The sequence below is a fragment of the Drosophila subpulchrella genome, chromosome 4 (assembly GCF_014743375.2).
Source record: "Drosophila subpulchrella strain 33 F10 #4 breed RU33 chromosome 4, RU_Dsub_v1.1 Primary Assembly, whole genome shotgun sequence".
NCBI classification, from domain to species: domain Eukaryota; kingdom Metazoa; phylum Arthropoda; class Insecta; order Diptera; family Drosophilidae; genus Drosophila; species Drosophila subpulchrella.
Window position 1 is genome coordinate 494253 of NC_050608.1, and position 143860 is coordinate 638112.

The 143860-nt window shown below is 35.4% G+C and overlaps 7 protein-coding genes across 40 annotated transcripts; 4 read left to right on the plus strand and 3 right to left on the minus strand.

Moving 5' to 3' along the window:
• Positions 1–803: 803 nt before the first annotated feature.
• On the plus strand, positions 804–10659 carry LOC119556706 (LIM domain and actin-binding protein 1). 6 transcript variants are annotated; one of them, XM_037869222.1, is made up of 11 exons: positions 1207–1267; positions 2396–2577; positions 3965–4057; positions 4161–4306; positions 7304–7464; positions 7623–8270; positions 8338–8468; positions 8523–9002; positions 10127–10272; positions 10330–10411; positions 10462–10659. In XM_037869222.1, exons 1-11 carry the CDS (start codon positions 1222–1224, stop codon positions 10462–10464), a joined length of 2118 nt encoding a protein of 705 aa, XP_037725150.1. In that variant the 5' UTR covers positions 1207–1221; the 3' UTR covers positions 10465–10659. The 6 variants fall into 6 exon arrangements, with proteins under 6 accessions (XP_037725472.1, XP_037725392.1, XP_037725150.1 ...); XM_037869544.1 differs by lacking the exon at positions 1207–1267 and adding an exon at positions 804–1041 and having other exon boundaries at positions 10330–10659; XM_037869464.1 differs by lacking the exon at positions 1207–1267 and adding an exon at positions 805–1051 and having other exon boundaries at positions 10330–10659.
• Positions 10569–17808, minus strand: LOC119557067 (phosphatidylinositol 5-phosphate 4-kinase type-2 beta). 3 transcript variants are annotated; one of them, XM_037869738.1, is made up of 10 exons: positions 17697–17808; positions 17189–17346; positions 17037–17134; positions 16719–16968; positions 16536–16666; positions 16309–16477; positions 11746–11897; positions 11591–11685; positions 10834–10898; positions 10569–10773 (listed from the first exon to the last, which is right to left on the minus strand). In XM_037869738.1, the coding sequence occupies exons 2-10, from the start codon at positions 17324–17326 to the stop codon at positions 10657–10659; spliced, it is 1215 nt and encodes a 404-aa protein (XP_037725666.1). In that variant the 5' UTR covers positions 17327–17346; positions 17697–17808; the 3' UTR covers positions 10569–10656. The 3 variants fall into 3 exon arrangements, with proteins under 3 accessions (XP_037725666.1, XP_037725587.1, XP_037725756.1); XM_037869659.1 differs by having other exon boundaries at positions 17624–17781; XM_037869828.1 differs by having other exon boundaries at positions 17764–17779.
• A 3380-nt stretch (positions 17809–21188) lies between these two features.
• LOC119556329 (microphthalmia-associated transcription factor) lies at positions 21189–30798 on the plus strand. Of its 8 annotated transcripts, XM_037868460.1 has the most exons (10): positions 21407–21525; positions 23247–23809; positions 23910–24249; positions 24300–24419; positions 24486–24890; positions 28981–29001; positions 29106–29265; positions 29328–29569; positions 29624–29785; positions 29841–30798. In XM_037868460.1, exons 2-10 carry the CDS (start codon positions 23298–23300, stop codon positions 30405–30407), a joined length of 2529 nt encoding a protein of 842 aa, XP_037724388.1. In that variant the 5' UTR covers positions 21407–21525; positions 23247–23297; the 3' UTR covers positions 30408–30798. The 8 variants fall into 8 exon arrangements, 7 of the variants coding, with proteins under 7 accessions (XP_037724942.1, XP_037724653.1, XP_037724388.1 ...); XM_037868725.1 differs by lacking the exon at positions 23247–23809 and having other exon boundaries at positions 21190–21525; positions 29841–30407; XM_037868556.1 differs by lacking the exon at positions 21407–21525 and having other exon boundaries at positions 23242–23809.
• Positions 30799–37092: 6294 nt separating this feature from the next.
• On the minus strand, positions 37093–38104 carry LOC119552668 (ADP-ribosylation factor 2). The gene is made up of 4 exons (XM_037862419.1): positions 37946–38104; positions 37523–37785; positions 37322–37447; positions 37093–37268 (listed from the first exon to the last, which is right to left on the minus strand). The coding sequence occupies exons 1-4, from the start codon at positions 38010–38012 to the stop codon at positions 37182–37184; spliced, it is 543 nt and encodes a 180-aa protein (XP_037718347.1). The 5' UTR covers positions 38013–38104; the 3' UTR covers positions 37093–37181.
• Positions 38105–40228: 2124 nt separating this feature from the next.
• On the minus strand, positions 40229–49366 carry LOC119549981 (putative dual specificity tyrosine-phosphorylation-regulated kinase 3 homolog). Of its 2 annotated transcripts, none has more exons than XM_037858508.1 (6): positions 49227–49366; positions 47779–48892; positions 46855–47717; positions 41334–41934; positions 40911–41282; positions 40229–40850 (listed from the first exon to the last, which is right to left on the minus strand). In XM_037858508.1, exons 2-6 carry the CDS (start codon positions 48188–48190, stop codon positions 40558–40560), a joined length of 2541 nt encoding a protein of 846 aa, XP_037714436.1. In that variant the 5' UTR covers positions 48191–48892; positions 49227–49366; the 3' UTR covers positions 40229–40557. The 2 variants fall into 2 exon arrangements, with proteins under 2 accessions (XP_037714436.1, XP_037714352.1); XM_037858424.1 differs by having other exon boundaries at positions 49143–49328.
• A 1762-nt stretch (positions 49367–51128) lies between these two features.
• On the plus strand, positions 51129–81931 carry LOC119562929 (eukaryotic translation initiation factor 4 gamma 3). 3 transcript variants are annotated; one of them, XM_037876083.1, is made up of 17 exons: positions 51129–51293; positions 51759–51795; positions 51857–52063; positions 56282–57046; positions 57592–58245; positions 58309–58489; positions 59206–59317; positions 65587–65642; positions 74997–77305; positions 78764–79001; positions 79062–79225; positions 79819–80293; positions 80496–80719; positions 80844–80990; positions 81052–81274; positions 81461–81562; positions 81625–81931. In XM_037876083.1, the coding sequence occupies exons 3-17, from the start codon at positions 51986–51988 to the stop codon at positions 81684–81686; spliced, it is 5790 nt and encodes a 1929-aa protein (XP_037732011.1). In that variant the 5' UTR covers positions 51129–51293; positions 51759–51795; positions 51857–51985; the 3' UTR covers positions 81687–81931. The 3 variants fall into 3 exon arrangements, with proteins under 3 accessions (XP_037732011.1, XP_037732020.1, XP_037732027.1); XM_037876092.1 differs by lacking the exon at positions 56282–57046 and having other exon boundaries at positions 51131–51293; XM_037876099.1 differs by lacking the exons at positions 51129–51293; positions 51759–51795; positions 51857–52063; positions 56282–57046; positions 57592–58245 and having other exon boundaries at positions 58351–58489; positions 59206–59321; positions 81625–81915.
• A 5727-nt stretch (positions 81932–87658) lies between these two features.
• LOC119546202 lies at positions 87659–141852 on the plus strand. 17 transcript variants are annotated; one of them, XM_037853135.1, is made up of 26 exons: positions 87659–87792; positions 88806–88934; positions 88987–89971; positions 90032–94077; positions 115699–115830; positions 116627–116635; positions 118520–118594; positions 119025–119099; positions 120645–120864; positions 120926–121046; positions 121966–122072; positions 129285–129426; positions 134460–134784; positions 134869–135141; positions 135364–135522; positions 135579–135704; positions 136027–136194; positions 136261–136542; positions 138559–138780; positions 138864–139030; positions 139103–139394; positions 139454–139811; positions 140423–140521; positions 140581–140743; positions 140805–140931; positions 140997–141852. In XM_037853135.1, exons 2-26 carry the CDS (start codon positions 88929–88931, stop codon positions 141156–141158), a joined length of 8841 nt encoding a protein of 2946 aa, XP_037709063.1. In that variant the 5' UTR covers positions 87659–87792; positions 88806–88928; the 3' UTR covers positions 141159–141852. The 17 variants fall into 17 exon arrangements, 16 of the variants coding, with proteins under 16 accessions (XP_037709063.1, XP_037709401.1, XP_037708895.1 ...); XM_037853473.1 differs by having other exon boundaries at positions 88987–89443; positions 89687–94077; XM_037852967.1 differs by having other exon boundaries at positions 88987–94077.
• Positions 141853–143860: the final 2008 nt, after the last annotated feature.

The window sequence follows — 143860 nt, forward strand, 5'->3', positions numbered from 1 at the left end:
GGGGTCGAAAAGTCTCCTTCACTGCGCTGCAAACTTTTGACTGAAATCATTATACCCTCTGCAAGGGTATAAAAATACGTTAAACATTCCATTTATTTGTATTTCTTTGTATACCTGCAGATTCATTTTTTTTAAATCCTTAAATTTTTGTTTGTCAATTAAAAAAACCCAGCTACTTGACAGTAAGACCATGCTACACGCATTGCGAGTGAACTTTGAATACTTCGGTCACAATACAAATAATAAGATCTTTTTTTTATGGTGGCCACAGTTTTGATGAAAGAATACAAACTTTAATTGAAATGTATTGGTTTCGTTAATACCTAGCGACTGACGCCCACAACGACCACAATACTAAAATCTGTCTGTTTGTAAAAGTGAAATGGGATTCTGCTATCTTTATTATTACCTATATCCATATCTACAAATTTTTAAAATATGAAAATTCATTAGGAAGTTATGACCAAATGATGTAATTGCCACTAGGTGGCTCCCTGCAATCTCGAAAAAAGTAGCTTTACCATTTGCATATCTTCCTCTCCCTGGCGCTCCGTTATTTGAGTAACGGATATCTGCCACCCAACTATAGCGGTATTCCGTGTTTTACGATCCTAACTAATTTAAGAGTCCTCTCATTTGTCGTTTTGATTCTAGACATTTAAGAGTTTAATTTCCCAAAAAAGCTTTCGAATAATTTTCGAAAAAAGCTTTTAGTCTTTTAAAATTAACTCAACTTTGAATATTATATGTATCTACATGCACAAAATCGGGCAACACTAAAAAACTCATTGAGTGTACATAGAAGCAGTCTATATTGTTCGCTCTTTAACTTCTGAACGTCGATCCGTAGTACATTTACATATATTAAATATGTGATGTGCTGATTAGAAAAAACTTTATTAATAAACACTGCATTTTGCCACCTCAAAACTTTATCATAATACAATTAAATCATACAATGATGTTAATTAACCAAACTGGATAAATATATTCATATTGTGCACTGACGTTTTTCAATTGCAAACAAAAAAGGGATTAAAAGTTAGTACTGGTATGTTCCTTACTCATTTCTTTTTAATCTAAAAACTTAAAATATTTGAATTGTATTACCTGGATCATTTACATTTATATTTCCTTTTTGTAACAATAGACACATTATTATACTGATGATTTTGTTTCAGTCAAGTGTGTATCCATATGAACACTTAAAAATGCATACGTATGCACAAATTCATAGAAAAGCTTCCTAATTATATAAGCATTTCAGGTAAAGTGTATCATAAATATAATCAGCCATACCAGAATGTAAATACTCTCGCATTCTTTTTATTCGCAACATTCCCAACATATATTTTTAAATTGAGTATTACATGTATTGTGTATTAATTACATTTTATAAGTATAGTATAGTAGTAAAACGGAACTTCGACAAACCGAAGTATTAATAATGTTGCTGGTTTTACTTATAAAATCAAATTGATCTGAAATAGTGTAGGATTTCGACCTAGCCGAAATTTGTTGGCTGCTGATTGATACTATGACCTAAATAAAAATGTAGCTGATTTGGTCTGCACACATCTGCATGTGATAACGGGTCATAAACCATTTGCAACCAGTCGACGGACGTGTCTTCACACCGTCTGTAATAACCCTTGGGAAACTTTAACCCGACCATCTGGTAGATGTAATTGCTTATTTTGGATTTTTTCTGTAAACTGATAAACTACCATGTTGTCCATTTGAATCTATTCTAGACCTAAGTAAATAATCCTTGTAACCACAAACCATGTGTATAAACCCGGATCCATGCTTAATAAAATAGGTACGAAAATAACTCTTGACGTATTTACTTTTCCGCAGCCCCATTTGTTCTGTGCTTATGGCTGCGACTTTTGTTACGGGCCGTACTTATGACAAGCAAAACAGATTTTCGGCAAACAGGTTTCGGTAGAAATGCTACAAATAGAATAAAAACAAAATATATAACAGCAAAATATCGGCAAATACCTTTAAAAAACATTTTACCTATTTATATGCGAATATGCGTATACATAAATATGTATTTCGGAGACTGTATTTTTTTAATTTTTTTAGAATGTCGCAGTGACCAAACAGTTTCTGAATACTAACTATTTCAGTTGAAGGCAGTTATCTTTGAAAAAATCAAATTTTGACCCATTTATATATATATATATATTTCGAAAGTATTTTTTTCATTTGCTTAGAATGTTGAAATGACAAAACAATTACTAAATACTAACAACATCCTTTAGTATATATATGCTGCCCTTTAATCGCTTTTAAAACAATTATATTCTTAGGATAAATAAGTAAAGTTTCTCCAAAATACATTTGTCGTAAGAGTTGAACTCTGAACAAAAATCTTATATTTCAGCGAAGTTTACAAATAAGTTTTCAAGACGGAACAACAAAATGGACCAAAGAGACGACAAAAAAGACACGGTCACTTTAAGCTCTAATATTTCAAAGGGACCTTCTGGAAATGGATTGCCCACAAAAAAAGGCAAATCAAAAAGATCAAAAACGAATGAATATGATACCCAGAATATAAACATGGTAAGGCAACAGTAAAACCTAAAGACCTGTTCAAACGTTGTGTATGAGTAGTTCCTTTATTCCTGCCACATTGTATTTGAACTGTCAAGAGGCTTTAAGTCGGTTATTATCATTCTTTTTTGTCAATCATTCTTCCTTTCTAATAAAAATGTAATCATATTATGTTTCTAAGCTATTTGAAACAAATATTATTTAATAAATAACAATAATTTTATAACCTATTTATTTAAAATAAAAAGGAAACCCGCTTTGTATACCTGTTACTCGTAGAGCAAAAGGTTTTCCTAGATTCGTTGGAAAGTATGTAACAGGTAGAAGGAAGCATTTCCGACCCCATAATACATATTCTTGATAAGGATCAGGAAAAGCTTGCAAATGTTAGGCCTTCCGGCGCAGCGCAAGTTTTTTTTAGAAGGGTGCCACGCCCACTCTATCGCCCGCATTTTTTTATATTTAAAAAAAATTTAAATAAGATTTTGTTCTGGTTATTAGTACCCACCCCATTAAATTGTTCAAATCGGGCCAATCATTAAAGGGGTTTAACCAGATAATAATTAATATTGCTACGCTAGGGGGCGCTATATGCTAGGAGGCGTTTTAGCGAAAAACAGCCCATTTGCTGCAAGCATATCTCCATCCCTCTCACAATTCTTTTAGCTGAGTAATTGGTATCTAATGTTTCGAGTAGATTGCTCAAAAAGATGCAACTTTTGATGCCAGATATTTAAGAAATAAAAGATTATTTATGAATTTTAAATTTAGGAAATCGATATGAAGTTTTTATATAAAACACCCTTGTATAACAGAATTAATGTTAATATGTACAATGTACAAGATCTCAGCGTTTTTAGGGACTGTTTTGGTCGGTTTTGGACGTTAAAGTGGGTTTGGGTACATTCGAATAAGAAAACGTGCGATGAATGAAAAGCTAAGGAATTGGTAGGTATTGACAAGAGCTAAAAATTTCAGTGAAGATTTGTTTGTATTATCAGCACTTTCGCTAAAATAAGAAGCTAAGAAGTCCTAATCTAAAATCCCAATTCTCAAACTCATACAGATTCCGAAATCACAGCGTTCACGCGGCAGAAGGCTATTGATAATAAGATTATTATTTACACTTATAAAAATTGTTTAACAAAATTGGGTGCTAGACCGTTTTTAGCGTTGCGAGCGTTATTAAAGTGGGCGTTGCACTCCGAAGAAAAAAAGTGGTATAAAAATAGTTTTGTTACCGATTTAATTGTGGTGTCACTATTCAAATGCAGAAAAAACAAAAAAAAGAAAAATGAATCCAAATAATAGCTGAACAACATACAACACAATACTGATTTCCATATGTATACTCTTACATTATTTTATGGCTAATTAACCTATTTTTTATTTATAGAAAAAAAGTTTTACGAAATTTGATGACCTTCAAAAACGAAATGTAATCCATGTACGTTCAAGAGATTCTAAAAAAGCACAAGAAATTTTTCGAGTAAGCCATATACCACGAAATAAACTCATTACATTTACTAAATAACCAAATATCACAGTATTGACAATTAATCTAATTCAATTATGTATGATTATTTTAACAGTCTACAATTGCTGAACAGCTTGACAACTGCCGTCAATGCAAAAAACCGGTATACAAAATGGAGGAAGTCATTCTTCAATTAAAAACTGGAACGACTATTTTTCACAAAACGTGCTTACGTTGCAAGGAATGCGGTAAACAACTTAAGTGGGTACTACACAGAACTGCTATAATTATTAAAGTATGCTTAAATGATTTTTCTACAAGAAAAAATGTAATATATCCAAATTATCGGCCAAAGTATTACACATTCGATTCTTAGACAATTTTCAATCAAAAACGGAGATCGGTACTTCTTAGTTTGAGATTATTGTCTTCTTTCTTTTTCTTCTCGATATCGAGACGAAAGCGATGTCGATTTTAGTATTCCGAGTCAAGAGCAATCTCGGTTTTGAGGTTGTCGAAGAGGAACGTGAGGGGAAGACGTAGAAGAAATGACACTGAGAGGAGAGAGAGACCAAGCTCCTCTCTTAAAATTATCGGGAAGTTATCGAAGTGAGTTGCGACTCTGTGCCGCTGCAAATTCACTTCTTCGTTTTTGTGCAAAGTGTGCGGTTAAGTTGACGAGTGAAATAGAAAATAAAGAAAAATTTGGAGGACATGCTCCGTGAGTTTAACCTAATAAAGACCCTTCTTTACCTACAACGCAAGTAAAATCAGAATTTGTCAATTTTTTATTTTATGTTTTTTATTAGAGCACGTTTTTCTTAAAAAACCGAATTCGTGTATTTATTTACATACTTAATAAATATTAAACTTATGTGTCAAATAATTAACACAGAATTGAAACTGCACGCATAATGACACACATGCATAACCGCAAGTATACACTTATGAAATATGTGGTATATATGTATGATCGTAACTCATCTTAAGCGCAATTCAATTGTAAGAGGTATGTATATGTACATATGAATAATAATAAAAATATATATTGTTTTAGGTACCGGAGTTTCTTACGTGTGTCTTAGGTACATAAGGGATGACGAAATAATAGAGGCTTTTCCACCGATTGGGATTTATCTAAAGAAACTATATTTATAAGTTATCCGAATTTGTAACACCCCTCGATATATAATCAACTTAAAAATGAAATGAAAGCCGTAAGAGTAAAATATATATGTAATTTTAAGAAACTTAGTATTTTTATTTGAGAATGGAATCTGAGAGCAAAAACTGTTTTTGCTTGAATCCAAAAATGGTTCATCTCGAAATCGAGACCGATTTGGTGTTGAAACCGGGAGGACTTTGTATCCATATCAAGAGTAGACATTCTCAAAACCCATATGCAAACAGAGAAGACTTCGACCTAAGTTTTAAGAGATTGAGTATGAATCGATCTTGGCTCACTTTTGTGATCAAAAATACTGAAATCGAGAACGTTTATAACGGTTTTTTCTCTGAGTTTAATAGCACTAGATTAAACCATTCGTAGCCCAAGGTCCAGCATTGACCTGAAATTTTACTACGCATTTCACAGTTTTATTCATCACTGTGGGGCAGTACATGTAGTGACGAAGCGCACCAGAGAGTGTGCGAAGGCAACTACTATGTATATATAGCCGCAGAATTGAAAATATTCTATGATAGTCTGATCGTAACGAGTGACACACCAACTGAAAGGTATCTCAAGAACTAACAAGGTTGCAATGCTTTAGAAATTTCAATTCGTTTGGGAGAAAAAGCGGTGAAAGTGTAAAAGTGAAAATTATAAAATTGGTGGCGATAAATGCTCTCGGCTTTCAACCTAGTTTTATTCTTACTGAGAATACGCGTCGAATGACACATCGTTTGTTGAAATCTGATGTGCCGTTCAAAAGTTATTTCAAAACCAAGATTTTCTTCTTCTTCCCAATCCGAAAATGTTTGTGGGTTTGTATGAATCTCTTTTTGATTTTTGGGTCTTGCGAACCTTATGGGTGTGTTAAGTAGCTTAAGATAAAAAACTTTTGTTCTACAACTTTTGGAAAAACCCGCTAATTTAACGGAAAATCCAAGAAAAAAAGCCTGACATGTAAGGGGTATAGTTTCTAAACAATTAATGCTACAGAGTCGAAATTTTTTAAACTTAACAAATTTAGAGTTATAGCAAAAAAAATTTTTAAACCACTTTTTAACTGTTTTCTCAAAATTGGTTCTAACAAATATAGTTGTCCGATTTTGAAGTTTGTGGGCGGTCGATATCGATATCGATAGGTATCGATGAGAACAATACATTTCAGTTATTCTAGCATCAAAACTGTAGGAGTCACAGTTTGGGCGGTTTGTAGGCGTTAGAGTGGGCGTGGCAAGCTGCTGAAACAAACTTGCGCTGCGCAGGAATCTCAGGAATCTGCATGTCTAATCCCAGTATTGTATCTTTTATATACTGTGTTTATGCTATGCCTATTTCATGAAATCAATTCATGAAATGAGCAAATTCGTGTGTGCATAAACACCGTTTCATGAATTCGATAACACACGAAAGTTGACTATGAATTCAGTCCCAACTTACGAAATGCTGAGGCACAGCCTACTTCACAGCCTACTACTCTATAGAGCTCTATATCAAATTCGAAAAATTTGACAGCTTTACTAATATCATTTCATGAGTTTGTCTGTGTTGTATAAACAGGGGCTATTATAATTTCATGCATTGGAGAATGCATGAAATTCATAGCATAAACACAGTAATAGTTTCCGAGATCTCAGCGTTCATACGGACATACGGACATGGCTAGATCGACTCGGCTAGTGATCCTGATCAAGAATATATATACTTTATGGGGTCGGAAACGCTTCCTTCTGCCTGTTACATACTTTCCGATGAATCCAGTATACCCTTTTACTCTACGGGTAACGGGTATAATTATGACTCAATCAGTAGATTTTTTGGGGTAGTTGAATCTTAGATTTTGGTTTAGCTCCTAAATCATTTTCTAAATATATAAGGTTTATTAAAAATATAGTTAAAAGTTTGCGCCCAAACGCTTTTAGTAAATCATATTGCTTGGTTTTAGAGTGAAATACAAATCGCAGAAGCTGGAACTGTGTTTCATTAATACCATGGGTTTTTAAACTGCAAAGCATATTAAATTTTTAACAACAACTTCAAAACTTTTATGACATTTTGTGGTTATACTCTTGCGTTATAATATCCCACAGATCTGATAGCTATAACGTTCACGATGGAAGTTTATACTGTTCTGTGCACTTCAAATTAATCTTTGCACCGAAGATAGTTTATGAAGAATTTACACCACTAAAGCCAGAGCTTATTATACGAGAGAATCAACCAATAGAATTACCACCGGATGTCGCAAGAGGTAAACTTAAACATTGAATAAGATAGATGTGAGCGGCCAAACGCCCTCTCTATATGATTTCAAACATTTTATCTCAACCTTTCTTTCACATAGTATTTTTTTTTAATATTTATAAAAATGCTTTTTAACCGTTCGTTACAATGGACAAATGATTGCAGCTTCCGATAAGCCAAGTCTTGGACTTGATGAACTTCAACAATTAAACGTGCGCTCAAAATTCAAGGTTTTTGAAAATGGATGCAAAGAACAGATCAATAACTTACCTGAACGTCAAGATACTGCACTTACTCATAGCAAATCAATACGGTCTACGCTAACCAAACTTCATAAGCTTGGAATAACTAATTTAGAACTTGTTGAATTGGATGATATTGACAACAGCGACATTGATAAAATAAATACCGACGATGAAAACGATATCGATTTTTTGTGCTCCAGAAAGGATATTAAGAGGGAAAGGCCTGTGGGCTTGGGAGAAGCTATGAATGATATAAGATCGAAATTCGAGCAAGGTGAATTGATGACAAAAGAAGAACGTCGCGAGGAAAGGAAACAGGAAATACAGAGCATACGTTCCCGACTATTTCTGGGTAAACAAGCAAAAATTAAAGAAATGTATCAATTAGCTGTGGCTGAATCAGAACAAGGCGTTACATCGGTGGGTAAGACCCCCGATATTAATGTCATAAAGGCTACTCATCTTATTAAGGATCGATTTGAGAACGGTGAAGTTTTTAACGATAATAAAGTTCAATCAAAAGAGGCAATTTTCGGTATGCAAGCAGATGCGGATGTTTTTGAATCTGGTATGGGTATATTTAATATAAGTGCATATTTAATGTTAAATATATATTTGCTTTATTACAAATGCAGGAATAGGCAAGGCATCACGAAGTATCTTCATGGAGCTAGATGCAAATATAAGTTCCAACTTAAGTAACAGTCGTGCCCAAAATAGCCGTCCAGATAAAAAGATTGTGAGCTGTAACCAATTGTGGCAAGAGGTTAGTCCATATTAAATTTAAAAACTTTTTATAGATACATTTTTTTTAATACAGAATACCGGTGTTGACGTAATCAAATGCGACTCAAAGCCAGAAGAAGTTAAAGTCGCCACTGAAGAGTTAACAGAAAGGTTTAAATTCTTCGAAAAATATGCACCTCTCGAAAATAAAAAAAAAACATTTCGCATGACTCCGCCACGTGACGGTGTTGTAAAGATGCCCTCCCCTGATTCGGACTCGGAGGGTTCGATTCAAACGCCCTTATTCAATGATAACGTTTTACAAAAAACCAAAACAACGTCAACAATATTAAGCAAGTTTCGCGAAATGGAAGTGCAACAAATGAAAGATAAAAACAAGGAGCGAAGCCCGAAACCATTAAAGTGCTTTACTCCACCACCAGAAATCGGTAACCATTTTAATAGATCAGATACTGAAGAGGAAAACGATAGTGATAGCGAGCAGAACACTGATGACGAGGAAAAGAGGTTTGCTCCACCCAACTTCTGCAACAATGATCAAGGGCTTTACGAGGTAAGACTTTATCAAATTTCAATATAAAACGAGAACGGAAGCTAGCAGCGGCATGCCGATGTTTTAATACCATTGCTGTTCTTACAAATTAAAATTTGACTAATATTGTATAAGTACAACGTTTATAATTTGGTGACTCCTGCGCAGGAACTACAAACAGCCATAACGTTAAAATCTGTCTGGCGTCAATACTTATCTACCCATCCACTTATTGTTAAAAAGTATAAGCAATTAAAGTTATGGTAATGAGTGACTCCCATATTTTTGTACCCATTACTCGTAGAGTAATAGGGTATACTAAACTCGTCGAAAGGTATATAACAGGTAGAAGGAGGCGGCTTCGACCCCATAAAGTATACATATTCTTGAATGTCTGTCCGTATGACCGCTGAGACCTCGGAAACTATAAGAGCTAGAATGTTGGGGTTAAGCATTCCGATTCATGGGCTTCCTGTGCAGGAAGTTTGTGAAACGCCCATAACACTAAAACCCGACATCATCCACATTTCTTAATGTTTTGTACTAATAAATGCTCATCAAATGCCAAAAAATATTTAAATCAGACCATTCAATAAGTTATAAACAAATAATAATCAGTAATAGGCAAATTCAATCGTGAGTGCACACTACATGCATCGAGGCTAGGTGGCGTGCTAGTAAAAGCACACACACTCCCTTAAGCTGAGTATCGGGTATCTTATAGTCGAGGCCATCAACTATAGCGTTTTCTCTTGTTAAATATAGAGTTACAATTTGACACGCAAATTTTACCAAAGTCTACAATCCCATGTTTGCCTCATCACAAATTACAAGAGTTTTGTGTAAATTTTATTTCATTAATTTGTGTATATTTATTGTCGTACCAAAATTGGTTTCGTTGGACCGTTAGTTATAAAGATAAACTGACATCGTTTGTAAGGGATATATAGTAGGCTAGGCACTCGACTGTAGCGGTCTCTTTTGGTTTTAAATTTAACTTTCTGGGAAGCCATTTGCTAACGGAAGATAAGATTCGAAAAGTTAAATTTGTACTACATTATGTCGACAGATATTATTAAAAAATAAGCTTACATTTGCAGAACATATATTCCTATTGAAAAAAATTATTTCGTTTGGTTTTACAGGCTCAGAACGCAGCTCGTGCTAAACAATTGCGTGCGAAGTTTGAAAAGTGGCAAATTAACGAAATAGAACGCGAACTCAACGAAGGACGTGTAGACACAGAGTCCTCAAAGCTAATTTCAAATGAGTCTATTGAAAGTGCAAAAAAGTAAGACCCAACCTGCTTTTAAAAAAAAGTTTGAATGATTTTGTCCTTAAATTTCAGAATACGGGAACGGTTTGAAAACATGAATAATTCTGACACTCAACTGGAGAACGCACCAAGAAGTCAAGTCAAACGATTTGTTGTATGTGTACCAAACTAAATTAAAGTATTAGACTTATCGTTTTATTTTAGTAACGCAATAATCGCCTGATGGTCTACAACGACATAGTGTCATTATACGCACATTTAAAGTAAATAAAATAAAGCACACATCACGGAATAAGAGGATCCCCAGAAGCTTCGAAATAATATCTTATATTTTATATGCCTTATATAAATACATTTTTGACATTTTGAATGTGGCAAATACAATATGATTATAATACTTTATTCTATAGCTTTGTCCATAAATTCCAAGAATCGTTTGGCATACTGTTCCGGGTCACATGTCGATATACCATCTACATTACTGCCATATTTAACGGTTTTGGCTGCTTTTGCTGCCTGAAATATAAAATATTGTCAGTTAAGTTGAGATATTGTTTTATTTTTATGTTTAAATACCTGCTTTTTTACGCCATATTGAGTAAGAACGTCAATAATTGCAATAAAGTATATTTCACGTTTTTCTGCAATACAATTGAAACATAATTGAAACAGTTTCGAAGAGAAATAATAATTAAAAGTTAAATATCTCAACATGTTTTAAATAATTAATTTATAACTAACGGGTATCTTCTAAGTTGATATATGTCGGACTAGCATTTGGACACTTAAGCTTTTGAGAAAACCGCTTATTATCATATGCTTTGTGGTGTTTTGTCGTGCCAATTTTCATATAAGCGAACACATTTATATTTAAAGAAATATAAGTGAAATTATGTGGGTAGAAAAACCTTAGGTCCAAAGAAGAAAAGTAATTAAGTTAAAGGGTTCAAAGAACACCTGTGTACAAAATAGATTCTTACAAATGCTACACGAAGTCGGAATTTATGCCTAAGTCTCTTGAATATTACCTAATTTTAATTTTTAACTTTGTCGGGCGGAACTATATGAATTCATATTCGCCTGTCCGCTTGTTTTGATACCGTTTGCAAGCTCTATTAAAAAGCTAGCGATTTGGATCCTTCGCAATATGCATAAAATATGTGGAGCTTTTGACATGAAAATTTGCAAATCGTATTCTTTATTCATACCCTGATATGCATGCAAAAAATATGTAGTTGTTTTACCTATTTTTTGCCTATTTTTTGTTATGTGTTTTAATATTTTCTATTTTTTGGGAACAGTATAGAAAATAAAAACCGAAATCTAAATTTACCTTCAATACTTGGAATGTCATATATATCAACTTCGTAAACGACTTCTTTATACTGTGCACCTCTTGGGGAATCGGGAGGCGTGTTATACGTCCAGCTTAGGCGATAAGAAAACACTGAAAAATCACAAAGTTTAAATTAAATAGTTCTTATTTACCGTTCGCCGCTATCGCATTCTTCGCTTTCACTGTTCTCACTGCGACCGGTAGCTAAAACAGTATCTCCTTGTAGCGCTTCTTCTTCGGCACGCACACAGTCGTGCACACCGACCAATAAAGAGTAGTCCATGATGTGCAACTTGGTTAGCAGCTATAGCCAAAAAAAGATAATTATTAAGTAATTTAAACCATTACAAGAAGTTTAGTTCTCAATTATAGTTATATTACATTCAAAATTCCTGGCTTTTTAATCGGTTTCTCTTGTTTTGAAGAAATTACACAACAAAGATTCACAAAGTATGAAGCCCTTGAAGTCAACGGGTCCAGATGAAATCGTTTAACTGGCTCCGCCAAATTTTCAAAATTCTCTTCGATTCCAGTATTATTATTATGGCTAAGCAGCAAGATTGTGTTCATCCCTAAAGCGTGTAAACCCTCCCACTGCATCTACCGATACAGCCCAACACAGGGTCGTCACGATCACAGATTCGCTCCACGAAAAAAGTTCACCGTTCTTGCCTTCTTAGACATATAGGGAGCTTTCAACAATATCCTCCCAGAAGCCATTACTGACGCACCAACTGACTTGAGTACTGACCAACACCTAAGGCACCTCACTTAGCGGCTACTGCGATGCAAGACCTTGAAGGGGACGCTGGGTGTTAACTGTCGAAAGGAAAGTAAGTATAAGAAGTATCCATCCGGTAGCCCGCAACGTAAAAAAACAGATTTATAAATCAGCTTGGACAGGTGCACCGAATGGCAGTGTAGTTCTAGCTCGATATACTTTCCATAGAAACCATTGATCAATATCCTTACAACCTCCAACCGCAACTTTATTTCCTCCACTGACCACCGGGACCTAACTTCTCACATTTATACCCATAAACTTAAACTCAATATTCAGGTGGGAGGTAGAGTCTACTCCGAGCACCTTGGTTTAAACATCTCTTTCTCTGATCTCTGATCACCTCAACGTCTACCAGGCGGACATTTTTGGCATTAAGGAAGCAGTGTTCCATCAAAGACACTCAGATACTTCTCAATCTGTCTGTAGCTACTCAAATAGTCAGGTAGCACTTCGCTCGCTCGACCAACTAACCTCAGCCCGACTATCGATACCCCATACCGATTTCTGTAGAAGCTGCAGAGATAAGGAAGAAGAGGAGACGATACAAAACCTCTTCTGTCACTATCCAGCTCTCAGTGCACGCATATTGCGATACTTTGGCTCATATTTCTTAGCAGTTATTATCTCAGACCTGTTTTCGGTCTCTCCAAAACGCATTGTCAGTTGCATAATACTGTTTTCTAAATTTAATCGCATTTAGAGCGATTTTTTTCTGGCTTCTAGCGCCTAGTTTATGTTTATAAAAATAATTCCCAACTTTCCTTATACTTATATTACAAAAAAAATTGTTAACTTTTTATACGGCTTAAGTAACACCAATTTGCAATTCTATCGAGATTGCACATCACATGCAGTAAATAGGCTGTTTTCACTAATACGCCACCAAGTCGCCAAGGCGCTATAGGCTAGGTGTCGCTTTAGAAGAAGATAGTTGCTTTAAGCATATCTTCATTCCAATCGCACTTAGCCTGTGCACTTCCTTCAGAAATTTATTTTGTAAAGTCTGTATTTTTCCAAACTTTTTTTTCGAGATGGCAATCCGCCACCTAGCGGCTATTACAGCATTTTTAACATTAGAGTGGGCGTGTCAAAATTTTGTTAGGTCCAACCAATATCCTCTGGGCGCCACAGTTTTGGGCGGTTTGTGGGCGTTAGATTAATTGAATGTCTATCAGCGTGCCAAAAATTGACTATTAGTAATATGATGCATAGTAGTCGAGGCACTCGACATTAGCGTTCTCTCCTATTTTCAAATTTAAAATGCACATGTCATGTCAACCTTTTGAATGCGAGTAAATATGTATATTTTTATGAATAAAACATTTTTATATTTATTCAAATTGTCTTCGGATAAAGAATCAAAAATCCACAAACATAAAATTGATTTGGAAATGTTTTACACTCGTTTTTTTGGGACATTAGGCTCTATTATCTACAGTTTGCCACATGTAGGAATAGGTAATAAACCAAAAAATAAATTGTTTTATTGTTATAACAAATGAAATAAACCGAAAAAAAGAAAAAAAAAAGTTTCTTCCATTTAAGAATTTTTTTAGGAGCGGTTTTGGATCAAAGATATTATGGACATCTTGGGAATTTCAACTTCGACGTCAAATTCCGAAGAAATGGGCCATGGTTCAAGATGTGGGTTATTTTGTAGCAATATAGTCTTGTATTAAGAGAGTGTTTCAGAAAAAATAATTAAGATAAGTCCAATTATATAGGCCACATAATCACTGCGAACGACAGTCCACGTAGTGAAGAAGCGCACCAGGAGAGTGTGCGAATGCTGTCTACTACAGCTCTACTACATTGATCATATAAATAGCACAGTATTTCACAGCCAACATGTTATTTAATAAACAAATTTGCTATACTCATTACTCGTAGAGTAACATTGCATTCTAGATTCGTCGGTAGGTATGTAACAGGTAGAAGGAAGCGTTTCCGACCCCATAAAGTATATATATTCTTGATCAGTATGACTAGCCGATTCGATCTAGCCATGTCTGTCTTTCTGTCCGACCGCATGAACGCTCAGTTCTCGGGAACAATAAGACAAAAAAGTATTTAGCATGTAGATTCGAGAGCTTCCTGCGCAGCGCTAGTTTGTTTCAGCCGATTGCCACGTCCACTCTATCGCACACAATCGCACATAACGCAAGAGCCCGTCTACCCACAAACCGTCTGTCCGTCCGTTTCTACCCAAACTAGTCTCTCCGCTTTAAAGCTATCGGGCTGAAACTTTCCCAAAAGTCTTATTTATTTTGCAGGTAGTATATAAGTCGGAACTAGCCGGATCGGACAACTATATCTTAAAGCTCCCATGGGAATAATCGGGAAAAAAAATTTTTTAAAATTATATCTTTGGTGTTTTTTAACATATAACCTCCTACGCTTGGAAATAACATTTTTTAATTAGTTCTGAATTTCAAATTTAATTTTATCAAAATCGGGCGACTATATCATATAGCTGCCATAGGAACGATCGGAAAATTGGTAGGAAAATAATATGACACAAATTATAGCTTCGGTGTTTTTCAACATATAATCTCCTACGCTTGGATATAACATTTTTTAATTAGTCCTGAATTTCGAATGTAATTTTATCAAAATCGGACGACTATATCATATAGCTGCCATAGGAACGATCGGAAAATTGGTAGGAAAATAATATGAGACAAATTATAGCTTCGGTGTTTTTTGACATATTATCTTATACTATTGGGAATATCACTTTTTGTGTTTTTAAATTTAATAATTATAGCTGCAAGGGTATATAAGCTTCGGCTTGCCGAAGCTAACTTCCTTTCTTGTTTTTATTGAATTAAATACCGGTCACGAACGTACTATTTTTCCATGTTGGTTTATTAAGTTAATTGAACATTTGTTCGCTCTCTTTGAATTTGTATCTTATTAGATTGCAATATAGAGATTTGGTAGAAAAAGTGCAAACAAATCATGTTTTCCTTGCAAAATAATTAAACATAAAAATGCCCTTAAAAGTAGCTAAAAATGATAAAACGTACATTTTTTCAGTTTTCAGGAAAATTTCTTCAACAAATCAAATGAAATGTGCTATGGTTCTACTGTATTATGAAAATATGCAGATTTATTTATGAAAATACACAATGCAATACTTTTTTTAACACATTCAGTACTTATTGAAAAGGACGAATTTGTGTAAAAATCTTCTTCATAAACTTTCTTCCTAGTCTTGAAACTTAAATTTTTTGATGCAAAAAGTTTCTTCAAACAAAAAAATTGTAACTGAAAAAAGAATTTTTCAAAATCATTTTGCTTATATTTTTATGATGGGTCAAGAAAAGTTTTGTATCATTCAAACGGCATTTAAATTGCCTTTCCATTGATGCCAAAGTTTACAGAAAGTAATTTCAAATTATGAGTATATTTATCTTTTGTTTTGTCAAAATACTTATGCCGACCAGTGTACATATTAATCTATTTTATTAGAAGGAAAACAACCATCAATTTATGTCTAAGGGCAAAGAAAACCACTTAGAAGACGGTAAGAAAAAATGTCCCGAGCAAAATGTCCCCGATCGAGTCAACCAAATCTTTTTAAAAGTGACATTATTGAAGAACATTTTTAAAAAATATCGCATTAAAATATTTAATCGGACTTCGCTGAAATCAAGGGGTTGAATAGACTTCCGCAAAAACCAATTCCATATTTGTCTCGAACGAATACGACATTCATTTAAAGATATCTTAAAAACTAAAAACGAGACTAAATCAAGATTAATACAAAACATAGAGCTTGGGATCAGAAAATAAGGACCATAGTTAAGTCAAAATTAAACTTTTTTTATTTCTTTCAATTTTAACTTGTGCGAAGGTCCCGATCGACTGCCTTGGGGGGTTTTTTCTATACAAAAAAGATTATGAGAATATTTTTATTTTAACTCACATCCACATCATTGCTTAAGGTGTTCATCAGCTTTTCTTTAGCTTCCTTTCCAATGTCCAATTTCACTTTTTGTTTTATGAAATCATTGTCCTTGAAAGTCGGCAAATGTTTTTCAAGTTCCTTATCCGATGCTTCCCGGTCCACGGTACTACCTTTCAAATCAAATTTTCTATAAAAAAAAACGTTTTGGTATACATAAAAGCATAAACTTTTAACATATTGCATACTTATGAATTGTTAAGTGCGAGCTGAAAACATTCCTCATTACTACAAAGTAATACTGCACGCTTTCTACAGTGATTCGGTACATTCCCAAGTATTGCGGTAACAGTGTTTTTCCGTGTCTTTCAACAACGTACTAAAATTGGTGATAATGGGTATTTTTATCATTAAAATAAATCTTTACTTACCGGGTGATATTGCTTCAAAAAGGCGTGCATACGCTCAATTTCTTCCGATGTTAAACTTTTCATTATAAAAAACCTATCATAACTCTGATAAAATTGTGCCCCGGACTTTCCAGACGAGTCTATTTGTATAGGTTGGGATCGAGTTAACGACTCGCGGTAGTCAACATCGTCAACTCCAAATCTTTCACGTAGATTCCGAAACACAAGGGGGCAATATTCTTTTACTTTGAAATGTGACGGCATGTTTTCTCTTAAATGTTGTATAGACCAAAATGGTGTTAGATCTTTAAAATTTGGTTTCATTTCTAGTTTACTTACTTGTTGAAAAGGTGATTATCCACCTTAATTTTTGAGTAAGCACGGAAGTCGTCTGGGAGAAGCATTACAGGTATGTTTACATGACTTAATTCATTAATCTAAAATTATTAGAAATTTTTACATGTGTCCATACTTGAAATTAATCAACGTACAGTGTGATTTATTCCCCACATGAACACACTTAGAATCGGTTCATTGGCTCTAAATAGTTTAACCTTTTGATGCTTAACCCTGAAGTGCTTTTTTTTCAAAATGCGGGGTTGAGATGTCGACGAGATCTTTTTATCCATTTTTTGGCTGGCTAATGCGGCTTCAAAAATACAATAAGATTATATATTTTTTATCAATATAAATTGTACACGACTTAGCACTGAAGTGATTTCTGTGGCACCCCTGGATATTTACATTAAGAGCAAGCATGTACATATACATATCATTAAAAGAAGAGAATTTTACAAAATAATATCTAACTCATGTTCGTACATAAAATGTACAAAGTAAATATGTACATATGTATGTAGTTAACGGCACTTTGTTTACTAGAGTATACATGTACACCTATTAACAGATAAGTACTGCTGAATTACATTTCCTTAAAATTCAATGTACACAGCTTTCATAATAAATTAAGTTTATTTGAGACAATGTAAAATAAAGTACTTTATTTTTTCATTGACTTTACAACTGGGAACTTGCTTGCTATAAGAGAGGAAAATTTATAGTTTACATAAATTTATAAAACGAAAAAGTGTTCCGATAACTTCAGATATGTATTTCTTGTTTAACATATCGATACCCACATATGTTCTTTGTTGAAAAAGTTATTAAGACCTGTTCACACTGGCAGACGCAGTTTTTAAGCACATAATACCCTATTCACACATGAGGGCTTTTCGCTTAAGCCACCTAATTCCGCCTCAGCGACTTCGTCCTCCATAAGAAATTTACGTGTAGGAAAGAGACGGGAAAAGTGGCTAAAACTCGCTGTAGCGGGAAATAGGACCGCACACGCAATACGATTCAGTACTCCACAGTTTTATTCAGTATTTTTCAATGAGTTTAGATGATTTTTGTGCTTGGCCTATTGCTATGCTCTATTATAAGAAATTACCCACCTCCAGCTTATGTCCTTCTTGGCAAGACCTGGCACCTGTTGCACCAAAACGTACATTATTTATCTAAGGAAAAGCCATTTGAAGTCACATCCACCTTCCAAAACTGTAGCTTAACTGATGGATATAGTCAAAGAATTGTATGCGAGGAAGGTGTTAAAAATGTTGTTGGAGCAAATAGTCCGTATTCAATTTTCACTACGCTTGTCTGAATGGAAATCTCATCATTGATTAATTTACTTATAGCAATAAAATAATCATTAGGCGCTGAGAACATTCCACATGCTAACGATCAAACTGTATTTAGTTTTGCGTTGCTTTGGATTTTTTTTTTGGGCAACTGAATTTTACGTCCTTTCCCTTCGGATACGGTTCGCTTATGCCGAGCCGCGGATCCCTTCAGCGATTCCCTTATGTGAAAAAGATTTCCGCGGGCTAAGTTAAATTGACACTTCGTATATGCCTATCTTTTCATAAAATATTTTACACACCTTATCAAGTTTCTATCGAGTTAGCAAACAATTCGATTATCCGCACGAAAAAAAAAACTCCTTCATTTATTAATGGGGCGTTCGAAATAAACGAACTAAAGAAATTATATGAAACAACAAAGGAAGTTAACTTCGGCAAGCCGAAATTTCTATACCCTAGCAGGTCGTTCCGATTGGAGCATTGCGTGTACAGACTGAACAAGGATGAAATTTCCCTTCATGGAAGTGTACCGAAAATTAAATAGGGACTACTGTGATGACACGAGAATTTTTACAAGCTTGAACCGTTTGGACCCTTTTTAGTGTTTATAACACCTGTGTAAAATAATCACTTAAAGTAGTAACAACACTGATTAAATTCACTGAAATAATGAATCGATTTTCGTGTGCCGTCCCATTTTCCGATAAAGCGATGTGTAGCGAATTTTTCCTGTCTCTATCTAGCACGTGTATTTCTTATGGAAAAAAAGTCGCTGAAGCGGAATTTGGTTGGTGAAGCGGAAGCCCCCATAATGAGCACTATTCGCTGGCACTGGGATGCTTTAATGACAGGACAGACGATCGCGTCGAGTTAATCGTAACGATGGTTACTGCGATGCCGGACCACAGGCGATGCGGGAACTGCGCTGTGGTTGAACTAGCGGAGGTTAGCTGGGATAGTATACCGTGGAATTATAAGTTGCGTTGATAAGTGATTTATTCTTAAGTAGATTAAATATAATAAGTATTATAATAAAAGTAGGTCAGTGAATTTTGATTATGCTAACAGTTTGCGTAGTTGGATTGGCTGACACTGCAGAATGCGCTGACCGCTTGGCGGATGAATGTACCGTCGAGTTTGCGTAGTTGGCTTGGCTGACACTGCAGAATGTGTAGACCGCTTGGCGGCAGTCACTAATCACTTCTCATCTCATGCAGTGGTACTGTTTCCAACTTGCCTACTGCTCGGATGGTTGGGTGCTGGTTGTGTTAAGTAACATTGGCTACGAACAATAAATTCAAAAAGTTTGATTTGATTCGGCGATTCGGCAGGTCGCAATTTCCACCCGAGACAAACAAAACCAAACAATTTTATATTTTTACTATTAGCTTCTAGTTAAACATACAAAATTGAACAAAAAGTGAGAAATTCAACATTTTTTTTAGGTTCAACAAGAAGAAATTTTAATACGAATACAATAAATGTTGTCTCGTTCCGATAGGACGTATACTTTTTTCCCTATCTTTCCCGCCAATTAGGTAAAATCGTAAAAATGAAAAACCGAGAAATCGCTCGTCAAAGTTTTCCGGCCGCTCGTATACCTGCTCGACGCTTTCTCACTATTTCTTTCGTTACTTAAGAAGTACTTGGAAATTGCTTCTGAAATTTTGAGAACACATTCTTGGATAGTTTAGCTACACATTTATGCAAAAAAATCGATTTTTTTAAGCGTCTAAAGCAGGCTCCCCCCTTAAGCCGGTTTAAATAGGGTTGTTTTAATAGGTATAAAACCTAGTACTCAGATAGAAAACACTTTCACTACTCGATAAGTATTATTCTTTGTAATGTGACCGAATTTTTGCAAGTTCGTCCAAACTGGTCTTACTGCTTGAAACGAAACTATTGTAAAAAATATGTTTGGGATTGCCAACAGCGGTTACAGTAAAACCGCATTTTGGCAGCCAGGTTTAATATTCTATTACTATTTTTCAAGTATTGTGTATTATGTGTGTATTAGTAATCGACAAAAAAAGTCGAATTTCTATTATTTATTTTAAATTGTATTTTTTCAATACTTTGCGGTATTTGGACCCTTCTTAGGATTTATAACACCTTCCTCGCCTACTGTTCTATGACTATATTCATTTTTTATGCAACAATTTTGGTCAATTTTGGGAGATTGTTGCGCCTTTGAATGTCGTTTTCTTTAGATAAATAATGTATGATTTTGTGCGACAGTTGCCAGGAATCGCCAGAAAGGACATAAGCTGGAGGTTGGCGATTTCCTTTCAAAAGAAGCAGCAATATTTCTTATCACAATGAGATCATTTGCTGAGTTTGGAGCCCTTGGAAGGCTCCTTCGCCCTGGAGGTACGGGTTCTCAGCTGATGTGAATAGCTTGCCGGTCGGCCAAAAACTGATTAGCCCAATCATAGCAACATCTCCAAAAATAAGAGAAGCTGAGGCAATATCGGGGCAAAAAAAAAAGCAGAGGGTCCGATTCGGTTTCAATACTGAGCTCCGTTTAAAAGATAGTGATTTGAAAATTTCTCAATGGTATTAAAAGGGTTAAAACGGCTCTCTACTCGGACGTGTACACAACCGATAGTTGTGTGTAGGTACATATGTAGCTGAAGAACTGAGATCAGCAAGATTTTTTAAGATGTACATATGCACGTAATGTACAAGGTGAAAGAGTGAAAAAATATTTTGTATCCCTTGATGAAAATATGTTAATGCGATTACTTACTGACATTATTCTCATCGCTAATAAAAGCACGGTATATGCGCGATCACTTACTGCCTTTTTCTCACCACTATTGAAAGCTCTAGCCATGTTATGAAATTTTAGGTATTCATAAGTGGATCCGCCTGTTCGACTGCAATGACGCGTGCATATGTCGATTTAAGAATTAGTAAAACATAAATTTGTTCTAATCTAGTTATTGAAAATATTATATTTTCTTTTGAAAAATAAATGAGCATTTGTTTAGTTCTTTGATCGCAAATATGACGGAATCTGGAATTGATTTGGGCTTCGATATGGAGTTCGATCTAAATATTAGTCTGTTAAATGATAACGAAAATATGGATTTTCTACCAAATATTACTGTAGCAGGCAGTTCTGAAAATGTGGAGTTCTATGAATTAAAATCATCAACTCGCTGTTTACGATCTGACGAAATGTAAGTAGCTTGTAATATTAATGACTATGTATGTACATGCATATGTACATATATTGAAAACCAATGTATAATCTACGTTGGCAATGCGTAAGCGCATGTTAATTTATATCTTCAAGATCGGTATATATCTATATATATACCATTATATTAACGTACATATATATATTCACGTGTGTATATGTATAAAGCTTGATATTTGAAGTATGATTAGCGCTATTTAATAATCTTATCAGACAAACATGCCCATACATATGTGTGCATGCATACGCATATGTATGTAGATACATACAAATGTACACATAAAGGTACATATGTATGTACTAAAACCCAAACACGAAATTCAGGCATACATACATACATACATGTATGTGCTTTCATGAAATGATATAGATTGTCGGCTTCGTTAAGTAATAAATATCTACTTACATATGTACGTATGTATGTATACAAACAACTTGGTTTAAGATCAGTTACGGATTTCTTACGAATCACATCACATTAATTGATTAAAAAGTTAGTAAAATAAAAGAGTAAACAAATCACTTCCATTTTATAAAATACTTTGCTCGGTCATTATAACGGGTGCCACAAAAATCACTACAGCGCTTAGTCGTGTAAAATTTATATTGATGCACATAACGAACTAACCCCCATTCGGCGCTCTACGAATTCTGTGGCACCGCCGTACAAGAAGTTACATATGTATGTATGTATGTATGTGCATAGATAGAACTTAAAAATCAAGTGCCGTACATCGATCGCTTGAACATAGATAAATAAAAAAAACAACAAGAATGCAATAAAAAAGAATACTATAAAAAATATACATACATAAAATTTATAATTTATAATTTATAATTTATAATTTATAATTTATAATTTATAATTTATAATTTATAATTTATAATTTATAATTTATAATTTATAATTTATAATTTATAATTTATAATTTATAATTTATAATTTATAATTTATAATTTATAATTTATAATTTATAATTTATAATTTATAATTTATAATTTATAATTTATAATTTATAATTTATAATTTATAATTTATAATTTATAATTTATAATTTATAATTTATAATTTATAATTTATAATTTATAATTTATAATTTATAATTTATAATTTATAACTTATAATTTATAATTTATAATTTATAATTTATAATTTATAATTTATAATTTATAATTTATAATTTATAATTTATAATTATAATATAAATTTTATAATTTATAAATTTATTAATTAAATCTATCGCACCCTATTTGAATTTATGTGTTGCACATATATACTATATGTGTATATACAAGTTCTTTCGCATAAAACAAACTTATATATTGGTTGTTTACTCTTATAAATACAGAGTACGTACATCCATACATATGTACATAGATATTCAGATATATAAAATGAATACGAAATTGTAAGGTGGTTTTCTATTCTTAGAGGAATCGTTTGAACTCTTATGTTGGAAAGTCTTGTTTACTAGTATGATAACAAATTACTAGTTTTCTATAACTGTTCGGAGGCTTGAAGAAATAAATAGTCTGTAAAAAATATTTACTTATGTATATATGTATAGTACCTACACATTGTTTTAGAGAGCGAGCTGTAGGTATTTCAAATGTGAAACCTTACATTATTGTCATCATTTTTTGGTATTATTTTGCGAAAGCATGCGTACAACAGGCCCTCTTTTCACATTTGTCTGCTAGATCGAAGATCAAGGTCTTTGGAGCACTCTTAATCGTGTTGACTGTTAAAAAATGTTTTCTTACTGGAGCAAAAAAAGTATTCCAAGCAAAGTTGAATGTAAAGAGTTGGCGAAAGAATTGTCCATAAGCGAAAATACTTTTCGAACAGAAGTAGAAATGGAAAGGCAGAAAATGGCTCAGCCGACTACAGATAGGCATGTCCTGGAGTTTCAAGACTTTCTAAGGCGGGTTCAGACTTTACAGATGTCACACACCGAGGCAAGCGAAAAACAAGATTTAACAGTCAATCGGTCCAATTTGCGCAGTTCCACGGCTATTGAAGTCGGAGAGGAACCGCCGACTATACAAGCAACTGATAATATTGGTAAAGCATATCCTTCGACAGATCTAAGTTTTGGTGATAATGTGCCTATGGCTACTACAAATATCCGAGTAACAGTTGGTATCGACAAAGATTTAGAAATGATTCTTGAAATGGATCCAAGTATTGTAGATTTGGGCGATATTAGTATTGCCGAAGCAACAGAGCCGCGCATAGTGGGTTTACCTCCACTCTCGGGTGGGTAGGTACATGTATTGACCATTAATTGGGGTCATACACTTATATTTCAGTTTTTATTAAATGCTTGAAAAATGGGTACTTTTTTAATATTTAATTAACAGACCAACATTCAAAACTGCCACTCCCACTTCACGAACCCAACTAAAACTTCAGTTACAACGGGAGCAACATCAACAGCAACAACAGCAAATGATGATACAGCAACAGACCCTGGATTCACCAGATCCGAAAATGCACCTTTTGTTTGGCAGTGGACAGGGATCCATGGAATCGGAATTTATCGACAGCGGTAGTACCAGCGCATGTGGCAGCGGGTCATCTAGTTTAGAGCAAATGTCACAATTAGTGCAAATGGATAGTTTGATTGACACGTCAAGTGCGGCTAAACTTAAAGTTCCTCTTCAAAGTATTGGTGTAGATGTGCCACCCCAAGTGCTGCAGGTAAAAAATATATATTCTTAAAAAAAAAATTGTACGAAAACAAATTACAGGTCAGTACAGTTCTTGAAAACCCGACCAGGTATCACGTTATTCAAAAGCAAAAAAATCAAGTGAGACAATATCTTAGCGAATCCTTTAAGCCATCTATATGGGGCTGCCATAACAGCGAAGTAAGTATTTAGCCTCGCCTGACTGTAACAGAATATTATATTAAGGTATCTTTTTTTAAACCGTAGATTAAAATGGCGAATAACTCTGCTTCAACCGGTAATCTTCAAAGTTCATCCTTAGATAAAGGTCTTCCGTTGGAGCGTACAAACAGTTTTGGGTGTGATACGACTGTTAGTGCTAAGAGAAATATGCATTCCGACGACCCAATGCCTATTTCCACCTTTGGAACCAGTTTTTCAAGAAGTGATAACATAAATCCCAATATTGATCAAGTTTCTGGAGAGTCAGCCATGGCACAAAAAACCAACCAGTTAGGATTTGCTAAAGCTAATTCAAGCCTAAGTTCAACAACACGCACTTCTTCGGGAATGATGAATTCAATTAGAATTTCCAGCACAGCCAGTTCGTTGCAGTCTACTTCAGCACCCATTTCGCCTAGCCTAAGCTCGGTTGCAACAAGTGCCTCGGAGGTAAGTAAAACCAGTAGACTAGTGTGGGCAAAAAATAAGGTGAAAAATAATGAAATGAAAAGTCTTTATTAATTCTTTTAAATCAATTTCATACCCTTTATAATACCTTCCCGATAAAAACACTAATGCCAACGTTTTTTCCTCCTCGAAACATGCCAAATAGTCCCTTTCGGGTATAACCATCAGCGCCTTCTTCGATTTTGTTTATCCTCTCAATCGACTTAAAACGCGATCTCCGGAGGGGTCTCTTGAGTTTTGAGAATAGTTAGAAGTCACATGGAGCCAAATCAGGCCAATACGGTGGTTGCGGAACGATATGCGTCCAATTTTTGGCAAAATGGTCACGAAGAACGAGTCATATGTGAGCCGGTGCATTATCGTGATGCAAAAACCAAGAGTTGTTGTCTTTTTAGACGACGTGATTAGACAAATATTATTCCTTATTAAATGTTTGGCCAGGCCGAAGGCATTCATAGAGCACCACACCAGGAAAATCGAAAAAAAGAACAAAATCACCTTATTTCTTGCCCACAGTAGTATAACGGGTACGAAATTCGGATGAAATACCACTTGTATGGTATACAAACCGAACCTTTACAAGAGAAAACGACTATCATTAATGCGTAACTCAGCCAACCAATTTAAATTCTTAACCAACGGTCCAAATTCAACCATTCTTAAATAAAACACTATGTACACTGAAAATATTCTTCAATAATGTGATCTCTACAAACTTGCGACTTTTGGGCGTTAGGGTGGCGCCAGACTAAAGTAAACATAGCCTGTAAAATCGGCATGGTAAATTTTAACGGGAGAATGCTATAGTAGATTGTCACGACTATCAGATACCCAGCTAATAACCTATTTATGCAGAGCGGGTTTCCGCTTCAGCGACTTTTTTTTTTGTTTTTTACTAGTCTAGGTGATTTTTATACTTGGCGGTTCGGAATTCAGCAATTGATCTCATGTTGTAATATTGCTATGCTTTTTTTTTAAGGAAATGACCAACCTCTTGCTTATGTCCTTATTGGCAAGGCCTGACAACTGTTGCCCCAAAATGTACATTATTTATCTAAAAAAAAAGGCATTTAAAGACTCATCCATCTCCCAAAACTGTTACTTAAAAATTGATATAGACCTTACCGTATGCCAGGAAGGTGTTACAAATACTTAAAAGGGTTCAAAACGGTTCATGCTGAAAAGTCCGAAAATGGAGTTTGTATGGGACAGCTGATAAACAGCTAACCAAAATTCAACAACTTAACAGTTTAGGTAATACCCTTATTTGTTATATGTATGTTGCTTATACAATGTGTGTGTGTAAGTTTGTACTCGTATGTGAATACCCTGCAGTGCCATTTAGCGCTAAATCACTGACAAAAATAATTACCGAGCGCTCAATTTGCATGAAAAGCTCACCACTTCTCAAAATATGGCACTCATTGAGCAATGCGCTTTTTAAACACTAAACGCCGTTGCGTTTGACTCTGCCGCCGTTGCTTTCGGTTCTGTGGCGTCGCAGTCGACTGCGTGATGATTGTGTGCCAGTGGAACTGCAGGGTAAAGATCGGATAGGATATTCGTTTAAGGGGGTATTCTAGTCTAGAGGCTCTAGTTCCGAGCCTTTTTTAACAATTAATTAAAACTAAACAATTGACATTTTTAGGGTCGGGTTTTTTATCATTTGTTTATTTAACTTAGAAGAGTACATAAAATAAAATTAAAAAAAAAAAATTTTTTTTTCATCGAGTTATGCGTCCTTGAAGTAGAGGGGAAAAAAAAAGGCCGTGTCCTCGTCGCCATGATTTCTACCCTTGTGGTCATCTTAAAAAAAAAAAAAAAAAAGATTCTTAATCAGTACGAATGTCGCTATGTCATGAACCAGCAAAACTAAAAAAAAAAATTTTTTTCATAAAATGGCGGCCACTCAAAAAAAAGGTCGATTTTTTTTATTAATTTTTTAATTTTATCGATTTTTTTAAACATATTACAAATTTTAAATTCTTAATTTTTGTTGGTTATGCGATAGAGAGATATTGAAAGAACATTCATGCCAAATTTTAAGTAAATCGGCTGATTAGAACTTGAAATATTATGGCTACCGTATCAGAAAAAGTAGTTTGGAGAAAAACGCGTTTAAAGTTTTACGTTAAATTTTAGGCAGTGTAACTGATAGAATAGCACGTATAACTTACATTCTCTTAATCAGCCATAATTTTAAAAATAATTTGAATTTTGAAAAATCCGTTTAGGGAGATATTTTTGAATATCTAAACTATCGAATTATGAAAAAAAAAAATTTTCGATTTTTTTAAATTTCTAGACTAGAATACCCCCTTAAATAATCCGAATAATTAGTAAAAAGTTACTTGATATATTGAATGAGTAAAATCAAAATTGGATGTGTTTTTATGCGAGACAGCCGAATTCATGCACTTATTTATTCTCAGCTGATAGAGAGCCAGGCGGATAAAAATAAGTATAGGATTTTAGGCGTCCGGCTTTATGGCCTTTAGCATTTCATAAACGGAAGTACCATACCAAGACTTTAAAAAGTTATACAAAAAAATAAAGTTTAAAATCCTGTGCTTCGTTAAAAAGTTATTAAAAAATATATTTTAGACGGGCTTTACAAAATCCTGAAAAGGACTTGGCCCGAGAGCGTTGCGTCCTGAGAAGGCAGGCAGGCTAAGTTCGCCGTATTCGGGGTGGGTACTTTGGAAACCACTCCCTCTCCCACATAGCGAGAATAAGATGTCGAGACTTACATAGATATCGCTTGATCGTAACACGATTCGGCCACATATCCTCCACTTCACACGTTGTGATACAATTAATGGGACGGGTAAATTATTACTATTAATGAATTGGTTAGTATTGCATTTTTCGTTTACATTCGAATTTCAAAACTAATTAAAAAATTTTATTTCCAAGCTTAGGAGGTTATAAGCTAAAAAACACCAAAGATATAATTTTTTAAAATTTTTTTCCGATGGGAGCTATAAGATATAGTTGTCCGATCCGGCTGGTTCCCACTTATATACTACCTGCAAAAGATATAAGACTTTTGGGAAAGTTTCAACCCGATAGCTTTAAAACTGAGAGACTAGTTTGCGTAGAAACGGACGGACGGACGGCCAGACGGACATGGCTAGATCGACTCGTGATGCTAATCAAGAAAATATGGGGTCGGAAACGTCTCCTTCACTGCGTTGCAAACTTCTGACTGAAACAATATACCCTCTGCAAGTGTATAAAAATCGTACGTTCACGACCGGAACTTAATTTAATAAAAAACAAAAAAAAAATGTAAACTTTTATTTTCTTTTTTTTAATTTCACTAAGTGCGTACGAACGTACGTTCGCAACCCGTGGAAATGCCCATATATTGATTTGGATGCTATTACAATAGCTTTTATGAGTATTACTGCATAAGTGAATAGAACTCCCATTTTATAATTAATGTTTAGAACAAACACTTTTGATATCAATAAAAAAACCACCTCTTAACGAGGTAAGGTGTCGTGACAATCGAACCTTCAACATAAAAAAGAGTTGATATAATGTTTTGTGACGCTTGTTTTGTGATGCTTGTACATTCGACTAAATAAATACACTTTCTAAGGTTTACTTACTTACCGAATAGTAAACTTAAAAAAAGTTTCCGTCAAATAAAAAATATGACCCAAAAAAAGGGTACAGTTCGGAAAAGAATGGCACATATATTCTTGATCAGGAAAACTAGCCGAGTCGATCTAGCCATGTCCGTATGTGCGTACAAACGCTGAGATCTTGGAAACAAAAGAGCTACAAAGTTGGGATTAGTTGGATGAAGATTCTAGAGACTTCTGCGCAGCGCAATTTTGTTTCAGCGGACTGCCACGCCCACTCTAACGCCCACAAACGCCCAGAACGCCTTAGTCTGTCTAGCGCCCACATTTATGTTTGAGCGTAAATTTAAATTGATTATATTGATTAATGTCTATCTAATAGAATAACAAGTATCTGATAGTCGTGGCACTCGACTATAGCGTTTCTTCTTGTTTTTGTTTAATAAATTAAATTATTCATTGGTTTAATTAATTTACAGCTACCATCATTTGACAGCGATGTAAGTATACCAAGGGCATTTATATGTCATACCATTTAAAGTGTTAGCTACGAGTTTTATTTTTTTTGTCTTTTATTTAAAACTTAATATTATTTTCGTTTTAGCCAGATGACCTTTTTGATGATATTTTGCAAAATGACTCCTTTAACTTTGACAAAAATTTCAATTCTGAGCTTTCAATTAAACAGGAGCCTCAAAATTTAACTGATGCTGAAATTAATGCTATGGCAAAAGACAGACAAAAGAAGGATAACCACAATATGAGTAAATCGAATAATATTTGCTTCCTTAGTAATGAGTTTATACTAACATTGCACTAATTTTAGTTGAGCGAAGACGCCGTTTTAATATCAATGACAGAATCAAAGAGCTTGGTACGCTTTTGCCAAAGGGTAGTGACGCATTTTACGAAGTTGTTCGTGATATTCGTCCAAACAAAGGGACAATCTTAAAATCCTCTGTTGACTATATTAAATGTTTGAAACATGAGGTGACTCGTTTAAGACAAAATGAGTGTCGTCAACGTCAAATGGAGTTGCAAAATCGAAAACTTATGTCTCGAATAAGGGTAAATTAAGGCGCCCAGCATAATTTCAATTAATTACCAAATACTTTATTCAAGGAGTTGGAAATGCAGGCGAAGTCCCACGGAATATCTTTATCAGACTACCACTTAACTTCCGTATCGGCGCCTACCCAAGCCAACGCATATCTTAAAGGTTCAAGTCTGTCTCCCGTTTCTCGAAGCCGTCGATCCCTTTTTGATCTACCTGTTGAAAAAAAAGTAAGCTATACAAAATAATAATGTTACTTCCACTAATTACTTAACACATTTAAAGATACAAGCTATGAACAGTGGCGATGTTAATATGGGTATGAATCAGATCGATGAACTAATGGAGGATTGCAAGCATCCAGTACAAGGTGGCGACCCGATGTTGTCATCGCATAGTCACATGCCATCCGCTTCAGGGTCACCATCTTCAAAGGAATTAAATTGTGCTAGCTTTGATCCAAAGATTGTCTCGGAGGCTGATGTAGGCCTATTTAGAGGAAAGTCAAATTTAGTAGCAGATGATTGTTGCAGTATAAATTGCAGTACTTCATGCTATATTCAGCACCAGGCAACACACGAGGGTCACCGAAATCATTGCCACCACTCCAGTATACGCGGGATTCACAGTTTATCTGATTCAGTTCAAAACTCTGAGTTCGGTAGACTTGAACATTGCGACGATCCGCTGTTGTCATCTTCCCGAAGGTCTCTGGGCACAGTAGATGAAGATCAACATAGTTCTGTTGATATGTCTGCGGTTATGATAAATGACTCACTTTCTTCTTTGGTGGATGACAATCAGAGTGAGCCTATGCTTCTCACTCCTGACACCTTAGATATTGACTTGTAAATTAACAAAATTTAAGGTTGTGTTATGAACACACGTCACTGTTTTGTTTATTTTTTTTGAGGTAACAACATCTCAAACGTAAGTTCTGAAAGTCTAAAGTCTTGAACTTAAAAAATACTAAAGACTCTCTGATGTTTTACGAAGGATGTTTTAAGATGAAACCCTCAATATTATAATTAGGCTCGCCTTTTTTTATATAATTAATAAAGATTGTTATTTAATATGCTAATACGATGATATCCTAAACTTAAATGTAATATATAATCGGTATAACCGCAAAAATTATAGCATATTTGTTACTTAAGTTTTAATAATAGGAAACTTGTTGACTGTGAGGAAAAAAAATGCATAAATACTTAAATTCCAATATGGGACATCGGCATAAACAAAATATACAGATGTGTAAAATCCAGTTTTTAAATTATTAAGATTTCGGTGCGCCTACACTGAACCACGGAATATTTCGTTTGGCACTTGAGCTTAGGCTCAATATTAGGCTTGACAGAAATCGTCTACCACAATTTCTTCTCAAAAATTAGAAAATGCAATATTGTAATTGTTAATCATTTTTCTACCGGTCACGGACACATGACTCAAGTCATTCGATTTAAAAACCAACTAAGTCGATTCAGTTAAAATTACTTTGCGTCTTCCTCATTTTCTTAAATTGTTGTGATAAATATTTGTATTACAATTGACAAATGTATTATTTAAAAAATAAGTGATAGAGTATTAAAAAATTTTAAAAAATGTTATTTTTTGCACACGTTTTTGTTATACTACATTTTTTGTAATTATGTTGGCATATGTATAAACGAAATTTAAATAAAGTGACATGTCATTGTATTTTGAAAACAAACAAGAACGAAAGCCAGTTTCGGCAATTCGTAGATGTTATGCATACAATTAAAATCGTAAAAATCATAAACTTTTGTATGTCGAAGGTACGATCGTCATTAGTTTTTTTATCTCGTTAAGAGGTATTTTTGTTTGACAGCAGAAGGTTCAAAGTCTATCCGTCCGTATGAACGCTGAGAAACTATAAAAGCTAAATAGTTGGGACTTGGCATGTAGATTCTTAAGCTTCTTGCGCAGCGCTAGTTTATTTATCAGCGCTTTACTTTATCAGCAGGGTGCAACGCTCACAAGCGCACATAACACTAAACCCTGTCTAGCGCTTAATTTTTCAAGATTTTGGAAAAGAGTCATAGGGATTTTGTTTTAATTATCAATATGCATTTACATGCCAAAATCAAATCAAATCATTATAAAATTATAAGCAAGAAAAGTATGCAATCTCGGAAACAGGCACTTTACTGCTTGCATATCTCCATCTCTCTCGCTCTCCCCTGCCCTAACGGGCATTTGATAATCGATGACATCGACTATGCCGTTCTCTCTTGACTTACATTAAAATCGCAAGTAACATTAAAATATGTTTCTATATTTTTTGTCTTTTTAATTTGGACGCAGCTAACTACTCAAGTTCTTCAAAATAGATTATATTTATAAAGAACAGTATTTTAAAAGACGAGTATTAACGTGTTTGTAAAGCTTCATTCAAGATAAAACCAGAAAGAACGCTATAGACGAGTACCTCGACTATCAGATACCCGTAACTCAGCTAGAGTGGGCTAGTGACCCTAGTGGGGTCGGAAACGCTTCCTTCTGCCTGTTACATACTTTCCGACGAATCTAGTATACCCTTTAAATTAAATTAAATCGGAAAGGAAGGAAATGTTTCATAAAACGTAGCGAGTTCTCTAAAAAATAGAACAATTTTTTGAAAAATATAAATATTTGTTTTTGCATGATCTGTCGTACCGAAATACGCTACACTTAATACAAATTATATTAAAATGCATTGATGCACTGCCTGTAACACGTCTATAAAAAGAATTGAATCCCTGATAGCCATATGAAAAACATACAAGAAACACTACCATTTTCAGAGATCTCAAAATGAATCCTGTTTGTACAAGGTACATCTATCACTTAGACTGTCTCTCACACAAACAGACTCACACCCTTCAGACCTAAGAACAGAAGAAGACTAAAAGGATTGCACCCATCAGACAATTGAATACTTGGATGGCCTGTAAGTTATGAACTCATTCCGGACTTAGACGCAATAAACTGACATACTGGGTCTAGTCTCATAAGTGCGGATCTTGTGTGAGCGAGTTCAACTCCGAATGGAATTGACTTTTGTTTTATGTGCAATCGGGGCTTTTTATACCCTTGCAGAGGGTATATTGATTTCAGTCAGAAGTTTGCAACGCAGTGAAGGAGACCATAAGACCATAAAGATCATAAAGTGTATATATTCTTGATCAGCATGACTAGACGAGTCGATCTAGCCATGTCCGTTTCTACGCAAACTAGTCTCTCAGTTTTAAAGCTATCGGGCTGAAACTTTTCCAAAAGTCGTATATCTTTTGCAGGTAGTATATAAGTCGGAACCAGCCGGATCGGACAACTATATCTTATAGCTCCCATCGGAAAAAAATTTTAAAAAATTATATCTTTGGTGTTTTTTAGCATATAACCTCCTAAGCTTGGAACTAACATTTTTTAATTAGTTTTGAATTTTGAATTAAATTTTATCGAAATCGGACGACTATATCATATAGCTGCCATAGGAACAATCGGAAAATTGGTGGGAAAATAATATGAAACAAAATATAGCTTCGGTGTTTTTTGACATATTATCTTATACTATTGGGAATATCATGTTTTGTGTTTTTTTAATATAATAATTATAGCTGCAAGGGTATATAAGCTTCGGCTTGCCGAAGCTAACTTTCTTTCTTGTTTAACAATCAATTTAATCATGGGTAGAAAAAATCATCAATATTTATTGCTGATTCATTTGCGGACATCATGAAAAAAATCATGCTTACCTCGATAGCTCTGCAGATGACTTTGTTTGCACCAATATACACCTTGAAAATATGTATTCAATATATGCTAAGGGATCGAAAAGATAATAATTTTAAAACAGCAAATATTTTCAAACACCTGAAAATTTATTTTACACACATTAAAAAATATATCTGTAGGACCGATTTCTCCCAATCGGTACAACTAAAAAAGCTAAAAATAAAGAAAATATATAAAAAACAATAAAAAACATAAAAAATATTTTTTTTATAAATAATAAAGCGTGGCAAACTTTTTTTTGGATCAATCGATAGGTATTGACGAGACTAATACATTTCAGTAAAAATTTTATCTAGCATAAAATCTAAATCTGAAATCCCAATTCTCTATCTTTGATAGCTTCCAAGATATCAGCGTTCATACTTACAAGAAACTTAGGCTGCGCAGGAAGCTAAGGAATCTGCACGCCAAATCCCAATACAGCTAAAAATAATAGTAAAACAAGGAAGAACGCTATAGTCGAGTACCTCGACTGTCAGATACCCGTTACTCAACTAAAGGGACCAAAGGGAAACGGAGATATGCAGGCAGAGAGATTGAAATGCGCCACCTATCGACGGTAGACAGATTTAAGCGTTATGGGCGTTAGAGTGGGCGTGGCAAATTTTTTTTTGGTTCAATCGATAGGTATTGACGAGACCAATACAGTTCAGTTCAAATTTTGCTTGCTCTAGCATGAAAAATGTGGGCGCCACAGGCTTGGGCGGTTTGTGGGCGTTAGAGTGGGCGTGGCATATTTGCGTAACAAACTTGCGCTGCGCACAAGGCTACGGAATCTAAATCTGAGATCCCAATTCTCTATCCTTGATAGTTTCCGAGATATCCATGTTCATACTTACGATTTTTTGAAGTTTGTGGGCGTAAAAGTGGGCGTGGCAAACTTTTTTTTTATCAATCGATAGGTATTGATGTGAACAATACATTTCAGATAAAATTTTTATTCAAGCATCAAAACTGTAGGAGCCACAGTTGTGGGCGGTTTGTGGGCGTTAGAGTGGGCGTGGCACTCTGCTGAAACAAACTTGCGCTGCGTAAGAAGCTCAGGAATCTGCATGCCAAATCTCAATACCCTAGCTCTTATAGTTTCCGAAATCTCAGCGTTCATCCGAACAGACGGGCATGGCTAGATCGACTCGGCTAGTGATCCTGATCAAGAATATATATACTTTATGGGGTCGGAAACGCTTCCTTCTGCCTGTTACATACTTTCCGACGAATCTAGTATACCCTTTTACTCTACGAGTAACGGGTATAAATAGTACAGCAGAAAAGACAATTAAAAAAGTTAGTAAATAAAATTCAGCCTCAGAGTGGAATTGAACCTCGAACGCATTATCCGCGGACTACCAACTTTCGCATTGCGCTACAGCCCATTTGAAATTGTTAAGCGCAAGGTGCCTTTTAGGTCGATTCCTTTTTGTCAACATAGTTCAAGAATAGACGAATGAGCCAAATATTGAGGTCAGTGCAGATGAAAATGGACGTCTAATCCAAACCCTCTCCTCGTTGCCCATTATTGTGGGAATTGACCCACAGAAAGCAATACCACAACAGGTTATAAGAATGGCAGTGCTGAAGATAATCCAATCGAAAAGCCCATTGGGAAGGAGCATGACGAGTGGGACTTCTCTCCCTACATGAACATTCTGCCGGGCGGGCCCACGCAAAGAAAGTAAGTTCTGGTCAAACAAATTTGGTTACGTTGTACTAATATAAGTATCTTTTAGCAGAACCACCAGTAATAAGATCTACGACGAGCTCTCCATTGGAGAATCGCAGGACTCCACCTTCACCAGCTACTTGGCAGATAATGCGGAGCTGGAGGACGCGCTGGCTTCTATTGGGAGGAAGAAAAGGGCCGCCCGCTAAGGGACTTCTCCCGCCGAGAAGATGGCGAAGCATCCACGACACCAGAAGGAAGCCTTAAACCAGCGGTCGGCATACACATACCATCACAAGTTTGCCTTGCATTAGTGTGACACGAAGTTGGCGCGCAGCGCGCTGAAGCGTGACGTTTCTCTGCTTTGCACTGATTTCTGTCGCCCTGCGACGCCGAACCTCTGCCGCAGAAGCAAAAAAGCGCGCCGATGCTGAGAAAAAACCCGAAGATCCATGCCGAAGTCACAGGAACATCTACGTTATACGTGAACGAGCAGCAGATGGGCAGAACAATTCGCTATGCTCACTTAATAGGGCGCTGCCGACCACTGCCTTAAACTATTATAAGTAAAAACATCCTTTGAACATTCCATGTATATTTATTTTTTTGTGCACCAACAGTCTTTTTTAAATCGTCAACAAAACAAACCCAGCTGCTTGACAGTTAGACAATGCTACATGCAAAGCCATCATCGTTAACGAAGTAACTACGGTTGCTGTCAAAAGTTTTTGTATATAATGTAAAATATAAAAATATTACCCTGTCATTTTCACCATCACTTATCAAATTGACACTCAAAAAATTTGTTTGTATATGCGGAACAATTTTAGAGTCGGGAAGTATTAATGCAGCATAATGTACATACTTGGAACTAAAAATATATTTGAAAATGTACGTGTTCAATAGAATACAAAATGGCGGGAAAAAGGAAACTGGAATATTGTCACGCATAAATAACGGAATTGAAATACATGCATATATTAAATTCCGTTGCGTCGGACTAATCACTTTCGGATTTAGACAATACATACATATGTACAATGTACATTGTACATATATAATAGTCAAAAAGGGTTCAAATAACTGGGTGTATGACCGGCAAGTAATAAAAATGAGTGGAACTTATCCGAAGCGGTTCGAACCACCGTTGCTGCATGGAAACGCCAGGAAAATAAAATCCAAAGATCAAGAAATCCGGCTCGAAGAACAAAAATGTTAGCGCGGGGGGTCTTGATCGTGGAAGATTGAGTCCCTGGAAAATGTGCGAAAATCCGCGCAGAAATATGATCGAAAACACGGTAAAACTTTTAGGGGTATAACGGCCGCTTGACACTTCCTCCGGACATCAAACGCCCTTTTGGCGTGATCACCTGGGAATAAGCGGTGTAAAAAAATTAACAATTTCTAAATAACGCTCCAAAACTAAGCTAGCCAATTTGCATATCCTTGGATAATTTTTCAGGACAATACCTACTAATATGGGCATATCGGTATATTAAAAGTTGGTTTAGAACCATTCATTTTACGTCAAGGTTGAAGAAAACCCACCTTACAAAAACAACGGAAAAAACTGTCGCGTGCGACATGTAGCGTGCAACAGTCACTCAAATTTTCTTTAAAAAAACTACCTTATATTTGTGAACCAAAAAAAAAACATTTTAAAGAAAAAAATGATTAACACTATAAAATGAACTGCATCCAAATTGTTGGGATTAAGCATGCAGATTCTTGGGCTTCCTGCGCAGAGCAAGTTGTTTTCATCGGAGTGCAAAGTGTAAATGACACTTTGTTCTACTTATCAATACCCATATACATATAAGCAAAAATTGTTCAAATCAGACAATTCCTAAAAGTTATAAGCAAATATAGGAAAAGACGCTTGATGTGCGATCTCGGAAACAGCCGATCGGCTCCATGCATATATCCATCTCCCTCGCATTCCCTTAAGCGGAGTATCGGGCATCATACAGTCAAGGCCGTTGACTATAGCATTCCTTTTAGACACAAAGACCATCCCCGCCTTAAACAACACATTACAAGGTTCAAAAAGCGACCCAAACAAAGAACAAACTATAAAACGAATTTATATACATGTACAAGTTTATTTATGGTCTAGTTTTCAGCATAGGACATTACGAATTCTTATCTTACATTTTAAAGAATATTTTGAATTATTTTTTAGCCAATTCAGCTGAAAGCCAATCAAGTCCTTCATAGAGTCCGTGACCCTGGGTAGCACAAGTAGCTTGAATAAACCACTGAAAAAAATTAAGTCAATACTGGTGAAATATAAATTTAAGCACATATATACGTGGCGATTCCGTAATTGGTTAAGACGCAACTTGTCCGTTAGCTCGGCAGCTGTCATTGCGTTTGGCAGGTCCTGCTTGTTAGCAAAAACCAACAGTACGGCATCTCTAAGCTCATCTTCCTGAAGCTATTCCGAAAACGAAATATAGTATTAGAAGGCACATAAGTACACATACATATACGCTTAAAATTAAATGATTACCATGTTTTGTAACTCTTTTTCAGCTTCATTAATACGATCACGATCGTTGGAATCCACCACAAAAATCAGACCTTGCGTATTTTGGAAATAGTGGCGCCACAACGGACGAATTTTGTCTTGGCCACCGACATCCCAAACGGTAAAACATATATTTTTATACTCAACAGTTTCAACGTTGAAGCCGATGGTGGGGATGGTGGTTACGATTTCTCCCAACTTAAGTTTGTACAATATAGTAGTTTTTCCAGCCGCATCCAAGCCAACTGTGTATAAAAGCATGTAAAGATTTGGGCATGGTTTGCTGATATTAGAGATTAATAAATTCGTGAACTATAAGGCAATATTTACATGACTGTATATTTTGGATGAAGGCATCGACTAAATCAGACATCTCTTATTATATATCTTATTTCAATAACCTACCCATAAGAATCCGCATCTGTTTTTTCCCAAATAGACGTGTTAAGAGGCTAGATATTGTTAGTCCCATTTTTTTTAATACGAGTGCGATATATTTTCTATAAGTAAATTGACGTGTAAACTAGTCATTCGATTAGTGAGGCTGCATATTAAAAAACAAAATTTATTAAAGAACATTTAGAATAACATACTAGAATCAGAATATTTAGTATTAAAATTGGTTCGTTTGAAACAATGGAAGAGAAACAAAAAAATTCTCGATATGATATTCTAGACCCACTGAGCCCATTATTAAGAAGCAATTGTTATTTCTGACATGTGTAAAATGATTACAGCTAATGGAGTTGGTCCCACAAATCTATCATAAAACTTATTTTTCTGCATCCCCCAAAAACGGGAAGATCATCCGGCAGCCGGATTGACAAAAAATCTAAAAAAAAAATCGCGACTTTTGGGAACAATTCGAGGATGCGAGTAAAGCCTAGTTATCGACAAAAGCCGCGAGCTACCCATAGGAGTGAGCGAGAGGCAAACAGGCGGCTAAAGCTTTTCGTCGGATCTATTTTTCAGCGCGGTACTCAAATGAAATGAAATGAAATGAGAAATACCAAAAAAATACCAGATTTCGAGAGTGAATTTTCGATGAACGCCGTTAGCCGCGGCCCAAAGAATAAGAAATTTAATTGGCGGTGTTCGTGCAGAAGCGGTGGGGAATTTAAAAATACCACAACAGGGCAAATCCGCAGAATAGTTGAAGTGCTGGAGGAGATCCACTAGAGAATCCCAGTGGGAAGGAACATGCCGAGTGGGGCTTTGCTCTCTACATGGACATCCTGCCGGGCGTGTCCTCGCAAAGAATGTAAGATCTTGCCAAAACAATTTGGTTGCGTTGTACTAATAGAATAATCTTTTTGGCAGAACCACCAGTAATATGATCTCCGAAGACCTCTCCATTCGGACTACGTATACCATAACCACCAGCTAATTGGCAGCTTAAGGGGAGCTGGAGGACGCGCTGGCTTCTATAGGGAGAAGGAAAATTGGGCGCCCGCCATGGCCAGCCACTGCCAGGATGCTGGGCGACTTCCAGCAGCATCAGCGGATCATCCCCTTTCCCAATCCGGCTCCCACTTCCTCAAGGTCCAACGAAATGGAAGCTATAAAATACTAATTTACATAAATGAAAACATTCGTTCCTTTTTAAATTTCTCCAATTGATTTGTTTTCCGATATCGATACTATCGTGATAATATCGCTTATATCTGACATTTATATGTAATGGGGTGAAAACCAATATAATAGGGTAAATCCTAAAATTACAATTAAAAACGCAATTAGCTTAATTGTTGTAGAGGCTCGACCTACAGGCGGACAACGACACACCGCGGAGACTGCTGCGAAGTAGCCAATCCGGCAACCATAGTTTAATATATACTTAATTTTTCAATACCAGTTTCTGGTATTGTAGGACTCCTAAATCACAAAAAAGAAGTACAAAATATTTTAAGTAGAGGTTTTTTATAACATTTTTTTGGTATCTCTGTGTTTTTAATAACAGAATTGCGCCTGAAAGTATTGACCAAGGAGGTAAGGTGGTTCATGTTATTCCCTTAGGCAGTGTTGTGAAAATTTTATATTTACGAAATATCGGAAATATTCGTAGAACTATTTAAACAAATTTTCATGTAATAATTTTACACCATTTTCGGTATATGTATACTTATTATTATTTAATTCTTTTGTTTACTTGCCTAAACAGTTTGGGGCTAAATAAAAAACTATCATTTATATAAATAAATTCCAAGTGCTGAAATCTTAAATAATTATTTAGCACACAGTAGAAGAGATCAAAAACAATAAAGCTTTAATTTGTTTTATTTTATTGTCTCATTAACTTTTTATGATATAGTTATCAAAATAAATAACAATTATGTTCTTTCTGTTTCTTCCAACGGGAATCCGGTCCGTTCCCATTTATATACTACCTACTATACAAAGAAGGCCCTTGTGAAAAGTTGTATTCTGATAGCTACTATATAAAGCTGAGAAACTAGTTTAAAAACAGCGTTCACATTTTTTAATATTTTGTAAAAATCTACACGCCACAAAGCGCTATAGGCTAGGTGAAGCTATAGGCTAGGTGTTTTAGTGAAAAATGTTGATATCTTGAACCATATTTCCGCCCTGTCGCACTCCCTTTAGCGGACTAACGGGTATCCAATAGTCGAGGCCATCGACTAGAGCGATTTCTCTTGTTTTATCGGAGTTTAAATAAAAAATGCAATATGTGGATACAATCTTGTATTAGGGTTTTTATTTATATGAAATAAAGTAAGTTTGCAACATTAAACAAAATTTCCTAACATTTTTATTAAGCTTTACTCAAATAACGGGTTTACGCTTTTTGTAATTAAAATGCATAAATTTTAATTTTACTTTGTGAGATCTCTTTTGTCCATGTGCGATTTCATGCCTATACTAGAGCAATGCAAATCAGGGCCAAGACGTATTTAGTTTATCACTTGTATGGCAGTGCGTTGTCAATAAATCAGATAACAACATATATTACTGCTTCTAATCTCTTACATAGCGTATTGCATATTGTCAAAAATTAGCTACATATCATTCGACTGTAATTTTATCTTATTAGAATGTAGAGACAAGTTTGTCTTCCCAATAATGTCGATAGATTTATCCATTGCATACGTGCTTGCTAGAGTAACCAAGGATTCTTGTGCAATACCTATGGCCACTGAACCCGAATCAAACGTATAGCCAGTATCTGTCGCAGGTAAATTTGGTGTGGTAGAAACAGAGTATTCTCCCAAGACATCTAAGTTTGTGACTTGTTCCAATTGTGTCAGTGAGTTTGCGGAGCTGTTTAACGAGCCGGAGAATTTTAATAATCCTGAAAAGTATATATAAAAGTTTGCAAGGGTTCAATATATAGAGTATTCTTTAAATTTACGGTTATTCTCGTTATTATTCATATGCGGTAAATATGAAAGTGAAGGCGGATAATATTTAGATGCTCCGACGTCCACAGTGCTTTGACTATTTATTCCGCCGGAGTCAGCAGAATGCGTTGAAGGTAAGCGAGGTGACGCAACTGTAGTTTTTCTGAAGCTGTCTACTAAAATATCAGTGCTCATCAAAGGTGGTTTTGTTGCGCCTAGTGAACTCTCCGGACCGCATTTTGCAAGTTTGAAGTCTGCTTCCGTAACACCACCATATTTTAGACGAAGACTGGAATGGCTGCTATCTCTTTTGATAGTTAACGAAATAGATGTAGCAGACGTTGACGCTGGAGTTACTTCGGTCGACAAGTTCTTATTATGTCCTGCAAACAAATATATATATAACAAACCTTAACACTGTATATCTCTTTTACCTGTTACTGGGGATTGATTACCACTAAAACAAACACCACTCACCCCACCACAGCCACTCGAGCTACTTGGCGGTCTCGGTAAGCGACGGCGAAGCCATGGATGCTTTAAAGCCTCGGATGGAGTTAATCGTTTGTCTGCATCCCATTCTAAGCAACCACGTATGAAATTAAGAAATAGGGGATCTTTGCATCCATCCAGCGCTTTGGATAGACTCTTTGAGCATGGTGGGCCACGTGGCTTTCCTCGACGTGACTGTCCACCAATTAGGACCACCATTCCGTCAGACATGGTGCGAACAGTGCAGTACCGGGGATACCCTTTTGGGCTGAAAAACGATTTTGACCTCTTCGAGCTAGCTAATATATTTTTATTTGGCATTCCCAGGACTTCAATAATGCAAGCCAATTGGTCGCTTTCATTTTCACCAGGGAACAATGCGTGTCCCGATAGCAGTTCTGCTAAAATACAACCCAACGACCACATGTCGATGGCTCTGCCATATTTTGCCCCTAAAATTACCTCTGGAGCGCGGTAAAAGCGTGACTGTATATATGTGTATATACGCTGATTCTCGAAACAGGATGACCCAAAGTCAATTACCTTTAAAGATAAAAAACCATAAAATTATTAAATACTTCTTAAATACTGGGATTAATATATATACATATTTTTGGAGAATATGATTAAAAACTGAATCTTTGATATCTTCAGAAAGGTTTTAAGCCATATAAAATCTAGCCAATTTCAGCGCTAAGCGATTTATTTGGCACACACGTAATAACGAATACAAAATCAATTTTATGGGTACTTTTTAAAGAAATTTAAATTTATAAATTTAAACTTTTAACGCCATTATCTCGGGATAGAATTTTAGTATAGTATAGTATAGTGTTTTTCCGAATTTGCTTTTGGGGTGGACAATAAATCCGACAGGTTTTTTTTTCTAATTATAAACAATAAATGATAGATATCAAACAGCAAGAAAGGAAGTTAACTTAGGCTAGTTTTTATACCCTTGCAGTTAAAATAAATATTCAATGTTAGTTACACCATTTAATTCCATTACTAACTATTGATTTCTCAAAAACGGCTCTAACGATTTTGGTTTATCCCCAAAGTGACTAGCCCTTAAGATTCTTCAACTTTTGACATACGACACGTTGTTGTAACGTTGTTGTTTTTATACCCTTGCAGTTAAAATAAATATTCAATGTTAGTTACACCATTTATTTCCATTACTAACTATTGATTTCTCAAAAACGGCTCTAACGATTTTGGTTTATCCCCAAAGTGACTAGCCCTTAAGATTCCTCAACTTTTGACATACGACACGTTGTTGTAAAAAGTCACGTTTTAAAGTTATAATCAACAAGAATCGCCGCATTTACCAGATCAGAACATCTGACACTGGCTTAGAATTTAACATGTTTTTTCCTATCCAAACTATATATTAATGAAAATTTTAGATGATGCTAAACAGCCTAATATAAGAATCTTTAGTTTTATCACTTTCGATAAACTCTCTAGTTTGGCGGGAAAACAGCTATAAATAGCTCAATTTTGAACACCCGTAACTTGTGAAATTGTAAGGCTAAATACATGTGCTATATGTCGTTGGAAAGGTACTTCGAAATACTTTACTCGAAAACTTTAAACTGTCCTTGAGATTCCTCAACTTTGGACAACATTGAATTTTGTATTTTGTGCGTATCCAAATGCTATTTTAGGGTCATGGAATCATTTACATTGCTGTTTAAAGTTCCATATAAGAAACTGAAACTACGATTTTGGAAAAATAGATTAATTATAGGATTGATGTTCAAAACAAAAACTTCTGATATCAAACAAAAACACCTCTTAACGAGTTAAAAATCCAGTAACGATCGCATCTTTAACAAACAATAGTTCTGATATCAACTTTTGTGACGAAACTTTATTATACGATCTATCTAAATTTTTAACATTCGGCACGCTGCCATTTAATAAACCTGCGTTTTTCTCATTCGTCACGCTTTATCAAAATCGTACGGCTAAACACAGGCATATTGAATTGCAGCGTGGTGTGCAACCTCGATTGAATTGCTGCTCAGGAAGGCCAAGAGTCTGCATACCAGGTCCCAACATTCTAGTTCTTATTGTTTCTGAGATTTCAGCGTTCATACGGACAGACGGACATGGCTAGATCGACTCGGCTAGTGATCCTGATCAAGAATATATATACTTTATTGGGTTGGATACGCTTCCTTCTGCCTGTTACATACTTTACGACGAATCTAGTATACCTCTTACTCTACGAGTAACGAGTATAATAATTATATTTATATTCATATTATTATCCCATTAATTATCCGATCGTTCCCTGGGCAGTGGGACAAAGGGGTAATATTGCAAGGGAGCAAAGCTTATTGGTGAAACGCAACGGAGTAACGAGATTACGGTTAAAAGAGCGAACAAATATTTTTAGTCTCTTTAATGTTAACTCCGCGGAAAATATATATATATAAATATTTCTATTGTATATTAATCGATTATATATTAATCGATTTAGATTTATAATAATATTATAAAGACAAAGTCGCGTCGGGAAAGCTAGTATATATATATCTTTGTGTTTAGGTGAATTAGTATACTTAAGAACAGCAGTATCTATATCTTTTAAAGCCCAGGATCCGATTCGAGATTTGTCGGAAGACGGCTCTTTTCTTATAAACATACATATATAAATTTTCGGGCAGTATCCTATAATTTTATAGACAGCTTTTAACTTATCAGCGGCGAATATCAGACTTGTGGTTCTATGCGTAACCATAAGAGCCTCAAAATGACGTTGCAGTCGTGAATAGTTAGCGTTTTTTTTAATGTGTGCAACTTTGCAGGTGGTAAGTAACGGCATTGAAGGCTTGGAACTGCAGCCTAGAAAATCCCTCTAGGTTTCATTTTGTTTGCTTGACTATAATATACGACTTTGAAAACCTTGAATATTTTGTTTTATGTTGGTCTTATTGCTAAGTCTTCTGTGAATCCCAAACAGTGCATGACATACATTTCTGCAATTGCAATTTTACAAAATCTTAATGACGTTTGTGGTCGTTTAAATAAGCGTGGCCCATGGATGGCAGGAACTTCTCGAATCTGCATGCCTAATCCCAACTTTGTAGCGCATTCAGTTTCTGAGATTGCAGGGTTCACACGGACAGACGGTCATAGCTAGAACATTTTCCTTAGATCGATTGACCTGATGATATGTATTATGGTAAGAGTTTATCATTTTTAAAACGTCTAATACAACTATCAAATACCCTTAACTCGACTAAGCAACTTCAAAGGAAATATACATTCGAGAAATGGAGAAGAAAAATCGATGTTTACATTTTACACCCAGAAAAAAATTCCTTCGAAATGTTAAAAAATCAAGCCCTGATGTGCTCAAAAAGTGCGTAAGCCCAATCATTGACAATTCATAAACGCTCGTTCATATAATATTTGTTAGTGATTATCTTTTGTATGTTTGTGGTATATATAGCCCGAGCCACAGGCAAAAACAGTGATTGTCGTTTAGATGTAGTATCATAAAATCGTGTTAGTACGTTAAATTACACCAAACACTATATATAAAAACAAAAAAATAAATAAATAATCAGGGATCAGGGTCAGATCATATTTGTGATTGGGTGCCCTGAAGCCGTTTTTAAGTCATAGCAAAAAATGGTACATACGACTGAGTTTGGTGGATGGCAATATATTCGACGCCTTAAGTAAGTAAGTCATCTTCTTCCAAATGCTCTACATGTGGCGCAAGTAAATAACTTGCTTAATCGTTTAAAGCAAGAATTTTGAATTTGGTTTATCACCAAGCGGCATTTTGGGAAAGAATAGGAATAATAGTGGACAATACCACAGACGGAGGGAACGATCTAGAGGTCTATATACATGGATATAACTTTTTTTCATATCACTGTGGACGGCAGTACACGTAGTGGCGAAGCGCGCAAGAGAGCGTGCGAAGACAACTACTATATATAGCCGCAGAATTGAAAATCTGCCATTATGGTCCGATCGTAACGAGTGATACACAAATCGAAAGGTATCGCAAAAACTAAGAAGCTTGCATACCAAGTCTTTCGAAACTTAGAAAACTGGAGCTGCTAGATACGGTGGGGCTAAAAACCCCCGGCTGTTTAGCTAGTTTTATTCTTACTAAGAATACGCGTCGAATGACACCTCATTTGTTAAAATCCGATGTCCCGTTCAAAAGTAATTCAAAAAACAAGATTTTCTTCTTCTTCCCAAAATGAAAACGTTTGTCCCTCTGTGGGTTTGTATGCATCTCATCTTAGTTTTAGGGTTTTGGAAACCCTATGGGTGTATAAAGTAGCTTGAATTAGAAAACGTTTGTTCTTCGAATTTTGGAAAAACCCGCTAGTTTAGCGGAAAATCCAAAAAAAAAAGCCAGATTTAAAATGCTTATAGTATCTAAACAACTACTGCTACAGAAACGTGCTATATATCTCTGAAAAGAATTAAATTTGCTAAATACCCTTCATATAGTAAAGTTGTCTGAATATAATAGATTTAGAGTTATGACAAAATGTTATTTTTTAAATCCACTTTTTGACTATTTTCTCAATATTGAGTCGAACGATTTCTTTTTAAATTTCAAATCACATAGCCCTTGAGATTCCTCAGCTTTTGATTAATAACACTTTTTGCCCTAAAAATTACCGTTAGGAAATATTTCATACTTATTGGAACAAACAAGAAAAAAAACAATTTGATGAAAAATATTCTTATTAGATTTTTTCAAACGGAAAATCTGTTATGGTTTCAGGGTCACAATTGTTGATATCAGAAATTTTTGTTAAAGGCTCGTTCGCCACTACTTTTTACCTCGTTAAGAGGTGTTTTTGTTTGATTTTAAATTAGCACCCAAAATTACAGGACTGTATGAAAACCTTATTTATAGCTGTGCCCCTATACTCCAAACTATAGCATCGGGCCAAACTAATTTTTTTTTTAAGTTTTATGAACATACCCTTGATAATGCCGAAGAATTGATGAAAGGGTATTCATGGCCTTTTTGCAGGCTACAGTCCATAAGGTGTTAATTCATGGATCAGAAATGATAGAGCATGCGCTCGTATCGATTGGAAAGCTTTCGAAGGTAGCTTCAAATAATAAAGAATTATAAAAATAAAGTCTCAACCAAAAAATGTCACGCATTAAGTAAAAACTGCCTTTAATCATACAGATTCTACTACTTTATCTCCATAACGAACGATAAGTTCTGTCTAGCGCCCATATTTTTTAAAGACTTGTTTCAAAGTAAATTGTATTTCATTTAGTTTGAAAAAGTATATCGGACTGTTAGTTTAAAAATGAATTGGATTAGCTGGATTATGATATCCGCAGCGGTTTCTCTTGCTTTGCGGATAACAAGAGATACTGAAATTGCTAATTGCTGAAGTCAGAAATCGATCAGGCACTGCACAGCTTCGTTGAAAAAACAAAATTTTTACTCACCTTTATACCAGAACGACCCTGTTGTTTTAATAACACATTTTCTGGTTTCATATCGCAATGAATAATGTCGTTTTTATACAGTGCATCCAAACATTGAAGAAGAGAGTGCGCAAATTTTCGTACCAACTGCAAACTGAAGCCCTTGAAACCATTTTTCTTAATCAGTTCGTAAAGATTAATGCTGAGCAGCTCAAATGTAATGCAAGTATGATTGCGAAATGTAAAGTAGTCAAACATGTGAATAATGTTCATAGTGTTATATTTATCATGGCGACGTAAATGATGAAGTATCCGAATTTCTTCTTGTGCCTGACGATGAAACCGCTTTTCGTTGCGTACTATTTTTAAGGCAACATGCTCGTGAGTCTTGTGATCGTACGCTTTAATCACCTGTCCAAAACTGCCTTTTCCGATTATCTTGAGCATTTCGTAACGATATGCTACGTGATCATGCGGTACATGAATATAAGCACCCTGCTCATTATCATAGTCAGAATTATTTGGGCCGTAGACTCCTGGGCGCTTCTTTGCATTGGCACCAATAAAATATATTTGTGGATAACTGAGTATTTCTGTACGTTCGTAGGGAGTAAGCTTGTGCATGTATAAAATCATTACTTGTTGTGGGGAAACGACGAGTACTTTTGGTTTTTCCTGTAACTCGCTTTTTTGTTGTCCAGACATTATAATTTGCTCGTGAAATGAGAAGGTGTCGTTCTCCATTACTGGAGTTTCGTTGAATAAAACTAGCGATTCACATTCAGGTTCCGATTTTGATTTAGAATTGCTTGAAATAGCACCTAAAAGTAAGCCGGGGACGTCGTTTTTCTTGGAAAGTGTCGTTACATTAGGCAGAGAAATAGCTAGAATATTTAATAAAATATAATACTATTATTTAAATTCATTTGATTGCAAGTTTGTTACCTTGAATAGACCCCGAAAGTTCACAACCATCAGAAGTGTTTATATTTTTGTCATTTTCAGTGAAATTGGGAAATTTATTTGATAGCTGTGGTTGTAATTCGTCTTTACTATCATGAAGCATTGCCGATGATCCATAGCTACTACCTAAATATTGCAATCCACTGCCCCGACATGCATGATGACTTGAAGTATGAGAATTAGTTTGAGTGATACCAGTCTGGGTAGAATTTTGGTTAATCATCTGATTTCTTAGGTGAGGTAGTGATATTGGAGGCGAAAGTGCTTTAGAGACTTTTATGTTTTCCAGAGGTGTTGTGTTTAAATTACTTTCACACGTATATGTGGTAGTTTGACTTAATGCGTGTGTGTCAGACAATTCGATATGATTATTTTTTTGCTGAGAACCAACCATAGTGCGTTGACTATGTTTGTTATTGTTATTTAAGTTTTATATTATATATATATAAGTTATATTGAATCTATTTAATAATAGAATTACTATTTTCGTTCTCTTATTTTGGCTGGACTCAGAGTAATTTGATGTACTTTATGCTCATGCATAAAGAAGGTAAAATTAATTCTATATTTTGATTTTTTCCTTTACGGAGTTCCAGTAATTGGTAGTGGTTTTAGTTTTTTAAATTTATTATCCTTGAAATCCGAAGGTCATATATTTATATATATATTTACGGAAATATTTTCCAAATGTATTTTTCAAAACGTATTCAAAACATTTTATGTTATTTTTTTTTTTAGATATATCTCGATGTAATAGGGTTTCAAGCTAATATTTGTTATTCAAATCGTTCGTCCCTTCAGAAGTATGTGTAATATTTTATTTTTGCCATACCGTCGCTTTTATTAATCATTAAACGAATTTTATCCTCTTGGGTTTGGTATCAATTCAATTTTATTATTTTTTAGCTTAACTAAATTTATAAAGTTGCTAATGCAAAGACCACACTTTTTAAGTGTGTCAAATCATGCTTTGATTTTTTTGATAGTTTTATTGCCCTCGTTGAATAGCCAAAAATGTTACATTATAAGTTAGATCGGAGCTGTCCATTACAAGTATTGGCTGTGTTTTATATTTTTAAGACTTAATGTTTGTATGCTGAAATAAACAAATCATATAATTACTAGTTGAACATTAAGAAAATATGCAGTACTTTGCATAGATGTAGATTATTTTGCACATTTTCAAAGCTTTGAAAAACAAAAACTATGGAAACTTAAGTTCTTCAAATTTTGTATGCTTTGGTATAAAATCAAAATATAACTATTTATAATTACACTTCAACGCAATCACTTGAGGAATATTGTCAACACTGATTTTTCATGTTTTAATGTACATGCATACATACACGAATCGCACACCGCTTAGCACATACTCCAAGCTATATATTAAACAAGAATTTAATATTAATATTAAATTATTGTGTACATACATTGGGCTTGCCCAGTTTAAGAATTTAATCAAACCAAACTTATTGTTCAATATAATTATGTTTGAATACACAATTTTTCAGAGCGAACAAAGAGAACCAGAATGTGACCGTGTCCTTAACTCTTATAACATACCGTCCGGCTTACTTATACCTCCTATAACGCCATACACAGAGCATATATCGTTTTTCAGGTCTGCTTGAAAAGCTAATACCCTCTTCCCAAAGATTCAATCCGTTGGAAACGGTTCGAATTGACAACTGTGAAATGTGGCTTCTTAGCCTTCCACTTTCAAATGTACCCTATCACCATTGGTTACGTTTTTGTAGTGAATGTTTAAATTTCGCAACATCTCAAGCCTCGAGCTAACCATAGGAGTGAGCGAGAGGCAAACAGGCGGCTAATGCTTTTAGTCGGGTCTGTTTTTCAGCGCGGTACTCAAATGACCTAAGGAAATACCAGAAAAAACAAGTGAATTTCAATAAACGCCGTTAGCGGCGGCCCAAAGAATAAGAAATTTAATTATTGGCGGTGTTCGTGCAAAGGCGGTGTGGAAACTATAAATTAAAAATGGATATTGGAACGGGGTTCTTCCGCTACTGCTGCAGGGGTTGATCCGCTGATGCTGCGGGAAGTCGCCCAGCATCCTGGCAGTGGTTGACTATGGGCCATAGTATAAAATAGGGCGCTAAGGAACAGTTTGAGAAGCCATAGACTATGGCTTCTCAAACTGTTCCTTAGCGCCCTATTTTTCTCCTCCCTATAGAAGCCAGCGGGTTCTCCAGCTCCGCTTAAGCTGCCAAGTAGCTGGTGGTGGTGGTGTACGGAATCCTAATGGAGAGTTCTTCGGAGATCATATTACTGGTGGTTCTGCTAAAAAGATACTTCTATTAGTACAACGTAGCCAAATTATTTTGGCCAGATCTTTCTTTCTTTGCGAGGACACGCTCGGCAGAACGTTCATGTAGAGAGCGAAGTCCCACTCGGCATGTTCCTTCCCACTGGGATTCCTGCAGCACATCAAGCATTCTGCTGATTTGCCCCTGTTGTGGTATTGCTTACAGTCGGTGAAATCCCACAATAATGGGCAACAGCTTGGATTAGGCGTCCTATTTCATCTGCACTGACCTCCTGCAGACGATTTTGGGGGCTTCCTTCCATTTTTAATTTTTAGTTTTCACATCGCCTTTGCACGAACACCGCCAAAGATTAAATTTCTTATTCTTTGGGCCGCGGTTTACGGTTTTCATCGAAATTCACTTGTTAAATCTGGTATTTTTTCTGGTATTTCCTTAGCTCATCTGACTGCCGGGTGTTTGCCTCTCGCTCACTCCTATGGTTAGCTCGCGGTTTTCGTCGATGTGAGTACTAGGCTTAAAGAAGATGCAATTTAAGGCGCATAAGTCTCCAGTAATTGGCCACAACTGTTGCTTACTTAAGATATATAGTCTAGTATATAGTGTAGTAAATAGTTGATTCTAGGTTGTGCAAGTTCTCGTGACGTCATTCTTGACCCACAATAGTGCCTATTTTCACTACGCTTGCCTGAATTGGTTAATTTGCTAAAAGGAATGTGGAAATCATATGCCGCTGAAAACATTCCACATGCTAGCGTTTCAATTGTATTTGGTTTTGCGATGCTTTCAATTTTATTCGTAAGAACTCATTTAGCACGTCTTCTCCATTCGGATACTGTTTGTGTAAGATGATCAGGCGAACAACAGTCCGATTAAATTTGCAACAGCAATTTTAAGCGGCTGTGTATAGATGCCATAATGCAATTTTTCGCGATACTATCGATAAATACTAAAAAGCAAAGAGTGGATATCAAGCATAACGTTCAATTGACTAATCAGTGACTATTCGATATATCGAATAACAAATGCAACTCTGTGCCTATGAACAGAACACATTGCATGTGGAAATTAACAAAAGATAGTTTTTTGATTGTAATGATATAAAGCTAGATTTACGGCTTGATTTATTGCTGTTTAAAACACACTTAAAGTGAAATCAATAACAGTCGTATTTTTTGTACATAATCGCATCGTTAAGGCACATATGCTCAGGTAATTTGGAGAGTATTAATGAGGACTGGGCAACAAATATTACATGATGACTTTTGGTGCAAGTTGACTTCGCCGAGTTAAGAGAAAAATACCTTAGCACTGGCACGTTGTTATTACTCTAAGCAACTTAGAAATTACGCAGACGACAAACTCAGGTGCACGTTTTCGCCGTTTATAAGTTTGTGAACGTAGTATTTTTACGCTTTAGTCTTGCACATTTTACGTCCATCTCCACAACAGCAACGTCGGCAAATATGTAAAGTTAACGGGCTTGATTGGTTTCAAGACTGACAGATAAAAAATGGATATAATTTCAAGACTCGAAGCTCAACAAAATTAATCAATTTAATATTAAGCTTGTATTAGGTATTGCCAATTTTAACGGCCCGCTTACATTGATAAAAGGATACTTTGTGTTTTTAGACATCCACTTATTTTTATACGTGTCAATTCTGTTCATTTCAGATACGTTTCTGGAAGTGATACACCACTTTATTTTCAGGTAAAAGATTCCAAGTGGCAGCTAAACAAATAATTAATTTTATTAATAATATCTGTTTCAGAATCAAATGGTTGTGTGACGACCTATTTTAGTGGGTCCAAAATCGCCCCAGAAATCGTCAATGAAACGGCTCGGTTGACCGTTTTGGCGATTTCCTATACAACTAACTCACTAGGATTATATATACGTAATGCAACAAGCTATACCAACTATATCAACACAATCAGACATAGCTAAAGTCATGCAGCCCCATTCAGCACAAAACATGGTAAGTCTAGCTGACAATGTAATCTGTCAAATTATATCTCTTTCCACTCATCATTTGCTGTTAAAACGTCTGTTCATAGAATATTGTTTTGGTTCCTCCATATATGTTATTATTTTTATTTCAATGTCCGAATATAGCTCAAATAGCCAAGCATTTTTATCAGGTGGCAATTTGTTGAATCAAATGCACTGGAAGACGCCTTTATTAAAAATATTTGTAAGAATGGTATCACACTTCTAGTACAGTGAGACAAAGGTAAAAGCAAAAGAGTAAAAGGGTGTCATATTAGGCTGAACCACAATATAACTGAAATTTTGTTTTCATTTCCAAAGCGGACAGCCAGCCTTTATTCTCTATTAGTAAGTGAAATTACACAACTTTTTTAGGACTTTTAGTGGTCGGCATTGGGGTTGCTACCACAAAAAAATTAGATTATTTTCATTATACTTTTTTTTCAAAAATGTTTTTCATTATTTTAAAAACTTGTTTTTAATTGAGATAATAACTTACAAAAGGGTATTTTTAAAAAATTTTTGGAATTGTTTACAAAAGTCGTTGACTAATAATAAGAGATACTGTTTTTGCTCTTCATTGATAGAATGTAATTTTTTGTATTCATCTAGTAAAGCTAAACCTCGTTCTGTAATGTCGTTGACTACTCTCATTCTGGAAGCTGTAAACTTATTAAGATTATTAATTTTTCGCTTCGCTACTTATAAATATCACAAAAAGTAAGCGTTCTCTATTTGTAAGCATTGCAAAGGCACCGTATTATTTAATTGACAAATTTGTTTTTAATTGTGTTCGGATCAGATTTAAAGACTTAAAGGTACAGAAACTTTTATTTTGGCCTTAGGATCCTACAAAAATAGTTTGATAACACTGCTGTTAATAGTATAGTCTTTTGAGGAGAAATTGTTACCGCCGTAAAAAATTAAGAACAGACTGGAAATGTGCAGAACCAAATTTAAGTTACCTGATACTTAAGGGTAAACATATAAAACAAACATTATTTAATGTTTTTCTTTGTTCGATAGCAGATAAAGCGACCAACAAAATGAATTAAGTTTCGTGAAGATCGGACAACTTATCAAAATATAAATAGTGATTTACAAAAAATCGGAATCAGATTTGCATTCAATTTTATATTAAGATTCAAATATTACAATTTCGCTATGCGAGTCTTGGAAAATTGTTGGCCGATCTTTATAAAACACACCTTTTTTTGTTGGTCGTCATCTAACGGCCACAGGAGCTTAAATTGAAACTTGGTTATCCAGACTACTTCCAAAAAATATAATATTTAGATAAAGTAACTCTTTGTAGTAATTCCTTGGTTGGCATAACAATAGTTTTTCATTTAAAAATCAAATTAAAACTAATAAAACTTGACGCAGCTTTAAAAACATCACTTACGGCTGAAAAAAAAAATGATAGGATGTAGGAATATATGCTTCATTTTCAAGACGCATCCTTTCTCGTTTGTGTAAGCTTTTATTGGCAAGCCGATACTTTTTTTAAAGTCTTAAAGTTCTTGGGTCTATTTTCTTTATTTTTCTTCATTAATTATTAAAGTATAATTTTTATGCTGTTAAATTTATTACAATCGGTTTATTTGAAAACTACTTTTTATGCCCTTGCTCAGTGTATAATGATTTCAGTCATAAGTTTGCAGCGCAGTGAAGGAGACGTTTCCGACCCCATAAAGTATATATATTCTTGGTCAGCATCACTAAACGAGTCGATCTAGCCATGTCCGTCTGTCCGTCCGTTTCCACGCAAACTAGTCTCTCAGTTTTAAAGCTATCGGGTTGAAACTTTCCCAAAAGTCTTATATCTTTTGCAGGTAGTATATAAGTCGGAACCAGCCGGACCGGACAACTATCTCTTATAACTCCCATAGGAATAATCGGAAGAAAAAAAATAGAAAAAAAACTAAAAAAAAATTATATCGTTGGTGTTTTTTTTACCATATAACCACTTACGCTTGTAAATAACATTTTTTAAATAGTGCTGAATCTCGAATTTAATTGTATCAAAATCGGACGACTATCTCATATAGCTGCCATAGGAACGATCGGAAAATTGGTGGGAAAATAATATGAAACAAATTATAGCTTCGGTGTTTTTTGTCATATTATCTTATACTATGGGAATATAATTTTTTGTATTTTTAAATATAATAATTATAACTGCAAGGGAACACAAACTTCGGCTTGCCGAAGTAAACTTCCTTTCTTGTTTTCTTTATCAGTCCTGAAAAAATACACGAACAATTTACGAAGCTGCAATACATCCGGATACAATACACCCGCAAAAAGGAACTGAAATACAACTAAGCCACTTATTTGCGTGTGAAGTCATATTATACAAAAATTTCTGTAAATTGGATTGAACAACAATGGGTATTAAAGGATTTAACCACATTTTAGTGTCTGTATAAGCTTCATCTTTTTGTAATACTAGCAGTGCTTGCAATTTGTCGCTAACTACGTCGCTGCGGGTATTGCTATTTTTAAATATAATTTTTTAAGTGTTTGAGTTTTTAATCTTAGTTTTGTTTGCTGTAGGGATCTTAACTGCAATCCGAGTGGTACTGTGTTCGATTCTCACCTCGAAATTTCTCTTACGAAATTAATTTGTTTTGTTCCAATATTTATCTAATCAGCTTACAAGAATATACGTTTTAATTGAAACGGCGCATAGTGGCGTCATTAAATTTTTTTTGGAATAATTCATATCTTTTGAACGGCATTTAAAAAAAATTGTTCAGCCTTTAAAATAAGTCTTAGATACATAAATTACGCTTTACAGAAGCACAACATCAAATCAACTTTTTTCTTTGAAATAAGTGGATATTGAATAAGTTTTGGTTGGCAAAAACTGGTTTCGATTATTTATTTTCTATGCGCCAATATCTTATGGATTATCGGGGTCAATTTCTTTAGTGGATACAATTCCTCTAAAAGTGATGCAGTTTTCGAAGCAAAATTTTAATATTTTGTAGATTTAACCTTTTTCTTGCAGTCAGATGGTTCCTAATCTTTTAGTGATCTCATTGTTAATTCCAGTGATTCGAGTTACTTTTTCATGATTTCGAAAAATCTCAATTTTTTTATCCCTACTCGAAAAAATGCACTTTTATTCCAACATCCTTAGAAAACTCATATTTATTTGTTCTGATGCTTTCCTTATCCTTATTTTATATGTTTTCTTCCAAGTGTTCGCTTTCTGTTACTAAATGCCTTCTTGTGTGCACTTATTAAATCAGAAGACCTGTACTTATATATCTATAAAAGGTAAAAACCGTATTTCTTAAACAACAATAAAATTGTAATACATATCTTGATTTTAGCGAAATAGCAAAAAGACACAGGCAAAACGTTTAAAATATAAAGATTGTTAAAAAACGTTTACAGAAATATTAAAAAAATACAGACAGACGGACATAGCTAGAACGACTCGGCTATTGATCCTGAATAAGAAAATATGCACTTTATAGGGTCGAAAACGCTTCCTTCTATTTGTTACATACATTCCGGCGAACCTTATATACATTTTTAGTCTGCGAGTTGTAAAATTGTATCTGATATATATACGATACAAACAGATTAAAAGTTAACTAACAGGAAAGTAATTTAGAGCTCTTATGTTAGGTTATCGAAAAAAATTACCCCTGGTAAAAATGAATATAAAATACATATTTAATAGTGCAGAAGTGTAATACTATACTAAGTAACAAAAAAAGCGATTGTCCATATATTAAGAAAACATTTGGAGTCTAACAAAAGTTTTTTTTTTGGAAACAATTACATTTTTTGGTTGAAAGAATGTCTGCATGGGGAGTCGGGTGGCTGGGCAAGCAACTGATTACGTACAGGGCTAGCCATATAATATTTTGTCGTTTTTTGACCAACACCACCGCCACCAAACCAATAACCAGTAATATTTTTGCAAACAATAGTTAATTTTTTTCACAACAGAAACCTTCTGTCTGACATAAAGTGATTACATAGTATATAAACAGCCCTTAAGTAGCTAAATGGGATTTCTTACACATTTTTTAAGTTGGTTTGTGAGTTTAGTTTGTTTGAGTGAAGTGGGGTCGGTTTAGTCGACTATATATTTTTTTATATTCTGGCTAAATTTTTAGTTACAAATTACTGCTAATTAAATTCTACAGTCCGGAAATATCCCCACTCTTGTGATCTGTTGTAGATTTTGCCAGCCAATAAAAAGACCAAAAAGTATGCTCAACAGGTGCTATCTTCAAAGCCACAATCCCTTCAGCCTATGCAACTGCAGCATAACCATCAAACTCCACAGCCTCAGTTTCAGATAAACAAGGCATACAATGTGGTGTCCATTCTTAAGGCAACAGCACAGAATGCTCAACAGTCTCCGCACTTGACGCATCAGCAACAACAATCCCATCACCTTCAGCAAACACAGCAGCATCAACAAAGCTATGCAAACGTTGTAAATAGATCCATATCTGGGTCTGGATCAGTTGGAGCCCACCAATCAACGGTTATATGTAATGGCTCAAACATAATGACCGTGAATAGTTGCCAACTGAATTCCGGTGATTTGAATTCGACTGCCATTTACAACCTATCCAGTCACCGGGGTTTACCTGGAAGCCAAGATGGAAACGTTCGTTTTCTAAATGTACCGGACACTACGAAAAATGGCAACAACATCAGCGCATCAGTAGTATCAAGTAACTCTACCACTGGAGTCGGAAACGGAACGACTTCTTGTACTGGAGTTGGAGTCAGTAATAACGGTCAAATTACATTGACCAATTCGCATATAGGAACAACTATGGGAGTCGCTCTGGGCACGACTACAGCAGGCACAACCTACATGCACGAGAAGAATATTGTTGGCGTTAGCGTCAATTGTGTTGATACTAGTAGAAAGTATGATTTCAAAAACAGTAGTTTGATAAAAAATAATAGCTTCCAAGCATCGACAGAGGTAAACCATCAGAAATTTTAGGAACAGATGCACAATACATCAATTTTTATTATTTTCCTTGTTTTATAATTTAACATTTTTAAAGTCTACTCTACGTACGATAACTCTTAACCAGATGCTGAAAAATTTCTCGAAATTATAAAAATTTGATACCACTTATGTAGAAAACAACATTTATTAAAAATGTTAATCAGATTAATAGTGTTGTGGGTTAATATATATTTTTAAAACTTACGTTTATTTATGTTAATAGTTTTGCAGTATAATACACAATTTCGAGGAGATTAATACATATTGATCACAAGGGTGTATTGCATTTATGTACATTTTCCAGTCTATAAAAGAATGTGATTTGATCTGGGGCATCTATCATGTACATAAAGTTACATTTTGCATATTGCTAGCAAATAATCAGAGCTCCGCTTCCATTTGTTTTGCACTTATTTTCCATAAACTTTATTATTTGTACCATAATGCCCATTTATATTTTAAGTTCCCTCGGTTTTCATGATACTGATAATTTATTTCCTTTCGCATTTTTGCAGTATGTTTCAACGGGAAACAATAGTTCTGGTAATAGCCGTTCAAATCCACAAAGTGGGGGAATATTTCGTGGACAACCTCCAGCGGCGAATACCCCACGAGGTGCCAGCAGCGGTGCAGCACGCCATGTTCATGTTCAACCCATGTACTCACAGCCCCTTCACCAGAACATGGTGATACAACAATACACACAATATAACCCGCGACAACAAACATTTCCAACCTCTCATATGCAATATGCACCAGCCCCAATGCCCTACTACCAGTACCAATACGTGCCAACTCTTCAACAGCAGCCGCCGCCACATACTCGTAGTGCCGTAGCGGTTAATACAAACGTCAATGTGGGAAACACTTTGCAACCAGTCCAGTCCGGACCAAATGGGCCTCTGACAGGTCCAGGAGCTACGTCGTCGCAGCTACAATTGATCACTAGCACAGTGCAGCCAGGAACAAACACTGTAATGGGTGTTGGTGGTCCTGGCAGTGGAATGGGACAGGTGGGTGTGCCGCCAATGGTTGGGGTTGGTGTAATGCCAGCAAGTGTGCAGCCGCAACCCGTACAGGTGCAACCAGCAAGCAGGCGCCGGCATCAGCATCGCTTGCAGATAATCGACCCGGCAACTAAAAAAAATATTTTGGACGATTATGATAAGGCAAGTCAATAATTAGATTTACATTTCAAACGACTTAAACATTAACGTTTATACATTTTAAAGACAAACTCCAACACAGATAATGACTTCTCGGAGCAGGTAACACTTCCAAACACGCCGACAGTAGTCTTATCAGAAGGTCAAATACGTATTCCACAGCAAGATAGTGTTGGAATAAATAATTTAAGCAATATAACATCACAAGGATCCGAAACACGGACAAACGCGTCTTACACCCCCGTTGGTAGGTACTTTTTAATTTTAAATATTGTTCTTAGGATAATCTTAGGGATTTTCTAACCCTTGTAGAGGGAGTAATGATTTCAGTCAGAAGTTTGCAACGCACTGAAGGAGACGTTTCCGACCCCGTAAAGCATATAATGTCCTGATCAGCATCACTATTGGTTTTAAGGTTGTCGCGATGAAATCTTCCGAAAATTCTTATTTCTATTGCAGGTAGTACATAAGTCAGGGCGAGTTTTGGACAACTATATCCTGTAGCTCCAATAGGAATGATACAAAAATTATTTAAAAAGAAGAAAGTTTCAAATCTCTTGCAGGTCGTTCCCATGGGAGCATTGCATATACAAAGCGATCCGATTATAAAAAAAAATATGATCAAAAAACGAAGCTATAATTATTTTCCTATTATTTTCCCATTAATTATCCGATCGTTCCTATAGCAGCATATAGACTTGCATTTAGCATATTTCGAGGATTGAAAAAAACCGTTGGCATTAGTATATTTAACTTTAAAGGGGATACACTTTAAAGGGGATAAAATTGATTTGAAAGAATAAATAAAGATTTTTAATTTTGCAAAAAAGTTTTTCCTACAGTAGTAAATTGTTAGCAAAAGATTTTCTTTCCTTACTTTAGGCTAAAATTAAACAAAAACCAAATAAATTATTTGGTACCATCTATCTAAAGCTAATAAGAATTCATAATTGTCCTTTGCAGAACCAATATCAATAAGTCGCCAGGATGTTGGACCGACTCCTATCGTATCCGCGATGTCTGATGCACCTTCGGTTGAAATATTACCTACTCCTCAAAGAGGTAGAAGCAAAAAGTAAGTAAAATGTGTTAAAAGTTGTTTCGTTGGTGGGAAGTCTTACTCTTTAAATTAACGCTTTTTTTTAAATAAATAACAGACCTAATTATATCCGTTACATGTAGAGTAAAAGGGTAATTGAGTTCGGTTTAAAGTATGTAACAGGTAGAAGGAAACGTTTTCCATAATCTAATTACATTTTTAATCAGGATCACTTGTCGATTTGATCTAGCCATGTCCGTCTGTCTGTGTGAGTCTGTGATCTCGTTAACTATATGAACTAGAGAGTTGGTTAGAGAGCGCAAGTTTGTTATTCAAATGCGCAACGCTCACTACAGTATAAGGTCTGTCTAGCAACCACATTTTCATAGACTTTGTAAATGTATAAATGAAATTTTGTTTTCATTACACTGGTTTACAAAATAATATTATGAATATGCCCCAAGAAGGATGATGGTAGTTTTTGGTAGAGCCTAAGGCCACAAAAAAGAAGACAAACAAATTTATATCATATCATATTCGCTCTTACAGTGAACGGTCGGGTTTTTGTCTTGCGCTCCGGATTTTCGTCCCTTTTGCCCATTAACCATCGGGGTTTAATTCATATTTTCTTACATTTATATAGCTTTTTATGTCCCTAACAACGTCCAGAGATCGCTGGGGTGTCTTCGAATCAATCTTTTTCTAGTCGTTGGGTGGGCCAAGGAAGCTGTTGGTGTGAGCTGTGAGGCGTTCGTTGTACCGACTCGAGTGCTGGTTAATCTGCTGACAGAGGGAACGTGGAGGTCATTTGCTAGGGCGTCGTTCCTGACGTATTACGGCGCATCTGCAATGAAAATTAGGAATGATTAAGTTTAATTAACAAGTGGCATAGATAAACCCAGGACCAGGATACAGCCGATCTATTAGCGACATTTTCAATCTTGATTTCCGTAGGCGAATCTACGGGCGACCTTGCTAGTTTTAAAAAATTCATTAATTATTAAAATTTAATCTATTTTACCATGTGTTTTTTTTCAAATATGGATTTACGAGCTTTTAAGATGCCAACAGACGCCTTAAAGTCTCTAAGTTGTTAAACAAATTCCACATTTTTATTGCCGCGTTGTAGCTCACAATATAGGCTATTCATTTTTTCGGCAGAATTAAAGGGTGACATTATAGTTGTCAGCTAAAACATATATCAGGTAAATTGGTTGGGCGCAACTCGAGATATAATTAAAAACACAGAGATTTCAAACAAATTTCCCTTGAAAAAATGTATCCATTTAAAATTGTTTGTCCTTCTTTTTTGTGATCTAGGGGTCAACTCTACTAGGAACTACCACCTTCCATCTTGGGGCATTTTGGCTTTAAGCTAGTGTAATCGATAATCGATAAAAGCTTTATATTTATTACATAAATAAACATATAAGAACTAAATTATAATAAAATTTAAGGTGAGTATTTGTAATTACACTATGTAACATAGAAAATTTAAATCGATGTCTGCTAGAATAATTGATTCGCTTTGATAACTGATAATTGAATAATTGATTCGAAAATGCAGGTCAATGTTGGAAAAAGCTGTTTTTATACCCGTTACTCGTTGAGTAAAACCCAAATGCATTAAAAGTCCAGTATTATTCGAACTAGTATTTCATCATATTTTATTTAGCAGAAGAATAACGGATTCTTTATTAAGCGCTTGTAAGCAGTATTTTGGCGTTGAACCTAAGAATTTCGGTAAACTTTGTACTCCTAAGTCAAAATGCGGAACATGTTATACTCGGAATGAAAAGAGGCCCCAGAAATAAATGTATATACCCTTGCAGAGCTATAGGATATAGTCCTATCCGGATCGTTCTGACTTATGTATGTATGTATATACTTCCTGCACTAGAAAAAAGATTTTGAGATGGATTCAGCTTGAAAGCCTGAAATCTGAGAGTCTATTTCGCGTAGAAACGAATTGGCGAATGCACAGACGGACATGACTGGATCACTTTTCTATTGATGCTGATCAATAATATACAGTGGTCGGCATAAGTATTTTGACAAAACAAAAGCTAAATATACTCATAATTTGAACCTACTTCTTGTTAACTTTGGCATCAATGGAAAGTTAATTTAAATGCCGTTTGAATGATACAATACATTTCTTAACCTATTCAGTACTTATTGAAAAGGACGAATTTGTGTAAACATCTACTTTTTAAACTTTTTTCCTCGACTTGAAAACTTAAATTTTTTGATGCATAAAGTTTCTTCAAACAAAAATAATAGTAACTGCAAAAATAATTTTTCAAAAATCATTTTGCTTATATTTTTTATGTTTTTTTGAAGGTGACAATGTCGGAAAAAATTTGTATGAAAAAAATAAAAATATGGCTCAAATTCATGTTTTTAAACGGCATTTAAATTACCTTTCCATTGATGCCAAAAGTTTACAAGAAGTAAATTCAAATTATGAGTATATTTAACTTTTGTTTTGTCAAAATACATATGCCGACCAGTGTATATACTTTATGGGGTCGTAAACGGCTCCTTTACAGCAAACTTCTGACTGCAATCATAATACACTTTGCAAGGGTATTATCGCTTCGGTGTTTTTATCTTTTACTCTTAAGAATCAAACAAAAACACCTCTTTAAGCAGAAAAGGGTCCTAGCGATCACACCTGCAACAATTAAAAAAGATCTAATTTAAAAATATTATAGTACATTTGACCAAATAAATACACTTTCTAAAATTGTCTGATTCAATACACTTCAGCAAAGTATTGAAGCTTCTTGCTGACACAGGCATTTTATATTACAACGTGCCGAATGTAAAACTTTTTAAAAGTCTAAGTGTTTTTATTCGAGTATAGTCTGCAGCTTAAATCGTTTAGAAACTATAAGTCTTTAAAATTTGGATTTTTTTTTTTATTGATTTCCCGCCAAACTAGAGGTTTTTAAAAAGTCCTAGAACAAACGTTTTTTCTATTAAGCTGCTCAGCGCAAACATTTTCATTTTGGAAAGTCCTCCAACATCTTGATTTTGGAATTACTTTTGAACGGTGTATAGGATTTAGAGAAATGATGCGTCTATCGACGTGTTTTTTTTTTAAATACAACTAAGCTAAGAAGGGCCTTTATCGTTACCGGCCCAACAGCATACATTTTCCTAATTATACCCGTTACTCGTAGAGTAAAAGGGTATACTAGATTCGTCGGAAAGTATGTAACAGGCAGAAGGAAGCGTTTCCGACCCCATAAAGTATATATATTCTTGATCAGGATCACTAGCCGAGTCGATCTAGCCATGTCCGTCTGTCCGTCTTTCCGTCTGTCCGTATGAACGCTGAGATCTCGGAAACTATAAGAGCTACAATACTGGGATTTGGCATGCAGATTCCTGAGATTCCTGCGCAGCGCAAGTTTATTTCAAAAGAGTGCCACGCCCACTCTAACGCCCACAAACCGCCCAAAACTGTGGATCCTACAGTTTTGATGCTAGAACAAAAATTTTAACTGAAATGTATTGTTCTCATCAATACCTACCGATTGACCCAAAAAAAAGTTTGCCACGCCCACTATAACGCCCACAAACCGCTCACAAACTTCAAAAAATCGTAAATATGAACGCGGATATCTCGGAAAATATCAAAGATAGAGAAACGGGATTTCAGATTTAGATTCCGTAGGCTTGAGCGCAGCGCAAGTTTGTTACGCGAATATGCCACGCCCACTCTAACGCCCACAAACCGCACAAATTTGTGGCGCCCACAATTTTTATGCTAGATAAAAAATGTTAACTGAAATGTATTGGTCTCGTCAATACCTATCGATTGATTTAAAAAAAACTTTGCCACGCCCACTCTAACGCCCACAACGCTTAAATCTGTCTACCGCCGGTAGGTGGCGCATTTGCTGCTTGCATATCTCCATTTTCCTTTGGTCCCTTTAGCTGAGTAACGGGTATCTGATAGTCGAGGTACTCGACTATAGCGTTCTTCCTTGTTTTTATTTTTACTTTTTTACTGCTCTTTCATATACATTTTTAAAGTCTTGGTTTAAAATCCTGTTTATTTTTGTGGTACTTTTCATTGGTGTTTCTCTCGTTACGATCGGACCACCACAACAAATCTGTATTTCTTCGTGTATAGAATTTCAAATTAAATTTTATAAAAATAGGACGGCTTTTACATAAAGCTGCCATAAGAAGGATCGGATAAATAATGGGAATAGAAAAATAATTAAAGCTTCCTATTTTTTGATCATATTGTCTTCTACTCCGGTACATAGCATTTTTTAAATTTTGTAAAATCGGACTACCATATATTATAACTGTTATAGGAAGGGGATAACTTTCTGCTCTCTGCTAAAAAATGAAAGGAACTGTGGTATTCAAAAAGTATGCAACAAAAGATTAGCACTAATCAAACAAAAAAAATAATGGTGTATTTGACTGACAATTTCTTATAGCTGCAAGGGAATATACACTTCGGCCTGCCGAAGCAAATATTTTTTTTATTTGTTTCCAATGAACTCAGGTATACTAAGTAATAAAGCCTTCTTCCGAATATGTGCTCTCTTCTTCCGCACGAATGATTATAACAATTTTTAAGCGATTGGTTGCACATATTAACCATTTAACAAGTAAATATATTTGAAACGTTTGCGGGCAGCATCAAAGGAATGAATAGAGAAAAGAGCGAAATTATGAAACTGAATTCTTTTTACTAAAGCACCCATCTTTAACTATTTGCTCAAAATAAATTTAAAATGGATTCTTAGTACTAAAACGTAAAACAAAAGTAGTTAGCTGAAAATTTTAAATTAAGGTAACTTCTATTGCAAAAAACATGACCTTGGAAGGATTTATATTATATTCAGCTAGTGCCAATTAGCCATTTTATACGGAAGCAAAGAACACCAGCATGTTAAGGGAGCCACAATTTGTCTGCCAAACGCGTCCTCCGTACCAAGACCTTTAGAAAATCAATGGGTTTGAAAGAAAGAGCGATGAAAATGAAAAGGAAATACTATGAAAACATGGACACATTATAGAAAGTGTATTTATTTAGTCGAATGTACAAGCATTTTTCGTCACAAAGCGGTGTTTGTATTCGATTCAGATACAATCTTAACAACATACTTTGAACCTATATAAAAAACTTACCCATTGCTTTTCAGTTGTTGTAGTTCCTTGCCGTTGTGTCTTCAAAGAAATGAGATAGGTGACAGACGTGCTTCAAAGTTGTTATCCTTCATTCGAGGAAAAGTATGTAACAGTTAGAAGAAAACATTTCCGACACTATAAAGTATTTCGTGACTGTCCTTGCTCAAAAATAAATTTTGAAATTTACCGGCAAAGTCTCGGAACATTAAGTTTTATATCGCGGACAACTTGTTTCACAGAAAAGAAGAAAGAAAGCTAACTTCGGCAATCTGAAGATTGCAGGTCTTGTGGGAGCTTGTATGCGCAGAGTTTTCCGATTTTTAGAAAACTAAAAACTAATTACAGAAATCTTAAGATAAAATTAAAAATTTTAAATTGAATTACAAATTCTGAAATATTAAAAGAATGATATTCCCAAGACTAGAAGTTAATATGTCACAAAACTCCAAGTTAACATTTTTTGTACATTTTTTAAAATATATTTTTTGATTCGTCCTATGGGAGCTATAGGATATAGTTGGCCGATCCGTCTTGTTCCGACTTATTGGAAAGGGGTCATCCCGATAGCTTTTAAACGGAGAGAATAGTTTGCGAGGAATCGGACAGACGGACCGACATGGCTAGCTACTGATCAAGAGTAAATATAATATTCTTTTTGGGGTCGGAAACGTCTCCTTCACTGCTTTGCAAACTTCTGACTGAAATTAAAGGTATAAATATACTCACTGTGCAATCTTGATGGCGATTTATAAATCAAATATGAATGTCGGTAAGGAAAGCTATTTTCCAAAAAGGTACAATTGGCTTACAAATTGTGCAATACCTATTTGGCGGCAGGTGTGGGAATTATCTTATTTTTGGAACAATTGTGGGAAATGTAGATAATATCTGTAATCTGTAAAATCATCAAAAAAGCAATAAAAATGTAATACTTTGGTCCACGGAACCAATGTTAAAAACATAAAGAAGGGTACAAATTTGTATCTTAAGGTAGTAATTATGACTTGGCGTGAATGCAACAAATGTTTAATAAAAACATTTTCGTAATTTCCGAAAATCAGGAAATACACTCAGCCGACTTATAAACTATAAACTAGTGTAATTATTAACTTCAATTTACTTTATTTTCTTAATCCTTTCAGAATTCCCATAGTGTCTCCCAAAAATGTATCTGAGGCTACTGCTGCTCCTACCACTGGTACGTAAATTTACACATTTACAACAAACAACAATGAAGAACGCTTTAGTCGAGTGCCTCTACTATCAGATACCCGTTACTTTACGTTACATTTTTATACCCGGTACTCGTAGAGTAAAAGGGTATACAAGATTCGTCGGAAAGTATGTAACAGGCAGAAGGATGCGTTTCCGACCCCATAAAGTATATATATTCTTGATCAGGATCACTAGCCGAGTCGATCTAGCCATGTCCGTCTGTCTGTCTGTCCGGATGAACGCTGAGATCTCGGAAACTATAAGAGTTAGGCTATTGAGATTTGGCATGCAGATTCCTGAGCTTCTTACGCAGCGCAAGTTTGTTTCAGCAGAGTGCCACGCCCACTCTAACGACCACAAACCGCCCAAAACAGTGGCTCCTACAGTTTTGATGCTAGAATAAAGATTTTAACTGAAATGTATTGTTCTCATCAATACCTATCGATTGACCCAAAAAAGTTTGCCACGCCCACTTAATCGCCTACAAACTTCAAAAAATCGTAAGTATGAACGTGGATATCTCGGAAACTATTAAAGATAGAGAATTGGGATCTCAGATTTAGATTCCGTAGCCTTGTACGCAGCGCAAGTTTGTTACGCGAATATTCCACGCCCACTCTAACGCCCACAAACCTCCTAAACCTGTGGCGCCCACAATTTTCATGCTAGATAAAAAATGTTAACTGAAACGTATTGGTCTCGTCAATACCTATCGATTGATCCAAAAAAAAAGTTTGCCACGCCCACTCTAACGCTCATAACGCTTGAATCTGTCTACCGCCGGTAGGTGGCGCATTTCAATCTCGCTTTGCTGCTTGCATATCTCCGTGTCCCTTTGGTCCCTTTAGCTGAGTAACGGGTATCTGATAGTCGAGGTACTCGACTATAGCGTTCTTCCTTGTTTTTAGGTTAATTCATTGAATTGACATGTATACGCTGGATTTATATGTCTGTTTGCTATAAATCGGAACGTTCGACTTTATAAAAAGAATCCTCGACGTTTTTAGTAATACTCTAAAAGAGGGGATTCTCCCGCGAAATTCCTGAAAAAATTATCCTCGATGGACCGTGGTTTCTTAAGAATACTACTTACTGTGGGCAAAAAGTAAGGTGAATTTATTTGATCGATTTTCTTGGTGCATTATGAATTCCATCCAGCCGGCCAAACTGGTAATAAGGAATATTATTTAAGTTTTATGCGTCGTTTGCGTGAAGCAATTCGTCTCAAAAGACCGGAATTATGCGAAACAACAACTCTTGGTTTTTTCATCACAATAATGCACCGGGTCACGTGTCACTTGTTCTTCTGACCACTTCGCAAAAATTCGAAGCGTTTCCGACCCCGTAAGGTATATATATTATAGATCAGAATCACTAGCCGAGTGTCCATGTCCATCTGTCCGTACATCCGTATGAACGCTGAGATCTGGGAAACTATAAGAGCTGGGCTATTGGGGTTTGGCATGCAGATTCCACTCTAACGCCCACAAGCCGCCCAAAACTGTGGCTGCTACAGTTTTGATTCTAGAATAAAAATTTTACCTGAAATTTGACCATCAATACCTATCGATTGACCAAAAAAAGTTCGTCACGCCCACTGTAACGCCCATAACGCTTAAATCTGTCTACCGCCCACATAACCATATATTGAGATCGCGGGTAGGTGGCGAATTTCAATCTCGCTTTGCTGCTTGCATATCTCCATTGCATAACTTCATATAAATCTTAATTGGCTTAGTTAAGTAAAATATGTTTTGAAAAAGTCAAAGTTTTCAGAAAAAAGTTCGAAAAACCATTCAAAAACGGCCGAGACATTGGTGAACCTCCTTTACGCAAAAATGGTTTTTTGGTAAATGTTGAAAAACAGTTTTTTCAAAGGTTTTTTTTTTTTATAAAATATGAATATTAAAAATTTCTTCATTTATTTATATATATATATATATTGTTTGGGGAAAAGTATTTAAGAGGTAGAAAGAAGCACCCCATAAAGTACATATATTGTGGATTAGGACCACGAGCAAAATGTAAAAAAAATATAACTTGATGCTTATCGACATATTAACTTCCACTTTTAGGAATATCATTCTTTTAATATTTCAGAATTTCTTATAAAGTTTTAAAAAAATCGGACGACTTTATCATATACAGTTGCAGCAAAAAAATAGCACCATTGTGTAGGCAGTTCTTCTTTGTGCTATAAAATGGCCATTTTTGCAATATTTCCAATCTGTTTTTATGTGTAAGTTGGGTTACATATCTAGTAACTAAAAAAAAGTGTGGTTGCGCTTGATGTCAAAAAAAGACGAGACGAGTCTTAAACAAGACCCACAATAAAAGGAAAACCATATTATGATCTGGCTGCTGAAAATGGCTTGTGTCCTATATAAAAAATACTTTAAATTCACATCAAACACAAAATTGAGTCCACAACTCACATTTGCAAAGAATAATAATGGTGAAGCTAGTATCATGGTATGAGCATATTCTCGAACTATAATGATGGTACCATACCAAAATGTAAACCCATACAGAATTAACATGTTTACTTTGATAGCTCAGAAATTATGATGCTATTTTATAAACCAAAACAAATCTGGTAGAAAGTCATCCAAAGTTTCAAAACCCTTGAGCTAAATGGTATAATGGGGACCCATTAGGCCTTAGGACTAAAGCACATCAATTATTTTTGCAGAAATGTTACAAAACAATGTTTTTAATGAAAGTCCGTAGAAAGATATTGCCTCTGAGCTATTTTGATAGAATCACACAACAAGTGACGTCAAAGCCGGTCCTAGTTGTTGCAGCCCAAGCTTCAGAGCAACATTTTTTTACATTAAGATATATAAAATCATATATTTCAATCAATATATAAGTAATATATAAAATAAATATAAAACCGCACACAGAGAGGAAAAACCAAGAACATTGTGATTGAATTGATCACATTCGTTCTTAAAAACCGTGTAAGCACAAATGTTCTTATTTTGATCCGAATGTTCTTGATTCTAGAACGAAATGGTAGGAACTAAAAAAGTGAAATGAGATGATTTCGTTCTATTTTCAAGTTGATTTTGGTTTTAATTTAAGAACATATTTGGATCAATATAATAACATTTTGATATTGATTTTATTTGAATTTGGGATCAAAAGAAGAACATTTTAGACTTGTAAAAGGAAAAAATGAGCTCAAATCGTTCTTGAAATAAGCTAAATACTAGATTGAATACCCTTCCCAAAAAAACGCTAAAATAATAATATTTGGCTTGTAATAGTTTTTTACTTTTATTGAATTGTAATATATATGGGATATGTATATAATATGTGATTAATTACAGGCTTAAATCTCTTATAACATTAAGGTATATATACAAGCTTATAAATATTTAAATCTAAGGTAATGTTTTTTATTATTTAATAAGTATTTGTGTAAGGGTGCACTAGAGAAAGAAATTATATTTTTAATAAGAATAGGTGAGTCTTCATTTTCATTTAATATTTCATACGCTCTATAATGGCTATCAAAAATTGTAGTTTCTGATTGCTGGCAAATTATAAATACATTTTCATTAACCAGAACTAAATCTACAACTTTATAAAATTCACAACCAGATTTCTTAATAGCTAAGTAACATCCAATTTTGTAAACCGTTCCATTGTAATTTAGTTGCTTATGTACAGTTGCTTTTGAAAAATTATAATCTGGCGTTTCGGAAATATGTTCATAATATTCTTGATCTTTAAATTTTAACTTCGATGCGGGGTTAGTACTAACTAGAGGCTCAATAAACTGCTGGTGCACTTAATTGCAGCCAAATTTCCGTATAAAAGCAAACACTTATACGAACATGTGTACATACCATACATACATACATACGTACGTTTATTTTAGCACAAAAAATGAGAGTAAAAGAGCTGATGAACTTAGGAATTTATACTAACCTTCAAGGAATTTCCTTACGGACTCCATTTTAATATCCTCCAGGAACTTTGACAACTGCTCGTCACTTTCACTTTCCATTACTTTAACTTTAAACTTTTGCAAACCAATCGAAACGCTGATGAAATGTGCCAGTCGAATGGTTCAGAAGAAGAAGAGCAAAGTAGAAGGGTCTAACGCGTGCTTGCTGTTAACCGAAAGATACTAACGCGTTATAAAAAATCCGCAACACACCATTTCAAGTCGAAATGCAACTCACTTTTCGTTCTATTTTTTGTCCCTTCCGTTCTTACTTTAAGAACATATTGAGATTATTGGGTTTCTGAGAAGAAATTGAAATTGATTTAAGAACCACGTGATAAATGTATAACATTTCGTTCTTGATTTGAGAACAATTTTGGTTTAACCAAATTTTAAGTACAAATTCAACTTGATTCAATCACAAAGAGAACATTTTGAGCTCAAAAAATGCCGTTCTCATTTTAAGAACATTTTCAACTCAGATCAGAACGTCAGAATTCTCTCTGTGCAGTATTTTTAAGCCTTTTCTTTAAATGGTGCTATTTTTGTTGCCGCATAACTTTCCTTTTTTTTTATATATGTATCGAAGTTTTAAAAACTTTCCGTATTGTGGGCGTAACCACTGCCACAGAAGAACTGCCTACACAATAGTGCTATTTCTTGTGCCGCAGCTGTAGCTACCATAGGCACGATCGGATATTTAATTTTAATGTAACACAAAGACCGTTATTTATTTTAATATTTCTGTAATTAGTTTTTAGTTTTCTAAAAATCGGAAAGCTCTGTATAGAAACTTCGGCTTGCCGAAGTTTGCTTTCTTCTTGTTTTTTATAATTTCCTCATTAATTTTCCGATCGTATTATATGATGAAGCTGTCCGACTAAAAAACATTTTTATTCAAAATTCTGAGATTGTATACCGCAGACAACGAAGTTAGAATTTGTTTTCTAAAATTTTTCGGATTATTCCCAATGGGAGCTGTAGGATAAAGTTGTCCGAAACGGGTAGTTTGGGAAGTTTAATTTCGATAGCTTTATAACCGATAGTCTAGTTGTCCAGACTCTATGTATCGCCTTAACACTTCAATTCTTGTCCGAAATTAATTTAGTTACATTTTTGTTTATTTTGCAAAGCTATAAGGTTAATGTTTTTCAATCGGGTCGCAGACCTGTTTCTTTAAATTCAACATGGTTGCTACCGCATATGTATATATTTGAGGCGCACATAAGTGATCTTCGTGAGTATTGGCATTATTACTGGGCGAGTGTGTTGCGTGTATACGTTTTCACTAGATTATGTGCAGACTGCTAGTACGTTCTATCGGCTGACGGGCTGTTTTTTCTGTTCGTCGTTTAGTTCGTGGCGCATTGGATCGATTTGATCGCCTTTGTGTTAGTGAGATTTGATATCATCTGTGTCTATCTATAGCAGCTAGGCAACAACTCGACAGTTGGTCGGTAAGACACCATGTGTTAATGTGAAATAAATATACATACATGGAGAAGGGCATGCGCCAAACATACATAACTTAAAAAACGTGATTACATACAAAAAGACATGTTTTATGAAACTATAAAAACCGTTGTAAATTATAAATTAAATTATTCAATTAGTACAGAAAGATCTGATGACATAAATATAGTTTTTGAATATTTAGTGCGAATGAGTACTATATATGTTACTTCATTTAGAACTCAAAAACAGTTATGAAATTACCATATACTTGTGTTTTTATAAATATGATAATGAGTTCTTTTTTTTTTTTACTACATAAATATGGCTCACATTTAATCCTCTCCATATTACGTTCTCATGAGAGGAGGAAGCTGCACAAATCTCTGCTATTTACTTTAACACAATGCCATCATTCAATACAAAACAAAAAGAAAACAAAAGTTTGCAAACTTCGCAACGATTTCAACGATCCAGAATTATTTTACCATTTTTTCCATATTCGACACAGTATATCCACAGCTTTCTCGAAATACCTCTTTTGTCATCATGAATCATTCGAAACAAAACAATTGAATTTGAATTTCTAAAGGCGACGCCTTTCCATAAAATTCGGTCAGTGCTTAGTAACCAAGATTTCGTTAATTATTAAGATATTTTTTTGTATATATGTATTAGTATTTTGGCAAAACAAATTTTTAACTTTCCTCGTGTACATGTTGGCATCAATGAAAGGTCATTTCAATTTCGTTTGAAGAATTTAAAACTTTTCTTAACCCATTAACCTGTTGAAAATGTCAAATTTTTGTTTGAACTTTTTCCTCGGCCTGAAAACAAATTTTGTTGGTGCTAAAATCTTCTCCAAATAAATTATTTTGTAAAAATCTCTGCTTATATTTCTTATGATATTTTAATGTGACGATCTCAGAAAAATGTGGCTCGAATGCATATATGTAAATATTTTAAAAAAATCAAAAAAATATAAGCAAAGAGATTGTTTATAAAAAAGTTATATACCCTTACACAGGGTATGATGATTTCAGTCAGAAGTTTACAACGCAGTGAAGGAGACGTTTCCGACCCCATAATCGAGTCGATCTAGACATGTCCGTCGGTCTGTTTCTTCGCCAACTAGTTTCTCAGGTTTAAAGCCACCGCGATGAAACCTTCCCAAAAGTCCTATTTCTATTACAGGTTTTATATATATCCTATAGCTCCCATAGGAATAATCGGAAAAATAATACAAGCCATTTTTTTTGACATTATATCTTCTACTCTTAGGAATATACAATTTTTGGTTTTTGCAACATTACCTAACCGTTCTTAAGCGAAGAAAAATTGTAATTTTTAAAACGTGATAATTTAAGACAATGTTATATGTTAGAAAATTAGCGATCTCGTGGGCTATGCAGCTTAAAGTTTAAACAGAAATAGTTAAAGCTTTTTTTTTAAAAGTATTGAGTATGGTATTTAGACAAACTGCGTTAGGAAAACTTAAACATAAACAAACAAAATTCCATGCAGGTTGTGTAATAAATGTACGTATGATTTAAATTGTATGAAATAGCTTTGATTTAAGGGTATGTAAACTTCGGCTTGCCCTGTTTCTCTAACAAAGTTGCACAAGAAAAATAATGCCCCATCCGTTCGCTAGGTGCGGTGGCGCTGGAATCGGTGGTCTTTGCCGCGATATTGAAAATGCCTTTGAATTGTGTTTTAATTGAAATTTGAAACAGAGTAGCGGGTATCTGATAGTCGAGGCACTGGACTATAACTACTTTTTCTTGTTTTTTTTTTTTAAATTTCATTTTAATGATACAAGACCAAGCTTTCAAACGACCCAACCACGAGATAGTACATACATTTAACTAAAGTTGTCTTTGATAAAGTTTTATTGTTGACAAATATAAGAAGGTAGGTTTGTTTTATCAACCCGGCTGTCAAAGTATGGGCGATTAAGAAACAACACAAAAAAGTACCAGCTGCGTCTGTTTTGCGGTTTGGGCTGCTAGAGGCAAATCAGCTTAAAAATACATGGCTCTATAAAATTTATGGTATGCATCCCTGGTAAAATAAAAAAAAGGATGAAAAGTGCTCATGCTTAATTAATCTCAACTCTCTAGCGCTTATGGTTTCCAACACTGCAGCGTACAACAGCAGTCGTCACACACCCTCCGATAACTTTTTAATGGAAGTCCCAAAATGAACAAATTTTTGCAAGTAGTTGGAAATTGATAATCAAAACAAAATCTAATTCAACATTTTCAAACACATTTTAAAATGTGGGTGCCAGACGGCTTTTTTATGGGCGTATCACCTTGCTAAATCAAACTTGAGCTCAAGAAGAAGATCGACTCGGCTAGTGATGGAGATCAATAATATATATATATTTAATTTGGTCGGAAACGCTTCCTTCTACCTGCTACATACTTCCTGACGAATCTAGTATACCATTTTACTCTACGAGTAACAGGTATAGTGACATTGTATTCCGTTTTGACCGCTGCAGTATACCCTATAACCCTACGGATAACGGGTATCACAAATGATAGTCGAACTTAAAAGGAAACAAGAGAATTCGCTATAGTCGATGGCCTCGACTACTAGGATGGAAATATGCTTAGAGAAGCTCTGCTTTTTTCACTTACACACCTAGTCCATAGCGACACCTATCTTCTTCTGTTGCGCCACTTGGCCTGAAGTGCCAACTAGCCAATAGCGCCCCTAGCGGCTTGGTGGCGTATTAGTGAAAACAGCTTATTTGCATGTGGTGTCCAATTTCGAGTGAATAGCAAAATATTGATTATTATTTGGCTATAACTTTTTAATGAATGGTCCGATTTCAATAATTTTTGGCATTTAGATAGGTATTTATAATAAAAACAAACGCTCATTTAAATAGTTTTAGTGTGGTATTCGTTTGTTGGTGTTATAGTGGGCGTGGCACCCTGCCTAAACAAACTTGCGCTGCGCAGAAAGTCTGTCCGTCTTAACGCTAAGATCTAGGAAACCAAAAAAATGTTGAAATTAATTCTTGATCAGGATCACTAGCAGAGTCGATCTAGCCATGTCCGTCTGTCTGCATGTCGGGATGAGATCGCTGAGATCTCGGAAACTGTAAGAGCTAGGCTATTGGGATTTGGCATGCAGATTCATGAGCTCTTTGCGCAACGCATGTTTATTTCAGCAGGGTGCCACGCCCACTTTAACGACCACAAACCGCCCACAAACTTCAAAAAATCGTAAATATGAACGCGGATATCTCTAAAACTAAAGATAGATAATTGGGATTTCAGATTTAGATTCCGTAGCATTGTACGCAGCGCAAGTTTGTTACTCAAATATGCCACGCCCACACCTGTGACGCTCACAATTTTCATGCTAGATAAAAAATGTTAACTGAAATGTGTTAGTCTCGTCAATACCTATCGATTGATCTAAAAAAAATTTTGCCACGCCCACAAACCGCCCAAACCTGTGGCGCCCACAATTTTCATGGTAGAACAAAAATTTTTACTGAAATGTATTGGTCTCGTCAATACCTATCGATTGATCCAAAGTTTGCCACGCCCACTCTAACGCCCATAACGCTTAAACCTGTCTACCGCCCACATAACCATATATTGAGATCAGGGGTAGATGGCGCATTTCAGTCTCGCTTTGCTGATTCCATATGTCCATTTCCCTTTTGTCCCTTTAGCTGAGTAACTGGTATCTATCTCTTGTGTCGGTTAGAGTTTTGAAAAGCATATTCTGGTTTAATTTACTTTAAAATAGTAATCTTAACGTTATATATAAGTATAAAATAGAGAAAATTCTCATACATTTATTTAACAATTGTAGGTCGGAGCAATTTAATTGTATAATTTTACCCGTAAATTTTAATTTAACTTAACATCAAATTTGATTACTTTAATAAAATTATAGATGAAACGGATGATGCAGTGTCGAAACCGATTGTCGCAACAACTAAGGAACCTGCAGAACCAAGCCTGGCGCATCAAAAATTACTCACATCCGAATCACCGCAACAGAAGCAATCGGTATCAAATACTGAGATTACAAAGGAGGAACCATCTAAATCGGAGGATACAAATATTGCTGAACTCCTCGATTCTGGTGTGCCTTCCGGAAACCATCCAACAGAGTTACTGTCTTTCAATGTAAAAGACAGTGAACCACCATCAAATTTTTCTGAAGAACCTGAAATCGCTAGTACTGGCGAAATTCCACTTCCTGATTTCATCGAAGATTCGCCTAATATGCACACAGCTTTAGATAATTCTGAATCTACACTGTCCATCGAAATATTAGACTCTACAGTGGAAAGTTTTAAGGATAACCAAAGCGCAGAGCAACAAACACAACCAGAACTAAATTTAAGAAGTGTCCCCGGTGAGACTGAAATATCATCAATGGCATTAAAAGAAGTGACTGATTTGGACAACCGTCAAACCGAAACAAAAGACACTATAAAATCTAAAAATAATAATGACGATATTTCAGAAGACCTCCCTACTCGAGAGTCAACAACAGAGTCCCTTTCAAAGAATAATACAGGAGAGGATGTAGATCACCAGTCCGACTCAAGTTCAGATTCAAAGCCAGTGGAGGACTTGGAGGACCAACTCCAGTCTACTGATCCAAAAGATGAAGGTACAGGAACAACCGTATCATCCTTTATCAATTATAATGAGGGTCAATGGTCGCCAAGCAATCCAAGCGGCAAGAAACAATACAACCGAGAGCAGTTACTACAATTACGGGAGGTAAAGGCCTCTCGTATACAACCAGAAGTGAAAAATATTTCTATTCTTCCCCAACCGAACTTAATGCCATCATTTATCAGAAATAACAATAACAATAAACGAGTACAATCGATGGTTGGAATGATTGGAAATCGTAGCAGTGAATCCGGTGGAAATTATATTGGCAAGCAAATGTCGATGTCAGGTGTCCAGGGTGGTGGCGGCAGAAGCAGTATGAAAGGCATGATCCATGTTAATTTATCTTTGAACCAAGATGTAAAACTTAGTGAGAACGAAAATGCCTGGCGCCCACGAGGCTTAAATAAATCGGATGGTGATAGCGATGCAAAATCGACACATGAAAAAGATGAATTGGTACGTCGGGTTCGAGGTATTTTAAACAAGCTTACCCCAGAAAGGTTCGATACGCTTGTCGAGGAGATAATAAAATTGAAAATTGATACGCCCGACAAAATGGACGAAGTTATTGTGCTGGTATTTGAAAAAGCAATCGATGAGCCAAACTTTTCTGTGTCCTATGCCAGACTATGCCATCGTTTAATTTCGGAAGTAAAGACGCGAGACGAGCGCATGGAAAGCGGCACAAAATCTAATTTGGCACACTTCCGAAACGCTTTGTTAGATAAAACGGAACGGGAATTCACACAGAACGTTTCACAAAGCACTGCAAAAGAAAAAAAATTACAGCCATTTGTGGATAAAATAAAGAAATGTACAGATCCAAACGAAAAAGCTGAACTTGAGGCATTCTTAGAAGAGGAAGAACGTAAAATACGACGGCGCTCCGGAGGCACAGTAAGATTTATCGGGGAACTTTTTAAAATATCCATGTTGACTGGCAAAATAATATATTCTTGCATTGATACACTTCTTAATCCTCATTCTGAAGACATGCTTGAATGCCTTTGCAAGCTGCTCACAACTGTGGGTGCCAAGTTTGAGCAGACCCCAGTAAATGCAAAGGACCCAAGTCGGTGTTATTCATTGGAAAAATCCATAGCCAGGATGCAGGCAATCGCCTCAAAATCTGACAAAGATGGAGCAAAAGTAAGCTCTCGAGTGCGTTTTATGCTACAAGATGTAATTGATTTACGCAAAAATAAATGGCAAACTTCGCGCAATGAGGCACCCAAAACTATGGGACAAATTGAAAAGGAGGCGAAAAACGAACAGCTTTCTGCTCAATACTTTGGTACACTTTCCAGTACTACACCTGTAGGATCGCAGGGCGGCTCTGGTAAGCGAGAAGATCGTGGCAACGCTCGATACGGTGATTCTCGCTCTGGTAGCGGATATGGTGGCAGTCACAGTCAACGTGGTGACAACGGGAATCTGCGACACCAGCAGCAAAACAACACTGGCGGAGTTGGTCACTCCAATGGGAACAATGATGACAATACTTGGCACGTGCAAACCAGTAAAGGAAGCCGATCGCAAGCAGTTGACAGTAATAAACTGGAGGGTCTGGTAAGAATTTAAGTTTTATTTGTATTTAACTTACACAAATAGTGTGAGGTGAATCGGAAAAATTTTCCGTGACCGGAAAATTCGCTGGCGAATTTATAATTGTAGTCAGAATTTTAATGCATGCAAGGAGACGTTGTTAATCCAGTACACAGTTTGGACATCTCGGTTCACCCCTCTCTTTACTTCTGGCCTAATAATGAAAATGCGAATATTTATCCACAAAAATGATTTTATTGTTTGTTGTCTTTTCCAGCAAGATTTATACATTTTTGCATGCGCTCAAAACAAATGTCGAACCACTTTTTTCTGTCCGATTGAGACACCTCCAAAACATGGTTTTTGAAGGTTTCAACAGACTCTTCTGGCGAGGAAAATCATTAACCACGCATTTTTCTCTTGACGTCCGGGAATAAAAAGGAGTCATTGGGTGCCAAGTCAGGGCTGTACGGCGAATGGCCCATCAATTCGACGTTTTGGCCGGTCTAGAAGGCGCTGGCCTGGATCCGTCCTCTCTTGTTCGTTATTCGAATTTCTCCGAAGAATTCAGGCAAACAATGGCTCGAGCGGAACAGTCGCCACATGACCAGTGCTTCCTCCACGAACAAGTTTCGTTGGATTTGGCTAATCCTCGAGGACCCACACGGTCGATTGCTCTTGTTTCGTGCGCATAAGCATAGATCCATGATTCGTCACCTGTGACGATCTTATAAACGTCTTTTGAAACACCGCAATTGTATTTTTCTAAAAAGTTCCTTTCACTCTTCTCGTGATAACACACGTCGATTTCTGCCGATCTAAGTTTTTGATTAATCGTTAATCGATATCAAACGTGGCCACACGTTGTTCCTAATATGGCCGGAAACTTAAATAACAGCCCTCGTGCACTCGACCAGGAATTCCCTTAAAACCCGTAAGTGCACGAGATGACCTTAAACCAAATGTATCCGAGGAGTCGAAGGATGAAATGGACCGCGTTTGGTATGGCAATCAATCATGACCATCTTGGCCTTAATCTTCTCCCAGTTATCGGTGAGCAGGCGACCGTCATTGTTGAGGTCGTTCACCAGAGCCATTGCTAGACTGTTTGTTTCTGACCACCTCGCCAAACTTCTTCGCATGCAGAATGACTTCGATAGTGCCTTTCCGTGGGCATTCTCCCTCCCGCTAACCTCCTGCGAGCGCTTACGCTTCGATTGCGACTGAAAGACTTCGGGAGCTCCTTCTTACATGCTGTGAAACTGTCATACCAGCCAGGCATCTGCCCTTTTGTTTGTAGGAAGTTTAGTGTAGTTTTTGTTCACGGGAAAAATAACAGAAAAGCAAACTTTACATTAACATGTTTACTTGTATTCTGTTAAATTTGAAAATAATGGTGTAGTATCATTCTTGGTGATTGTAATACACAATTTATAAGGAGTAATTAATGAATATTAATAAAAGCATTTTTAAATTTTTCAGTCTAAACTTTCTGACCAAAACTTAGAGACCAAAAAGATGGGCGGATTAGGGCAATTCCTTTGGCCCAGCAACACGACAAGACAATCATCTGCGCCTACATCAACACCATCTAATCCTTTCGCTGTGCTATCTTCTCTAATTGATAAAAATAGCAGTGATAGGGATCGCGATCGCAGTGGACCCAGAAATAAGGGATCCTATAACAAAGGATCTATGGAGCGCGATCGTTTTGATAGAGGTAACTATTTCTTTAACATTTTAATAATTTAAAATAATAATCTGATAATTATTTTATAAGGTATTCATTCAAGAACTGGATCTTCTCAAGGATCACGAGAAAACTCGTCCTCCCGAGCTGGCCAGCAGGGTCAAGGTCGCAGTTTGTTAGGTTCGTCAGTTCAAAAATCTGCTAGTCATTCAAAATACACGCAACAGGCACCACCTTCACGACATACTGGCAAAGTGAGTAATAAGTATTATTTCTTTTGTCATAATAAAATAATAAACAAAAGAGAACAATATATTCCCGTTACTCAGCGAGGGAGTTAGAGATTAAATTAAAATGTAAATGGACATTGATGATAAAAACTAAATCTCATTTAAATTTTTCAAATATATTAAAAAATGGGTTTTAGCGTTATGGGCGTTCTTGAGCTGCGGAAGGAGCTCAAGAATCTACATGCCAAATCCCAACTTACTAGATTTTATAGTTTCTGACAATTCAAGTATACCCTTTTTCTCTACTAGTAACAGGTATTCAAATACATTAGCTAGAAGGTTACTTAAAATTTGACTTCTTGAACTTAACTCCCTCCTCCATTAAGTTTTGTATTTTGTAGCTTTTAATTTTAGTAACAGCTAAATAATCGGTTTATAAACTTCAAGTAAATGGCATAAGAAAGATCGGACAACAATCTTTACCAATAATATAACAAGGAAAAACGCTTTAAAGTTCTAGATAGCTATTGATAATCCCATTTACAGTTAAAAAATCTTTGGACGTTTGGATCAATCGATATTTTAATATTCCCAACAATAATTAAATTATCTTACAGACACAGACATTGCTGGGCAGTTCTAACGTCAACACAGGTGGACTTTACCGTGGAAGTGAACAACCGTCTCCTACATCCGCAACTTTCTCCCAGAGTAGTCGTTCTGTTGCTCCCGTGGCAGTGCTTAATGAGGCTGGAGAAACGGAACTTAAGCTCATCAAATCAGTTGTCTCAGAAATGATTGAGCTTGCAGCCGCTTCTAAAGCAGTAACGCCCGGTGTAGTTTCTTGCATGAAACGAGTACCAGAGGAATGGCGCTGTAGTTTCTTATATTACATATTGACAGATTATTTGCATTTAGCGAATGTCGGTAAACAGTACAGACGGTATCTGGCCATTGCTGTTTCCCAACTTATTCAACAGAATTACATCTCTGTGGATCACTTCAGACTGGCGTACAATGAATTTAGCGAGTACGCAAACGATTTAATTGTTGATATTCCAGAGCTTTGGCTATACATTCTTCAATTTGCCGGTAATATTGTTAATGGTCGCGTTTACTAGCATAATATATCAGATATATATATCACCTTGCTATATCTGCAATTTTAAGTCAGAGACCTCGTTGTTTTTAAAGTCATTATCGATGGTCACTGATATTTGTTGCTGGTAACCGACTTATAGATTTTCCGTATTATATTTAAATTAAAACATTGTTAACTGTTTTTTCTTTACAGGGCCATTAATTGTGAAGAAGATCTTGACAGTATCAGATGTGTGGAACAAAAATTTAAAAGACAACAGCCCATCAAGCGTGGCTAAAAAGTTCCTTAAAACATACTTGATATATTGTACACAAGAAGTTGGACCAAATTTTGCTCGGAGTATGTGGATTAAGTTCAACCTAAAATGGTCTGATTTTATGCCTGAAAGTGAAGTCCCTGACTTTATAAAATTCAACGTGAGTTTGTTTTTATATATGAATATTGCATAAGATTAGTTCTCAAAGCTAAGTTAAGCCGGTCGGTAAAATAATTTCTACATAATCTTACATTACTCTCATTTTTAAAAACGGATGTTTCCAGAGACTGGAGTATATAGAAAACGAGTCAAAATCGCCAGTGATTGAGCAACGAGAGTCGCCAGAGAAGCAGGTTAAAAATGTGATAGACCATATTGAGCACTTGCTAAAGGAAGGAACGACGGCAGATTGCATTATTGATTATAGTAACGTAAGGAACTCCATCTTCATTTTAACAGCTATCCAATAATATAAAATTTATATTTTTTAAGGGAAATATAATGCTGGTTGATAAGTTGTTTATTAGGGGATTGACCGAAACATTAAGCAATTTCTCGATTCTGTACAAGGAAAATAGTTATAAACTTGAGACCGAAACCTTCCAAAAGTTTTGCATACCAGTTTTGCAAAGATACATTGATTCTAATGAAGACCATCAACTGGAATGCTTATATACTATGCAACTATTAGTTCACCGTTTGGAGCATCCAAGGGGTAAGACCACACATGTATAGTTGTATGTCCTTGCAGAGGATTTAGTTATTTTATCACTTTCTACTATAATGGCCGTCTGTAATCGCCTTACAAGGCGGAATTCTCGAAAACATTTTTGCTATAACTGCAAGGGAATATATTTTTCGGAATTCAGAGTCATAATATTATAATGATTATTGATTACAGGATTGCTGAGTGAACTGATTGGCGAGCTTTATGATGGCTATGTAATACAAAAGGAATCGCTCTGTAAGTGGCGCGATTCAAAGGATCAGTCAGCTGGCAAAGGTAAATATCTATAAACAATTACTACTTTTATACATAATATATATTTTATTTCCTAATTACAGGCGTTGCTGTAAAAAGTCTTAATCCTTTCTTTAACTCGTTATTAAACGATGAGGCCAACTGAAACCGCAAAGTAGCTGGCCTAGACAGCATACATTTAAAATTTGTAATAAAATTAATTAAAAAGAGAGTTGGCTGGTGAAGAATGTTCATTAACAGTATATATAGATTTCGATATGGACTTATTCAATAGAGATTCTGGTTCATGCATTAAGAGTATATGCAACAATATAAAAGTGTATAACATATGTAAAATAAAGCGAACCTAAAGGAAATTTAGAGTTGTACATGGATACTGCTCGTCCTTAAGACTACTTTCTATTGAAGGTGAAAACTAGTAAACAAGTTTAAAGACAAACTACGTAACTACGTTTTTGAAATTAAATTAAAGAAAAACAAGTAGGGTTTTATGGTTTTAAATACTATAAACAACAAAAGACTACAATATATCAAGTTAGACAATAACCTGAAAATTTAATTTTATTTATATTTTTCCTTTTTGGGTTGTAATATCTATATTGTTTCGACATATTTTCAAAATTTTACCTTTAAAGCCTTTTTTATTTTATTAAGTTTCATAGCCGAAACAAAATTGCGCAAGATGCACGTTGTTCTGAAAACACAAATACCATCGCTCCCCATTTGAAATTGAACTTAATCAGTACCATATCCTTTTTAATTTGTTTTGAGGATCGAAACTATGTGTTTTCTTACACAGGAGAAACATCGATGTTTGCAGATAAAACGTTTTCAAAGAACTTAGCTCATGGTAAAACTACACAAGGTAGTTTCGTCGACTGCCTAATAGTTCGGCTTTTAGTCCGTGAACGTGCTTGAGCGATTTTGCACGTAATGCGAATATCGTTGACGGAGTAAATTTTGCCGACGAGACTACCTTGTATAGTTGAATAGTGCTTAAGCTCTCCAATTCAGTTTTCTCAGAATTGATAGATAGAAATTTAAAATTGGACTTGATCGCCACCATTTCCTTCTTAATTTGTTTTGAGGATCGAAACAATAGATGTCACTATTATGGTTAAGAGCCACCGTGCTCCATCGGTGGGTTGAGATTTATCGCGAGAAAGATCTATGTTTGCAAAAAAAAAGTTTTCGATATTTTTGAAAAAAAAAAAATGTTTGAAAATATTGTTTTGATATATAATAAAAAAAAAAAAATTTATATAATGAAATTTTCAAATGAAAGACAATTTTAATCAAAAGCTTTATTCTGAAAAAGTAAAGAATTTAGTCATCATAGAGTGGGCGTGCCAAAATTTGTTTTTATCAATCGGTAGGTATTGACGAGACCAATACATTTCAGTTAAAATTTTTTATCTAGCATGAAAATTGTGGCCGCCACAGGTTTGGGCGTTAGATTGGGCGTGGCATATTCGCGTAACAAACTTGCTCTGCGTACAAGGCTACGGAATCTAAATCTAAGATCCCAATTCTCTACCTTTGATAGTTTCTGAGATATCCACGTTCATATTTACGATTTTTTGAAGTTTGTGGGCGTTGAAGTGGGTGTGGCAAACTGTTTTTGTGACAATCGATAGGTATTGATGAGAACAGTTCATTTCCGTTTAAATTTGTATTCTAGTAGGAGCCACAGTTTTGGGCGGCTTGTGGGCGTGGCACGCTGCTGAAACAAACTTGCGCTGCGTAAGAAACTCAGGAATCTGAATGTCAAATCTCAATAGCTTAGCTCTTATAGTTTCCGAGATCTCAGCGTTCATCCGGACGGACGCACAGACGGACATGGCTAGATCGACTCGGCTAGTGATCCTGATCAAGAATATTTATACCTTGTTGGGTCTGAAACGCTTCCTTCGGCCTCTTACATACTTTCCGACGAGTCTAGTATACCCTTTTACTCTACGAGTAACGGGTATAAATATAAAAAAATCACAAAAAAATGTATATTTGATAATTGTCCAAAAACCATGTCACGATATAAATATATCATTTTTGTAAAAAATATTGCGAAATATCGATATTTTGATATATTATCAAAAACCCTAAAGTGAACACCTGATCGGCATATCTGAAGGGAGAACACGTGCAAATTCAGTGGCTCCAACAAATTATGCAGAGCAACGCAAAACTGAATACAATTTGAACGCTAGCATGTGGAATGTTTTCAGTGCCTAATCATTATTTCATTGCTTAAAGCGAAGTACTCAGATCGGCTAAGAGTTTCAATAGTCGAAAAATCTTATTCTTTGTAGTGTGCAACGCATGTAGCATGGTCTTACTGTCAAGCGGCTGGGTTTGTTGCCGAACGGAAAACAAATCAATTGGAAACATTTAAAAAGGAGGAGTCTGGTGGTACGCAAAGAAAGTAAAATAAAAATAAATGGAATGTTCAAAGAATGTTTTTATTTAGGTAAAAGCTTCCTTAACGTCCCACGAATGCTTCGCCATCTTTCCCGCGCCACCGCAGTCCAACTCCGAGTCCCAATAGGCATATTGGACCTTGAGGAAGTGGGAGGCGGATTGGGTTGATCCGCTGATGCTGCAGGAAGTCGCCCAGCATCCTGGCAGTGGCTGGCTATGGTTTCTCCAAATGTTCCTTAGCGGGCGCCCTTTTTTCCTTCTCTATATAGAAGCCAGCGGAGTCTTAATGGACAGGTCGTCGGAGATCATGTTACTGGTGTTTCTGCTTAAAAGGTACTTCTATTAGTACAACGCAACCAAATTCTTTTGGCCAGATCTTACTTTCCTTGCGAGGACACGCCCGGCGACATCAGGCCGGATGTCTCGGCATGTTCCTTCCCACTGGGATTCTCTAGTGGATCTCCTCCAGCATTTTACCTAATCTGCGGATTTGCCCCTGTTGTGGTATTGCTTCCTGTTAGTGAAATCCCACAACAAAGGGCAACATCTTGGTTTAGGCGTCCCTTTTCATCTGCACTGACCTCCTTTAGGCGATTTTGGGGTTTTTCTTTCATTTTTAACTTTTAAATTCCACACCGCTTTTGCACGAACACCGCCAATGATTAAATTTCTTATTCCTTGGGTCGCGGCTAACGGCGTTCCTCAAAATTCTCTCGATAAATCTGGTATTTCCTTAGCTCATCTGAGTACCGCGCTGAAAAACAGACCCGACGAAAAACGTTACCGGCGTATCTGCTTTTCGCTCACTCCTATGGTTAGCTCGCGGCTTTCGTCGATGTGAGTTCTAGGCTTTATAGCAAATTGATAAAAGATAAGACTTCCATTCAGGCATGCTGTGCCAGGCATGCGGTCCCATTTTCCACTAAAGCAAGTTGTTGCGACTCTACCCGTCTCTTTCTAACACGTGTATTTCGTATGGAAGAAAGTCGCTGAAGCGGAATTTCGTCTCTGAAATTTGCGGTATTTTTGCCTATCGTCGACAGTATCGCTATCTGTTCTGGCACAGCAAGGCCACAGTCATATGTCATGAGAGGGGTGAACACAGCGTGCTTAACCACTCCCTGACGATCTTGGTTAACGAAATAAATTGGTACTAAAAATTAATATTAAATAAGCAGAAGTAGAATATATTATTGTAAATTTTGAGATACTCGCGGCATTTAATTCAAATGTATTTATAGGAATTAATTTTTAAAAAAATATTAAAACCGCTCCAAATGGTGCCTACTTTACTGTGTCATATCATAATATGTCGCATTAACAAGGTAAGAAAGTATATGCATTCATCGATTTATTAATACATTAATTTCAAGTGTATATTATTGGTCGATTTCTGATTCGAGTGGTCATTCGCGGCGACACAGACGTCCTTTGACCTGTAGGAAGAAAACATTGGGATAACAATTGTATTAAAATCAAAACAATCAAGAGCTAACATAACCCGATAAATGGGGTCGACCCATTGTACACTTTTTCGGAGTTATAGGTCTATTGGCTCACTCGATAGCTTACCTTACATAGTGTGATAGGGCTATTAGATTATTATTAAATTATCGGGAGATTTTTTAATACCAGAAATGGTTATCGGTTTTGACAATATCTTATAGTACAGGGTGGCCCATCTAGCGTTTGCTCTTTGAACTATCAATAATTTTGACTTTGAATTTCGAATGTCATTGTCAATGTGTCAGATATTTAGTAGAAGGTTTGCGGTTTACGAAATGGTTAAGTTAACGCTCGAAGACAATTGGGAAATATTGAAAACTTTCTTCCAAAGTGGAGAGTCTTCAACCGAAACTGCAAGAAAATTGCGGTCAAAATTCGGAAAAAATAAAGTGCCTTCCAGGCAGTTTGTGGATAGTTTTGTGAAGCGTGTGCGTGATACTGGATCGTTGATGGATAAAAAAACACGTTTACGCTCGTCCAGTTCGGTCGGTCGAAAATATCGCTGCGGTTGCCGAAAGTGTCAATGACAATCCGTCGACGTCAACTCGGCACCGTGCTCAAGAGTTGGACATTTCGCGCACTTCCCTGCAACGGATTTTAACCAAAGACCTATCAAATAAAAAAAAAATGTTTTGAAAAATATAAACTCGTTGTTTTTTATAGCGATTTTAAAACGAAAATCTTTCGTGGGCCATGCTTTATATCGTATAGTCAATATTACATGATTTTACTTTCGAAAAATTTAACAACGGTCGGAGCTGCTTGAATTTTCAATGGGAATCATTTACGGTCGTTTCCTCAATAAGTGACATTTTCTGTTGAATGTTCAACAATTATGCGATTAATCAGTTTATTGAATTCCCAGATAACTATATTATACCACATATTTTTAAACTATATTTATATATTATTATAATATATTATATAATAATATATATATTATATATATATTATAATATGTATATTATTACATTTTTTTGTTAAGCACACTGATCTGAAACGAAAAATTGAAGGCTTCTGAAAAGACGATTCCGCTGGTGCACAAGGAAATACAAATAAATGCAATATTCAAAGGATGTTTTTATTTATGTTAATTAGTAGTTTAAGGCTTCCTTTTCTTGTCACGGAGGCTTCGCCATTTTCTCCGCGCCGTTTGCAGTCCAGCTCCGATTCGCAATATGCCAACATGGTCATTGAGGGAGTGGGAGCCGAATTTGGAACGAGGTTGTTCCGTTAATGCTGCAGAAAGTCGCCCAGCATCCTGGCAATGGCTGGTAATGGCTCCTCCAGCTGTTTTTTAGAGGCGTCCTTATCTTTTTCACCTTTTAGAAGCCAGCCCGTTCTCCATCTCTTTAGCTGCCAAATAGCTGGTGGTCGTGAAGTCCTGTGGTTCCCCAATGGCAACCTCGTCTAAAATTGTATTACTGGTGGTTCTTCTAAACAGATACCTCTTTAAGTACAACTCAACCAAATTCTTTTGGCCAGAACTTACTTTGCGAGGACACGCCTTGCAGGATTTTTATGTAGAGAGCGAAGTCCCACTCGGCATGATTCTCTAGTTGATCTCCTCCAGCACTTCAACTACTCTGCGGATTCGCCCTGTTGTAATATTGCTTCCTGTCGGTGAAGTTCCACAATAATGGGCAACAGCAGGCATTAGGCGTTCTTTTTCATCTGTACTGACATCCTGCAGGCGTTTTTGTAGTTTTCCTTCCTTTTTTTTTTCTATAACGCGTTTGCACGACCATCACCAAAGATTAATTTTCTTATTATTTGGGCCGCGGCTAACGGCGTTCATCGAAATTCACTTGATAAATCTGGTATTTTTTTTGGTATTTCCTTAGCTCATCTGAGTACCGCGCTGCGAAACAGACCCGAACAAAGGTGTTAGCCGCCTGTTTGCCTCTCGCTCACTCCTATGGTTAGCTCGCGGTTTTCGTCGATATTGCGGCGTCCTATGTGAACAGCTTGAAGCTGCTTGCAGGCGTATTAAGGATGTAAAACTCTCGTTTTCAGCAACTACACTCAGCTAGCTGCGTAAAATCCCATCGGCTCAAAAGAAAATGCCTGCATTCACACAGCCCAGCGGTGATGTGGAAACAGCTGATTTTTAAACGTCGTATTGTGACTGTGTCAAAGGTATATTAACTACAACTACTTTGCTTGCTTAGCTATAATCACCACAGTAAAGGGTTCCCGGGTGGTAGTACCCACTTTTTGCTTTGCGCATGTTCAGTGATTTTTATTGAATTGGAATTATACAATACAAAATAACCATTTTTCAGTTATTGTGAACTATATCAATGCGGAGTTAAAATTACTTTCAAGTAATATAATTATATGTATTACAAATAGTCAGTCATATGAAACGAACTTTTTATTTAAACACATGTAATTAGCAAGTGGGGAAACACAAATATTTTAGGACCCCAAGTTGCAAGAGGAATAACATTGGTTTATCTATCCACTACGAACAAATGCCAACAGTATTTCATAAAAAAGTGCAGCCTAGAAATATGCAGTTGATTCGCACTTCATACATTTGTACGTATAGTGTTAAGCTGAGTGCACATGTAAAAAACGCTTTTTGTGTGTAAATACGTATGTAAACATTTACATACATATGCTTGTATTAATAGATTAGAAGTTTAGCTTAACAAACGCACATACAAACATACATATGTAAGTCAAGGAAAGTAATTTAAATGTTAATCTTTAAAAAGGCGATAATCTGCTATCGCAATTTACAAATTTTTGCATGTACATATATATGTATGTACATATGTACATACATGTTAATTGTGTGCCAAGGTCTTTCTATCTTTCGTTCTAAAGTAATTCGTGCATATTCATAACAACCACGAACTAATTAATAGTTTTCCAATCAATACAATAATTGTTATATTTTGAGATTTGAAGTGGCGAAAAAAGATTAACAGGGCTTATCGTTATTTATTTATATTCTTACGTATGTAAATCAGCGGTCGGCACATTTTACAAAGCTGTTTTGTTTTCCATTTGTGTGTGTGGCGGCAGAGACAAGCAAAACTATTCCCTGTGCCCGCTTAATGGGAGGCTGCCGACCGCTGATCAGCACTGTAGTCGTGCCATTAAAAACGTGCCCTTCAGCGCTAAGCGATTTCTGTAGATCCCCGATAATTTGTGTTTTAGGTGTCTAAAAAGGTCAAGGTTAAGAAAAAAGTAAAACAATTGTTTGTATGCACCTCAATACTGTGCTGCAAAGATTCATATTTCTAAACAACACGAAACAACGAAATATGAAATTAAGATTGTTGTGCATATTTTTAGGTAAATGACCAATTCTTAAAAATATTTTTAGGCTGCTCTTCTCTGATGTCCGACCGACGCTACAATGCCACACAAGCACTGGAAGAGTATTAAACAATATCACGTAGACGAAACAGGTTCCAGATAACAGTGCGGGGAAATAACATTTTAAAACATGACGGTGAGTGTTTGGTATCAATGATTCGTTAATAGTTAAAAACTCCTCCTTTTAGCACTACGCAAGGCATGATTACTTTCATAGTACACAAAACGGTGCCTTATCCTCTGACACCGGTCGATCATCTTATAGTCACATTCCTTACGGAGCACAGGACAACAGAGAATATTATGGCGAGCCGTACAATTTAGGCAACCAAGGACCAGACGAATATAGTAGTGTATGCCAGCTCACCAGTGATACAGTACCTACAACCGTAGATAAAAGCAACAATAGTTATGGCTACGATTACATAGAATGTTATGAAGCGCAGGAACAGCGTGATGCTGAATCGGAATCTATCGACAATTGGAATGAAAATCATTCGGTTGTCGGAGCTCAATATGGGTTTGAATATGCAAATCAAAAATGTACCTCATCGAAAATATTGCCTAAGCTGCCAGTCAATAAATGTGGGAGCGGATCATCAAAACCAAGTGCCACACAAATGGACATGAAGTTCAAAACGGAAGGTATGTGCATAGAAGGAGATCAACGCTATGGTGTCTGCATGGCTAGGGCAGACGAATATGACCGTCGTCTTCTGCCTGGTGACTACCAGAATATCTATGCCAATAATCTCAATGGATATGCTGGTTTTGCCTACACATCGACATTCCTAAACAATGCAGTGCCAGCGGCGCCATCGCGTGCTTTACCGCAAACAAATCGGTCGAGCTTTTATTTAAGTCAAGATATATTTGGATTAAATGCAGACGAGGCACAGAGGGAAGAACAGTCCCATTGCAGCTTTGGGATGGATCAAACAGCTACGATGGACACTGGATCCAGTACATATGACGTTTTGGAACAAATGTCAAGACCATACACTTCCATGTTACCCTTGGATTACAGTGATTACCACGAAAGTTATTACAATACCGACAATCTTTCAACATATAGTGACACACCGCCAACTAACAATTCACAACTAAAGCTACAAAAGCAGAGGAAGATTTCATTGATGATGGCGATGACTACAGCTTCTGTGATAGCATCTGGTGAGACTAGAGTGGCAGTTCACTCAAAGCATTCTAAGAAACCTACTGAAATCCAAACAGACTCTATACTAGGAAGCAACATCAGTACCAACGCCGCTACTAGAGCTTCAGAGCGATTTTTGGAGCCGGAATGCTGTGGTGAAATAGTCACTATAGGTGGTTCTGGTGCCGTAACGGGCACCCCACCTGTTGCTATGGCTACAATATCAAAGACTAGAAAATTGCCAAAGGTTCTACCAACGCCACAGTTTCTATCATCGCTACATACCAACACCACAGCCACCGATGCATTAAGCTCCCCGTTATACTCTTCAGATCCTGTAGCAGAGAAAAATCATCGGCCCAAGCAGCTGCCAAAGCTGCCAACATCATTACCGCAGACCAAACCATATTCAATGCCCAATTCGAATTTGACTACGTTTTCTGCCGCAGATGCATTATCATTAACTTCGTTGAACCCAAAATCGGCATCTCCCCCATTGCAAATCACAGAAACCGTAACAACAACCTCATACCCGTCTTTAGCAGCTTCTAATGAAGCCAAAACGAGTGTCTATCCTTATGATAGTACAAAACCAAATGAAGTATTTTTGATCAAATCCATCGATGCAGATCCCACGCCGTCATGGACCCCATCCCCTCCAATACAATCAAAACAATGTTTTAGTCCGTCAGCGGAGCTTCCATCCAATGTTATTCCACAGAACTCACCAACATGTCACTTACCTGAAATCGACAAAGCCAAATTAGACATTAAGCCAGACCTACATGAAAATTTGATCGAATCGATTTTAGAAGGTAAAAAATCACCCGAGCCATATAGCGAGCCTGAATCAGCCTTATTTAACATATCTGAGTATCTGAAGCCTTATACATTAGACATAATTACTTTTTCCGGAGAAAAAGAAAATCATATCACCAATGCTGCCAGTACATCAACCACAACACATTCCTATGACGACAATGGGGAGCTCTGTACTGAATTTAGCAAATTGCAATCGACTGAGCCATCAGATGACAGCCATCTCTTACCATATTCTTACACGTGGACGGCTAGCGGTGTCAATTATCAACCGTTCGAGGTTGGATCGGGTGCCAATATTTCAACACAACCCGACACAGTCACAACTAATACTGACTCAATAATGTTACCATCATGGAGTTGCATTCCTCCTCTCTCCATATCTTCGAATTTCACTTCCGATAATTTAACGGAAGCCAACGTATTTTCAACAAGTTCTCCTCCCGACAAAAACACAACTGTTAGTTGCAGTCCACCTAACAACGCGTTCACAAAAACTGTTTACATAAATAATCACGAAGTGGTGCCAGTTACCACAAGCGATAACGCTATACCGCCGTCATCGGACTTAACTTTAGGGTCTCCATCGTCATCAGTTCCTATTCTATCTTACACGGATTACATGAAGCAATTTGAGTTACCAGATTTGCCTCAGCCAATCATGGACCTCTCAGAAAATAGACCTGTTACTCACAGTGTTTCTGATGCTGTTACCATTGATACTGTTACTAATGCCGAAATTTCCTGTCCTTCAAATGAGTTAGATGATGCCAGTAAATGTAGTGACCCATTACCTTCGTATTTAGGTGAGCTATTCGATGCATATAACGTGCCCAGCTTTCCGATTGAGAATCAAGACCCTTCCATCAAAGGCCAAGTTGGTGATTTATTCAATACTGTAAACGTACCCTCAGTACCAATTACCACCATAGTATGTTCAGTAGACCCTCCGAATCGACCTAATTTAACGCCAGAGGCTGATGCGATAGAGGACCATGCTGTAGCATTCGATGATAGTTTTTACGATAGTTTTAATGTCGACATAAAAGAACTGACGGCTTCTGTTGCAAACATTGAAACAGAGAATGATTCGAGCAACGTCCCAATTTCAAGCATGGAAAATAGTACGAACATCGATGATAAGCCCTCGGTTGAATTTATTATTGAAAAGACCGTGGACACAAGAGACTTAAATCAGAATTTAAGCTCAGGACAAGGTGGTTATTATAAGCCATTACAGACACAACAGAAGGCGAGTGTAGTTGCATCTGCAGCAACAAGCGTACTGGGAGGAATTTCGAAAGGCTTAAAAGGAGGACTGGATGGCGTTTTCAGTGGTGTCAGTTCAACAGTTGAAGTCACACAAGCGACTAACACCACCAAAAAAGGTTTTAGCTTTAATTTGGCTTCTAAGCTTGTACCAAGTGTCGGTGGGTTGCTCTCGAGTTCAAGTTCCAATTCTACCAAACACACACATGGCCCAAAAATGGATACGACTCCTACTTTTATAACCACGTCGGCAGAAAATGTTTCCAGTGAAAGCATTACAACTTATGTGACGACAACGTCTCCATCATGTCTTTATAAGAATACAGAGGACACTTTATATGTGGTGACAGTTCCAAACACCTCGGAGGTAAATCATTTTTACAATGAAGCACATATAGAAACCAATACGGCTTTAGAAGGAAATATTTCTGACAATTATGATGAAAGCTATGATGAGATGATTTTAACAGATAAAATAATGAATGTACGGATGCTTGACCATAATTCTGGGTATGGCTTAGCAGAAAATCTTTATTCTTATCACGTATCAGGCGAAGGACAGGTCGATCCTATAAACGCATGTAGTCAATTGCACGATATTCCAATTGAATCGGATTTTGGTATAGAGCAATCAGGAATAAAAAATGACCCAGTTCATTTCCAGGAGTCTACGACCAAAAAAGGAGGTACGACATCTGGTGGCATGTTCGGATCAATTTTAGGAAAAGCAGCAGCAGCTGTTCAATCAGCAACGCACGCTGTCAATCAAGGTGCTTCGTCAGTAGCATCAGTCGTGTCACAGAAACCATCAGTTGTACCCACAACGCACAATATACTTGATTTATCCGGTATAACCTCGCCTAGTGCGATTAAACGTGAATCGAATAGGGATTCAGTTGGTTTCGATGCAATGAATGTCGATTACAGTTATCAACTTAGCAATGAAGAGTCTCTGCCAAGCCATTACGCAAATACTGGAGATGATTATGAGAATAGTAATATCAAAATGCATGAATATAACACATATACAGATAATAAAGCATTCGTTAATTACCATTCCAATGGTAATCAGAGCCAGTTTAAAGATGACACGGCGGTTTTCGGGCAATCTAAAGTCATTAGTAATGGTACAAAAATACTACCGACGGTGCCGCCAGCAGGATCCACCGGCAAAAAACTGCCCACAGTCAATGGTAAGTCGGGGTTACTAACAAAACAGATGCCGACCGAGATATATGACGATGAATCAGAATTAGAAGAGGTAGATGTCAGTTCATCAATCGGCAAAAAACCGAGTTATCACATTGATAGTGAGCAGGATGATTACTACATGGGTCTTCAGCAGACGACACCGTCAAATCAGGCGAATGGTTATTATGAACACGTCAATAATGGTTATGACTATCGAGAGGATTACTTTAATGAGGAGGATGAATATAAGTACCTCGAGCAGCAGAGAGAGCAAGAGCAACTACATCAACCGAAAAACAAGAAATATCTAAAGCAGACAAAAGGTCTGTTATCGACCACTCAACCACAATCCTCATTAGATTTCATTGACGAAGGACAGGATGACGACTTTATTTACGAAAACTATCACAGTGAAGAAGACAGCGGCAATTATCTAGATGAAAGCTCGAGTGGTAGCGTTGGTCCCATCGAAGGGCGAAACATAAAAATGGACTCAAACGGGGATGCATCTTTGGCTTCAACCGGCAATCAAATGAAGAGCGACTCCTTTACAAATAATTCTCTTCACAAGCTTGACACGGTTATTGGTGAATCAACGTCAAATCTAACGGGGTTTATCAAAGAAAAAATGTGTTCAGACCTTGACGAAAGGAGTGAAGACATAAATGATCAGCTTTCTGATCTAGCTGAGATAAATAAACTTATGCCGCTGAAGAAGAAATCACTCATGAGGGGTGAAACCGAAGAAGTCGTTGGTGGTCACATGCAGATGATACGACAACCGGAAATCACAGCTAGGCAACGATGGCACTGGGCATACAACAAAATAATCATGCAGCTTAATGTAAGTACATAATAATTATTTTTAAAACATTGACAAGTTTTTTTAATGAAATAAAACCAGAGATCCGGTACTCAGGTAACCAATTAATCTTACTAACTAACGTTAGACAGACTTTAGAGCTATGGGCGTTTGGGGGCGTTGGAGTACTCTACGAGTATTGGGTATATTTACAATATTTTCGCTATCTGTCGCTAAACATCTTTAGCCTACCGTTAACTCGTGCGTTAAAAGGGTTAACAGACCCTAATAAAACACAGACACAGCAAGAGGGGAAGCTAGTTTGGACAAGCCCATGTTTACATTCTCTTACAATTAAATCCGTACCACGCTATTAAAATCATACGAATGTTACAAAAATGGTTACAAACGCTCATATGGGTCGTTCTGTTGCAAACTGAACGAATTTCACACTAATTTTTTTTCACAATATTGATTTAGCTGAATGAAAGAGATAAAGTCATTTGGATTACTGCAGCTGGAGATATAAATGTCCAACAGAGAGTATTTTCTAACATTTGTCGTTTTGTAACAAACTTTAAAAAATTCTAACTAAAAAATATTTTTTTAAAGTTAAATCCTTAAACACGTGTCTACTTATATACCGAATAGTATACGTAAAACAAATTTCAAGCAAACCAAAAATGTGACCCAAAAAAGATGTTCAGGTTGTAAAAGAACGGCGACGGTATATAAAGATATTCCGATTGTCTCTCAGTTTTAAGCCAAGAGAGAATGCTATAGTCGGATACCCGTTTCTCAACTTAAAAATAAAAATACGTGGGTGGTTTGTGCGGGTTAGAGTGGCGGTGGCAACATTTTTAGGTCAATTAATAAAAATTTACTGAAGTTAATTGCGATTTGCACAAGATATTAATATTAACTTACCTCTAAAATGTTGCAATACGCATGAAAAGAAAATAAATCTGCAATGTTACGCTTCAGTGTGTTGCTAGTACATTTTTAAAAGAAAACTAAATTTCAAACAGATAAAAATCCTATTAAGATTTGTTAAAATATAAAAAAAAATTTACAATTACCATTTTTTCCATTTTCCTGCATTTACATTAGACCATCGATCTTCGCAGAGTCCTATTGACATGACAACTACTATGTATATATAGCCGCAGAATTGAAAATCTGCCATTATGGTCCGATCGTAACGAGTGATACACCAACCGAAAGGTATCGCAAAAACTAAGAGGATTGCATACCAGGACTTTCGAAATATATATTTGCTTGGGAGAAAAAGGGGTAAAAGTGTAAGCGATACGGTGTGTATAAAGGCCCCAGGCTGTTTAGCTAGTTTTATTTTTACTGAGAATACGCGTCGAAATACACCTCATTTGTTGAAATACGATGTCCCGTTCAAAAGTATTTCAAACAAGAAAGGAAGTTAGCTTCGGCAAGCCGAAGCTTATATACCCTTGCAGCTATAATTATTAAATTTAAAAACACAAAAAATTATATTCCCAATAGTATAAGATAATATGTCAAAAAACACCGATGCTATATATTGTTTCATATTATTTTCCTACCACTTTTCCGATCGTTACTATGGCAGCTATATGATATAGTCTTCCGATTTTGATAAAATTAAATTCGAAATTCAGAACTAATTAAAAAATGTTATTTCCAAGCGTTGGAGGTTATATGTTGAAAAACACCGAAGCTATAATTTGTGTCATATTATTTTTCCACCAATTTTCCGATCTTTCCTATGGCAGCTATATGATATAGTCGTCCGATTTCGATAAAATTTAATTCGGAATTCAATACTAATTAAAAAATGTTATTTCCAAGCTTAGGAGGTTATATGCCAAAAAACACCAAAGATATAATTTTGTAAAAAATTTTTTTCCGATTATTCCTATGGGAGCTATAAGATATAGTTGTCCGATCCGGCTGGTTCCGACTTATATACTACCTGCAAAAGATATAAGACTTTTGGGAAATTTTCAGCCCGATAGCTTTAAAACTGAGAGACTAGCTTGCGTAGAAACGGACGGACAGACGGACAGACGTACGGACGGACAGACGGACAGACGGACAGACGGACAGACGGACATGGCTAGATCGACTCGTCTAGTCATGCTGATCAAGAATATATATACTTTATGGGGTCGGAAACGTCTCCTTCACTGCGTTGCAAACTTCTGACTGAAATCAATATACCCTCTGCAAGGGTATATAAATTCAGAGCTAATTAAAAATTTTATTTCCAATTTCACGATCGTTCCTTTGGCAGCTATATGAAATAGTCGTCCGATTTTGATAAAATTAAATTCGAAATTCAGAATGAATTAAAAAATGTTATATAAAAGCGTAGGAGGTTATATGTAAAAAAACACAGAAGTTATAATTTGTTTCATATTATTTTCCCACCGATTTTACGATCGTTCCTATGGCAGCTATATGGTATAGTCGTCCGATTTTGATAAAATTTAATTCGAAATTCAGAACTAATTAAAAAATGTTATTTCCAAGCGTAGGAGGTTATATGTTAAGGAACACCGAAGCTATAATTTGTTTTATATTATTTTCCCACCAATTTTACGATCGTTCCTATGGCAGCTATATGATATAGTCTTCCGATTTTGATAAAATTTAATTCGAAATTCTAGACTAATTAAAAAATGTTATTTCCAAGGTAATATGTTAAAAAACACCAGATATAATTTTGTAACATTTTTTTTTCCATTATTCCTATGGGAGCTATAAGATATAGTTGTCCGATCCGGCTGGTTCCGACTTATATACTACCTGCAAAAGATATAAGACTTTTGGGAAAGTTTCAGCCCGATAGCTTTAAAACTGAGAGACTAGTTTGCGTAGAAACGGACGGACAGACGGACATGGCTAGATCGACTCGTCTAGTGATGCTGATCAAGAATATATATACTTTATGGGGTCGGAAACGTCTCCTTCACTGCGTTGCAAACTTCTGACTGAAATCATTATACCCTCTGCAAGGGTATAAAAACAAGATTTTCTTCTCCCAAAATGAAAATGTTTGTCCCTTTGTTTGTGGGTTTGTATGCATCCCATCTTAGTTTTAAGGTTTTGGAAACCCTATAGATGTATAAAGTAGCTTGAAATAGAAAAGTTTGTTCTGCTATATATCTCTGAAAAGATAATTTAATTTGCTAAATTCTCTTCATATAGTAAAGTTGTCTGAATATAATAGATATAGAGTTATGTCAAAAAGTTATTTTTGAAATCACTTTTTGACTATTTTCTCAAAATTGAGTCGATCGATTTCTTTTTAAATTTCAAATCATATAGCTTTTGAGATTCCTCAACTTTTGATATATAACACTTTTTGCCCTAAAAATTACCGTTTGGAAGATATTAAGCGATTAAAAGTGCAATTCGTTTCAGCTCCGTATAGGAAATATTTCATACTTATTGGAATAAACAAGAAAAAAGCCAATTTGATGAAAAATATTCTTATTAGATTTTTTCAAACGGAAAATCTGTTATGGTTTTAGGGTCCTTTACTTGTCTGAAGCTAATCGAAATAGGAAACTATTTGTTCTTCCACTTTGGAAAAACCCGCTAGTTCGGCGGAATATGTAAGAAACGACAGATTTCTCTTGGAATCTGAAACTATACAGCCCTTGAGATTCCAAACTTGTGCTATTAAAGGTGTCGTTCAGCTAAGATTAGGGGTCGAATCTGTGTGTTTGGTTTTTCAATAGCCAAGCCATATGGGGACGACTCCTAGTAATGGTATTGGGGTACTCTCTTGTGCAAAAAAAACTTCTGATATCAAACAAAAACACCTCTTAACGAGGTAAAAAGTACTGGCGAACGCGCCTTTAACAAAAATTTCTGATATCAACAATAGTGACGAAAAATGATATTACATTCGATAAAATAAAAAAGCTATATTAAATGTATGCATTCGGCACGCTACAACGGAAAATCTACTTGTAGGTAAATAAATATTTACTGTTGCGGGCCGAAATCATAATTTTAATATAGTTTATTTATTTTATCGAATGTAATATCATTTTTCATCACAATTGTTGATATCAGAAATTTTTGTTAAAGGCGCGTTCGCCACTACATTTTACCTCGTTAAGAGGTGTTTTTGTTTGATCAAAATAAAGCGGAAATATCAAGCTCTGCCATTGGTGAATTTAAGAGGACTTTAAGACGAATATTTAATTACAAACTAAACAAGAAGTTATACAAATTGAAAGAAAATTCTGTCCTGTCCACCTACTGACGGTTTGCTTCGGGAGTGTTAGCGAGGAGACTACTATTATAGCTGCAAAATTGAAAATTGTTTAATTGTATTTAGTGAATGTTGTAGATTGTTTCAATAACGGATAGAACATATTATAAAGTGTTTAGTCAGTGTTGTCAGATTAAATGGTTTGTTCCGTTAAAAACTCGGATTTTTAAAAGATTGCAAAACTTTAAAAATTGTTATTGGTTTGGGAGAAAGAGCAATGAAAGTGTAACAGTAACAAGAAAGGAAGATAACTTCGGCAAGCCGAAGTTTGTATACCCTTGCAGTTATAATCACCGAAGCTACAATTTGTTTCATATTATTTTACGACCAATTTTCCGATAGCTATATTATATAGTCTTCCGATTTTGATAAAATTAAATTCGAAGGTCAGAACTAATTAAAAAATGTTATTTCAAAACGTAGGAGGTTATATTTTAAGCAAGAAAGGAAGTTAGCTTCGGCAAGCCGAAGTTTGTATACCCTTGCAGTTATAATTATTAAATTTAAAAATTCAAAAAATGATATTCCCAATAATATAAGATAATATGTCAAAAAACACCGAAGCTATAATTTGATTCATATTATTTTCCCACAAATTTTTCGATCGTTCCTAAGGCAGCCATATGATATAGTCGTCCGATTTTGTTAAAATTAAATTCGATGTTCAAAACTAATTAAAAAATGTTATTTCCAAGCTTCGGAGGTTATATGTTAGAAAACACCAAAGATATAATTAAAAAACAAGGAAGAACGCTATAGTCGAGTACCTCGACTATCAGATACCCGTCACTCAGCTAAAGGGGCCAAAGGAAAATAGAGATATGCAAGCAGCAAATGCGCCACCTACCGGCGGTAGACAGATTTAAGCGTTGTGGGCGTTAGAGTGGGCGTGGCAAAGTTTTTTTTTAAATCAATCGATAGGTACTGACGAGGCCAATACATTTCAGTTAAAATTTTTTATCTAGCACGAAAATTGTGGGCGCCACATGCCTGGGCGGTTTGTGGGCGTTAGAGTGGGCGTGGCAAACTTTTTTTTAAATCAATCGATAGGTATTGACGAGGCCAATACATTTCAGTTAAAATTTTTTATCTAGCATGAAAATTGTGGGCGCCACAGATTTTGGCGGTTTGTGGGCGTTAGAGTGGGCGTGGCATATTGGCGTAATAAACTTGCGCTGCGCTCAAGCCTACGGAATCTAAATATGAAATCCCGTTTCTCTATCTTTGATATTTTCCGAGATATCTGCGTTCATATTTACGACTTTTTGAAGTTTTTGGGCGGTTTGTGGGCGTTAAAGTGGGCGTGGCAAACTTTTTTTTAGGTCAATCGGTAGGTATTGATGAGAACAATACATTTCAGTTAAAATTTTTATTCTATCATCAAAACTGTAGGAGCCACAGTTTTGGGCGGTTTGTGGGCGTTAGAGTGGGCGTGGCACTCTTCTGAAACAAACTTGCGCTGCGCAGGAATCTCAGGAATCTGCATGCCTAATCCCAGTATTGTAGCTCTTATAGTTTCCGAGATCTCAGCGTTCATACGGACAGACGGACAGACGGTCAGACGGACAGACGGACAGACGGACAGACGGACATGGCTAGATCGACTCGGCTAGTGATCCTGATCAAGAATATATATACTTTATGGGGTCGGAAACGCTTCCTTCTGCCTGTTACATACTTTCCGACGAATCTAGTATACCCTTTTACTCTACGAGTAACGGGTATAAAAATGTTGTTCCGATTATTCCTATGGGAGCTATAAGATATAGTTGTCCGATCCGGCTGGTTCCGACCTGCAAAAGATATAAGACTTTTGGGAAAGTTTCAGCCCGATAGCTTTTAAACTGAGAGACTAGTTTTCGTAGAAACGGACGGACAGACGGATATGGCTAGATCGACTCGTCTAGTCGTGCTGATCAAGAATATACAGGGGTGGTCAAAAGAATTTTCACAAAACAAAAGTTAAATATACTCGTAATTTGAACGTACTTTTTGTTAACTTTGACATCAATGGGAAGATAATTTAAGTGCCGTTTGAATGATACAATATATTTTAGTACTTATTGAAAAGGACGAATTTGTGTGAAAATCTACTTTTTGAACTTTTTTCCTCGTCTTGAAAACTTAAATTTTTTGATGCAAAAAGTTTCTTCAAACGAAAATAATAGTACCTGCAGAAAGAATTTTTCAAAAATCATTTTGCTTATATTTTTTAATATTTATAGTCTTTGTGTTCTGTAGTCGATACAGACTTTTAGCAGTAGGTCAAAAAATTTAATAGTTACATCAAAGATTAGATCAACGCGCTTGCATCTAAAAATATATATCTCTACGTTGTTGAAGCCTACAAGTAGTTTGTGGTAGTTTGGTGTCATCTTTTTTCAATTTCATTTTCAAATTTATCGGTAAAAAAGTTTTCGGTTGTTTTTGTTTGTATTGAGGGACCGTTTTTTCGACTTATAAATCTAGAATAAGACTGCACTCCGTTTTTAAAAACGCAACTTATTTGTAGGTTATTCTTTAATATGCCCAGGAATATAAAATTAGGAGTGGTAAAGTTTTAAGTGAATATGTTTTGAACTGAGCGATTAGTTAATTTTAGCCAACAAACAAAACAAAATATAAATAAAACAAAAGAAAAGGCTATAGTCGATGACCTCGACTACTAGATACCCGTTACTCAGCTAAGGGGAGTACGAAAGGGATAGAGAAATGCTTGCAGCAAATCGGCTGTTTACACTAATACGCCACCTAGCCCATAGCGCCTACTGCATGCCTCGACTAAATTTTCTAATTATTGATTATTATTTGGTTTTTACCTTTTTTAATGAAATGTCCGATTTGAAAATTTTTTGGCATGTATTTATAATACCGAAATTTCATTTAAATTTTCTCAAAACACTTAAAAATGTGTATACCCTTTTACTCTACGAGTAACGTATAATTTGGATTCAAAATTCGTTTTTATTTTACCAAAACTGCAAGGGTATAAGAATTTCGGCTTGCCGAAGATGGCTACATTTTGTACTTAATTTTTATCTAAATGTGGGCAATCAAAAACTCGAATAAGCAAGTGGCACGTAAATGGAAATTTTGTTGCCCGCATTTCCAGAAAAATAAGGTAACATATTTTCACAGTAGAGTTGATGTTTCGAAGTCGGAAATCTTATTCTCTAAAGTCTTTTTGAACTTAATAAGATTATACTGGAAATATCAAAATATACATTTGAAACGTTAGCAACGGGTAAATAATTATTTTTAGAAAATTATTCGATTTTGCAATTTTTAATTTATTAATAGGTTAGCTAAAAGGATTATTTTTCTATTCAAACTATATAATTTGAAATGACAGGTATCGAGTTATTCGACTATTGCGTTTAAGTATGCCTAGGGTATATATACGTTAAAGCTTCGGGCGTAATTTATTTCTCTTGAATTGTTAAACTTGTTAACAGCAACATTTCGATGAACATTTTATATGATAAATTCTGTCAACGATCTACATCTTTCATGTGCGATAAGTGGAATCAGGGCTATCCGATATGCGATAGCCAAAATAAAGTAGAAAATAGTCAATCCACGGCAGAACGTACACGTAAGCTAAGCATTCTTCTACAGTATCAAACGGAAACTCTTCATGTAAGTGTCGTTTTCTGGCTTCGTAGACCTTCAAATGTATTAGTTATATTTTTATTTTTTTTAGTAAGTTTTTCTTGAAAAGCTCAAAAATCGTCCTATTAAAAAAAATATAAAATTAAAACCTTTTTTATTATTTTGTTCCGCTTGTCAACCATTGGTTAAAAAGTAATGGCCTTGCGCTTGTGTCTAGCAAGAACATTGTCATTACGCCACGACCAGTAGATAAAAGTGAAAAGTGTAAAATGTAAAGTAGATAACAATTTAAGCATCGATGTTCCTTTGCCAGTACTCGAAGGAATATTTATTTTGAAGTTGGCTTGCTGGTCAACGGGTTTCTGATAGTCGAGGCATTCAACTATAGCATTTTCCCTGGTTGAACATTCAATTGTTGTTAATCAATTATGTTTTTGATTTGATGATCATAAATATAGAAATGCCTGGCACTTTATTTAATTTAAAATTTTAATCAAAGTATTGGGTTATTTTTTTTTTCTGATGCTAGGTAACAAGTTTACTGAAATGTATAAGTTCCGTCAATACCTATCGATTGATCCAAAAAAAGTTGTCCACGCCCACTCTAACGCCCACAAACCGCCTAAGCCTGAAAAAAATGTTAAGTGAAATGTATTAGTCTCGTCAATACCTATCGATTGACTCAAAATACTTTTGCCACGCATAAATCTGACTACCGCCCACATAACCATCTATTGAGATCGCGGGTAGGTGGCGCATTTCAACCTTGCTTTGCTGCTTCCATATCTCCATTTCTCTTTTGTCCCTTTAGCTGAGTAGCGTGTATCTGATAGTCGAGGTACTCGACTATATAGTTCTGCCTTGTTTTAAAATTTTTTGTATCGTTCCTATGGAAACTGTAGAATATAGTTGACCGATCTGGATCGTTCCGAATTATATACTACCTCCAAACAGAATGGCATGACTAGATCGACCCGTCTAGTGATTCTGAACAAGCATATATATTCCTTTTAGGGTCGGAAACGTCCCTTCACTGCGTTGCAAACTTCTGACTGAAATCATAATATCCTCTGCAAGGGTATAAAAATCGGACGAATGTATCATATAGCTGCCAAAGGAACGATCGGATAATTAATGGAAAGATAATAGGAAAATAATTATAACTAACTATAACTTCTACTTAAAAATCGGACGAATATATAATTTTTTATATTTTAAAATAACGAATTCAATTGAATAAAAATCGGACGACTGTATTATATAGGAAAGACCGGAAAATTAATGTCAAAATGTTACAACACCCGTTATATATCGTTTTCGGCAAAACATATAACAAGTTAAGTTCTAACTAAAATTAGAGTAACAAGAAAAAATTGTTTCTAAAAGCTTTAAGAGATTTAATTGATTGGTTTCTTTCGTGTTAATTTTCAACACAAGTACGTACTTTAATATAAAAGTCTACAAAATCTCCATGCTAAATTTGGTAAATTAAATTTACCGCCTTTTACTTTTGTATGGAAATTTTCTTTCGTGGTCTTGTTGATTGAGGTGAGATTTCGGCCTAAGCCGAAAGGACATGCTTCCTAACGGAATATAAAACTTTATCTTTTATAAGTTAACTAGTATCGACTCCCCTATTATTCAGCAGCTTCTTAGGAAACTAAGGATTGAATTAAATTTATATATATTTATTCGTTTTCTTCTTATTATTAAAATACACATAGCTATTCTTAACTTGCTAAAAAGCTTTTCGGACAAAAACATACAAAGCTGTGCCGGGTGTCCATGTCTCTTTTTCAACCTAATTTGTGTAAAGGTGGAATTCGCTTGAAAGGCGTTTCTTCAACGCGGTTTGGGGACATACAATAAAATTAGAGATTAATAAGTGCAATTACAACACTACCAAATGTAGTATTCCTTATCAGCAAAAATTCAATACAGATTAGAATTGTTGAATTCGACAAATAAGCTTTTAAACTCTAAACAGTACGTTGACTTAAAGAGCGTTGAATAGGAAATGGTCGAGGCATGCGCAGAAGGAAGCCAAATTGTTCTCTTAAATTGTCGCTTTCGTACTCAGACTTGAAATTTTTTGTCTGTATACATGAGCTTTTCCAAGGTGAATGTACTAAAAACTAAAGTTTTTAGTGCGTAAGCGTCAACCGCATAAATGCTTATTTGCTGTAGCTCCGTGAAAACGAAGCTAGGCGCAACAAAGAAGAATTTATTAAGTAGCAGTTTACATTTCAACGTTTTTCAAATCACATCACTGCACAAATAATTGTGCGTAGTATTAATATACAGTATTAGTTGAAAAAGACAGTTGAAAAATTTAAAGAACATAATTTTCATTTTGTTCAATTGCGTATACATAATTTTTGTGCAAAATAATAACTTTGCCATATTCAAGGCTTTAAAAGAGTTTTGTTTGAATTAAATTACATTTGTGGCAGCTGCAAACGCCCTTTAATGTCCGAACACTGGCTAACATACGAGTAAAATTTATTTCAATCTTAAAACTGGAACTAGATAACGTATAGTACGAGTTTCAGCATAGAGTTCAATTTAAAGTAATCTAACCCAAAGATTTAATTTGTTGGATCTAAAACAACTGAAGATTTCTCAAAAATAAAGTGAATGTTAAAAGTCAGTTTTGATTGAAATATGCTTTCAACATATATACATATTATTTGGAACATTATTTAATATGTATGTATACTTGTTTTTTATTTTTTCACTAAAATCTGTACATTGTTTTAGGTACATATGTATATAAACATTCAGTGTTTCAGGCGCTTCGTATTGATTATCGGATTAAACGTATGTATTTTACAAAGAGCATTAACAGCAGATCTTTAAAGGCAACATTATTTAGGTTAGAAACATTTGAGAACTAATTTCAAAAACGGTTCCACAAACCTATACGATGAACACTTCTCAGCCGTTGGCGCCAGGGATGCCAGAAAAAAAAAGCCAGTTCCAAAAGCGGGACCCAAAATCCAACACCGAGGAAAGGCTTATCTTCGCAGAAAACGCTCTAAAGAGCCAGATTCAAATAAAGGATCAGTTACGCCACCAACAACAATCAACTATGTATGCGACGTCACTAGCCAACTCTCCAGCTGCCGCTTCAGTTCGGGCACAATTCCTCATTCAACCAGCAGAAAGACCTGATTACCCACTGAGGGTTAATTCCCTGCACCATGTAAACTTGACCCCAGCTCAAAAACAATTATCGCAAATGCAACCACCAATATGTAAGTCGCCCATAGGCCTGGATACGTCATATTCCAGTTATCAAAACACCAATGGAAGCATGGTGTCGATAAAAAGTGAACAGCAGTTGTGTCAAATATACAATTCGCAGCAACACTCCGATTACATTATTTCCGATTATATGGATAAAATTGCTACGCGGATTAGTTTACTCGAAACAGAGTTAAAGTTTGCTTGGCGTGCATTGGACTTGCTTTCTACAGAGTATGGAAAGATTTGGGTTCGTTTGGAGAAGCTTGAAAACATATCAATAGAACAACAGTCTGTAGTTACTAATCTTATGGACCTTATCGGAGCAGCAAATCAAGAACAGCAGCAAAGCAATTTCGAAGGATTAGAATATCCTTCATTTCAGGATGAAGATCAATTGTTACCATTGGTAATGGACGATACTATGGGCATAGACATGGTCTTAGAGGCCGAACCATCTGATCCGGACTATAATAAAGAACTAAGTTTTGGAGATCATAATCACACTGTAGTAACAGAGCTTACGCAGGCTCGCGAGTCGGATGTATTTTTAAATTCAGCTTGTGCATTAGATTCTGACAATCCTTATCTTAATTTCGAAAATATTGATTTGAATGACGAAAGATTGAGCACTGAAACATCAAATGAGGAATCGAGAATAAAACTTTACTCAGATTCCAACCTTATGTTTTATGAGCAGCAGCAATTTTTGGCAAATAATGCACGTGCGGAACTTATGAAGGAATTTATAAATGGACGTAGAGTTTTAAATGAGATTTCGGCATCCTCAGGTGCATCATCGAAAGTAACCAGAAAATCTACTAATATTTCACAGCCAAGAGAAGGACTCAAAAATGACCAATCGTATGTCGATTTAGATGGTGATCACATAAGACAGACAAGCAACGAAGTAGATAGCCTTATTGAAGATGTTAAGTTTTTTCGTTTAGCAGCCTCTAAAACCGGGGAGGGCGGAAATCAAGTATTACCCATTGAAGATACCGGAGGAACGGAAATCTCATCTATTGTCAATGAAATGAACGAATCCTTTTACAAGAAACTTAACGAGGCATATCGTGACAATGACTTGAGTTCTGAGATATTCAAGGTGGATGCTTTGCTCCATCAGTCTGAAGCTACCCACGAACAAATTTCAGCTATCAGTGGCCACTTAGCTTCTTCCTTAGCCTTAAACAATGAGGAAGAGAACGATGTTAAAAAAGTGCAGTCCTTGGAAACGTCAGAAACCAGTCTCGTAAGGCAGTCAATCAACAATTTCAGTAGGGAGTCAAGAAAACATCGGAAAAAAAAACATCATACAAATGAAATGGACATGATAAATAAACTGAAATGTATCCTTGCGAAAGCACAGTCGTCACAGATTATTAACAACGATACTGTAGAATTGGGTACGGAACTCTTAGGTAGGGGTGATCAAATTGAAGTTGGAGCCGACAACATACAGAATGGGTTAGACAATCTTCGACCAACTAGTATCACCTATTTAAGTGATGACATCCGACTAATTTTGGACAACATAACAGAGACATTAATAGAGGAAATAAATAAAATTGCAGGCCTCCAATCTTTAAGTGCATCACAAATTAGTCAGTTACGCAACACAGTATGGTCAGAGGAAAAGTTTTTTCACAAACTCAGTCAAGTCGATAAAAAATTGACTCTGCTCCTTCTTAACCCGATTACTTTATCTGAAGAATTGCGAAGGCTTCGAATTACGAATACGAATGAAAAATTTGTTCTAGTAATGAAAAAGTTCAATAAAAATATTGACACTTTAAAAAAATTAGTTGGTAGCTCACTGGACGATTTTAAAAAAGACAAACCGCGTGCAAATACGATCTCATCTCACAGTCTCAATCCAACTCTTACATCCAATGGTTGTAGTTTTAGTGCACATTTATTGAGAAATAATTCCGATCTAGATGAACAGCTAAAGATTCTCGAGACTCAAGAGATTGAAATAAACCGTAAAAAGAAAATAGACCAAATTGTAAGCGGGCTTGCTGAGGAAGTAGACAAACCTTTCAACTCAGATATTGAATATGAAAACAATTACAGCTATACCAACTCAACCGATGATTTTAGAAGTTCCACAAAAAATATTTACAATGAGGATGAGTATATAAAGTCTTTAAAAAAGAGTCTGGAGCGTCACAACAGCATGATTTTTCTACTTCATTTACAAAATCCTGAGAAACACAAAGTGTCGGCTGATATGAATGATGCAATAATGGATGCAAACCGATCCAGTCTCAGTCCGCCCCCACCAGCTCCCAACGATATCCTTACCTTTAACGAGGCCGTAAATGAACTCAGTGGAGATATTGACTCTCACCAACAAAAGAATGCGAAGTCAGACTCGGGCCTTTCGTCGATGAGCGGTTGGTCACCCAATTCCCCCGTGTCAGCTGGTATCCAAAACTGCAATTTTTTCTGTAATAATGGCGTAGAGAAAAAAGGTAAAGATTCATTGCAATCGTATCATTCATTGCCATTAGCTGGAAGTTCAAACTTTAATAGTTTACCGGCCGGCTATGACAAAACTAATATTGGTAAACAGAACGATTATGTAATATCAGAAGAAAACTTCAACTATATTCAAGAGCTTTCTAAAAATTTACCCATTTGCTCTGCCTATGAAAACAAGTCTATCTTTGATATGAATTCTGACTTGAACGAGATCGAAAAATTTTCAACTGTTGACGAAATGCTAGAATGGGACCAGATTAATGAACTGGATAAAAAAAAAATGTCTACCGAACGGTTAAATTCTGCCCGTATGCCAGACCTGTTGACTACCCAAACACAAAAATCCTCTTTAAAGGCCACTGTAAAAAATAAATACCCAAGTGAGAATCTTGAAACTGTCGAACGGCCACACATTTCAAACATTTCAAAGTATAGCCGTGTGGAAGCATCTTTGGATCATGAAAAATCGCAGCATCAAACAAGCAGACCCTATTTGACAGATAGACTTGTATTCTATCCGTCATCCAACTCTATTACCGATTACAATAGCAGCAATAATTTAGATTATTTAGGACAACAAAATCAAGTACGTTTTATTAAGGAATCCGGGTACATACCAATTGTTTCACCTCCACCGGTTCATCTTGAGTATAATGCTAATAACTATTCTGAAGCTCATGTGCCAATTCTTTTTAGCTTAGCCAATTCAAATCAATCACAGCACGGTTTTGAATCTGTATCTAGTGTCAACTCTGCTGATCCTTCTACCTATGCTAAAAAACATCAACAGTTTGTATCAAGACATTCGTCTGCTAAGCCACCAAAGGTATGGAACAAGCTAAATACCCTTTTAACAGATAATCTAAAGCTTAAGCGTATATCGAAGTTTAATCGATCTCAGTCCTTACCCGGTGATGTGCAAAGTCAAGGCAATCAAAGACAGCCTCGTGGCCAGGCAGGGTCGTGTCCGTTAATATCTCACAAGCGGTCAAACGTAAGTGGAAGCCAGGTTCAGTTATCAAAAAGATTACAAAAGCTACCAATGCGTCTTATACGAAGAGCGACAGGAGCCCCATTCGTGCGACGGCTGTCTCATCCCGACTCTTCTGTTTCATTAGATTCCGCTGCCGGTGAACCTACTCCAAGTGATACTGGTGTACACAAAAAATCACTTTCGTCGAAAATGAATAATCTAATGCAAAAGGCGAAGACTTACAAACGGCACAGCTCTCTCCTGCGCCGCGGCTGTAACTTGTCGGACTCTGAATTAGATACGCCGGACTTTACTTCATCGGATAACGATAAAAGCTCTATAATCGGAAGTAAAATTACAAGGAATCAATACGAGGATGATGTAGAGGAAGATTTTAAACAACTCACCTGTGCCTATGAGAATAAAAAGGAATTAGGTGGTTCAATGGAGGAGGTAAGGGACAGTCTGTCACATAATTTATTCGCTGTTGTGGGTGACCTGAAAAAGATTCAAAGCCCCATATCAACCATTGATGTCTCGACAACAATTCCTCTCGACAAAAATTCCATTACAAATAGTAATGAAATTTGCAATGTGGAAAATGTTACCATCAAAATGCCAGAGATTCTCTTGGAAACATCGTCACAGGCGTGCCTTCAAAAACTCAACTCAGTTTATATTGACGACCTCGGCGATGAGAACATATTTGGAAACTCGGCCAACATTGATGTGAATGTCCCCACCCTAAGTATTCATGAAACATCTGAAGATGTTGGGGATACAGAAATAAGTGCATTACTTACAACGGCAACAACAACAACAACAACAGCAGCAGCAGCCACAACAACAACAGTCACTCGTAATCTCAGTGCCAGTGGTGTTTTGTGGGTCACGCAGCAGTGTTTAGACATTCCAAACAATCCTGGCTATGGGTCGCGGGAGGATGACGATAATCGAAGTCAACATTCTGCTCGCACTCTCTCTTCTTCGCGTAGGCAAAGCACTGAGGATAGCATAGACACAGACGACGAATACTTCTATTATGAGCTTCGCCAGCTAGAAGAACAGGAACAGCAACGTGCAGAGCTTTCTGGAGTCGCATCTGGCGAACCACGTGATGATGATGAGGTGCTATTTTCCCAGATAGGGCAACTGGTCCAAAACGATATTAACGGAGGAGATCGATTTCGATCTGATGTCTGTAAAAATGACGAGGAATTTACTACTTTTTCTCCAAGTGAAAGTGTAAAGTTACGGATGTCCGAAGTATTTAGTGAGCTTAAAAGCGTCGTTAATTTACAGGCAGACGTATTTGTTCACGATACTCTTGAAGAGTTTGTTGTTGCAAAGGCAGCAGGTGAAAAATTTGCAACAGTATGTGACATGCATAGCGCTTGGCAGGATGTAAACGGCGATTTCCAAGTGGCAGCCTCAGAAATGGATTCGAATGACGATGCCGAGATGGAAGATAAAGGCGCGGGGATTGCATGTCATCTACCTAAAAAACATCGAAAATTGCGACGATTAAAGAAGAAAGCACGTGATCGAAATGTAAATATTTCTAACGATGAAGCCAGTTCAAGTTCGTCATGCTTTTCTGAAAATGAATGTGAGCAAAAGGAACATAATCGACTCTTTGACCAGTGTATTACCAAATTCGACGCAGAAAAGGAAGAAAAAGATAGACCAATTAAATCAACGGCATCTAGTGAGACATCTGGACCTGATACACCGGCAGAGATGAGCGATGTTGAGATAAGCGAAGCAGAAATATGTATTAAAAATGATGAAAACCCTTTGCTGGACAATCCAGAGTTTCTTGATAAAAATTTGAAAAACAAGCCCCTGGAACCTGCTCAGAGTAATACGCATTCAATGGATAATATTAAAAACGAATTAGGTCCATCTCAGAGCCCTAAAAAGTTAATTAGTCAAGAATCAGATTTTGATGGATCCCAGGTTATAGGTAGCAATGGTGGAGCGGGTCTTGGCAGTAGCAAGTGGAAGTTATTAAAAACTTTAAAGGAGCGCAAGATCGAGGAGAAAAATAATCAAGATAAAATTAAGGAAGATGAATTGACCAAGGACAAGGAAAAGGTAATTAAATCTAAGTTTATGACAGACAACCAAATTCTTAATTTATACCCAGTGTAATCGTGTCAGTAACTATGATGTCTTGGCGTCGGATTGAATCAACCTTTTTTTTAATGAAATCAAATGGAATACAATGAGGGGTCGGATAAAAGCGGATAAAAAAACGATTTCACATAAAATTCGATGTCTAAAAATTTCTTTTCCCAGTTGTACATTTTTTGTTTTTCCATTAAGAAATCTGCTTTAAAAACTCGTTGTTCTTAAAAAACACGCAGATACAAAGGTACTACTTAAGTAAAATGATTAAAGTTTTTATATCATAGTATGATTATAATGGTCTTCTCTCATATCAGTCAATTATGAATTTGTTTTTCTTTGGACTCGGATTTCTGTAAAGGAATCATTCGGTCTTAAAAATATTACCTTTAAGAATTTCTTTGACGGTCATTCTGGATAACATAAAAAAAAAGTGGACATGACCTAGTTTCAGACGGTGCTTAATGGTCTTAAAGGTTATATCGCATATGATCAATTTTTTCTATAGTCTTTCATAAAATCAATGTTCATGGAAGGCCATTAGTACACAAAAATAATAGTGAATATCGTGGCAACTTAAACCAAAATTTCATAGACCATACCTTTTGTTGCCAATTACTTTATGCAAAGGTTAACGGTAACAAAAATTGAATCGATATTTTAATGTGAGTCCCACACAAGCACTCACACCTCCTAATTAAAAAGAAAAGAACAAGAAACAAGAAAGGACGTTAGCTTCGGCAAGCCGAAGCTTATATACCCTTGCAGCTATAATTATTAAATTTAAAAACACAAAAAATGATATTCCCAATAGTATAAGATAATATGTCAAAAAACACCGAAGCTATAATTTGTTTCATATTATTTTTCCACCAATTTTCCGATCGTTCCTATGGCAGCTATGTGATATAGTCGTCCGATTTTGATAAAATGAAATTCGAAATTCAGAACTAATTAAACAATGTTATTTCCAAGCGTAGGAGGTTATATGTTAAAAAACACCGAAGCTATAATTTGTTTCATATTATTTTCCCACCAATTTTACGACCGTTCCTATGGCAGCTATGTGATATAGTCTTCCGATTTTGATAAAATTTAATTCGAAATTCGAAACTAATTAAAAAATGTTATTTCCAAGCTTAGGAGGTTATATGCTAAAAAACACCAAAGATATAATTTTTAAAAAAATGTTTTTCCTATTATTCCTATGGGAGCTATAAGATATAGTTGTCCGATCCGGCTGGTTCCGACTTATATACTACCTGCAAAAGATATAAGACTTTTGGGAAAGTTTCAGCCCGATAGCTTTAAAACTGAGAGACTAGTTTGCGTAGAAACGGACGGACAGACGGACAGACGGACATGGCTAGATCGACTCGTCTAGTCATGCTGATCAAGAATGTATATACTTTATGGGGTCGGAAACGTCTCCTTCACTGCGTTGCAAACTTCTGACTGAAATGAATATCCCCTCTGCAAGGGTATAAAAACGCAATAGTCGAGTCCTATCAGACACCCGCTACCCAGCTAAAGGAATCGATATGCGAGCATTAATTGCCTCTCCTCAGTTATCCCTTCGCCCGTTATCTCGTTACCCGGTTGCGTTTTGCTTCTTTCCTCAATAATCCTTGCCCTGCCAAAGTAAAATTTATTTTGGAATCAAACGTTTTTTCCGTTTGTAAAAAAACCTACCAACAAATTCACACACTCGCAAATTAGGTGACAAAGCCAATCGAAAGAAGTAAACAAAATCGCATTGCCCTTAACAGGTTGTATCATTATTTATCGGAAATGAAAATATTTTAACGAATGCCTTTTATAAAATGCTTAAAGCAAAGAAGCCAGACGTGTAAAATCTTGTTTTACCCGGCTAGCATCTATATCAGTTGAGAGTAAATAAATGTATTAATTTTGATTTCACTTTTATAAAAATGACTTTACGATTTTATTTAAACTTTATTCAAATTCGAAGAATCATACTCACACATAAACAAAATAGCAGAACAAAAAATGTTTTTGAACTTGTATGCTTTATCAAAACTAATTCCGAAAAAAAATGATACGCCTTCGTTACAGGGTTTTTGATGGGCTATATACACTTGTAACACGAAAAAAAACTAGATTCTGGGATTTCTTTTTAAATAAAAAGAAAGTTTTTTTTCAAATTCTGTTTTTGGTGTCTTTAAGTACATTATTAGTCGAGACACTCGACTGTGGCGTTCTCTCTTGTTTTTATATAGAAAAGGCCCTTTTAGCGACAAGAAATTGATAAAGGAAAAGTTTTTTTTTTAAGTTTTTACATTTTCGATTTCAGATAAACCGTTTTCCAGACTCTCGGCATATGTTATATATGATTAAGGATTATACCGATTGTTTACACTACTACTAAACCAAAGGACATAGAGAATAAATGCTAATGCTAATGAAGTTAAGAGTTATATACACTTGTTAAAAAAATGTGGTATACTCACACACAAAGTCATACCAATCGGACCATTAGAATCGAAGATATAGCATTTTATAGCTAACTACCTATGGGTACAGAAGCAGTGAACTTGAAACTTTAAACGCTATTATCCCAGATCGGTGTTTTTTGCCGAAAATGGGTTTGCGGAAAGTTGGGATTAGGCATGCAGATTCTAGTCCGTGACGCCCACAAACCACCCAAAACTGTGGCTCCTACAGTTTTAAAGCTAGAAAAAAAGTGAACTGAATCGTATTGTTCTCGTCAACACCCATTGATTGACCTAAAAATAATGTTGCCAGCCCACTATAACGCCCGCAAACCGTCCACAAACTTCAAAAAATCGTCCATATGAACGCTGATATCTCGGAAACTATCAAGATAGAGGGTTGGTACTTAAGATTTCGATTCCTTAGCTTCGTACGCAGCCCAAGTTTGTTACGCTGATGTGCCACGCCTACTGTAATGCTCTTTGCATTACCCCTCTTTCCATTCTCACCTGCAGAGCATTCACATAAGCGAACAGAAAGATAATGAATATCGTTTACCCAGTGTTAGAAAGCACTAGAAGGCAGTAATAGGACCGAAAGTTTGTGCACGTAACAGTGCTGTAAATCTTTCTGTTTTCCTTTTAGTCTACGACTAACTCTCTTAAGGCGTGACCCGTGTGCCGATTTTTTCCGTTTTCCAATTTTAAAGCGGTCATCTTAACATTTAAACTTACTTTTATCAATTTTCAATTTAAAAGCTGAGTAACGGGTATCTACCTGCAATAGAAATAAGACTTTAGGGTTTCATCTTGATAGCTTTAAAACTGGTCGGACAGATGGAAATGGCAGGATCGATATGTCTAGTGATGCTGATCAAGAATATACTTAATGGGGTCGGAAACCTGTTCTCCACTGCGTTGCAATCGATAACGAGATAACGATAACGTTGCAATGCATAACGAGAAAGGAAATCCTTGCAGGACGTTTCCTTGGGAGCATTATAAGTATTATGCAGAGCTTTCCTATTTTTAGAAAATTAAAAAACTTTTCCTGGGATATTTTTAAAATTATTTGTCTTAGTGTCCCCTTTTACAATAATTTGAGAGGGTGAAAAGACAAGGTTATTATTCGGCCGCACAACGCATGTTGTAGAATTGCTAATTAGAATCATAAGAACGGAAAATAGTCATTAAACAGAACCAAGGAAATATATATATTAATCAAATAATCAAATCGCTGGGTTTGCAGTCTAGAGCTCTAGAGAGAAAGCTCTAGGCGACGCTTTAAAACGGTTCATATCGTTTAGTGTTGGGGTCTAAGTTTTATTCATACTGAAGAAAAAAATTATGTTTTTTTGCACAATTAAAACGAAAGCATTATAAAACTGAAATTTAAATTTATAGGACAACTTTTCTTGATTAGTATTCTAACGTGTGCTTCAATTTTATTTTTGCTTTTGCTTACAAAATGTTTTAAAAATTCAATTTGTAAAAACTTGCACAAAAAATAAAATAAATGCTGACTCTTCGTGGGCTCGGACTCACGCCATTCAGATGAATGTGAAAGTGCAATGTGCATCGCATTAGACCCCTGGGCCACCGATTTTCTACCGAAAACCACCGATTAAAAGGGTGTATTAGATTCGTCGGAAAGTATGTAACAGGCAGAAGGAAGCGTTTCCGACCCCAGAAAGTATATATATTCTTGATCAAGATCAGTAGCCGAGTCGATCTAGCCATGTCCGTCTGTCCGTCCGGATGAACGCTGAGATCTCGAAAACTGTAAGAGCTTGGCTATTGGGATTTGGCAAGTAGATTCATGAGCTTTTTGCGCAACGCAAGTTTGTTTCAGCAGGGTGCCACGCCCACTCTAACGCCCACAAACCGCCAAAACTGTGGCTCCTACAGTTTTGATGCTAGAATAACTGAAATGTATTGTTCTCATCAATACCTATCGATTGATCCAAAAAAAAGTTTGCCACGCCCACTTTAACGCCCACAAACTTAAAAAAATCGTAAATATGAACGCTGATATCTCGGAAACTATCAAAGATAGAGAATTGGGTTCTCAGATTTAGATTCGGTAGCCTTGTACGCAGCGCAAGTTTGTTACGCGAATATGCCACGCGCACTCTAACGCCCACAAACAGCCCAAACATGTGGCGCCCACATTTTTCATGCTAGATAAAAAATTTTAACTGAAATGTATTGGTCAAGTCAATACCTATCGATTGATCCAAAAAAAATTGGCACGCCCACTATAACGCCCATAACGCTTAAGTCTGTCTGCCGCCGGTAGGTGGTGTATTTCAATCTCGCTTTGGTGCTTGCCTATCTCCATTTCCCTTTGGTCCCTTTAGCTGAGTAACGGGTATCTGATAGTCGAGGTACTCGACTCGCAATCACTGTGTATACCATACCCAAACGTAAGGGTTCCAAATGTACAAACCTTGATTAATATTTAATATTTTTTTCAGAATGGCGGTGGTACTGGAGATGTTGGATTACGTACCAATGGACATCCTAGTGACAATCCGTTCTATAGCAATATTGACAGTATGCCGGATATTCGGCCTCGTAGAAAATCTATTCCCCTTGTTTCTGAGCTGGTAAGTTCTTTAATATTACACTATACTGAACAGCAGTGTTTTTGGTGATGGCCAACGGGAATTCTATTATGTTACTATGTTCATACGAACGATGGATATTCGCAATTGTGCTTAGAATATTCTATACTAACATTATTTTGTATGGATCAACCTGACTCTTTTACAAATCTTTTCTGTTAACCTTTGTTATTATTAGGCTCAAAGCAAGATACACCCAGTCGTAAGTTAGAGAACACATTCTGAAAAACAAAACTCCTTTTTTACACAACTAAAAACCTAATCTATTCATACTGATATCGAAATTGAAGACGACTGTATGAAAACGGTTGTTGCCAATAGTAATGAGAATTAAAACGAAACACGAAATTTGACGTTTTAATTTTAGGACGGATTGGATATATGTACCTGCTTTCTTGTCCGGTCTTTCGATAAAAGAGAAAGATTCTTAACTTTCAAAGTAATCGACTGGGTGTATATAATTTAATTTAATTTCATTAGTATATGTACTATATATAATAATGAAATTAAGTCATATTATAAGTAAACATATTTGTGACAGTGGCGGATCCAAGATTTGGTTGTGGGGTGTTTAAAGGGCTAAAGTAAAGCATCTTCTATAATTTAAGGGTTTTAACTTTCAAACACTCCCGCGGAGCCGTCACTGATTTATAATAATTCATAAATCCTTTAGACAAAAGGACACGATATTAACCCTATTGTCTATGACCTTTTGCTTACTTTTACATACTCCTATAAAAATGTTGGTTTCTTTCGTCGATGATTTGTTGGACGGCAGGTTCTCAAGGTATAGACTAAAGACTTTCAACCTAAACAATTTTATTACATTTTTATTAGCCGTTTTAAAACTACGAAAAACTTTATATTTACATTTTAAACTCACTGATACATGCCAAGTGCAACATTTATTGTTGTTTTTTGTTTTAAATGTAGTTTTGCACCGTAGACTTCATAAAACACAAATTTAAGCGAAAACTCCTAATAAGGGAATGGGAAAAAATTATACAGGCAATACCTAAATTCAAAATTGTCAACGATACAATTTCAAATGGATTAAATAATATACAATTTTGGTACAACTTTAAACCATTCGTACAATACGTACAGTGTGAAGCGCAGAAGAAAAGAATAAAAGAAGAAGTATAAAAATGTCATGCATGCGGGCAAAACATTGTGGGAATCCATTACAGGGCATTAAATCACTCGTTTCAAAGCATCCACAAAAATTGTTTGCGTTGGAAAAGCAAAGCAAAGTATGGTTTTTGTAGCAACACTTATTTCAGAAGTGTTTTTTGTTCAAAAATAAATCCAGTCTTAATTACTTAATTAAGTTATGTATAAAAAGTAATCAACAGTAATAGTCCTTTGCAAGATAGTTTTCATAAATAGCGAAATTACTTTCATATTACGGAATCGTACAATTTCCTATAGTTTAAAATTATTACTATTTTGAATTAGAAAGTTTTCTATCATTTATTTTAAGTTAAACATAGGTTTTTAGCTCAAATTGCACCATTTTTGGAGTGTCTTACAAATATAGTAACATTTCTTCAATCTGAAAACATATTTCAAAATATGTCAACTAACTTAATCTAGCTATCCCCAAAAAATTATATTTGGATCATGTCAACCTATTTACATTTTTTTACACTTAAGAGAAGTCTACATTATATTCTTCTCATAAAATTTTCTTTTTTGATATGTAGCTAACTTTTCTGGCTTTCTTAGTAGAAAACTTGAAACTTGAAACGGAATTATCTCCAAATAGTCTTTTTTTAACTATAAGTCCGATCGCTTAATTTTCTTCTACTTATAGCAAGGAAATTAGTTGTCGCTAAACGCTGAATTTTATTTGTTTTTAAAATGGATTTATTAAGAATAAATTGAAAAGTTTCTTTATAACTTTTAGTATTACCTGTTCTTTCGGAATGGTGCCCCCTTAAAATTTCCATGAAATGTCCATTCAAACTTATGTAATAACATTTTTTTTTGAAAATGACTTTACAAGTGTTTATTATAAACAAATAAATACTTCTTACACTTAATTCTGATATATGTAGGTTTTTCTTAAACAGGTTTCTTTGCCAACAAAAAAACTAAAGCAACCTTCATATGGCCATCAGCATGTTACAGTCAAAATGCACCAAGAAGGATGATGGTAGTTCCTGGTAGAGTTGGACCTCTGGATCACTAATAATAAGAAAAAACATTTTTGTACGTTCTTTTTTCAAATTCTATTCTATTAATTTATTTGACTTACTTAACTTTGAGTTAACGGGTGACATTATATTTGTAAACTAAAGAATAATAATCTACATTAATTAAGCGCAACTCGAGATATAACTAATAACAAAAAAAATGTTCTAAAAAACCCTTTAAACAAACTTATCCGTCAAAATTTTTTACACCTTCTTTTTTGTAACCTAGGGGTTGGAACTCTACCAGGAACTACCATCATCCTTCTTAAGGCATTTTCAAAATATTATTTTGTAAGCTTGTGTTATCAATAATGACACAAGGAGGGTCCTAGAGCCTATAATATCTTCATGACTTCCAAGAGTATATCATTCAACAAATCGTGATAATAAGCATATTCTATGAACAGATATGTATTTAGCAAGTTGCCTTGAGTAATACATAATTTTTGATTCTTTTGATCAATGGCTATCAGGCGCAGCTACAATATGCGCCCGCGAAAATGGATCAATGTAATCTGTTAAGTGTGCATGAAAATGACCAAACCACGGTTGGTAGACAACAGTCGAACACGCTTGCAACGCATATCTATTAGAATTCAAAATAAATAAATCTTTACATTCGGATAGATGAGATTCTAAATATAAAAATATGTACTAATAATTAAGAAAATAAACATATTGCTCTCGTACATAAAGATACGTGCACTCTTTATTGTAGTTATCTCAAATTTGCATATTTTTCCAACGACTTTTATTTGTATTTGCATTCTGCCTGTTACGCTTCTTCTAGTTATTTTTAAAGCTCAAAAGCATATTGTAACTTACATAGGTATCTGCAGTAGAGTTGCGATGAAGTAGCTTTATTTGCTTAGTATGTTTTCAAAACCAAGTTCTTAAAGCATAACTTAAAGATTTATACATTTAACTAACTCATCATATGTACTCTTAGAAGACTAATTTCTACTTACGTCTCTTCAGACAATGGCCGCTACAAAACGAAATGCTGGACTAACATCTGCTGTTCCACGTGCAACGCTTAACGACGAAGAACTGGTAAGCTCAAAACTCATCTCAGCATCTAAAACAAAAGTGTCGCAAAACAACTGCAAATAATTTCGGCTATCGAGCACTATTTTATATTACTACTCTACAAAACAAATAACCCCTAAACGAGGTAATAATGACATGACGACTCAGTACAAACAAAATTCCTGATATAACATTTTGGGACAAGGAAGATAAAAATAAAATATTTGTATACCCTTGCAGAGGGTATTATGATGGAGTGAAGGAGACGTTTTCGACCCCATAAAGTATATATATTCTTGATCAGCATCACTAGACGAGTCGATCTAGCCATGTCGGTCTGTCCGTCCGTTTCTACGCAAACTAGTCTCTCAGTTTTAAAGCTATCGGGTTGAAACTTTCCCAAAAGTCTTCTTTCTTTTGCAGGTAGTATATAAGTCGGAACCATAAGGAACTATAAGATATAGTTGTCCGATTCTTCTGGTTCCGACTTATATACTACCTGCAAAAGAAATAAGACTTTTGGGAAAGTTTCAGCCCGATAGCTCTAAAACTGAGAGACAAGCTTGCGTAGAAACGGACTTACAGACGGGCAAGGCTAGATCGACTCGTCTAGAGATGCTGATCAAGAATATATATACTTTATGGGGTCGGAAACGTCTCCTTCACTGCGTTGCAAACTTCTGACTGAAATCATAATACTCTCTGCAAGGGTATAAAAATATTTTCAACTTAAGATCTTTTGAATCTTCGCCAAGCCGAAGTATATACACCCTAGAAATAGTCAAAGTTAGTTACACAATTTTTAATTTTTAATGATTGTTGCTAGCATCAGTGATACTTAAAAAAACGAGTTTTATAAAATTAATACCACTTCCCCCCGTGGTTGCGCGCTTGAAGGATTTGTTCAAATAAATACATTTTACTTCCGATAAACTTTTTGTATATAATAGTTTGATTTTTTAACAACTTAATTCATTATTCTGAAAAATTTAAATATTCCGGGGTAAAAGATAATATAATAAAAAAAATAACGAAGGTAAAAGACTTGCGAAGATTTTATCCGGATAGCTTTAAACTGATAACTTAGTTTGCGTACAAACGAACAGATAGACGGACATTGCTAGATCGAATCGACTAGTGATGCTGATCAAGAATATATACACCTTATAGGGTAGGAAATCTGCAAGGGCTTTGCATACATGCTTTGGCTGGCCGAAGTTAGCTTCCGCTCTCTTTAAGGTATAATTTTACAGCTCTTTAAATTGCTTTTTTACATACAACACATTTTCAGGTAAAATCCCGTTCTTAAGTTATAGTAATACAAACGGCAACAACTTTTCACTAAATAACTAACGAATAATTAAATAATCTTTTAAAAGTATTATAATTGGGTATGCTGCACAGTGTCCAAATTTACTATTCTAGCTTAAGATTAAAAAAATTTGCAACTGTTAGAACTTATTAAAATGTTGTATCCTACCGATAGACAAAAAGTCACTATGAAAACAATATGTAAGCGAATCGGCAATCTAAATGTAACCTTAATTGGTATTTGTTTCCAATCCATAGAAAATGCATGTGTACAAAAAGGCTCTACAGGCTCTGATCTACCCTATATCATCGACTACGCCCCACAACTTTCTACTATGGACGGCAACATCTCCTACGTACTGCTACGAATGTGAGGGTCTTCTGTGGGGAATAGCACGACAAGGAGTGAGGTGCACTGAGTGCGGTGTAAAGTGTCATGAAAAGTGCAAAGACCTGCTGAACGCTGATTGCCTTCAGCGTAAGTGTTCTATATATCCAGAGGTGTGCTTTTAAGATTTTCATTTAATTTATGATTATAGGTGCTGCCGAAAAGAGCTCAAAACACGGCGCGGAGGACAAGGCGAATTCGATCATCACCGCGATGAAAGAGCGAATGAAGCAACGTGAGCGAGAAAAGCCAGAAATATTCGAGTTGATTAGGTAATATATATATACTTGAATAGTGCCTATTATCGCAGCTATATAACTTACCTTTAATGGGGATATACACACTTATAAACATAACACTTAATATGACGATATTGATTTGATATGCAGCCTCCAAATCTATCATTACAAAGTAAAAATAAGTTAGTTAGGTTTTTAAGCGGCCAGAACCACTAAGAACAAAAGATAGTTAACTTTGACATGGAATTTATCCACTAGAGCCGTATTCAGCGTTGAGGAGAAGAGTCACACCGGTCATATGAAGGCTGTTAAACAAAGCGTCCTGGATGGCACAAGCAAATGGTCGGCCAAGATAGCAATCACAGGTTTGAAATTCTAAAAAACTAACTTTTAATCGTCGTATTATGTTGTCGGTTTAATTTGAATTGGATGTATGTGAATGTGTTTGCAATTCGCATTTGAATGACACGCTGTATTTATTATTATTATATTGATCTATTAAAAATGCAATATTGGTTTACAATAATGAATGTGCGATTATATGTAACTGTATTTTATTTTTGTATTTGAAAAATGTGTGATATGCATGTACGCATTACATACATGTATATTTTTGAAATCCACATATAAAAGCAAACCTGAAATTTTATACAAGTATTAAGTAGCCTTGCGGCTTCATTTTATGTGTGGGCTTCATCACAAAGTGTTATATGCGAAGCAATTTTTATAGGCATAGGCATACACATGATTAGGTTCAAAACCAAATTACTAATTACATCTTTATAGGGTATTAGCAAAGTGTAAAGGTCGATAAACGTAAACATACAGGGGGTACAACGCACGCACCCGCCAATTAAATAACATACTTTTAGTGTTTTAATATTTCAGAAGCAAGAATGGAGATCAAAAAGTAAACACAAATTATAAATGTATGCAATCGATTTAATTTAAGGATGACATTCGGTGTGGATCCTGATACACACATAGATTCATTAGAGCAGGCTGAGTACGCAACTGTTGAGGGAACATCTAAGTGGTCATGCAAACTAACAATTACAGGTACACGAACAAAGCCATTTGGCATTAAATGAATTCCCTTTATTTTGATCTATAATTTTATCGTTTGTTTTTGCATCCTTAATTTCCTATTTCACAACCACAAACTAAAGTGTAAAAAATTTCTGGAAAAAGCTAATATTAATTTAATTATTTCTTTAATTACAGTTTTAAGTTAATATATTTGAAGGTTTTCTTTGTTAAATAATTATGTTTCCTCCACCAGTTTATACTCGTGCTTACTTATCTTAAATATAACCCTTCTTTTATCAAAACAAATTCTTCATTTATTTAATATAACGTTATAAATTAATCGGCACTTAGGTAGGTCGTGTAGAAAATTGAAAAAAATGAAATTGAAAAGAATTGAAAACTTATCACTTTCTATTCACGGCCTTTACATTGAAGTCAATGATGCTTAATTTTAAATCAATGAACTATCAAATGTAAAATATATTATTTTTGGGGATTCGTCCTAACACAACCAAAAAGGCTCTGCTTAAAAAACCAATGTAAATCAAGAAGAACGCTATAGTCGAGTGCCTAGACTATCTGATTATTCCGTTTCAAATTATAATTGATTAATTGTGGATGCTAGGATGGGCACTAGAGTGGGCGTCAGATGAGTAACCGGTATAATTAAATTTTGTCCTTTCGCACTCAAGATAAAGATATGCTCAATTTCTAAAATTATTGAATTGAATACACCAAAAAAGTATTAATTTAATTTTCATGCTCTAAACTGTAAACTGCCAATAAAGATTACAATTTTAGCCAGAATTTTGAGACGCTGTGACGCATATATTTTCGATCGGTAACAACAGCCTATTCGATATAGCTTTGTCCGTTTTTACGGAAACTTGTCACTTGGTCTTAAAGATATCGCAATAAAAATGTTCAAAAGTCTTCTTTCTATTGCAGGTAGTACGGAAAAAAAGATCGGGTTTCAATCTTGATCTGGGGGTACACATTTTATGACAATTGTGAAAGATTTAAAACGCTAGCTTTTAAGCTGATCTTGCAGAAGGTATTAAAACAGACGGACTGACGGACTATGCTGATTAGGAATACATACATTTTGTAGGGTCGAAAACGTCTTATTTACAAAGTTACATTATTCATACCAAAATTAAAATACCGTCTGCAAGGGTATACAAATTGTACATACACCGTAGGAATGCAGTCGTCAAAATAAAAAGTTGTTTAGCCATCCATTGACAAGTGGTAAGCTTATAAAGGTGTTGACGCTAGGTGGTGGTTTTGTTTCAAAAACGAACTGGTTTTTCATTTGCATCGAATAGTTAAAATATTGTCATAAATCTAACTTTTTTTGCTTTATAAATAGAAATTTAAATTTATTTATGTATTTCTAAATGCCAATTCTTGCCATCTGTGCAGGAATAAAACAAACCAAATCAAAAAAGCTCAAAACACTCAAAATATGGATTCTGTTATTTTCTCATTCATTTTTCAGTCGTTCCTATAGCAGCTTTGAGATATAGAGGTCCGATTCGGTTCGTTTCGACTTATGTACTTCCTGCAATGGAAAGAAGACTTTTCAGAAAGTCGTATCCCAAAAGCTTTAAATTTGAGAGTCTAGTTTGCGAAGAATCGGATATACCGAAATTCTAATACTCTCTGAAAGGGTATAAAAAATCGGACGATTAAATAAAAAAGTCATGTTGTCATGAAACCTATCAGTAAAGTTAATCCTGCGGTTACTTTAAAACTCATATGATTTTAGTTATAGTGTACCTAAAATTAAAATTTTAAATATAGCATAGCTTTATGAAAAAAATTTTTATTTTTTACTATACCAAAGCAAATAAAACTCCAAAAAATCGCCTACGGTTCTTGGAAATATTCAGCTTGCATCAAATCTTAATTCTATTAGATATCTAACCCATGGCTGTATTTAGTTTCCGTAAAGTAATTGTTTTCGTTTAATAGAAAGAAAGGGAATTAACTTAATTATTTTCTTTCGATAAAGAGAAACCACTATAAAATTTAGAGACTTAGGTTAAATCGCTCGGAACTTTATTTCAAGATTAAATTGTATACATTTTAATTACTGTAAATTCAATCAGCAGCAATGCTTGCTAAATATTAAAAAGGTGGAAGAAGTAACCTCACAAATTTGACGGGTCATACTGACTTTAGTTTCGGAGATAGTAATGGGTAATGTTAGCCTAATGGGAAGTTTAAAGATTAAAAGTTCTATGTAATCAAAAATAGTACCAACCATTTTTTTACGATATAGAGAAAAGTGTGCGAGTTTGGCCACATTAAAGAAAAAAAACTTATGATCCTTTTTTGCACCGACTCAATACTGTCAATGTGCATTTAATAAACGGATGATTATTAAACAAACAAAATGTGCAAAAGTACAATAAAACCTTTGCAATCGGTAAAACTGCTGCTGAGTGGCGAAACAACATTTCTTGCGATGTGGCAGTGTCGATAATTGCACTAGTTTAAAAAATTATATTTTGTAAGATGGTAGTTCCTGGTTAAGTTGGACCCCTAGACCACGAAAAAATCTGTGTTCTACTGCATTTAGTGTTTTTAGTGTTGGACTGCATTTTTTTTTGCTACTCATAGGAATAAGAATAAACTAGAGAGAACGCTATAGTCGATGCATTCGACTATCAGATACTTGTTACTCATCTAAGGGGAGTACGAGGGAGATAGATTTATGCAAGCAACAAAGCGACTGTTCCCAAGCTTACACATCACGCCACTGCGCCACCCAACGTCGGTTCCTTTATTTGCTTATAACTTTTTAATAAATCGTCCGATTTCATTTTAGCATGTATATGAATATTTATAATTAAAGCAAAATCCCATTTACGCTTTTACCAAATCTTAAAAACTGTGGGCGCCTTATGGGCGTTTGTGGGCTACTCTATAATCTGTAATTCTTATCCCAACTTTCTAGCTTTTATAGTTTCCGAGATCTCAGCGTTCATACGGACAGACAGACATGGCTAGCTCGACTCGGCTAGTGATCCTGATAAAGAGTATATATACTGACTGTACTGTTACAAGCTATTGTCCAAGTACAATACACACTACGAGTACCGGGTATAAAAATCGGACTATATAATATAGCTACCATTGGAACGTTCAAATCAATTTCTAATATATATTTCTCACTCCGTTTTTTCAAGCTATGTAGTGTCTTGGTCATTTAGATAGGAAATGCCAAGTTAAATACAAAAAGAGCAAATATTACAACTAATTAGTTAGAGCGATTCAAAAAATCTATTAATAAAATAAAAAAATGTACAAAAATATGAAGATTTTTTGAGTTGAAAAACGTAAGCCCGAAAAATAATATATTTTATCAACGTCAACAGTGCGTATGAGTGTATTGTTATGTTGTTTGAGTCTTACAAATTTGTATATATAACATATTATATATTATAAATTTTTTGAGAATTTTTGTCTTTTCTTTCAGCACTAAAAAATCAGACTATGTATAATTTGTACAAAGAATATTATAGCTTCCTAATAGATTCAGTTTTTCTTTACTTTTAATTTACAACTAATTTTACAGGTACACACCCAAAATTTTCCACGAACCCTTTCTAGTTTTCCATGATAATTGAACCCTCTTGAGCCAAAGTCCCATACAAAGTTGTATTTCATCACCAACAGGCGCGGTATAGCTAAGAATACATAAAAACGATGTTTGCTGACATTTAAAATTTTATGGCCCACATAGTTCGACATAACTTAAATATTTTCGCTGAAACACTCTCTCAATACATGACGGCAGTGCTGAAAAATAGTCCCCATCTTAACCATTACCCATGTCTTTGCAATTTAACGACAAAGTTGAAAATCCTTAATTTTTACATTTTCTCTAATGGAAGCAATTTCTATTTTTCTTGAAATCTTTTGGCCACTGTAAGCTTTAATTTCGGTTTTATAGCATAAAACCGTTTATTTTATTTTATTATCTGCTCCTATATGTTATCAATTTTAAAATTTCCCATGGCAACCTATACTATGCGAATAAACAAGAAAGTTGTCTTCGAAATATATCATTTTTAAATTTAAAACACGTACACAACATTTCGAAATCAATTCTTTTTGATTGCGGATTTTACAATTTATATTCCGAAGACGATTTAAATTGCGATGACTTATTTAAAGTTTGACAACATATAGGAGAAGATATTAAAACGAAAAAAACAGGCTTATTGCTATAAAAAAATGCAATATAATATCCATATGAAATCCTTTTAAGACGAAATTAAAGCATACAGTGGCAAATAGATTCCAAGAAAAGGAAAAATTACTTCCATATAAGATTAGAGGCGGTTTTCCATTACAGAAATTGTGAAATTTTGGGAGTTTCAATTTTGACGTTAAATTCCAATGACATGGACAATGGATCGAGATGGGGTTTATTTTTTAGAAATGCCTTCATGTATTAAGAGAGTGTTTCAGCAAAAATATTTAAGATATGTCCAATTATGTGGGCCATATTATTCAAAATGTCTGCAAACATCGGTTTTATGTATTCTTAGCTATGCCGCGGAGCCTGTAGGTGATGGAAAAAAGGTTTGTATGGGACTTTTATTCAGGAGCACCCAAATATCTTGGAAAACTAGAAATGGTTCGTGGAAATTTCACAAAGTTCAATTTGGTGTTCCTGTGCTATTTGACAAGAAAAATAGTATGGTTCATAATGTTAATTTCTCACAGTACAACGACTAAACCTTTATTTTCTTTAATATTTTAGTAAGAACAACAACTTTTTTGTAAGAATGGAGTAAAAACGTTACCAATGTTTATGTTTTTTAGCGAGCACTTTACATAGTTTACTTTTCACAAAATATAATAAATGCATTCTCAAATAGTGCTATGCCTAAACACAGTAATAGTTTACAGCCAAAATGCTCCCAAAACAATAAGGTTGCCAAATTCGTTTTTTCACATACGAATTACACAAATGTACACGCAAGTCGAAAAAAACACGACGTTTTCTTGGCCGAAGACTGAGCGCTAAACAATCTGAAATGGTTTTACCTGCAGATTACGACCCCAAACTCAGAAACTATTCATTCTTAGTCCAGAAGCAGAATATAGCTTAACTTACACAGTGAACAATCATTATTTCTGTGGACCTCCCCTTAAGTAAAAGTGCATTTTGTATAGTGCATCTATAGTAACTTTATATTTTCCTAGTTTGTAGTACCAGGCTACTACATATAAAACAAGAAGCAACGTTATAGTCGAAGGTCTGACCTGTCCGCTACCCATTACTCTTTTTAAATTTCATATAAAAATTCCAGGCCAATTCTGAAACGGCACACACTACCGATGCCAGCGCCACGGCACCTGGCGGACGGCAGTGGTACTTCTGACCATGTTAGTGCCTGTTTAACTGACTTACTTAAATTGATGCGATTCTTAGAACTTAAATATTAGTCAGGTATGGATCAATGAAATCCATTTCAATGTATACTAAAAGCAAATCTATAAATTTGGCTTCCTTATACCTGTTGCATACCTTCCGACGAATACAATATACCCTTTTACTCTACGAGTAACAGTTATGTTAACTCAAGATGTAGAGGTTTCACAAATCGGGGGGTTTCCATTGTTGAAATTAAAGGTTAAGAGTTCCATTTTAGATGTATATAGCCGTAAAAAGTCAGAAAAAATTAAAATTTGATATTTGACCAGGATTTATTTAAAGCTGCGACGTGATGGAAAGTTTCTACGTTCGGGTTCGTAATCTACAGGTAAAACTATTCAGATTTTGTATCGTTTCGTCTTAGACTTTTTTTGTCGACCTGTGTTATAGATTGCTCCCATCATTCAACATATTCAATTATTTTTTTAACTTTATTATAATAATACCTTAACGTCACAAACAAATATTTTTATAAAGACAGATACATAGTTTTCGAGAAAGTGCGATTAAGGTCTTTAAAATATACTAGTTTTCACACCAAAAATGGATTTATTTTTGTTTGAATCCGCTAAGCTAATAAGTTGGAATTGTAAGTGTCAACATTTTATATTTTTTATGTTTATAATTTCAGTATACTTTTCTCGTAACTTTTCAAGTTTTATAAAAAGACAAACCGTATTATTGAATTAAAATTAAAGAAGCATTACCAAGGTAAATTTGCAGATAGTGTTAAAGCTACCCTTTTTTAAGTATATACATTTTTACCAGTATCAGGAGTAAATTATTAATTACACGCATCTACTTATAACATAATAATAATTATGTCAAGTTCGGATGAGATCGTTTTTATATTGGCTAGCGCATGAGGTTGTTCGATCTACGACGGTTAAAGCTTTAAAAATGTTATGTCGGAAATGACTTCTTGTAAGCTTTTGCCGAATCTGTAATTTATAAACCTAATATATATGTGTGTCTAAGGTTATCTTATGGGCAGCAAATGCCGATTTCCCAGTAATGTATGTCTCCCGTTAAAAGCATACATACAAATTGTTTAACATACTTTCAATGCAAGTTATTTATACCCGGTGTCCTTTTCTTTGTGTGTGTAATTTTTATAGGTAAACAACTTTATATATTGCTTTTGACTTTTCTGCTCTTTACGTTAAAATTGTGATTAGTTTTTAAAATTGTACCGAACTACATTTTTTTGATATCAGCAATATACCATTAACACTTATACCTTTTTCACTTGCATCTTTCTGATTAGTAATCATATTTACATAAATGTATATACCTATACTTCTTAAAATTTGTATGTACATACATATATGTATATGTGACAGTGTAATCAAGTCAGCAGCACTGCACTGTTTCTGCTGAACTGATGTTAAAGATCATTATTAAAAACACTCCGTTTTTTCTCTTCTTCTTTCTCCCTTGAAAATCAATTCCTAACACTGAACAAAAATCAAAAACTAAAAAAAATTTTAAATAATTTTTCAAATGCACATAATATAAATCTCAAACTATTTTCTTCGTTTCAAACCCCACGAATTCGTTATAAAATGAAATTTATAAAATCTATAAATTAAATTAAATCTACACAATCACCAATAAAAAACGACAACTTATGAAATACAAATTACATACTTAACATCTGGGACATTATACTGATCGGCTTGGAATATCTGACTACAACACACTAAATTGGCGACTTTTGGAACATGGTGTTGGAAACGAATAAATTGATGAACCCACTTAATTTGACCTGAAATTTGATGCAGTGATTTGTGCTCAAGGCCTGATAGCGAAGGATAAAAGCGGTACCAGTGATCCATATGTGACGGTGCAGGTTAGCAAGGTGAAAAAACGAACGCGAACAATGCCGCAGGAACTTAACCCTGTGTGGAACGAGAAGTTTCACTTGTGAGTACTTGTGCCCTAAATTCAATCCTTAACTTAATCAACACACAAAACAATATGAACTGTGTATGTTTACAAACATTAATTACACCTAAGATGCACTCTCTCACTTATGTATACTCTCGTCTCTCTGTTAGTTCCTTAAAAGTCTGAAAATTCCAAAATTGAATTACTCTTTCAAGACTATTGATGGCAACGATGTCGATCATTCTTTATTTCACCATGATTGCCATAATTGTTAAAAGATTGCAATCATAGATAGGTTCTAGGTGAATGCTTTCGAAACTCGATTAGTACAACAGATACATTTATAATAACAGATAAAAGATGATTAATTTTGTAAAAGATTGTGTAAGAATATTTTTTACATGAACTGCGGATCGACTATATAGCTTCTGTTTTGCAATTATTTAGGACTCATGGATTCTTCTAAAAAAATGCAGTGTATTGTTACCTTTTTAAGGTTGTGCATATGATATTAAGAAAAAAATGCATTTTTTAGTCAAAAGAATTGTTCTTAGTAGAAAATTATTCTTAAAGCGCAAAAAAAATTTTCACATTTTGGATTTCTCTGAAACTTTTTTTACGTATACTATTCGGTAAAAATAACTTTTTAGTTCAACGTTTTTAAACAAATCTCTGAAAACTCTACTTTTAAAATACATTTTTTTAAACACAATTTTAAAAATTTTTTTTTAAATAAAAACGTATTAAGTAAAAAAAATGAATGAAATCGAGTATATAGGGCAAAGTTCCGTAGGTTAGAAGACTTATCTCTTTCCCTGTTATTTGGCCATTACCTTAGTGCTGGTTGGCCTTTTAAAAATTTAAAAAACTCACTCGTAAAGTGCTTGCCTAAACTTTCAGAAACTATTTTAGTTAGCTCCAAATTTTCTGCCCTTTTAAAGTGGGTACTTTAACAAAAGTAGAATTAAATATTAAGGCTGTTTGAACGTCTCACATTTTCAAAGATATGTCCAAAGGGAAAGGCTTAAACCTGCCTAATCATTTTTTTGCCAAAAGTTTGATTACCATAATTTTATAATTATGTTCTTGAATTAATAATTATGTCAAAACAAGGGTGTCAATGAAAGCGTCAATGGTTTTGGGACAGTTGGTTTAAAAACCAACCAAGAAAATACAGAAGTACTGAAGGAACGCCAGTAAAGAAAAAAGGAATATAAAAACTTCAACTGCCCCAGGTTATTGCTGTTGTAGTATTTTTACAGGAAAAGCTCCAGGGTGTTGAAACGTAGAAAAAATATGATCAAGATGGTCCCTTGAAAGAGGTCGTCTCGCTTTGTCAAAATAATCGCAAGAATATCATGCCTTTATGCTGGAAAAAAGTACAAATTTTTAATTAATTTTCAACAATACGTCTAAGAATTTTTGTTTGCAATGGACGTTATTTTTTTGGCCATACTTTAGGGAGAGGTCTGTTAGTTAGGACAGTCGAAGTTCTCAGATTTTCACGACATCATTTTTTTATGTTTTTAGTGACTAAACTTTTAGTAACAGAATTAAGAGCCAGGCTTCAGCCTGAGATCGGTTCTTCTCAGGTTGAGAATTTTGTCTTCTCGCTCACATCTAAGCGATGTGGATTTTATTATTGCGAGCAAAAAGCAATCTCGGTTTTGGGGTCGTTGAAGAGGGACGTGAGGGGAAGACGTAGAAAAAATGAGGGTGAGAGGAGACCGAACTCCTCTCTTGTCGCTGCGGTTAAGTTGATTAAAGAAAAAAGTGACGAAAAATTTGAAGACGTGCGTCGAGAGTTCAACTTAAAAAAGGCCTTCACACGCCTACAACGTAAGTAATATCATATTTTTACAATTTGTGTTATTTTAATCTGTGTTTTTATTCAAGCACGTTTTTCTTAAGAAAAACAAGTCGGTAATGCGTTGTATTAACTGCTTTTGATAAGTACAATACCCTACAAGGTACTGCTCGAAATATGAAGCTGCCACTTTTATAAGGCGCAAAAGAATAAAACACAAAGTACCAAGAACAGTTTCTAAAGATCTTATTAATGCTTGTATAAATTTATCTGTCTTGGTTTCCATAGACCTTTGCTGTGGCACTGCAATGGCACAAATATATTTAGTAAATATTATTTACTAGGTTTTTTTGATTTTTGCTTCGCCTTTTAAATCAAAATCATCTCATTAACAAACTACGCGAACTCTTAATAATATTATTTTAAATACATAAGAGAAATCGACTACAATTACTAACTTCCTTACTTACCTCACTTCCCTACATATTGAATAAGTTAATTAAATTTTAACCAATCGGAAACTAATGAACAATTCCAAAAAAATGTAAGATCTTGTATTTGCCTGTACATTTCCAACTAAAATAAGAATTTCTATATATATATATTTCTATATACAATATTAACATTATATAATAGTAACAATAATTATATTAACCATGATAATATATTGTTTTAGGTGCCGGTGTTTCTTACGAGTTTCTAAGATACATAAGGGGGGACGAAATAAAAGAGGCTATTCCACCGATAGGGATTCATAAAGGAACTAAAGTACATTTATAAGTTATCCGAATTTGTATATCAACTTAATAATAAAATGAAATCTGTAAGGCTGATTTATATATAAAATAAAAAAAATAGCATTTTTATTTGAGAATGGATTCTGGGAGCGAGAGCGATTCGATGTTGAAACCGAGAACAATTCATCTCTAAATCGGTATCGATTCGATATTGAAACGATTCATTTCGAAATCGAGATCTAACATTCTCAAAAGTCCGTTCGCAAACCGATTTCGACCATGAGAGTTTGAGCATGAATCGATCTTGGATCTTTTTTAAGATCGAAAATACTGAAATCGTGATCAAAGAGCTGTGTTTTTTACTGAGTGCGTGTACCATTTTTTCCATAACAGCTTTATTTCACTTTTTTAAATTAATAACAAGTTAATAACATTGCTAAATTAAATTGGATAAAGGTTACACACATAAGTAGAAAAAATCCTAACAATATTTATAAAAACACTTTTCAACAGTTAGGAAAAAAGGTTTTTTTTAACAACTTTTGTAATTCTTGCATACAAAAATGCTTTAACCGCAATTTTTGAATTTCTGGCAAATGTGAGTCGTTTAAAAAACCGATTTGTTTGGATCAAAATACATGAGTCAAAATACATTAAAAACAAGGACTACTATCAGATACCCGTTACTCAGCTAAAGGAACCAAAGCGAGATAGAAAGTTGCAAGCAGAAAAGCGGGTTGTAATGCGCCACCTACAAGCAATCTCAATATATGGCTAAGAAAAGTCTTGTATCATTCAAACGGATTTTAATTGACCTTTCCATTAATGCCAAAATGTACATGAAGAAAGTTCAAATTATGAGTATGTTTAACTTTCATTTCATCAAAATACTTATGCCGACTAGTGTATACTTTATGGGGTCGGAAACGCTTCGTTCTACCTGTTACATACTTTCCATATACTAGTATACACTTTTACTCTACGAGTATATATATATATATATATATATATGTATAAAAAGGGGGGAAAACATTTAATGCTAACTAAAATTAGTTAAATTAACAAAAATAAAAAGTTATCGAAAAATAGCTTTTATGACACTTTTAACAAATTTTTTTTTTGTCTCCAAGAAAATTATCAAGCTTTCTAAAGGTATCTGGCACTTTAAGTTTCATAAGCACAAACCTCTCCAAAACTAAAAATCAATACAATTTATATATCAATCTGCATAAAATAAAAAAATTTAAAATCCAGGTTAGGGACTGAACCCATGACCACATTATTTAACCAATATTTAATGGCCCGAGGAACTTCCCACTGGGCCACTATTTAAGAAAAATCCGTTGCCTTTTCTTCTTTTGTTTTCTTGATTTAAAGGCAGGCCGGCTTACAGTCTAGTACTCTAAAATTTATTACTTAATTTTTGTGAGTGTGACAGTGTAATCATAACTTGCTCTTTAAGTGATCAGACTAAGGCTAGGACTAAGACTTTGTTCAAGATTGGTTTTAAAATACCTAATATTGCACGATGAACGGCTATAGAAAAGTTCCTCGATTATATTATTGTTGTCGCGCCACATACTAAGGTCTCGATCGCATTAACACCACTGCCAGTCCCTGACATGCAAGAACTAAATTAATCTTAACTTTTATAAAAGTAGTCGTGCTTGCACAATTTTTGACAAAACAAACAGACACCAGGGGCGGATCTAAGGCAAAATTGGGCTGGAAACAGACAGACCTTACTATTAAGGGAGTTAGAGTGAGCGTGGAAAAGTTTCGAAACTTTCGATTCTTCTAGTGAATTTGATCTGCGATTTCCGAGGTACCCCTGATATTTGGTGTTTTTTGTCTATCGTTCCGCAATTTATCACTAATGAATCTGACGTAGCATTCGCTTAGGGATTCGATTTTTCCGGCACGACTAAGCTTGACACGTATACAAAAATTATTTATTATTTAATTTAAATCTTTTGAACGCGGTCCAACCTTAAATCACTTATATAAAGGGAATTATGACGCTATGCCTAAGGGTGGAGAACTCATATGCTTAAGAAACGCCGCACATATATGCTTTCTTTTCATAAATAATGGTGTCGTGTTTTTATTAATCTTCAGACTCGAGTTATGGAGTTAAGTAAAGTTTAAACGCTATCATAGAGTAATCGGGCTAATGGCGAACTCGATAGCTTACTCGATAAAGGGTGACAAGGCTTTAATAGTTTCCGTGATCTCATCGTTCATACGGATGTAAGGTCAGACCAACTCGACTGTTGATCCTGGTCAAGAATATTTATACTTAATAGGTTCGGAAACGCTTCCTTCTACATATTTTTCAATGGCTGCAATTCATCCTCTTTCCCTATATAGTAATATTCCTTTCACACTCTCGCGGTGCGATGTCAATACACGTGTGCCAAATAATACTACATATGCACAACTTAGCACGTTAACCATATTATATTGCTTACAAATTGTATTTTACTTTGATAACTGAATTATTATTTATTGGGTATATAATATAGCGAGTGCCACAACTCCTCAGACCGTATAAAAGTTCGAGTTTGGGACGAAGACAATGATCTTAAGTCGAAACTTCGTCAGAAATTAACTAGAGAGTCGGACGATTTTTTGGGCCAAACAATTATCGAGGTTCGTACACTTTCCGGCGAAATGGATGTATGGTACAACTTGGAGAAGCGCACAGATAAATCCGCTGTATCAGGCGCCATACGGCTACATATATCTGTTGAAATAAAGGGCGAGGAGAAGGTAGCTCCTTATCATGTACAATATACCTGCTTGCACGAGAATCTTTTTCATTATCTTTGTGAAGAAAATACCGGAATGGTAAGCACTGGAAAAATATTTATATTAAGTTTTTTCTTCTATTAAAAATTGTGATACTTTTAAAATATTGTCACATTGTTAAAGGTTAAGTTGCCAACTCTAAAAGGAGACGATGCTTGGAAATTATACTTTGATGAAATTCCCGAGGAGATTGTAGACGAGTTTTCTATGCGGTATGGAATCGAGAATATCTATCAAGCTATGACGCACTTCCATTGCCTATCTGCCAAATACCTTTGCCCCGGAGTACCAGCTGTAATGAGTACGCTGTTGGCAAACATAAACGCGTATTATGCTCATACGACTGCATCTTCAGCTGTGTCGGCCAGTGATCGTTTTGCAGCCAGCAATTTTGGGGTAATCTACATATTATTACACATTATTCATTTTGAAAGCATAGATAGAGATAACTTTTTCACAACAATTTAAGTTCTTGTGTCAAATGAGGTCAAATCGGTTTCGATCAGAACTTTCAGATTTTGACATCCAAACTGCCGTTACACTTCGAAATCTAATCTAAAATCCTATTATGGATAAGTATATGTTCAATCTAATACATTTACACCTATCGTTTCTCAGAAAGAAAAATTTGTGAAATTGCTGGACCAGTTGCACAACTCCCTTAGAATCGATTTGTCAATGTACAGAAACAACTTTCCTGCATCGAGCCCAGAAAAGTTAATGGATCTAAAATCAACAGTCGATTTATTGACCAGCATAACATTTTTCCGCATGAAGGTAATTTAAATGTACGTTAAGTTGTAGTAAAATATATTATGAACATATCCTCCTAGGTACAAGAGCTGTCTAGTCCGCCGAGAGCTAGTACTGTAGTTAAAGACTGTGTTAAAGCATGCCTGAGATCAACCTACCAGTTCTTGTTTGAAAACTGCTACGAACTTTACAACAGAGAATTTCAGGTAACACATTTTCAGTTATTGTGCCGTTATTATCTATCTTATATATTGATGACATTATCTATGAGATGACATATCATTGAACTTGAGTACACGATTCTCGTACATTAAAAGGATATTTTATAGGTAACTGCATAAAAGTAAGCAACGAGAGAGGCTGATCAAGTTTAAAAAGGTTAGGTTAGAGGGTTAGGAGGCCTTAAATGGTCAGGGACGTCACTGGCAGTAGAGGTAGGTCGCGCTGCCGTCATTAGTATTAGTCGTCTGAAGGATACTTTATTTTGAAATTGGATAACAGAGTAACGGTTTTTTAAACCACACACAGGTTGACCCCAACGAAGCAAAACGGGCACCGGATGATCATGAACCCAAACTGGATAGCGTTGACTTCTGGCACAAGCTAATAGCTTTAATCGTATCGGTTATAGATGAAGATAAGAACAGTTATGGAACCGTTTTAAACCAATTTCCCCAGGAACTAAATATTGGCCAGGTTAGTTTACCATTCGTTCATATTTTCTTTAAGGATAACACATTTTACTTGAATACAAACGTGCAGTTATCAGCATCCTCAATGTGGCACCTTTTCGCTGTCGACATGAAGTACGCACTCGAAGAACACGAACAGCACCGTCTATGCAAGTCGTCGGCTTATATGAATCTTCACTTTAGAGTTAAATGGCTATATAGCAATTACGTTAAAGAGGTGCCTCCCTACAAAGGGGCGGTCCCCGATTACCCAGCATGGTTCGAGCCTTTTGTGATGCAGTGGCTTAATGAGAATGACGATGTGTCATTGGAATACCTTCACGGCGCATTTAAACGTGACAAAAAAGACGGGGTAAGAACTCTATTATGAAGGTATAAGCCTGCTCTAGTAAATCTAAGCACACCTGTGCCGCTTCGGCAAGCTGAAGTTGATGTATTATAGAAACCGTATATTCTGAATATTTGTTAATGTTATCTATTCTAGGGGCTTATGTTTTTATTTTCTTTTGTTTTTATAACTGAAGATGTTATGTTACAGAAAAACAAATTTGAAGTGAAATTAAACATTTTTTTCCGTCGGCAAAAACCCGTTCGCATGAAGTTAACAAATCCACCTTGTCCTTAACAGGATATTTCTTCACTGAGCTGCAATAGAAATTAGTTTTCATGTTGTTTTTTTAACGATTTCCCTTTATGAAATGCTAACGGCAAAGAAGCCTGACGTCTAAAATCAATTACACTAATTGCAATCCGACTTCATTTTGGCATCTCGATCAGCTGAGAATGTCGTGTAAATCCGGCCAAGCAAGACATCATGAAACATTTTAGTAACTTTGTATTTTTTTAACGATTAACTTTCAACATTTACCTACGAATATAAACAATATAGGCAAAATAAAGAAAAAAAATAACACATCCAAATACATACAAACAATCATCGATGTTTGCATACTTTACTTTATAGTAATATTTTTTTTTGTTTGCCTTATTAATAAAAATTTCTGTACCTAGTCAAAAATGCTACCCCCAAATTTAATAAATAACCATGGATCTTAATCATTTTTCTTTGTTCTGTTCCATTGCTAAATTTAGTTATGCCTTATTTTTGTTCTTCGTCTTAAAAAAACTCACAAACAAATAATATCAAGGAAGAACGTTATAGTCAAGTTCTTTGATAAAGGGAGTGAAAGGGTGATGGAGATATGAAAGCAGCAAAGCTACTTTTTCCGAGATTACAGGGCGAGACCTAGAGGCAATTAAAATATTTAAACCCTTGCAAATGGTAGTATGATTTCAGTCGGAAGATTGCAACGCAGTGAAAGAGATCTTTCCAAACCCATGAATTATATATATTCTTGATCAGTTTCACTAGACGAGTCGGTGTAGCCATCCATGTCCGTCTATACACTGTCCAATTCTACGCAAACTAGTCTCTTAGTTTTAAATCTATCGTGATAAAACCTTCACAAAAGTCTTATTTCAATTGAATGTAACACATAAGTCGGAAGGAGCTGGATCGAAAAACTATATCCTATAGATCCTACATACTATAGGATCGACAGGATACGTCGGGGCCACGCCTGCTCAATCCTGCTTAACTATTCGACGTAGCTAGGGCAGACCTCGCAACAGTCGACCGAATCTCCACTCAACTTAACCGTGTATACGCCTTTAGGAACCTCAGCTGCCTGTGTCTCAATTCGAAGACTAATGCTGTTCCGAACTGCTGCTCCTTGCTGACTTTCACGGCTGTATCTCCTCGATTTTGATTTCAATTGACGTTGTTGACTAGTCCAGCCTTCAGCACTGGACCCGCTTATAAGGCCTCCTGGTACCGTTGATCTTCCGCCTCTCCTTGTCTCCTCTGCACCCCGCACTACACGATGGTCCAAAGTCCGCGAAGAAGATCATAAAAAACATAAGCAAATTGATTTTAGAAAAATTATTTTTCAGTTACTATTATTTTTGTTTGGTTTCGTCCTTTTCAATAAGTACTGAATGGGTTAAAAAATGTATTGTATTATTCAAACGGCATTTAAATGACCTTTCCATTGATGCCAAAGCTTACAAGAAGTAAGTTCAAATTAACGTATATTTAACGTTTGTTTCGTCAAAATACTTATGCCGACCAGTGTAGTTGTCCGATCCGGCTAGTTCCGACTTATATACAACTTGCAAAAAAATAAGAATTTTGGGAAGGTTTAATTTACGCATGTCCTGGCTTCCCAAAGGAAGCTTTCTGTCTTATTATTTTTTTAAGTCCTTCAATTGCTTTTACTTTCTTGTGCTTGTGCAGATCCCTAGGAAATATAGTCGTTACTATAACCAATACTAAAATTATAAAATATCTGCAATGTCTATCTTGTAGTTTCAAAAGAGCAGCGAGCACGCGCTTTTTTCAAATTCGGTTGTCGACGTTTTTACGCAATTGACGCAATGTTTCGATGTTGTTAGCAAACTCGAGTGTCCTGATCCAGAAATTTGGAAACGTTACATGAGGCGTTTTGCTAAAACAATCGTAAAAGTGCTTATAGCTTATGCGGATATTGTAAAAGTAGAGTTTCCAGATCATATGAAGGATGAAAGAATTGTGAGTAAAAAGAAGTTAGCGGAGAATCGAACACCTACGCGCTATTTTTTATTAACCCATTTCTTTTGCCATTGCGGCTATAGGCTTGCATACTTATGAACAATATTCAACAACTAAGGGTGCAATTGGAAAAGATGTTTGAGTCAATGGGAGGAGATAAGCTAGAGGAGGATGCAGCCAATATTTTGAAAGAACTTCAGCAGAACCTTAACTCGGCGTTGGACGATTTGGCATCACAATTTGCTATCAGGTGGGTTATACTGCGACCCGAAACATACAGTGCAGGCATCATAATTTGTATTTTGAATTTATTTTCATTTAGTTTGGAGCCACGAATAACTCAGTCGGTGAGAGAACTAGGTGATATGCTGCTTTCTATTAAGGGAGGCAGTGGAACTCTGGCGGCTGGTAACCTAGCAGCTCAAAGAAACGCCGTCGCCGTTGAGGCAGATGAAGTTTTGAGACCGCTCATGGACTTACTTGATGGTTCTTTAACACTTTATGCCCAGTCATGTGAAAAAACCGTACTGAAGAGATTACTAAAAGAGCTATGGAAGATCGTAATGCGAATATTAGAGAAAACCATTGTTTTACCACCAATGACTGATAAAACCGTTCGTATACTGATAATAAATCTTTAGGTCGTGAAATTGATATACTCTTTTTTAAATAGATGATGTTTAAGCACCTTACTGACAATGCAAAAAATTTAGCATCCAATGCAAAAATTGAAGACATGGGACGATTGTTCAAGTCCCATATGGCAGGAAAACAGGATGTCAAAAGTGCCCTTAGCGGGGTAATGGACATATCGAAGGAAGTCGAAAAAAATTTGTCACCAAAACAATGTGCCGTGCTTGACGTTGCCTTAGATACAATAAAACAATATTTCCACGCCGGTGGCAATGGACTGAAAAAGACATTTCTAGAAAAATCCTCTGAACTGCAAAGTCTACGTTACGCACTCAGTTTATATACCCAAATGACCGACACCTTAATCAAAACGTTTATATCTAGCCAAGTCCATGAGGGTAAGTACAGCTAAATGTGCTCGAAACGTAATGAAGTTTTTATTTTCATATTCTCAGATAAAAAATCTATTCAAACAATTATTTTCAACAGATGAATAAATGAAATTATCGATTAGGCCGTTAATTTTTAATTTTTGTTATTTTGCAAAGACCTTTTAAAGATAAAACGAAAGAAGGCTCACCCATGTCTCGGTCTTTTTGGCAATTTTTTGAAGCTTTTGAAACTTGAAACTTTGAATTTGTTACAAAGCAAATTTATAAATGATTAGAAGTTTAAAAAATAAAAACTTTCAGTTATACAACTCTTTAATGTAACAAAATTAAGGTACTCCAACGGTAGAAACCAAAAATTGAAAAATATTGGTAAATTAAATTTGGATCATACAATAGCCGGTAGCCACACCTCTAGCTTCCAGTTAAGAAAATAGGTTTTACCAGTTTGAAAAACGAGGCTTTGAGAAGAATTCCTTTTTGGTGCTGTAACTTTCGAACATAATTGAACATTGAAAAACCCTTTTAGCCATATATTTTGTATAAATTTTACTTGCGACTTATGCAAAAAAAAACCCCTTCCCGAGTTTATGCTTAAATTGAATTTTTAATTTATACAGTTGATCCTGAAAGCGCAGAGGAAAGTGTCGGCGAAATTTCCGTGCAAATAGACTTATTTTCCCATCCAGGCACTGGCGAACATAAAGTGAACGTGAAAGGTAAAATAAACTAAATTTTGTCAAAAGATGTATTTAAAATATTGTATTCTCTCCCTCAGTCGTTGCTGCTAATGATCTTAAATGGCAAATACCGTCGGGAATGTTTCGACCATTTGTTGACATTAATCTAATCGGACCACACCTGCAAGAAAAAAAACGAAAATTCGCTACAAAGTCAAAGTCCAACAATTGGTCACCCAAATACAACGAATCTTTTAGTTTGTAAGTATTTAGTTGTAAAACAAATACTAAAATAGTTAATTATATTACAATTTCTTTCTAGCACCATTGGAAATGAGGAGCAGCTAGACTTTTTTGAGTTGCACATTTGCGTTAAGGACTATTGTTTTGCTCGTGATGATAGACTTGTAGGCGTTGCTGTAATTCCACTAAAAGATATATCAGAAAAGGTTTGGAGTATTTTTCTAAATTTTACTACACGTTATTTATACAATGTACATATTATTATTAAAAGGGCTCTGTCGCATGCTGGTTACCCTTAATGAGGCGTATTGAAATGGACGAGACGGGTTGGACCATTTTAAGGATTTTGTCACAACGTAACAATGATGAAGTAGCCAAGGAATTTGTCAAGCTGAAATCTGAAATAAGGCAGGAGCCAACAATGGGCACATAAGAATGGCAGCCCGTACTACTCAATCTCCAGAACTACACCTTCAATGTTAAATATTACAAAAAATTTAGTTTTACAAAACCAATTATATTTTATTTATTTTATTTAATTTTGTTATTATTGAAAACTGTTTCTCGGCAACAATCTCATATAGAACAAATCATACATATAATATACAATATATATATATATAAATCCTTTATCTATGAAAACTATGTATGTTATAAAAGAAATGCTCTGTGACGATTAAATTAGTATCATAAATCTGTCACATTTAAGAATTGACCCACATCCCCAAACCTCCAAGTTTATAATGTCCTTAACAATATTAAAATTCGCACTCAGATTTTCACAAAAATGATCATACTAACTTCTGGCAATACATATTTACGTACGTCTCTAAATCTGCATACTCTCGTACATTTGTACATAATGCTGGCCAGACGCAGACATGTTTGGTTACGAAATCCATTTTTCATCTGTACATTTAAAAATCACTAAACGCACATTCCTATTTGTGTAAATAAGTACCTGTATAAATATTAATTGGAAATTCTGGAAAACATTTGTTAAAGATACATACTTCACATAAACAATAAGTCCATATGAATTCTTATTTTTTTCTATTGCAATAAAATTTAAATAGTATTTAAATTGTCGAAATAAATATCAACATTTCACCATAGATTAAAAAAAACTTTATTTAGATATCGACCTTTCTAATGTCACCTTGAAGGCAAGATGTTGTGATGTGGGCAAATTGTTTGGCGATTATGTGATATCTACAGATTCGTATGTATCCAATAAGGTTTTTAATATTATTTAGTGGACACATAAGAAAATCTACTTCTTTAAAAGAGTTTTGCAAACTTTTGTCTGGAAACCTGGTTTTTTTTAACAAGTTTATAATAATTTTTTGTAAAAATTATATCTATAATATACATAGTGGTGGCCATTACTTAAGCACTTTCTCCTACGGTCAGAATCATTTTACATTTTTTGTTTCTAAATGAGGGGCTAGATTTATTTTTTTTAGTAACAGATTTGTACCTATTAAGTAATCAATAAGTACTGCTAACTTGACGTTTTTTCAATGACGCGATACTGTGCACCATTTAATTGCTTATATCATCATCCCGTTCTCAATCCGGCTCCCACTCCCCCAGGGCCCATGTTGGCATGTTGGTAATCGGAGCTGAACTGCAAATGGCGCGGAGAAGATGGCGAAGCATCTCCGAAACAAGAAGGAAGCATTAAACTACTATTTTACATAAATAAAAACATCCGCTAAACATTATATATATTTTTTTAAATATATTTTAGCACAGGAGCGTAGTATTTTGTTTGTTTTTTGTTTGTCAACAAACGCAGCGGCTTGACAGTAAGACCATGCTACATGCATTGCGGGTAAATTTTGAAAACTTTGGTCACTCTATAAAAAACACGATTTTTCAACTAGTGAAACTCTTAGCCGATCTGAGTACTAGGCTTAAAGGCCAAACAGCGTCTGCATGGTTGCGTATGAAGAATAAAAAGGAATCTACCAAGGTCAGGGGTTTCATAATTTTATTAATTATATTTGAAATAGCTGGGGTTTTTGCAGCCCCGATTTCCACAGAGCGCATCCACCATATATCATCCGATAAGAGCTGGTCTGAACAGCTGTGACTAATTATAATATATCTGGTGCTTCGGAGTTTTACAATTTTTAAATGTTCCTTGTCATCAATGTTTACGTTTTCGTAGTGAATGTTAAAATTTTCACTGTCAAGAAGAAGAATTCAGAGATGCACCGAAAAAAGACTATCTATTTAAATCGTCTAAATACATTTTATTTAATTGTCTCAAGGCTCTTTAAAAACTTGAAGATGTAATAATTTTGCTTATTTAAAATTAATTTAAAACCATTCTGGGGAGGTTAAACCTCCAAAACCCTCTCTCCGCGCTCCTGTCATGACATATAATGTCTGTGTGGAGCCAGAACAGCTGATTTTGGTTTTTTTATGGTGATGGAACTTTACCAATAGGAAAATATACCAAAGAATTCCTATAAACACCGGACGCCCGACAAAGACCCTACTTTTGCTCACCTCCAGTTGCCGTCGAAAGCCGTGAGTTAAAGCGGAGATGGAGGAGCCCAGGTTCTTGACATTAAGACAATGCTACATGCATTGCGGCTAAACTGAACTGAACTATAAAGAATAAGATTTATCGACTAGTGAAACTCTTAGCCGATCTGAGTACAAGGCTTTAACCAATAACCATATAACTCCATAAATAAACCATAGTGTAAACAAGCTTTTACAAACGTAAAAAAATTTTGATTCCAATTCAAATTTTCCTTTTCTTTATCAAAATGTTTTCCGTTTTAAAAGCATATATTTTAAAATTTCCTGAAGGATGCAAAACTAATTTCAATTTGCAAACAAAGTTATTTGGATTCAACTAAAAATGCATTCAAAATCTTTAAGTTAACCAAATAGATATTGTGTAAGTGATTTAGGGCATTTCCTCAGATGAGATAACGGTGAAAGGTAACGAAATGAGTAATAGCCTCTTTCCACTGAGATCCATCTACCATCTACCCTACATGCATTTTCTATCGCGAAAGGCACTATTTAGTGACTTCAGCCTAGTGCTCAAATCGGCTAAGAGTTTCACTAGTCGAAAAATCTTATTCTTTATAGTGTGACCGAAGTTATCAA

Bases quoted from the DNA above. Each gene is read 5' to 3' on its own strand.
- LOC119552668 (XM_037862419.1), bottom strand. From the start codon at position 38,012: ATGGGACTAACAATATCTAGCCTCTTAACACGTCTATTTGGGAAAAAA. The intron at 37,448-37,522 runs GTAATCATTTAA...TTTTCGGAATAG, and splicing joins AAAAAGAGTTACAAAACATG to CTTCAGGAAGATGAGCTTAG. The intron at 37,269-37,321 runs GTATATATGTGC...AATTTTTTTCAG, and splicing joins ACCAATTACGGAATCGCCAC to TGGTTTATTCAAGCTACTTG.
- LOC119549981 (XM_037858508.1), bottom strand. From the start codon at position 48,190: ATGGTTGGTTCTCAGCAAAAAAATAATCATATCGAATTGTCTGACACA. The intron at 41,935-46,854 runs GTGAGTAAAAAT...TTATCTTTAAAG, and splicing joins AGGGTCGTTCTGGTATAAAG to GTAATTGACTTTGGGTCATC. The intron at 41,283-41,333 runs GTAAAAGAGATA...ATTTGTTTGCAG, and splicing joins TAATCAATCCCCAGTAACAG to GACATAATAAGAACTTGTCG.
- LOC119562929 (XM_037876083.1), top strand. From the start codon at position 51,986: ATGCAACAAGCTATACCAACTATATCAACACAATCAGACATAGCTAAA. The intron at 65,643-74,996 runs GTACGTAAATTT...ATAAAATTATAG, and splicing joins TACTGCTGCTCCTACCACTG to ATGAAACGGATGATGCAGTG. The intron at 80,991-81,051 runs GTAAGGAACTCC...ATATTTTTTAAG, and splicing joins GCATTATTGATTATAGTAAC to GGAAATATAATGCTGGTTGA.
- LOC119557067 (XM_037869738.1), bottom strand. From the start codon at position 17,326: ATGGATAAAAAGATCTCGTCGACATCTCAACCCCGCATTTTGAAAAAA. The intron at 16,667-16,718 runs GTAAGTAAAGAT...CACCAATTTTAG, and splicing joins TTTTGAAGCAATATCACCCG to TACGTTGTTGAAAGACACGG. The intron at 11,686-11,745 runs GTAAATAAGAAC...TTATCGCCTAAG, and splicing joins GAATGCGATAGCGGCGAACG to CTGGACGTATAACACGCCTC.
- LOC119546202 (XM_037852455.1), top strand. From the start codon at position 104,856: ATGAACACTTCTCAGCCGTTGGCGCCAGGGATGCCAGAAAAAAAAAGC. The intron at 110,736-115,698 runs GTAATTAAATCT...TATTTTTTTCAG, and splicing joins TGACCAAGGACAAGGAAAAG to AATGGCGGTGGTACTGGAGA. The intron at 139,395-139,453 runs GTTCGTATACTG...TTTTTTAAATAG, and splicing joins CACCAATGACTGATAAAACC to ATGATGTTTAAGCACCTTAC.
- LOC119556329 (XM_037868460.1), top strand. From the start codon at position 23,298: ATGTTTTCTTACTGGAGCAAAAAAAGTATTCCAAGCAAAGTTGAATGT. The intron at 24,891-28,980 runs GTAAGTAAAACC...ATTAATTTACAG, and splicing joins TTGCAACAAGTGCCTCGGAG to CTACCATCATTTGACAGCGA. The intron at 29,002-29,105 runs GTAAGTATACCA...TTTTCGTTTTAG, and splicing joins TACCATCATTTGACAGCGAT to CCAGATGACCTTTTTGATGA.
- LOC119556706 (XM_037869141.1), top strand. From the start codon at position 1,222: ATGCACAAATTCATAGAAAAGCTTCCTAATTATATAAGCATTTCAG. The intron at 1,268-2,395 runs GTAAAGTGTATC...CTTATATTTCAG, and splicing joins TAATTATATAAGCATTTCAG to CGAAGTTTACAAATAAGTTT. The intron at 2,578-3,964 runs GTAAGGCAACAG...TTTTATTTATAG, and splicing joins ATACCCAGAATATAAACATG to AAAAAAAGTTTTACGAAATT.